The sequence below is a fragment of the Vigna unguiculata genome, chromosome 2, assembly GCF_004118075.2.
Source record: "Vigna unguiculata cultivar IT97K-499-35 chromosome 2, ASM411807v1, whole genome shotgun sequence".
Classification (NCBI taxonomy): domain Eukaryota; kingdom Viridiplantae; phylum Streptophyta; class Magnoliopsida; order Fabales; family Fabaceae; genus Vigna; species Vigna unguiculata.
In genome coordinates, this window is record NC_040280.1 from 31,503,079 (window position 1) to 31,624,994 (window position 121,916).

The 121,916-nt window shown below is 30.7% G+C and overlaps 11 protein-coding genes and 1 non-coding gene across 18 annotated transcripts; 3 read left to right on the top strand and 9 right to left on the bottom strand.

The window, feature by feature from the left end:
* Nucleotides 1-342: 342 nt before the first annotated feature.
* LOC114173870 (hydroxymethylglutaryl-CoA synthase) lies at nt 343-5,836 on the bottom strand. Of its 2 annotated transcripts, none has more exons than XM_028058524.1 (12): nt 5,614-5,836; nt 4,858-4,964; nt 4,080-4,212; nt 3,641-3,784; nt 3,304-3,462; nt 3,003-3,076; nt 2,484-2,559; nt 2,246-2,301; nt 2,075-2,162; nt 1,759-1,899; nt 1,521-1,670; nt 343-842 (listed from the first exon to the last, which is right to left on the bottom strand). In XM_028058524.1, the coding sequence occupies exons 1-12, from the start codon at nt 5,674-5,676 to the stop codon at nt 615-617; spliced, it is 1,419 nt and encodes a 472-aa protein (XP_027914325.1). In that variant the 5' UTR covers nt 5,677-5,836; the 3' UTR covers nt 343-614. The 2 variants fall into 2 exon arrangements, with proteins under 2 accessions (XP_027914325.1, XP_027914326.1); XM_028058525.1 differs by lacking the exon at nt 5,614-5,836 and adding an exon at nt 5,313-5,335.
* Nucleotides 5,837-11,216: 5,380 nt separating this feature from the next.
* LOC114173701 (DNA-directed RNA polymerase IV subunit 1-like) lies at nt 11,217-24,161 on the bottom strand. Its single transcript, XM_028058243.1, is given in 17 exon segments — nt 11,217-12,028; nt 12,856-12,967; nt 13,629-13,870; nt 14,983-15,120; nt 15,228-15,401; nt 15,506-15,765; nt 16,151-16,323; nt 17,148-19,380; nt 19,383-19,425; nt 19,506-19,616; nt 19,740-19,895; nt 20,490-20,699; nt 20,796-20,849; nt 21,153-21,271; nt 21,373-21,493; nt 21,729-21,856; nt 23,948-24,161. Coding segments are annotated over 16 exon segments (4,470 nt in total). The 5' UTR covers nt 21,816-21,856; nt 23,948-24,161; the 3' UTR covers nt 11,217-11,791.
* Nucleotides 14,700-14,853, top strand: LOC114174743. The gene has a single exon (XR_003602706.1). It is a non-coding gene; the product is annotated as a U1 spliceosomal RNA (small nuclear RNA).
* A 7,985-nt stretch (nt 24,162-32,146) lies between the features above and the next one.
* On the bottom strand, nt 32,147-38,696 carry LOC114174275. Of its 4 annotated transcripts, XR_003602673.1 has the most exons (10): nt 38,489-38,696; nt 37,645-37,802; nt 37,308-37,395; nt 36,493-36,727; nt 35,743-35,796; nt 33,623-33,810; nt 33,369-33,466; nt 33,095-33,220; nt 32,869-32,961; nt 32,495-32,510 (listed from the first exon to the last, which is right to left on the bottom strand). XR_003602673.1 is itself a non-coding variant. In XM_028059088.1 (9 exons), exons 1-9 carry the CDS (start codon nt 38,552-38,554, stop codon nt 32,385-32,387), a joined length of 1,041 nt encoding a protein of 346 aa, XP_027914889.1. In that variant the 5' UTR covers nt 38,555-38,696; the 3' UTR covers nt 32,147-32,384. The 4 variants fall into 4 exon arrangements, 3 of the variants coding, with proteins under 3 accessions (XP_027914889.1, XP_027914888.1, XP_027914890.1); XM_028059088.1 differs by lacking the exon at nt 33,623-33,810 and having other exon boundaries at nt 32,147-32,511; nt 32,873-32,961; XM_028059087.1 differs by lacking the exon at nt 33,623-33,810 and having other exon boundaries at nt 32,147-32,510.
* A 4,241-nt stretch (nt 38,697-42,937) lies between these two features.
* On the bottom strand, nt 42,938-43,582 carry LOC114174637 (dehydration-responsive element-binding protein 1E-like). Its single transcript, XM_028059465.1, has one exon. It carries the CDS (start codon nt 43,580-43,582, stop codon nt 42,938-42,940), a length of 645 nt encoding a protein of 214 aa, XP_027915266.1.
* Nucleotides 43,583-60,123: 16,541 nt separating this feature from the next.
* Nucleotides 60,124-60,695, bottom strand: LOC114168039 (ethylene-responsive transcription factor ERF027-like). Its single transcript, XM_028052834.1, has one exon. It carries the CDS (start codon nt 60,693-60,695, stop codon nt 60,171-60,173), a length of 525 nt encoding a protein of 174 aa, XP_027908635.1. The 3' UTR covers nt 60,124-60,170.
* A 1,755-nt stretch (nt 60,696-62,450) lies between these two features.
* LOC114172494 lies at nt 62,451-64,853 on the bottom strand. Its single transcript, XM_028056951.1, has 2 exons — nt 64,613-64,853; nt 62,451-62,917 (listed from the first exon to the last, which is right to left on the bottom strand). Exons 1-2 carry the CDS (start codon nt 64,787-64,789, stop codon nt 62,732-62,734), a joined length of 363 nt encoding a protein of 120 aa, XP_027912752.1. The 5' UTR covers nt 64,790-64,853; the 3' UTR covers nt 62,451-62,731.
* A 5,740-nt stretch (nt 64,854-70,593) lies between these two features.
* On the bottom strand, nt 70,594-77,080 carry LOC114174335 (anaphase-promoting complex subunit 8). Of its 2 annotated transcripts, none has more exons than XM_028059172.1 (4): nt 76,869-77,080; nt 76,420-76,718; nt 70,955-72,205; nt 70,594-70,870 (listed from the first exon to the last, which is right to left on the bottom strand). In XM_028059172.1, the coding sequence occupies exons 2-4, from the start codon at nt 76,564-76,566 to the stop codon at nt 70,772-70,774; spliced, it is 1,497 nt and encodes a 498-aa protein (XP_027914973.1). In that variant the 5' UTR covers nt 76,567-76,718; nt 76,869-77,080; the 3' UTR covers nt 70,594-70,771. The 2 variants fall into 2 exon arrangements, with proteins under 2 accessions (XP_027914973.1, XP_027914972.1); XM_028059171.1 differs by having other exon boundaries at nt 76,420-76,726.
* Nucleotides 77,081-82,314: 5,234 nt separating this feature from the next.
* Nucleotides 82,315-84,406, top strand: LOC114174107 (protein DETOXIFICATION 49-like). Its single transcript, XM_028058865.1, has one exon. The coding sequence runs from the start codon at nt 82,408-82,410 to the stop codon at nt 84,025-84,027; it is 1,620 nt and encodes a 539-aa protein (XP_027914666.1). The 5' UTR covers nt 82,315-82,407; the 3' UTR covers nt 84,028-84,406.
* A 14,964-nt stretch (nt 84,407-99,370) lies between these two features.
* Nucleotides 99,371-102,414, top strand: LOC114174057 (cytochrome P450 87A3). Its single transcript, XM_028058798.1, has 9 exons — nt 99,371-99,712; nt 99,796-100,117; nt 100,216-100,365; nt 100,471-100,722; nt 100,834-100,923; nt 101,019-101,097; nt 101,352-101,458; nt 101,745-101,872; nt 101,945-102,414. The coding sequence occupies exons 1-9, from the start codon at nt 99,519-99,521 to the stop codon at nt 102,069-102,071; spliced, it is 1,449 nt and encodes a 482-aa protein (XP_027914599.1). The 5' UTR covers nt 99,371-99,518; the 3' UTR covers nt 102,072-102,414.
* Nucleotides 102,415-102,516: 102 nt separating this feature from the next.
* Nucleotides 102,517-110,860, bottom strand: LOC114169171 (protein HAPLESS 2). 2 transcript variants are annotated; one of them, XM_028054214.1, is made up of 18 exons: nt 110,584-110,860; nt 110,373-110,516; nt 110,094-110,182; nt 109,958-109,997; nt 109,523-109,580; nt 109,381-109,441; nt 108,673-108,751; nt 108,224-108,358; nt 107,029-107,223; nt 106,480-106,560; nt 106,296-106,396; nt 105,823-105,940; nt 104,939-104,971; nt 104,742-104,835; nt 104,552-104,640; nt 103,805-103,920; nt 103,401-103,501; nt 102,517-103,312 (listed from the first exon to the last, which is right to left on the bottom strand). In XM_028054214.1, exons 1-18 carry the CDS (start codon nt 110,788-110,790, stop codon nt 102,789-102,791), a joined length of 2,265 nt encoding a protein of 754 aa, XP_027910015.1. In that variant the 5' UTR covers nt 110,791-110,860; the 3' UTR covers nt 102,517-102,788. The 2 variants fall into 2 exon arrangements, with proteins under 2 accessions (XP_027910015.1, XP_027910021.1); XM_028054220.1 differs by having other exon boundaries at nt 103,062-103,312; nt 103,809-103,920.
* A 5,839-nt stretch (nt 110,861-116,699) lies between these two features.
* LOC114174151 (chlorophyll a-b binding protein of LHCII type 1-like) lies at nt 116,700-117,699 on the bottom strand. Its single transcript, XM_028058927.1, has one exon. The coding sequence runs from the start codon at nt 117,611-117,613 to the stop codon at nt 116,819-116,821; it is 795 nt and encodes a 264-aa protein (XP_027914728.1). The 5' UTR covers nt 117,614-117,699; the 3' UTR covers nt 116,700-116,818.
* Between the last annotated feature and the right edge of the window lie 4,217 nt (nt 117,700-121,916).

Genomic DNA, 121,916 nt, shown 5'->3' on the forward strand with positions numbered 1-121,916 from the left:
ATTATGCTCCAAAAATACCATTCATTTAGGTATGAAAATTGAGCCCATACATCTCCCATCATGCTTAACCTAAGTATGTGTGAGACAATAGATTCGCTTAATCTCTCAGATCCACCTGTTTACCCCACATAAACTGTTTTTTGTTTTAGTTGATTTAGTTCAGAATTATATTTTATATTCTATAATTTTTTAGTTATGCTTGTTAATTGCTTTTTTTTTTTTCATGTATAGATTATGAGTGAAATAGATATGATATATACAAGAGAAACATTTATGGCAAAAAAAAGACAAAAGGTGACTGAAGTCACATGGCTTTTAGCACATGGAAGGAGGGAACAAATATCTATAAAAATTTAATTTTTAAAAGATAATTCATCTTACCTAATAAAATAAACAAAGTTATTACAATCTATTCTTATTCAACGGATTCTCATTCATAAAATGCGAAAAAGAAAAAATACCCAAAAAAATAAAATTTAGACTTGAGTAAATACATCTAATAGCATAAAATAATTGAACCAAGAACACTCACCACCCATAAATGATTACCTAAGCAAATAACAATACCCTTCTTCATTCTAGGCGAAGTTGGCTATCATTGAACATTTTCAACATTAGTGGCCATTGGCGATCACACCATTAGCAACCACACCGTTCGCGGCGGGAGTAGAACGGCTTTCTTTAGTTTTCTCTGAATAAAATCTCCGATACATGGAGTCAACTTCAGTGAGATAGAATGTGCCCGGAGATAAAAGGCTACTGTCCTTGCTTGTCACAAATTCCTTAGCACCATACCTATGCTCCATTAGCTTCAGGGTTTCAACAAACTCCTCCGGTGGAAACTGCATCAGAAAAACACTCATCAAAAGACTATTAAACACAGGACTTAGTTTTCACCATCTTAACAAACATTACGACAATGATCTTAACAAAGGACTGATTGGATTCAATCGTTTACATAGGTTGACATCTATTGTATCCATCTTTAAGTTCTAAGATACTTTAGAGAACGACATATCTATTTTTGAAGTTTCTAAAATTTCAGTAAAGAAATAGGAAAAAGAAAAATTCTTAGCACCTATATATGCAAGCTTGATTCAGTTAAATTCAAGGGAATAGTTTTCCCCCTTTAAAAATATCATTATCCTTAAAAATAATGCCCCAAACAATTCCAAAACTGGCACTACTCTCCCCTTCTCCGCTATTTGTTCCCCTCCTGTTTACCGATTATTCTCTTAAAAATGTCCAGCCGTCATTTTATTTGGATAGTTATCAAAAGTAACAGATCATCGCTGGTCTAATAATCTGCTGCAATATTTCTATTCATTCTAGCAAGACCTCTCGATTGGAGGCCAAACAGTATCTCTGTCCGATGAAAAATTCGTCAGTTGTCAATCAAATGTTTGTTACAAAAAAACATATTCTTATGCTTTTGGCATGCCCACCTTCGATTCAATATTAAACCAGAAAAGCAAATGAGGAATACGTCCATATTTGATTAGACTTTTATAGATCATTACCTCGTGTCTTGACTTCAATTTTCCATCGACATCCATCACTCTAGCGATGTTTGACAAGCTAAATGGATGTTGAATATCTCGTAATTTCAAAGAAAATATTGTGGAAGTTAAGCCACTTCCGTATGAGAATAATATCACCCTCTTACCAGCCTGACAATTGAAATATGAAAATATTCATTAGAAAGCCCAAAACAATTACGCAACGAACTTTATTTGCGGTAGTGGTCAGGACATTCACCAATGTGCTATGTTTGTTGTGAATAAGGGATGCAAATGCTGCATAGAGAGACGCGGTGTACATGTTGCCGACTTGCTTTGGTATCAAAGTTGTTGGCTGTACCTTCTCGTCATACAGAGGCTTCGCAACTTGCTGGGATGTCTGCAAATCAATAATATTGCACATCAGCAAAAAAGTTAAAAATGCTGTTCGTTTCCAATAGAATTGTATATATGTGAACCTACAGCTGTTTGACAACTCAAGATCGAAAAGGAAAACTAATCAATATCTAAGAGAAAAAACAGATTATGGATTTCGAGGGGGTAGGTTCTTAGACCTTTTCAAGATCCCGACTTTGGTAGCTCTCATCACCAGATAAATTTGCAAAAGGTCCCAGCTTTTCTTTGGCATCCTCATCCACAGAGCTGCAATCATAACCAATTTTAGAACATCCATACCACACATTAACTGATAAAATAATTCTAGATGATGGAGAAATAAAGAGGACCTGGCATTCCTCAAAAAGTCATTGAAATACAGCCGTGCAAAACTCTTCTGTACAAGCTGCAGAAGCAAGTGGAATTAGACGAAACATACCAATAAATATACTGAAGAAAAAAAATGTACATATTAATTAAAAAGATCCATCAATGAGATACCGAACTGTATAGAACATGTTATAGGCATTATTATGCATCATGTGGAGTTGGGAGATTAAACAATAGATCCTTCAGAAGAAAAACTACCTTGTTGTAAGGTGAGTGAAAAACAAAGTATGCAGCATCAGAAAGAGAAAATTGTTTTCCCTCGAATTTCTCATACCTGCAAAGTAGATATAGGTAGGTACTTCACTGATCAGTTGTTACTATTGATGTTTTGAACACAATGAGTGTTAATACAGATATTCCTATTTAATGAGTCTAACTGGTGATTTTAGTTAAAATAAATGTTAATCAATAATAAGGATACGCTGTTAGCATAGAATGTTTATCAAACAGAAGAATCTTTTTTTCCTCAGTGTTATGCACAAATCTCGTTATTAGATCATTTAAGATTTTGAAAATGTGATTTAGTTCACAAAAAATTGTCAATAGGACAGGGTAGGTCAGACCCAATTTGCATCAAGCCAGCAGAATGTGGATTAAACTCAAATTTTTATTGGGTTCTTTTGAGCTGACACTTCCAATCAATTTGAAAGGATCCAATTTTATATTTATATTGATAAAACATATTCAAAAGAACTAAAATTAACAATAAAGACTTACTTGTGACAGAAACTCTTGTAGCAAGAATCAAGAGCCATGAGGTAACAAGTTTGTGAAAGCTTTCCATCAACAACCTACAACAAAAAAAATGAGTACATAGCAGTTGACATTCTGAAACATCAGTGGGTTATGGGTGAAAGTAAAATGGACACGGACAATCAAAATGCTATCCTTCATGGCATATCAAAACAAAAATAAAGTGCAACTTGCAAGGATAATTTTAACCGTCACGCTGGCAAATAATTGCAAGTTGTTATTCAAAGGATATGATCCCACAAGTCAAAGGGAGTAAAAAACTTACTGGATATTCACTAGCAAGATTTGGCTTGTAAAAATCATAAACATGAGACATGTGACTTCCTCTATATTTGCTTTCAAAAGAAATGGGAGCATCAGGACCAATTAGCATGGCAATAGCAGCAGCTCCTCCAGTAGGTCGAGCAGGTCCTTCAGCATAGACCTGAGAAGGGAAACATTTGAAACAAACTTGAAATTAATCTACCATATAATCTTAAGACTTTGAATGAGGAACTCAGGACTTTGAATAAGGAACGTGTATTGTTCTGGTGGCAAATAAGAGAGTCACACCAAGTTTAGTATGCTGCATATAGTCCAGAATGATTAGAAAATTATCTTACAGCACTGTCAGTGCAGACAACAAGTCCATAGCGTCCATCCCATGAGTTGCTCTCCACCCAATTGACACAGTTAAACAGAGCGGCAGTTCCCCCATAGCATGCATTAGTTGAATCAACACCCTCAATGTCAGTATTTCCGCATTTCTGTTCATTTCAAAAGGGCATTCATTTAGAGAGGAAAGTAAAGGAGAATTGGATGAAAGATCAATAAAATTATAAATGAGAGAAAAAACCCCATCAGATAATTAACATTGTAATTGTCCAATAAGACAGTAAAACATTATGATGATGGTAACTGGTTACTATTAGGATGAAAAACGCACAGTTGTCAGCAAGTAAATAGGCATTTAAATTACAATTAGAGGATGAACATGCCAATCTATTGTGACAGGGAGAATCACATAACAATGATCCAAGAGGTTAGACTCGAAAAGTATACCTCAAAAATCTGCATAAGGAATGTTTTGATGGATTTGCTTTTGTCTATCACAGTCTCACTTCCAACTTCGAGGCGACCAATTTGTTTAGCATCAATTTCATACTTCTCAAGAAGAGAAGTAACGACTGTCAAACTGAAGATGCGATATTAGTTTTGAAGAAGTGAGATTAGGAATATTATTAATTGTAAGGTATAAGATAAATCTTCAGCACTGGAGTCCTATTCAATATTAAACATTCCAAAACAAGGAGCCTTAGTGTGACATATATTAAGATGGCTTCAAAATTCAACAGTATATCTAGTGTCATCCAAGACAGATAAAAAAATAAAACAACTTTAAGACTAAAATATCACATAAGGTTAAAAGATTTATTTTAATCAAACAGATACAATGTTAAGTGTACGTAATGTAAAATTGTAGTGACCTTGGTGAGGTTTTAAATGGTTATGACAACATCAAATAGGTCAGGTTCTTTATTTCAGTGTCTGCTGAAAAATTTTGACGGAGCTAAATCTTCATCATGGGTGGTGTTAACCAGATCACCAACTTACATGTTCTCCAAAAAGGGTTCACCAAACCATCTGGTAAAGCTTGTAAGTAGTAAAACTTACTTTAGCATTTCCAAAATATGACGTATTATGATATCCTAGTCAATAAATGACAAGGATAAACCAGAAAGAGGGAAACTAACTACAAGCAACATCAACTCCAAATACAATGCAACTCATAAGACTATCATAAACAAAAAACAGAGACTATCAAAATCAGAGTAGAAACCTCATTGAGATGACATCTTCTACTTCAGTACAGAAAGACATGCAATCTTGGCCAAGTCCAATGGTGTACTTCCCTTTGCTGGCACCATCATGAGTCTCCAATGCTTCCTACACGAGGTTATGTGAAGAAAATGAAAATCTCGAAATAAAAAAAAAGTCAAGGCAACCTCAATTTTACATCAGTGAGATAATAAAAAGTAAAAAAATAAAAAAAGTTCGACATGCATTGCTCCGGAAGCATTGAGAATACGGTATTGTTTTTTAAGGAAAAAGAATCACGGGCTAATCAATTTGGTCCAGTTTTTTCCCCACTATTGATTTCCGGCTAGTTCCTTTCACTCGAGAACTATAATCTAACAAAAAGTGAAAAAAAAATGGAAAACAAATCTCAGACCCTACATCATGACTTTCAACTAAAAATGATTGGAAAATCGATTTTATGCGCTCCTAAGAAACCTGTATCGATGCGATCCAGCCCCGGGTGATTGAAATAAGGTACAAGCTGAAAAGATACCCCACTCCCAAACTCCAGACGCTTATTATTTAATTAGACAGTTGGCTTGAGCATCTTGAGACAAATTTATTGTTCCAAAACCTTAAATTAAGCGAGTGACAGCAACAGAAGACGGAAAACGAAATTGCCGTGACATATCGAAGAGCTTGGATGGTTGTTTTTGAAAACGTTAAAGAAAGAAGTAAAAGTGAAAGGAAGAAAGTTGAAAAGAAACAGAGAGAAAATGAAAGTTGGTGGAGTGACCTGCTGAACGCATGCTGGAGGGAAGTAGATGTCAATGGCGAGAATCCCTACGTTCTTTGCCATTTTGTGCTCACCGCTTCCAAATGCGAACAATCAAAATGAATGGTCTCTTGATCGAATGGAACCGAACACAGAACACAAGATCCCAAAGAAAGATAGAGAAAGGGAGTAGTGAGTTGTGCAGTGACTCACTCACATGGGACGTGTTGGGAACTTAGCGCATATATATATATATATATATAAAGGAATTTCGTTAGGGAAACAGCCACCAACCCCCAATGATCTGGTGCGGTAAGGTGTACGTGTACCCAAGGGCTCCCCTCTTTCATGCATCTCCAACTGACTAAATGCAGACAGCGTGACTGAACCCCCACTGCACACAAACACAACATATCACTCTTTTTCTCTCTTTTAACCCTCACTTCTTCTCTTTTTTTTCCTTTTTTTTTAATTTTATTATATATATATATATATATATATATATATGAATTTCATTTTTTTAATATGTTTATATAAGACTTACATATGTTTTTCTTCTTCTAATTTTTTAAAATATTAATCTAAGTTAATCTTTGATTTAATATTTTAACTAAATTTTGTTAAATCTATTTAATATTTTAAAAATATTTTTCAACTAACATTCAAATAAAAATATATTAAATGGTATAAATAATTTAAATATTATTATATAATCTAATGAAAAGAATTAAATTTACATATTTTAAAAATTAAAAAATTAAGTTGAATTAGAGTTTTGAAAAAAAATAAATTCCAGTTTTCACTTAAAAAAAATATTTAACCTTATATATGATGCTTATTTTAAAGTTTATTATTATCCTAAAAAAATAATAAAAACTAACCAGTAATCTTCCATGCACTTTTTTTTCCTTGTTGCTTATATTTATGTGAATAAAAGAATATATTTAACGCGATGACAAATCAGATTTAGATTTGGAAAATAATTATATTAGTAGTGGAACATAAATTATATACACTCATGATTGGGAATACAGATATATGAATTTAAGGAACAAATATAAACTGATGTTAATGAACTCTTTAACTTAGCTGCTCAATTATTATCGATGTTTTCAAAATTTAACTAGTGAATATATTGAGGATTGAATCATGGTTAAATTGATATTGATATTAATAAAATAATAATCAAATGATATTAAAATAAAAAATTTAATAATAAAAATTAAAAATAGACAACACTGTATTTTTCATATTTAAATGAAATATAGAATTATAAATCAAATAGTAATCCTTAAACTAAAGTTTCAACTACATATATACTTATAATAATAAAACTATATTTGAAACAAAAGAAAGTGATAAATATTTTAATTTTACTTTTATTTTTGTCAGAAAAAAGATAAAAGAATTTTTTTTCAAGATTAACGAAGTAAGGTTTTTTTTTCTTTCAAAACTTTCCATTTTAAAACTAATTTATTCGTTTATTTAATTACATAAATAGTTAATATTTCGGTTTGATTCGTCTAGTTTCAATCGAATTTTGATTCATTAATTTAGATGCATGCGTATTTCTCACTCAAAATTCTTTATTCTGTATTTAAAGTAATACAACCAAAAATTAATAGAAGTGAGTTTTGGCTTCAATATTTATATATATTTTTTTTTCTATAAATATGATTAATCAGTTAAGACTTTACCTAAAATCAGTCTAGCTCCACTGCCAGAAATTAATGATTTAAAAAAAATGCTTTAATAATATTTATTTGTGAAAAATAATTCTACAGTATCTTTATTTAAAAAGTCAAATAAGAGAGACAAATGAGGACTTGACAACTTTAAAGTTTAAAAATCACGTGCTGTTGCTAAGCCGGTCATGGATGGATCCTTCTGGCTCTCACGGTCCATGCTTGCCAATGTTTGTTTCTTAAACTTTGTTTTCAAAACAAAGAAATAAAATTAATTTATTTAAAAGAAAATGAAATTATATATAAGTTAATTTAAAAAAGATTTATTTTTAACTTGTATATAAATTACTTCTGCTTTTTTTTTTAGTTAACCACTTACTTAACAAACCTTTTTTTCCTTTCCTAAAGGGGAAGGCTTAAGAAATAGTTGGTAAAACCAAAGTAAAATCAAATCTGTTTTGGCATTTTGCATTCATATTCGTAGAATTTGGTTGATAAAATGTTGTGTTTGACACTCCAATGGAATCTTGGATGAGTGATTACGCAATATTCATGGCACAAAATTAAGCAAAATGAACTTGTATGAATTTTTATTTTTTGGTTAAATATGTTTTTTTTTTCCTTAACTTTAAGTGAAAACTGAAATTAGTTCCTATTCGAAATTTTGGTCCAATTTAGTCTTTCAACTTCAAAATTGTTTGAATTTAGTTTTTTTAACCAAATTTTGTTAAATTTATTTGATGTTTCAGATGTGTTTCATGATAGTTTCTTAACTAATATTGAAACAAAATTGTGTTAAACGGTGTAAATATCTCAAATGCTATCATGAGATGCGTTTGAAACGTTAACTAAATTTAACAAACTTTGCTTGAAATGACTAAATTCATTCAGTTCTGAAATTAGGAAACTAAATTTGGTCAAAGTTTCGATGAAAGACTAATTGCAATTTTTACTGAAAACTGAGGGACCAAAAACATATTTTACCATTTTTTTTTTCAAACTTAGGATTAAATTGTTAGGAATCCAGTGTAAATCTAAGTTTTATATTGAGTAAATATATAAAAATTGAGCATCGTATAAAAATAAAGACCCATAAACTCATTATCTTAAAATTTTGTATTAAAAGTAGTGTTAATCCCTTATATGTGGGTTGAACTCATATCTTATTGGTATCATACTTTTTTTAGTGGTCTTTTAGAAAGACTCAAATATAAATTTACTTTGATATATATAAATTAGATTTAAAGTTAATTATTTTAAATATTATTTCGAATTTCATTATCGGTATCTATTCACAAATTCACGTGCAGTTGCAAACTTAAACGTAAGTAACGGAGGATTTATTATAATTGTATCCATGTGAGACTTTACTTTGAATTACATCACAAATCAGTTGTTGCCTTCGCATGCAACTATGTCTTCCTACAGATAAATCTTACGTTAGTTATTATTATTCGCATATAACCATGTATGTTTTTTTCTTTTTTATGTATTTCAACTTATTTCAAACATCATTTTATTTTTGGTATGTAATGAAATGTTAGGACATGAAGTTAGTTCCTTACCCGTCTAACCATATTGCTTTCCTTAGCACACTACATCTTGTTATAACATTTATGGTTGGTAAAGGGACCATTTAACTATAATTTCTCTAACACGAGATAAATGAGCAAATATTTTATAAATTTAAGGGTTGATGGCGAGCTTAAACGGGTTTAGCCTTATATTAATAATCGCATCAAATTGAAGCATTTAAACTATAACTACGGGTTAAACAAAATAAGTTGAATATTCTAAATATCATTTAACTCAAATTATATTGCTTATTAAATATTTTAAAAATTACTAAATGCAAAAGTTGAATATTGTAAAATTTTAGGGTATAACTTTTTTTTTTTCAATTGAATACAATTTTGAGGGAAATTAAGAAAATTACTAAATGCAGTGTTATGATTGCCTCGCGCTGCACGTTGGCAATAACAAAAGGTGATAAATTTGGTTATTGAATACTAAGTTGCAATAAATGATTATTTATCTACCTCACTTTCCACGCCCAACACGAGGCCACACGGTAAGGTTTTATTTTTTCGTCACACGAATGTGCAACTATAAGACTATTTTTATTTTTTTCTATTTTCCTGTGTTAGGTTTTGGAGGGATTTTTTTGGCACTATTTGGATTCAACGTTAACGAGGAAGATTAAACTTATAGACAAAGACAACAAAATAGTATTTTATTAATTTATAATATATTTAACATGCTATCAGTTCTTAATTCAAGAATAATTGCATTAATAAAACTTAAGAGTACTTAATTTTTTATGCTATTTAGAAAAATAAATAAAGAAGAAGTAGAGTTTCACTCAACCACTCACACGATAAATCTAGCGTAAATTAATAAAGAAAACTTGAATTCTGTTTGGGTAATAATATTAAAATCATCTAAAATCTAAAACTTGTCTTCATTTTATATTTGTAATAATTTCAAATTAGAGTGCTTATTATTATTATTATTTTGTTAAATCTACTCTCAGGTTCCATAACAACATATACATTAACAATTATCCGAATTTATTGTGTAAAATATAAATGATTGGACATCTAAATATAAAATGAGAGAATATATAATATTATACCGATGAATTTTACATACCAAACTTAGTGCACACAAATAACAATGTAGAAATACCTATTCACCTCTAACTTTTAATATTTTCGTCTACTTGGTTTAAAATTAGTGAGAGTTGAATATTTCATTTCTATAATGGCTCTTAAACTCAACACATTTTTATACCTTGTAATAAGAATTGTTTATTTTAGAACCGTGTTCACAAACACAACCAACAAATTATCTCCTCATACCATAGTGGAACAAACGCAAGAACAATTTACTGCTTTTATCTTAAGGAATTTATGAAAATATGCGAAAAAAAGAAAGAAAATGAGTACAAGAATTTGATGTGGAGATGTAATTAATAATTGTAGAGGTGCAGGAAGCAATAGCTATAGTCTTTCCATGTCTACCATTTTTTTTTTCATTTCATACGTTTTTTTTTAATCCACTTATATATGCTCCAACATCAAAGATTCTTTGCTTTGTGGCTTTCAATAAATTACAATTTGACAGTTTAGAGAACTTTAATTATTTAAAAAAAAAGCTTTACAGTATTTAATATTTCTAACTCGTTAAATTTTGGCTTGATGGATGCCTTGTTTAAAGTTTTTTTTTTAATCAAGATATTTTATTTTGAGTTAAAACTTATTAGAGTTTTCAAATTTATTCGATGTAGGTTTTGCTTGTAATGTGGTGAATTTGGATAAATTCCAATTATTACAATAAACATATTAATTCGCCTTAACAAGGATCAAACAGTTACCTGGGTCAAGGATCAAAAGCTTATTCAACATTGGATTCAAGAAACAAAGGGCTTTAACAATTCAATTTGAACTTCAATCTCTGTCACTAGAAGAACCCGTCCCACATTCTTAAAATTTAAGTTAGTTTATATTTATAGAGATTCTGCACTGTTTAAAAAGTTGAAAACAAGCTTTCGTGGGACTTTTAAGATGTCCAGTTTTAAGCCAACAATACACATTTACTTTTCAATTTTCTAAAAACAAGTTACATTAAATTATTAACCACATTTTAATTTGAACAACATATCTTAATTTAAACAGTAAATAAGAACAAATAAAGAAAAAGAAATGAATGAATTTTTGCCCTATAATAGTCCTACCCAACTTATCACAATGAATTGCATCCATCCAGTGGAAGATACCTATAGTTTCTATCCAGAACAGAGACTGAATTATAGTTTCAGTAACCTGCATTATTTTTGGTACGATAGGAAAAAGAGAAAATAAAAAGAACCCCTTTAAACTTTTGAAAGTAAATCTAAAGGGTTGGAAGCAGATCTGCTACACCACTGGTCAGGAGGAATACTCAGAAAGTGAAAACTGGTTGAAGAAAGTAGTGTGATTGAACAAGTAGGTTACGATAGAGATAAGAAAGTAGAGAGAAGATGATGGAATTTGATAAGCTACATATTGATTAATACAAATGGTCTCGGGTGTAAATCTTTTACAAGCTTCTCGTTGCTGCTTCCACTAGATCTTTATTTGCCTTACGTAATCGTTGGCAAACAAAGTATTAGTGGAAAAAGCAAAAAGAAGCTAAGGGTAAGAACCCAGGCCATACAAAAGAAAACTTAAACTGTCTACATATTGCTTTCACCTTGTATAATCCCCTTCTATGCATTATCTCAGTTCTTCCAAAACGTGCTTCTGCACTGCCTCTATCCGACGAGAAAAGCCCATGGAGATACCATACCACCCAAATAGCACGAAAAAAAGAAGCTTTCAAACTCTTTCCACCTTTTAGCTGGAGTAATGCCAATAACATAACTCTAAACTCGCAAAAGAGAACAATGCTTCTCTACCACAGATTCTGGACATGTTTCAAATCAAAGGTAGAAAAACAACGTTGCTGTTTGTGACTGTAGAGTCGAGGCACTACTAACACTTCCCACTAGAAAACACGACTTCTCTGTTCTGGTAGTCTGCATCGAGACTGCCACCATTTTTTGTGTCATCACGTCCTGACCATTTTTTCTTCTGGATCCTCGACATTTTTGGATTAACGATTTCAAGAGCACGAAGAATGCATTTGCGGTATGAAAAATCTTCAACAGTTCCATCAGTTCGTACTATATGGAAGCAGCGGCTATCCTTAAATTTAGGATGCCATCCAACCTGTGACCGAGAGCAAGAACAAACTTCATTACTCGATACATTTTAACTAGCAAAAGAAGCACGATTGATGCAGTATCTCCTCATTATTTACATAGCTGCTATATCATTATCACTAATAGGGATTACTACTTGAAAGCTACTACGTAATCATAATTATCAATTCCTAATGGCGGCATAATGCTTTAGTGGGACGTGGATTACTTCTATTTTAAATATTATACAAAGCTACTTTTATACTACAGCTAGAAATACTCAAAAGCCAAAACAGTAAATGGCCAGCATTAAAGAAATTCATGATAAATAAGACAATCACATTAGATCCAGGGGCAACAAGAACACAGTAATGAAGTCGAGGTATGAAAGACGATGGTGAAAATTAATAAAAACTAGCATAACACGTTAGATAAAAAATTAGCAAAATATGAACTTGCAAATCTAAAGGAAGAAAAAGAACTGAACATGCAGGAAAAAAGAAAAATAGCTCAGTAAACTTTGAAGAGTAAAGGAAACAAGACAACTTTTTGTGTAAATGTTGAAGGAAGAGTTTCAAATCCTATATTATGATTCTCAAGCAAAAATCACATTAGAAAATTTAGGAGAAATCACATTTTTGAAAACCCAAAACAAAATTGTTTCAAGGGTAAATTTTCATAATGAACTAACACACAAATAAAATAAAAAAAGACTTTTCAAGGGAACTTTCAAGAGGAATGTGAAGTGCGCTTCAATTTGATGTGCATTGCCTTTAAGCGCATTAAGACAAAACCAAGAAGAAACAAAATTATTTTTGTACCGCAAATCCAAAACCTTCACAAGAGAACACATACCTTAATGTCCTGTGGTCCAGTACCTAACTTCTCACTTCTACGAGGATGAAAATTCAGAACTCTTAGCATTGTAGATCTGTCAAACTCACTTACCAGCTCATCAATTGCATACCTACATAGACAACAGCCCAAATGTACAATTATTCTGCATGTCATAGATCCACAATCACAGAAGCGATCTTAGACAACCATACAAAACTGTGTCAAGATATACCTTGAGTTTGGCAACAATATATATAAAGTAGATATCAGAACCAATTTGTTATATTAGTTATTTGCTTCTGAAAATAACTACTGAGATAAATAGATAGAAATAAGTCCAAGATATTTGTAGTTGGTCTTATAATACTTTATACCAAACAAAGTGAAATAGCTACATAGAAAATGTAGCTAAGAACCAATTTGCTCCACGTTTAAGCTAGGTTGAGTCTCAAGATAGTGTTCGTATCTCTCATAAGTCTAAGGAACTCATTACTCAATGAAAAACTATTCTAAAATAATAAATAAGGACAATAAAATTTAACCAATAGCAAGAAAAAACCAAAGCATAATAAACACAAGCTTCCACCTGTATAAAAATTACTACAAAGTAGAAAGTAGCTAAGTGGAACTGCCTAACTGCAAGAAACAACCATGGCATAACAATACGTACAACCAGCTGTACCATATAATATTAGTTCGTGCTATATATGATGTGAATGTCATACATAGAATATACAGAACTATGTTCCATTAAAAAACACACAGAGTTTAGAAAAGGCTACAGTTCTTACTTGTTCAATATGCACCTTGAAGATTTAGTCAGGTCCTGAATATCATTTACCGTCACAAAATTTCTTACAATGTTTTTCCACTGTTTTCCCTCTTTAAAGGCATAACCTTTTTTATGCCTGAACTCAGAACCACATTTGTCAGATGAATAGTTGTGAGAATATACACCAATCTTATTGTTCGGCTTGTCAAAACTGGCTTCTAGCAGCTTATACACATCTACAGACTTGGCAACCTCATGTCCCTGATAAAATAAAATGTCGGACCATTGTAAATGACGGTATTACATGTACAACTTGCATGCTACAAGATAACTTTTCTACATAACAACCTAGAAACTCTTCCAAGTCCATCTTTTTTTCGGTATAAACCTTAATTTTTTGTCAGAGAAATGGTTAAGATAGTAAATTCACTAATAAAAAAACGAAAATGTTTGAATTGAAAATGGCAATTGGAGAAACAAAGGTCAAACGTTTTAACAATCTCATGATATGGAAAGCAGCTAAAAGTGTTTATAGAATGCATAACTCGCACTTATACTTGAAAGGTTCGCAGTAAAAAAGTCAGAAAGTCAACAAATAGGATGCTGCATTCTTGGGAGAAGTTGGTCAAACATTTTGTTACTGAAGTGAAATTCTTCTAACTTGCACATACCAGCCATATAAGTTTTCTATTAAAAAATTAACACTTTTAGGGCAATAAAAGCACAGGTACATTCCTGGGTTCTTTAAAAATCAACTCTTATATTATAAATATTAAAAACACTTTTTGGAGTTTTTATCACTCACACTGACCTTATATTATATATTAAGCATTTAATTTTATTTTTCAACTTCTTATTACTTTCTAATATACTTCTTAATTTTTTTTTCAATTTTTATTTAATATAACAACTAGTTCAAAAGTTTTTTTCTTGGCTATCTCAAACGAGTCTTGTCTTTATTTGTAAATTTAAATTTGTTAACCACTTTTCTACGTTGTTATAAGTTGTATCAGTATAAATTCTTAATCATAAATCCAAAATTTAATTTATATATTCAAAATATTTGTTTATTGTAAACATTAATTATAATATAATTTATGCAGTGAAAAAATTTTATTATTAAAAAAATAACCATTTATGACCTCCATTGCACCTTGGGTGGGGTCTCGCTCTGAAGTCTGCTCAAGTCGTAGAGACTTCATCATAATTTGTGAAGAGGGGGCCTGCATTCGTGCGGCCCCTGTTAAATAAAACATTTATCTTATACATTAAAAGACTAAAATGCTTGTATTGTAGAATAATCTTAATGATACATAATACATTAAATCTGAATGGAAGCAAGAAAATTAATTAATAGATAAGAAAACCAATACCTTCTCTGAATATATGATATCAAACAGTCCACTTGTCCCCATAGGGGGACAGTTTCCCCAAGCCAATGCATCCAGGCTGCCCTGGAGATTATCCATAACTCCAGACTTGGCAGCTTTTATAAAGCTCCTACCTGGGTTCTGCAATAACATTTGATAATTTCGACATGAATTATGCATGGGTTACCAAAATCTTAAAACATAAGAAATCATAGAGCATTGACTGAATAACAAATGTGAAAACTGACGGAAAAGCATGCTTGCACGAACGGTGTTGAAACGGACGCATGTTGTCGTTGCAGTGCCATGCCTTTAGCATTTAATCCCACAAACTCTCCACTAGCTGACAGACTATTGGCAAGAAGACGCAGATGCTTAGGAAGGATGGACTTTCCAGTATCACATATTGCAGATGCCAAACTCTACATGTAAACCATATGCCAGCAAATTAAATATGCATATATATACTACCATTATTTCATTTGGAACCTAAAAAAAAGAAAGGAATGTTTTTAATCATTCACACCTTGTAATAATATTGCCAGGCTACATCAATTCCAAAGGCTGATGAGATATAATTAATGTTGTCTGGATGACTCCGTGGCCAGTCAATTAGCTGCATTATCTTGTGACAATGATTTACAAGTACACCCCAGAACCTTCCAGTGTTACCCTCGCTGGCCACAATAACCCTCAAGTACAGTTCACCAGAAGAACCATTGTAAGAGTTTGTTACTTTTGATTGATTATTCCAGAGAATATCAACCTTCTTGATGTCCATAAATCCTAAATAACATTTCACGAATTCATAATAATGACAAAATATGAGTATATTTTACAACGCCGAGTAATACATATCTGTGCATGAGTCAGATGCAGTAAAGTTGGTCATAGGAAACCAAATCTATATTTCGAAATAATTCACCTATTTTATTTACAATTGTGTGCTTCTAACGTGGGTCCTCCTAAAAGAGAAGTATTAAAAATAACACTTTTAATTTCATATTTATAATAACTAAATACAGTGTACTTTTATTGTAGCAATCATGGAATCATAAAAGTAAAAGAAATGATCCACCAATGTATTTGCTCGAGAAGGTAATATTTAAAAAGTTCGCATATATAATCACCACTTGAAACAACAGAATATTCATATTAGATCACTGCCAACCTTTTATTGTTGTTTCTAGAAAAAAAGGTATCATCAAGTCCCGAACAGAATCCAGTTGTATAGGATTCTCAGAATTTTCAACAATTGTGACCGTAATGCAATCATCACCGTCTTCTTTATCTACAAAAGTGTCTTCACCATCCTTAGCCGTGGAATCACCGGAACACTTACTGCTATTTCATTGTCCAAGTAAGAAGGGATCAGTAAAGCAGTAAGAATGATAAGTAATGAAGAGAAGAGATAACGTAAGTGGTGTATTATTATTATAATCACTATAATTTTACAGAAGAAACCCATAAAGACAAAGAAAAGATAATTCCTTTGGAATATGGAAAACCGAATTTTCAGTACTATAAGCCTCAAAAAATTTATAGTCACAACTGGTTTTCCCAAATAGAATAGTTGCTATGGATCGGTCAAGGTCCAATAATTTCAAAAAATACCCTTGCCCTATTCACATCAATAGATCTACTCAATGATCATTAGATTTTTTGTTCTTGATCAAAATTGACAGTAATGAAAAATACATAACATTGGTCTTGTTGTAATTGAAACTTTGGGTACATACTCGCATTATACTGAATCACGGCTTTAAATAATGTCATTTATCTACTCAATTATAGATTTCAATCTTCCGATGTCATTTTCTTTTGGAATCTTGTAATCTGAAAAGTTCTTTGTAGTTCAGTAACAAATTCTGATTTTATCAGAGCCAGAGAATTTCAGTTCTATCAAAGGGTTCAGGCAAAAATATTGAGGGTATCATGAGTTTCACGAAAATTAGCTGGGTCGGTCAGTAAATATACAAGTAAAAAGCATATTCAACGATCCACTTGGCAATAATTGAAGCAACAAAAACATTCTGAATATACAAGAACAAGATGACAAGATGTCATTTATTGGCTATCTACAATAGTAATTAAGTATCCTTACTCTTCAAGCACAAAGTCAAGTAAGAACAAATATTGTTGGAAGCACCATAACAGAAGAAACTTACTTGCTTGATATTTTCAAGTTGGTAAAAGAGACTTTTAGTTCTTTTCTCTGGGAGTAATATCTCTCGTAAAGACAGTCAATGATAGAATGCACTTTCAACTCTCTTCTCTTTAGAATTTCCTTGTCTAAATGAAAGTGGCAGACCCAGGGACTGCATTTCTCTAGGTTGCTGCTATCATGTCGGGTGATTATCATCACAGTAGAAACAATTTTTGAGAACAGCAATCTTTCCAAATAATTCTTAACTTCTAAAGCTGCATATTCAAACCCATGTCTCTGTTTACCAACTTTTTCAGAAAAAAATAAAGTCACAGACTGGTCACCACTTTTTTTCCTTGAACCACATTCAAGAACATTTTTCAAATTCAGCAAAGGTGACGTTTCAAGTAGACTAACTGGTTGATCCAAAGCACTGTATCCAGCTTCTGAAACTGCGGAAGCAGAAAGTGCCCCAACTGGTTCGCCACCAATAGCATACTCTTGGAAACTTCTATCACATGAAGAGTTCTCTTCAGTATCATAAGAAAACTGAATAAGTTGATTACCATATAAATTTCTCACTGTTCCATCATATGCAGCAAACAAATCACGCATGAAGAACATCAATCTTCGTGTTAATGTTCCAGGAACGTCTGCATTTTCACTGAAACCACTAGCACGGACTGACACAGAATGAACAAAACATTCAAGTGGATTCAACCCGGTTAGAAATGAGCTTTTGACCACAGCACATGGAATGTAAGACTGAACAGATTCAAAGGTACCAGAGTGTATCTGGATTGAATCAAGCCCCTTTTCACTATTCCAAGCAGGACATGAAAGATGACGGGGTAGTCTGTAAGATAAGCGGACCAGAGAATTTTGCATGCCAAGGCACATGGAATGTTGCGCTAATCTCACTAAACTACTCTTGCTTCCAGCCTTATTCATGGCAAGAAAAGTATTGTCTGTACATGCATATTTGTCAGCTAAACTTTGAATATTGCGAAAAACTTGCCTAAAAGCATCAACTGATGCTTGACTGAGAGCAGCAGATATTTGTCTTTCATAATTCAGACTATCTGCATCAACAGTCATAGATTTTTCACTCTCTTCTTCATGATTTCCAGATAAAAAATCACAATAGCAATCTAACAATAATTGCTTGAAATTACATGCCTTTTCTGCATCTTGTAAACCATAAAATATTTCCTCAATCATGTTTTTTCGTGCATAGGAATCAGAAGAGAGGTACAAATCTGAGAGTGAAACACTAAAACCAATCATAGATAACCATTCACACAAAACATTCTGCGCAGCAAACAAAAAGTCTAGAGATTTCCCTTGAAAATGTTCCACAAGACTCTGGAAAACATTGCAATCAGAATCACGTAACCATCCAGAAGCCTCAAAAGAAGATACAAGCTCCCCATCACTAACAACAACACCATCCGAAGGAAAGGAATAGTCAAAATCAGAAGGCAAGAGCATGCTAAACAATTGTTTGCCACTCCAAAATGAGCTTTTACTTGAAGGAGCTTTTACAATTGAAGGAGGAGCTAAACCTTTGTCACAAAGCATTTGAAGCTGCTGCATCTGGTAAACATCTAAAATGACCCCATCTTCCAGTAGCAAATATGCAGCAGTCAAACTATCCTCGGAAAGTGAAAGCAGATTTCTACCACTTTGCCCATTAAACAATTGTCTATCTAAAGCAACAAGCTCGTTAAGCTCAACTCTTGCACTAATTGATTGTGGAATATACCCGTGAAGGCAATCACCATCAAAATCCCCACGAAGCGGAGAACAACAAAGTGGGTTAATGCACACTACAGAAGATATTGGAAGGACCCTAACAGAGAGAGCAATCATAGAATGTTGATGTATGGAAGGAGGCCTATTTATAAGAACTTTATCCCCATCACAAAGAGGCCTATAAATTCGGTCTCCTATCTGTAGATCTTCCTTTTTAAACAGATGAATTGAACTACCCTTTCTGCAAACCATTATTTCTCCCTTCTCTAACAGGCGTAGCTCACAACAATAAAGCATCTTTTCCAAATTCTGCCTGTTAACATACTCAGAAACCTGCAAACTTTCAGCAATATGACAAGGTATACCAATTTCATTGAGCTCAAGGTATGGATCACCAACAACCACAGTACGGAACGTACTATCATTGCGTTTTCCAAGAACCACATCTTTTATCCATCTTAAACCAGAAGAATTGCAAGCATTTTCTGCAACTTTTTTTTTTGGATATCAGCAAAAATAGTATTAGGTGTTTTATCAGGATTTAGCTGCATTTCAAAAGAAAAAAAAAAACATAAGAAAAAGGAAAGAATCATGACAAAGTGACAAAAATAACAAACAGAAAAACGGTTCAGCATCTTGCCTTAGAAATTCTCAGGCAATCCAAAACACGAGAACTTAACTCATTAGCTGTACCCCTGAAATCAACCAATTTCTTACAAGATCGAGTCCTGTCATCCTAAAAAAATTAACCATATTTGTTATATTAAAAAAACAAGGATATTGACACCATGCGACTAGTTGTGACAGCTTATAAATATTATTAAAAACTAAAACAAATGCTGAAAACATATATACTTACAAAACTCAATCGGTTTCCATTAGAAATTGCATAAGGGACTTCTGTTACACGATGACAATTTGGAGTCACTGGGAAGCAATTAAGACTGATCAAATTTTTTCTTGGAATATATTTTTCAATGAAGTTCGGATCAACATCATTCAACAAAGAAATAACCTGAAAATAAAAATATATGAAATTTACCCTGTTAGCCCCGACCAAAAACCATGACCACATATTAGGAATAACTCAAAAGTACCATAAAAATTCAGAAAACGTAAGTTTGGCTTTTAATTGCAAGAAATGGGAAAACCGTAGTTTTCAGGCTTTGTTTTTCATTCACTTAAAAAAACAAAAAGGTATTTCAGGAAATGGAAGGTCACGCTAAAGTTATTGGTACACTGATAATTTCTAGTAATTGTGTCAATGAAACCTCACAATGATGTTTTTATAATCAATGTAATAATCATTACAACAGTGTCAATTTCACATTCTAATTTACAGCTAACAAATGTTACAGCTAATTTACATTCAGAACACTCACTCTCAAGCTGGCATATCTATGTCTATCTGTCTAGATGTCAATCTATCAATATATGTGTGTGTGCAAGTATGTGTGCATGTCCATATTCCTCCATCAAATTAAGTTTCTTTAAAGAAGGACATTATGCTTAAATGAATGTCTTTAATTTTTTATATACTGCAAAACTATCGTATCCCAAGGAAAAATATACAAAACTGCAAAAATCATGCAAGTGTGGGTAGCGCTACCTGTCCTGGTGATAAAACCCTTCTATTTACATAATTTTCTTCTTGTTGAGCATCATAAGGAATAAAATCCCAATAATCAGGTGGCAGGCTTCGTCCCAAAGTTTTCTTTGAAGACTTATAATTCACTTCAACAATAATTGCTGTTCTTCTGTAGAGATCATTGGACGAAAATTTAAACTTCATTGCTGGATAACGGCCCACCCCATTTCCCTGTTAGTTGAACAAGTTGTCATGCCAAGCAAACAACATAATAATAAAAAATCAATTTCCTTTGAAGCATATTAACAGGTGAAAACACTAACTTACAGAACAATATTTGCAATTGATAGACTGCTTGATTCCAAAGATTAATTGAGCACCCTGTAAGAAGAAAATGAAATATCAATAGGAAGTAGGATAACAAGTAGAAACAAATTCCATACAGGTATGTCACATTGTACTACAGGTCATTAAACCTCTCAAATGATGTCTGATTGTACCTTAGAAACGTATGCAATTTGAAAGGTGGTAAATATTTGGGAAAGATTTTAAAATCCTAAAAGTTTGCCTATGATCTAAATGAATATTTGGTTTAACTTATAACTTATCTTATACAGTAGCAGTGAACTACAGCCAACTACTTATTATAACAAAAATCAGACTTAGTATCAGTATGTATCTGACCTTAGATTTATGACGAATAGATTTACAAACAGGGCAAATCTTATTCAAGATTTGTGCAATCTCTGACATAAAATATGGATGGAGTATGGGAAAAGGAAATCTGATAACTCCAAAATGACCTGAAATTAAATATTCATATTTTCAGAGCCTTCACTAATAAATTACAATTATCATAACAAAATTTCTAAACACAATTTTCATATACTTCGTGCATTCACACCTTCACAAAACTTTTTGTCTTTAGAACCACAAGTGGCACACTCGTCAGATGTATTTGGAAGTCCCAAAGTAGACCCAGTGACCTGCCCGGCTGCATTTATCTCCAAAACAGAGACTTTCTCCTGTAGATGTAAAACTAATTAACATTTAATATGTGCTTAACAAATTACAAGGCAGTTCCACCCAATAGATTCATCTCTTAAAAGGTAAACAAAATTAATGGCCCACCCTCCACTTAGTGTTAATGTGTTACACAGTAAGTGAACCCCATTTGATCCCACAAAGAAAGTTGCAACGAACTAACAATAGAGAATAATTAAAAAACTAAAATGGATATAAGATGAAGAATATACTTACTATATCATTTTCAGTTAAGACATCAAAATTTATCGCTTTAATGACACCAGATGGCGCTTGGTTTCCGTAGAAAAACTCATCATCCATGGAACTTGGTAACCTTTTCTCAGCAAAATATTTCAAGTGACCTGTTCATTGCAAAGCATGAAAATATGGTTGAGTAACACTGATACAACAAAAAAATTCTAAAAACTAGAGAGAGGTACAGAAAAATGTCATCAAAATTTATGAAGAAAACAATTTATAGACAGAAATGTTCTCAAAATATTCACATTAAGAAAGTGTTATCAATTGCGGATGGCAAAAGGCCAAAATTTTGCATATAAACACGTCATTCTGGCCTATGGTGCTGCCATAGCAGGCCTCCATTAACAAATTGCGCATGCCAATTGGCAAGCCATTCTATAATGCCACCGCCACTTAACAAAGATGTTTAGAAATCAGCAACGTAAGGCGCAACAGTATTTCCTTAAAGAGAAGAATTTTCTGTAGTGTGTTTAAATGTTCCTAAGCAATTAAAGACAAGAAAGAATCCAAATTGTTGGTCAAAAATAGTAGAATCAATGGCAGATGGCAGAAGGCAAATTTTCCAATAAATTTCCTTAAGGGGAATTCCTAAACATGGAAAAAATTCCACCATATCAAGAACTTTGTGAGCACTTAAAGAAAAGGAAAAACCCAATATTGATGGCAGGAATAGCATTGTCAATCGCAGGGTGGAACACCAAAATTCCACCATATAAACGCGACTTTATGAATGGTGGCCCTCCCATCGCAAATTGCCTCTGGCAGTAGGCAAGCAATTGCACCATAGCGCAGCAATTTAAAAAAGATGTCTAGATTTCAGCACCTTCATATTTTCTGACAAAGTATACTCAATAAACTCCAAAACCAGGGGAAACCATCCAAACAGTGAACTGCCCGTTTCCAATGTACTTCTTAAAAACAAATTATCTAACAGTACCTCCTATGGAATCATAAAAGTTTACTGACAAGTTAGAACCCATATCCTTGAAAACCAACGGCAGGCCATCGGAGCAGAGAACCACATAATAATAATCAAGTATATAGGTCCCTCGGTTATATGGGACCTTAGAAGTTGAATAACCTCATAATAGTCTAATTTATAAATTTATATATCATATATATTTTCAACTCCATGAGCAGCTAGATTTTCTTACACCTGCTGTTTATGATTATTCTACTTCCCAAACCAAACCAATTGCATTCTCCAGGTGCTCCATCCTGTTCACATTATAATGTTTACAGATTTGGACACAGCCACCAAGTTCTTACCCCAGAATCCTATCTCAAAAACAAGCGTCTCCTAGCCAAAATAAAATCCCAAAAAATCCTGTAAGTTTACTCCTTTAGATCTCCACATTGTAGAAACCTACTGAGAACCTAGACAACATACACCAAGCTCCAATATCATTTCGTGGGCCAAACCCTCAAATGGTGAATGCATGCCAAGTCACCAAGCAATTCTCATTTTTACACGGGTAGCTAAAACCAATTCCGCCGAAACTCAAGCATGCAAAACCAAACACATCACACAACAGACCTGTTTTGACACATCAGAAAAAGGGTGGCTAAAAAACACAGCTCTGACTCGAAAAAATAAAATGCGAAATAAATATCTGTCACTGCAAAAATAATTATTTGTCCTCGTTAGACCGTGAAAATGAACTAGGCCTGGTTGGATAAGCCCAGAAAGAATAAGGAGATGAAAGGAAATTAATGGCATGCACGCGGATGTGAGATATTGATAAACACCTTATGCAAGACGCTTACTTTTATCTGCTTCTCTGAATCCAAAAGTTCAATTACGGCAAAATGTGAAATCGGGGATGCAACATGATGAGAAGGAAACAAAATATCGTGCATTTCAGAGGATAAAAATCTAAATTGCGATCAAACGAAAAACTCCCTACTCCAAAAATGCATACCAGACCCACAAAACGCATGAGCTGAAGAAACATAAAATCATCATTGGAATAACCTGAATGAATCGATCAAGAGGCCTAGAGTTCTCAAAGCACGATTATTTACCATGCAGCACAAAAGATCATGCACATTTTGCCACGAAGTACAGCCCACCACCGTACTCGCCAATGAACCGATTAACGGAGTTTCAGTACAACAAAAAAAAAAGAAAAAAAAAACTGAAAGCATTGAATAGCGTTACGCGAGAAAGAGAAAGAGAGGTTATTACTCACCCGAGTGAATGATCGAGTTGAACAGCTCCCAGAGTGAGTGTTTATGTAAGCTGGCAATGCTTTGCGAAGACCAAAATCGAAGGAAAAAACGATTTTTGCAGTAAGTGAGAGAGTGAGAGAGCGCAGTAAAGAAGAATGAAGAAACGCCGCCGGTCACTTTCGAAGTGACCACGAGACAAACGCCGAGTGTAGAGCCAGGCCGCGATAAAAGGTTTCTCACTCTGCTTTTTGGCTCTTGTCTCTAGGTTATATATAACCCTTCTCTCTGCTTCTCTTTTACGCCTTTGCCCTCTCCTTTCACTTTTTTTTTTTTTTTCTATTTTCTCACTCCAACATTATTAATATACTGCCACCCACCAACTAATATTCACTTTCTTTTTTTCTTTTTTTATGCAACTAATTTCTTTATATAATATAAACAATTTGTTAATTCAGAACTATTTAATGACTTCTTAAAACATCAAATCTTTATATAGCTAAAGTAAGATATCATAGAAAAAATATGTTACGGAAATAAGTTTTCTAACGTTTTCATTAAATATTAAATTTCATTACTCAGACCCCTAGATTGTATCGATGTTAAATAGTGTAAACATCCAATATCATATAGTTATGAAAAAAATTATACATATTTTCTGTACATACATAAATAAGTTTAAAAAGAATGTTCGTATAGCTTACATCATATAAAACTGTTATAAATAAATAAAAAAGTTTGTTCGTATAAATTACATCTTAAATAGTTTCCACTTTAGTACATCGTCATACCTGCACAATTGTGGGTTAAATGGACTTTCTCGCACCAATCAAAGTATAATTAAAAGTGATTTTATTTATAGTTAAATACAAAATGTGTTGAATATTAAATTACATAATAAAAAATATAAAATTATCACAAGATAATACAAATTAACGTCAAAGTCATTAATCAATTAAAGTGATTTTATCATTGATGTGATAGAGTTTTACTTTCTGAAGCTTTTTCCATAAATAATTTTTTTAATTCATTATAAAACTAAACACATAAATTGTAATAATTAAAAACTCTAATCCAAACTTTAGAAATACTTGTTTGTACCTTTCAAATCAAATACAAACAACCAATTCTTGGTTCAAAGCAAAGGCTCCACATTGCTCGAAAGAAGATAATTGCAGTATTTATTAAAAACACAATAACCCAAAGCTTTACTTAATTCCTCTTAGAGGAATTGATTAATCTTATTATTGTTATCAAATTGGGTAAACTTTTACTAATAAAAAATATAAAATAAATAAATATTAAGCAATTGAAATTATATAGATGTTAAATATAATTTTCCATTAACAAATGCACATTATGATGGCATTTACTTTATCTGGTGTAAGATAAAGCTTGAGAATTTTGTTACCTCTTGCAGTTTTTTATTTTTTCTTCAGACATAATGGAAGGAAAACGCAACTTGTGTTTCAACACTCTCATTTTCGCTTGGAAAGATTAATATTTGAATAACAAAACTTCAAAAATTACAACTTATACTAAAGATTTTCAAGGACAAACATGTTGTTCTAGGGATCTTTTTCATAAATACCCAAATCTAATAGTCACCTATTTCCGAATCTTTCATTTTCACCGTGTTATGATTTATGATCATTTATTTATATTTACGATATTTCAGTGTTCAATTGATATTCTAAACATGGAGAAAAAAAATAACTTATTTTTTTCTACAAATAAAATTATTAATCTTTGAAATTTATTTTATTTAGTTGAATATTTTATTGAAAAAAAATCAAGAAGGAATCCCGTAGAAATATCATTACTCCTTGACCATAATTGAAGTAATTATCGTGTGAAAAACTACACAACTTTCGAGTTCACAGGTGCAAACTCAATCTTGTTACATGATTCTCTGTTCTTATTCCCAGAATATATAATATCTATTTTATTTTATTCACATTTTAGTCATATTCAATTATTTTATTATTTTTGTTATATTACGATATCTACATTTATTTTCCTATTTTTCTCTGCTTCATGTCCTATGTTTCTAAACAAGAAGAATAAGAGTACAGAATTAGGGAACAAGAGACTTAATAACACTGGTAGCATAATACAGAAAAGGTATATTTTATTTTACCAAGTAGAAAAGAACACTTATTTACAAAACTTTTCATCATGTTTTGAGGTGGTGCACGTGGATCCAACGTTTTCCAAACAAAACAAAACATTGGAGTTTGCATGTCCATCTGCTTGATTTGTCTTTTCTAAGAAAATAAATAAGGAAAAAAAAAGAACACGTGAGTGTAGCAATTGAGTGGAATGAGAGAGGTGTAGAAAGAGAAGTTTAATAGTAATTTTATTATTATGAACTAGCGTAACACAGGCGCTATCGCGCCTGTGTGTATGTATTTTTTAAAATGCGTGATATTATATTAATAGGTGATAATATTATAATATTATTAAGTTAATATATATTTTAAAATTATATTTATTAAAAATAAAATAAAATATATCAAAACAGATAAAAAAATAACCATTGATAAATAAAGAAGAAGAGAAGAAACATAGACATCTGATTTTATAAAAAGTTTGTAAAAGTAACGGTCAATTTTTTAAAATTTAATAAATTGTTATATTTAAAGGGTAAAATCGGTATTTTGAAAAGTGGACACAAAAAGGGGAATCCCCTTTATATATTGTTATAGATACTTGAAAGTATGGTTCAAGTTTCCATCAAGTTGTCTGTGTCAGGTTAGAACATTAATATTCTTATCACATGCAATGATTTTATTACGGAATTTAGTTATGTTACGGATTTCACAAATTTAAATACATTATTATTTCCTACACAGGTATACAGCTTAATATTTATAATAATATGATTGTAACATATGTTAATAACAATTTATTTGAATTCGTTTTAATTAATTTAAAACCTTTTTCTATATAACAAAAAATTTCTGTAATTAATAAAAATATAATTAAATTATAGTTTAAATATTAATTTAATCAATGATTCTCATCAATTTATTTAATTCAGTTTTAATATGTTATTTATTTATTTAATTTTGTCTTAATTTTTGTATTTTTTTTAATTTAACTTTTTTAAGTTATTTAAATAATTAATAAAGGACAATGAATCGTGTACGTTATATGTTGATATGATTATTTATTTATTTCTTTTATTTTCTATTTTATTTTATTTATTACTTTTTTAATTTAAAAAAAATATTTAATTCTCAAATAAATATGGTGTTATGTGACAGTACTAATGTCACTAATGTCACGTGTAAATATAATATCTTATATTCAATTTAATTTTTATATTTATTATTTTTATTCAGTATAGTTTTTTTTAATAAAATAATTATATCATTTTCTAAATTTAAATTTAGTTTAACTTTTATATAAATATTATTTAGATACTTTTATTAAAATTAATATTTTTGTTAAATATTTTTTTTTAAGATTACTATTGATTTAAAATTACAACAAAAAATTAAAAATTAAAATTAACATTATTAATTTAAAATTACAAGAAGTTAAAATCAGATAAAATGGAAACTAATACCATGTTTATTTAATACTTTATTTAACACAATTTTGAAGAAAAATGAAGGTAAAAATAACTATGTTTGGATCAAAGGAAAAACAGTAAAAAAAATTGTGAAAATTAATAAATTAAATTATTATTAAAAGAAAAGTTTGTAAATTATTTTAATAAACTCATCACAAAATTAGAAAACAACTTTGTGGATTTGAAACACATAACAAAGCCAGGTGGATTGAGAATGTATTATAATAATAATAATAATAATAATAATAATAATTGATTTAAGTTGGTAATTACGTGGCATAATCCGTGTCTACAGAGATAATCATGTGATGAGGGTCTGAGTGAGTGGAAAGGACAGAAAGTGTAATGAATGATTAAAACTAATTTGTGGTGAAGAAAAAAGATCCTAATAGCAGAGACAACAGAGAATCCGATCTCAGCAAAATCTCTTCATCATTTCAACACTGTCCTTCTTCTTCTTCTTCTTCACGGAACCTTATCTTTCTTCTTCGTCTCTACCATCATCTTTATAATATTTAGTGTTTTTTAATCTGAAAAAAAAAAGATGACAACTCCAACACAGAGGATTCACCATTCATCATTGGAATCTAATTTCTGAGATAGCATTGCTTAATAATTATAGCTGTTGACCATTTTAAAGCTGCATGCACTGCACTGCAATGCACCTATTACACTACTAACTACAAATATGACTACTCATGCTTATCACTATATTACTTTTCATATCTCTAACAATATATTATGTATAAAAATTTATTCTACATCGATAACATTTTTCATTGTCCAACTAATAAAAAAAAACCAAAATATAGAATGCACTACTAATCATATGAGTATAAGATAATAAATTACTTATTTAAAAACCCTTTTTTTTATTGAGAACCTTAAAAAAGTGATAAATCTATGTTTCGATAATCTTATTAGTTTAACACTTTAATAAATCACCATATTTAAAAAGTAGACATATAAATAAATATACAGTTTTAATGATATTATTAACCAAAAACATGAAAGTTTATTTTCTCAAAAAATAGAATTTCAGGCATAATCCACATTATTTCAATAAAATTATTGTTGAACTTGTCAAGATTTGCCACTAAATTTGTTGTTCTTGTATCATTAATTTGGTATTTGTCAAGTAAACTATTTTCTCCTAAAGTGGACCTAAGCAACCTTATAACGTATTACCAATTTTATGGTTTTGATGAATGGGAAAACACTTTGCAGGTCACACACCCATCTTTGACTGCCAACATTATTTTCCTCGGAAGATGAAAATGTTGTGTTTTAGTTTTCGGTAAACTATCTCAATCCCCACCAAATACTTGTCTTTCCCATGATCCTTTCAACCCCCACAAATACCAATAAAATCATTTTTAATGAACTTGAAGCTATTTGAGTTTTTTTTTACGCCGTTTATGTTATGTTTTTTAAAAATATTAGTAGACATTGATATTTTTAAATATTTAAAAATAAATAAATTTACCCTATTGTATTTTTAAAGTTTAATGAAAGATAAGAAAAAAAAGTTTACGTTTATTTTCGATAGTTGGTTGGTAGACACAGAAAAATAAATACTTTTTGCATTGGTTTGGTAAGATTTATAAGAATTTGTGAGAGAAGATTTATAGGATGAGCAGCAGGAATAGATTCTCTCATTTGATAAGACAGAAAATAATTTACTATTCATCATCCCTATGTGAAAATACTTTTATATTTTTTTAGTGAAATCTGTATGAGAATGATTGATTGTTTTTCTTCGTCGACTTAATAATAACTTCTGTTTATAATTTTAATTTAATTTGATTTCATGAATTATCTTTTATTTTACTTTAATTTTGAAGATTTTTTAAAGTAATATATCATAGAATATTTTAAATATCAAGATTAAATCGAGTTTTTTAATATTACTTTTATTTCTTTCTTTTATATATATATATATATATATATATATATATATATATATATATATATATATATTTATTGGTCATAAATGTTAGAAAAATTGAATGTATCACTGTATTTTTTAATATTTAATATAACACAATAAGTAAAACAATAAACAAATCTGGTCATTCACTCTTGATGCAGACAACCAAATAAATACTTTTTGTGTTCACTTCATAATATTTATAAGAATTTGTAGGAGGAGATTTGCATTATAAGAAGGTAAAGGATTGTCTCATAAATGAGGAGATAGAAAGAACTTATTATATCATATATTACTTTACCAAATGCTCTTGCATTTTCTTTCAACTAAGACCGCATGACATTGGGTTATTGTTTATCTTTGACTGTTTAATAATAACATTTTTTTCTAATTTTAATTTAATTTTATTTCACAATTTCTCTTTTACTTTACTTTAATTTGAACATTTTTTAAAAGTTAATATATTATAAAAAAAATTAAACATCAAGATTAGACATATTTTAGAAATATCACTTTTATTTCTTTATTTTATACATTGGACATTGATTTTGATATTTTTAAGTATATTAAAAAACATTGAATCTACCCCTATGTATTTTTAAAGCTTAAGAGAAGACAATACAAAAATCAAATTAAAAAAATTTGAACTCAGAGTTGTAGGGATTTGTGGGAAGAGATTTACAGGATGAGCAAAGGATGAGCAAGAGAACCAATAAAACCTCAACCTTTCTTTCCTACCGAAAAAATCTTGTCATGCCTGAAATAACTTTTTTTATTGTTTGGAGGTGTAAAACTTGCTACTATTTAAAAATTATTTTTATTGCATTTTAAGAGTAATATATTTTGATTATTCTCTGAAATGAATAAATTAAGAGTAGTTTGAAAGGGTATATTTATTTAGGTGAATAAACGTATAAATTAATGTAATGTAGAGAAGATAAATAGAGTACAGAAAAGTACATAACAACGTATAATGCTCCCTGACTTGAGGTCCTTGGGGTGAGAGCGAAATGACAGGAATCACGTTATGCCAATGCATGGCACTGAAATTTTTGTCGTAAAGCTCTTTGTTTTAAAGTGCACATGGAATGATGTAAGTGTATCTCTCTGTCCTATTTTATAATTTTTTTTTCTCAATATTAGTTATTCTAATTTTTTTATAATAAAAGTGTCTCAATTAAAAAATATTAATTTGCATAACATTGGAAAAAATAAATAATATTTAAATATATGATTTTAAATGACAAATATTTTTAAAAAATAAATAATACTAATAATTTTCCTTTTCAGTTGTATGATTTGACATAACATGAATGAATGTAAATGTGTTATTAGTTGTCAAAGTTAATTTAAAACATTCTTTTAATTTAGCATTCAATGGTTCGTCAAAGTTCACGCGAAAAAAAAAAAAACCTTATCACAATGCAATGTAAATTTGCGCTGACCAGGGAGGTGGATAATTATTTTTATGTAATTTTATTTTAAAATGTAATTAATATTTAAGTTTTATATTTCAAAAATAATTTGAATATAGTTCACGCATGAAGCTACACATAACATGAATCAATGTAAATGTGATATTAGTTGTCAAAGTTATTTTTGAATATAAAATAAATTATTTTAATCAAAGATTACGTCAAAGTTCACGCAAAAACCATCAAATCTTATCACTATGTATGCAATGTACGCAGAGGTGGATAATTTATGTAATTTATTTTTACATTTAATATTTCAAAAATAATTTGAATATACTTATTGTCTAAGAAGTAAACTTGGTTAGAATATAAATATAAATAATATAAAGTTTATAATTTATAATGCATTTATCATAAATAATTTACCTGAAAAAAAATAGAGAAAATGATTTTTCTAAAATCAATTATACTCATTAGAATACTGATAAAAGAAAGTTATACTCATCAGAGGATTAAAAAAAATCACTTTATCTATAATATAATTAGTTATACCTAGATTATATTGAATATGGTTTTGTAAACAGAGACAAGGAAATTGATTTTAGTGTGTGCATTGTCACATGGGCTGAGTTTACTGAATTGGTATTATTAGGTATAACACTGTCCATATAAATAATCATAGTGATAAAAAAATACATAAGCTAAAAAACATTTCAACAACCATTTATTATAAGTGCACCAACGTTCAATTTATTTTCAACAGCAGGTGATTTTATATAATATTGTAAATATTATTAGTATGTGGCATCTCATTAACTAACTTATGTCAAACATGAAGATGAATACAAATTTTGATTGAAAAAAGAAAATTATGTCCAATGGTACTTGTGTTGGGTATTACTGTATTACAGTTTTGATAAACATCATAAAAAAAAGGGGCGTCTTCCTTCAAAAACAAGTTATTGAATAGCAGTGAGAATGTCATACTACATAGCTTAAAAAGTAACATGATTTTGTTAAAAAAAGGAACATGATTTTGTAATGTTAACGACCAAAATACAAATGTTGGGCTTTTTTGGGTATCCACTCCATACACCTTTTACTATTGCTTCAATTGCTAACAATGTAGAGAAAAAAAAGTGGGGTAAGTACTATATTCAACAAATCAAGATGTTTAGCTAAAATAATTTCAATTATAACTTTATATAAGAAAATGTCATTTATCTAATATGAAACAAACACACGATAATTCTTTGAAAAAAATAGAACGTCAAGGTATAATGTGCGCAGCATCATCTTTAACGAAGAAGATTGATTGCATTGATCTAAGGTAGTTTATCCGACAAAAGGCAACTACAGTGTTCTCATATGGTACATAAGCAACAGCCTCCAAACACAAGGCTTGGAATCAGAGAATCTAAGAAATAACACCTTACAAAAATAATTTTTGTGAAAGGAAAATTTGAACATGGATTCAGTATCCTTTACTTCAAATGGCTCAAAGTAGCGCAATAATCATCATGACTTCAATACTCTCAAGATACTGGAGCATATTCTTGGATTGTTGAAGCCAGCTTATTTCGATCATCCTCTGTTTTCATTCGGATTAAGAATGTACGTGCAACTACACTATCGCTATCCCCACTTCCGTCAGCATTACCCTACAAAAGACCCAAGTTTCACATAAAATTTCCATTTAAAAATGCTTAAATAAATAAATGAGAAGATGAAGTCTGAAGAAGCAAAATCAAGAGACCATATTAAAATAACAACCATCACAATGCAACTAGATAGAAAAATACACTAACTTAGGAGGAGGCATATTGAACTGACTTGTAGACCTATATCCACTGTAAGGTAGTCTAAAACATTTCAAGTTTCCTTTCCCTTTCCAAAACTTTCAAGTGTTTTTATCCAACACAGTGGTTTTTCTATTATAAATATTAAAATATTTTTCAGTATCTGCATGCATACCATCTCTACAGGTATTTAGTTCAATTGCAATATTTTAGTGCTTACCGTAGTAGTATGAAATATTGCAACAAGAGAGTTCTTCTGGGGGTTTGTCTTGATTCCTGGATACAATAAGGCATTGAGAAGAATTTTTCCTACCTGCAGGAGGTTAACAAACGGAAATAGTAAGTGAACTTCTCATTTAAATAACTATAACTACAGATTACTTACATCAACTCCCTGAATAATAGTAGTATATATAAGCATTAGAAAAAACGTAACATTAACAAACCTCATTTCGAACAACAATGGTAGGTTTAGATTCCTTGGTAGCCTTGCTGACACCTTCTTGGCATTTAATAGACAGTTGACCCATTCCTTTATCTTTCCATACATCTTTATCTGCTGGATCACTCGACTGAACATACCAAGGGTTACAGTAAACAACATTATTGGAATGAACAGAACAAGATCAAACTGAATCGGAGCAAGGGCAGAAAAATAAAAAAATGCTTTCCCAAAACAACAGTAGATATCACTATAAATTAAAACTAATAAAAGAGTACCTTCACATAAAGCTTGCACTTTACTTCATGTACAACAACTACACCTTTCTCTTCTGTCTTCTTAACCGATGGGCTGCTAGGCTGCTCCAATTCATTCTCTAAGCCACAGCAAGAATATTTTACTCATCATCCCATAACTTCATTCTAAGAGAAGTTATATTTTATAAATGTCATGAATATTACTAAATGTAACTAAGCTGGTGCAAATAAGGGCAAAAAAATTGGCTATTATGGGAAAGTTTGTTTAAGCTTACAATTTCTGATTTAGTGATACTACGTGACGACATGACTGTCACAGAATTCAATGAGAACAGAAGTTGATCTTGAATGAAAATATCGTTGCACAATTTGAGATGAAGGGAATCTTTATTTCCTAAAGGAAACATGTTTCTAAACCTTCTCAGAGAGATGTGTAGGATTGATTGCAAGGCCACCAAAGTACCTATACAACAGAACCATTGTATTTGGAGTGATGAAGATGGTCTGAAGTAAATAAGGGCCAATATCAAAGACATGGAGGAAAGCTCATTTAGTCCAGGCTCAACAAAAAATAGCTTATGCTTCAAGTTTGGTCAGCCAATTCATGCATGAGCCACGACAAATACATTTACAAGCTGTAAATAGAATTCTTTAGTATTTAAAGACAAGTTCACGAAGATCAAATATAGAGATGTATAATGATACAGACTATGTTGGGTCTATTACTGTTAGAAGGTCTACATTAGGATATGTTCTTAGATGTGAAGGCTGAATTTTAAGCTATATGACATAAGTGTGCGTGAATTGGTATGGCTGAAAAATATTTTTAATGGCTTAAAGATAAGCACATTCAGGCTGTGTTTTGTGACAACAAATTAGTTATCAGTATTACTCAAAATCTTATCCAATAGTGTTGTTCATAACCCGAACCGAACCGAAAAAATAATTGATAACTGGCTTTTGAAATTTTTTGGATAATTGGATCTTGTTTGTGATTTGACACTCATATGTGAGAGTTGTGTGTACAAGAGGAGAACTCAGTGTGCCTACTGAGTTCATGCCTATAAATCAGTGGTACAATAGCTCAATATGTTTAACATATGAAAGGGGAGGTGAAAGAGTTGTCTTGTTGGTGTGAACATTACATTATTGGCCTAGGGATAGAAAAGTGCTAAAACAAAACTAAATATTATTGGAAAGAAATAATACAAAGGACTTGTTTTGATGTTAGTGTTTTGAATTTAAAATAATATCGTACATACATATGCAAAACGAGTTTGTTAAGCTTATGAGAGATATAGCTCATGGAGGTTATACAGTATTTATGCCACAATGTATAAAGACAAAATAACCACCTCTTTTCTTTAGTTTTTATTTGTTGTAAAACGCACCCTTCGAACCTTTATATTTATTTTAGTTCGTTAGCTGATAAAAAATTGCTTATATGTGTAAACAAATTATTTAATATTAGGGAATAAAATTATCGATCATGATACATCCTTAGGCTGCCATGTCAAAAAGATAAAGACTGGAAGTACTAATAACAAATTATACAACAGAATCGCACAGTTGATTCACACATAGTTTTTATCAAATGGAACCAAATCAAACCCCGTAGTTTTTATCTTTGATTCAGATGTCCAACATGATAGGACCAAACACCTACACTTCATCAAAGAAAAACTATAATGATGTTATAAATGCTTCCTACATCCATATATTTGTTTATGGAAGAACTTCTCACAACATCATTTTGCAAAATTGCATTCAAGGTGGGAATGATTAATATTCAAGCACTCACGTGAGGGAGAGTATTCAGGTACAAGAAGATACTATTGATATTGTAACGATTGATATTAAGATATCGTAGGGATATGAAGAGTAATTATTTTATTCCTGTAATTATTTGTAGGGTGTTAGAGTTCTATATAAGATATCGTAGGGATATGAAGAGTAATTATTTTATTCCTGTAATTATTTGTAGGGTGTTAGAGTTTATGTAAGGTAACCGCTTGTAGTTGTTTCCCTATATCTCTTTCAAGATACATAAGAATGAAGAAGACAACTGTACGAAGCACCAGCTCAATTTATAGGAATAAATAACACGTCACTTCTTTTCTTCTTTATAAAGAGTTTCTTTCACAATTCAAAAGCATTGCATATTAAGGTAAACATACAATCATACAAAATATATCTATAGCCAGAAATATATTTATCACCACCACCTACCTGCTACCAAGAAAAGGAAACAACCTTCATTTATAAATATATAACCAAGAACACCTCCGACAATAAAAGAAGGGACCAGAAAGGTCAAAACAGAAAAATAAAAATACAAGTATAATTGCTAAAAGAAATAAAGATAAGAAATAAGAGAATAGAATTGAATGCTCACCTTCATCTACGTCATCTGAAGCCTTGGGGTTAGAAGGAGCTGAAATTTGGTTACCTAAAAATGGAAAGATTTTGTGCCTGAGTTTAAAGTGTAACAGTGAAGTGGATAAAATAAGTACAAAGGTTAATAAGCATGAAACCCTGACTTTGTTAACCTTTTTTTTATTTGTCCAAAGGTTTTTTATTTTACAAATCACTAGCAAATTCAATATGATTTTTTTCATTATTTATGTGAGCACCTGTAAAGCTGATAGACAATTGGCTTTGCTTAAAAAATGATAGAGCAAAAAAAGCATTAAATCTTAATAGCGACCACTATCAGATTTCATGATATTTTGAAGGACTAAAACATATTTTTTACACACACACACACACACACACACACACACACATATATATATATAGGACATGTTTAATGAAAGCAATTGTCACTTTTACAATGTGAGAACTATAAAGTTAAATAATAATAGAATGACACATGGATAGTCAAGATTGAAAGTTAGTTAATGATCACATGACCCACGTTGAAAATTATTCAGCTTTTATAGTGAGTAATATTAATGGAGTGGGTGGACGTTTAGTTCAGTTTACTTTTGAAAAATAATCACTTACTTTTTGCTAGCTTTCTAAGAGAGTTTTTGAACAAAAAATCAATTACTTTCAGACTGTTACATTCAAGCACCAAATGCAACCAATGCAAAATTATGAGAAGACAATTTGGGTAAATTCTTAAAAATGAGAATAGACCTACCAAATCCAAAAATGCTTTGACTGCTCGAAAATAATCCAGGACTCCATGAACTAGAAAAATTTGTAGCAGTAGTAGCAGCAGTAAACACAGTTTTTTCTCCAAAAGATTTATTTTCTTTGTTTACTACTTCAGGCAAGAGTTTTTTTCCAGAAAAAGCAGCACCGGCATCAGCAACTGAATTTTCCACCATGGATGCATTTGCTTTAAGCCAGTTGACAACATCACTGAACTTTTCCTGAAATAATACAAGATTACAAGGTCAATTTATTTACACCCAAATTCGGAGGGCTAAAGCAGCAGCATAATTCCAAATAAAAAATGGACATGTAGGTTAATATATCTCGAAGAATTAGAGGAGCAAGAAACAAAGAGAAAGAAGTGCCAAGTAAAGATGCTCCTGTACAGCCATAGCCGCTAATCCACCAGTAAATTCAGAGGCGGATAAGAGGTGAAAGTTTTATATTATAAATAGGAGGTCCAAAACAAGAAAGCATCTTACACTTGTCATTGCTCAAAAAACAAACGTCAACAACTAGTAGAACAAACAGAAATGATGTTTTTATTACCACTAAAGGTTACTTCTCATGTAGAACTCCAGTATTCTCATATAAATGTATGCATGTCTGTTAGAGTGCATGGATCTATTTCAGTGCAACAACATGCACACGGAAGTAATAATACTATTAGAAATGGGATCAGCTTCCTATAAAATGGTACCTTCAACAACACATTAATAGAGAACAGATAGTAAAACCAAGTGAATTTAAATACAAGTGACATGTGATTTGAGTGAACCAAATCGATTAAGGAATTACCATAATGCTTGAAGCATGATTTAAGTAATCTCTCACACCATCTTCCCAAAGCTCGTCAGGATGATTCTTTAGTTGCATTTGAACCCAACTATGAGGAAGATACCGCATAACAAGGAGAGAGGTTATGAAAGAGCCAACTTGACATTCACAATCATGGAAATGAAAATCCTTAAACCTGGACTACTATGTTAACACTATAAAGACAACATGCTTTATAACAACCACCACCAAGTAAGCCAAACCAAAAGTCCAGAACAAGGTATAAATCTCATTGAAAAAAAATTGAAATGTGGGAATCACGCAAAAAATAAACTTTGATATAAAATAAAAGATGAACCTTGCAAACTGGGTATTTAAAGCTCTCACATGCTGCTGTGATGACTCTGCCCGTTTCATATCCAATGATGGTGCAGTCACCGTTGGTCGTGGGTGTTGAGATGGTTCAGCCCTATGAACATCAAAGAGGGATCCTTCCATTATTCTTTTATTCCGGAACTGCATAATTGTGAATGAAGGTAAAATAAGGACAATTATTCTTTCTTATATGAAATCTTCAAAAGTTTTCCATAAATAAGGAGTGTCAAATCTCATTGTCTGACAATGAAATTTCCTGCTTGCATTTAAACCCAACGTTTAGAAATTGAATTGAGAACGTAAATGACAGTCATCACTCATCAAAAGTCACACACTTAAAAACCAATACTCAAAATTTAATTATCATGAGCATAAGGCTTAAACTAGACCAGTAAGGAAAGTGAAAAATATTAAACGGAAACGATCCAGCTCTAATTCCTACCCATCTCCCTCAACCCTGCGACTGATGACCTAATGACTTCAGAGAGGCTGACAGACAAAGATAGTCAGTAATCAGAAGTACGTTTGAAATAACCAGTTTTTCAAACAGCTATCAACCATTCTCCCACTTCCCATAGTTATTCCTTTTGAATCTGTGTTGCCCGCGATTATTGAATTCTAAAATACGAAGACACTCTTGGAATGCTAATCGCAAGTATCTTTATAACCCATTGTGCGGACATACAAAACTAGATAAATTTGCAAAAAAAATTAAATGAATAAATACACTTCTCATAGTAGAAGCTCACACAATTTTCTCTTTTATTCAAGAAAACAGTTAAACAATCACATGAATAAAATTAATTAAAGTGCGGTCACATACTTACCGGTGTTTCGTTAGTATCGACCTGGTTGGGTTCTGACACAGCCAAACGTTTTGAACCTTTCATCATCGATTTGGGGAAATAGGGTTTTTGAGATAATTAACGGATATGCAGAGGCTGGAACTGGAACAGAAAAAATCGACAGTATGAAGGACAGTACACATGGAAAGGCTCCTTTCTCTATAAGGGCACTTTCATAAACTAATAAATAAAATACAGAAAAATCAAACTATTTCTCAATATTAAATCCGTGGGTTGGGTCCGTTGGATTGAATAAGAAACTCACTTTCAACATAGACCATTGGATGGACCTTGATTAGGGTTTTCATTCACATGGAGCAGGTGTTGTCGTAGTGGCATGTCGACACGAGTGAGGGCACATGTGGGCCTTGTTTAAGCCCAATAGACAAACATGAAGTGCCCTTTCCGTCTTCCAATTTCAGTAGAAAAAAAAATTAAATAAAAATTCCACCTATACAAATTTTTAATTTAAACTAGTCTTACACTTACGGATTATTATTTTTAATTTGATTAAGAAAATAAATATTAAATTATTATATTTAAATAAATAATTTATTTACATAATTATATTTAAAGATTATAATAATGTAAAATTATATATAATATTTAAATAATAAATTTAATGATACAAAAATATTAAATAACTAATTATCATATTTTTAAAACAAACTAATTAAAAATAAATATTATTTTTTATAGTAAAATAATGGATTATAAATATACATTTATTAATACCAGTACCAATAATAATAATAATAATAATAATAATAATAATAATAATAATTATTATTATTATTATTATTATTATAATAATGAATTGTACTAATAAAATAATAATAATTACAATAATATCAATGGGAATAATAATAAGATTAATAAATAGTATTTTGATATAAATTTTGTTGTTTTAAATTACAATTTTGACGCTAATTAATTAATGATGTTATAAGATTAAAATTTACTATAAACTTTTAAGTTATATATTATATTAAAGTAAAATGTATGTGTATGAATAGTTGTTAAAATAAAATGTATATATAGTGTGTACAAAATAAATAGAACATGACATTAATATTAGATGTTTTAAAACAGTTATACATGTAGGTACAAATACATGAGTAAAAATAACATATTTTCACTCTCAAATATTTTTTGTTTTTAGAGAAACTAAGAAGTTAGACACAAACTTATTTTTTTGTATTTCTCATATTCTATTCTATTATTGAGATAGAAGGATAACTCTTTTATCTCGCAAATGAAATATTGGATTAACAACAAATATTTTTATCTATGATTTTTTTATATTTATTATTACAATGATTAAATTTAAGAATTAATTATATGTAATAAGTTTGATATATATATATATATATATATATATATATATATATATATATATATATATATATATATATATATTAATTATATTATATATTAGTTTATAATTTTGTTATATTAAAATATTAAAATAAGTAAATAATTATTTATAAACATTTTGCTATATGATACTAATAAAATCATTAGCATTATTCTTACAAATACTAATATTATTATTAATTGAAATAATAATAATAATAATAATACAAATAATATTAATACTACTACTACTAATAATAATAATAATAATAATAATAATCTATAACAATATACAAAGAAATTATCCTTTTTGTGTCCATATTTCAAAATACCAATTTTACCTTTTAAATATAATAATTTATTAAATTTTTAAAAATTGACAATTATTTTTATAAGTTTTTATAAAATCGACTATCTATACTCCTTCCCTTCTTCTTTATTTATTAATGGTTATTTTTTCTATGTTCTGATATATTTTAGTTTAGTTTATATATTAACTTAATAACATTACAATATTATCACCTACTAATATAATATTACGCATATTTAAAAAATACATCCACAATGCAAACTGACCTATGTTTAGGCTAATAATAATAATAATAATAATAAAAACGATACAAATCTTGATGGTAATAATAATAAAAAGTATATTAATAATAAATATAATAATATTATTATTAATTAAAATAATATTAATATTATAAAAATTAATAATAATGTTAAAAATAACTATTATAATAATAATAATAATAATAATAATAATAATAATAATTTTGATATATCGATAACGATCTTAAGAATTGGTTTGGGAATTTAGTATGATAATATTAACTTAAGTAATTTTTTTTGTTGTCTAATTAAATTACAACTGATGTTAATTACAACATACAAAATATCAAGACAAATAATGTGATGTTAATTTCACATAAGAAAAAATATATGAAAAGTAGAGTTTTCATATCGAAAGTAAGAACATAGCTTAAGAAATTAATTTAATTTTAAATAAAATCATTAAGAGAAAGAAAAAGTATAAGGAAAATATTTTTTATTCTTTTTATACGTTATTTAATATAGATATAAATAAAAATCAATGAAAATAAAGAATTTTGACATTGACAAACCCGATTTAAGTTATTGGTATTTTTTTTTTTGCATATTATAGTTTTTATTTTATGTTTTCACATTTTATATCACAAAGTTTTGTTCTCTTAAATTAGTTTATTAAAACAAAAACATCACTCTGCAAGAAATATTAGAAGTGTTGTTCTTCTAACGCTAGTTTAAAAAGAAGTATATGAGTACGAAAGATATGATACAACAAAATTAATGTACTAATCTCGGAGTCTAATTGTTCAAATGTTTATATATAGAAGTTTAGCTGAGAAAAACAATATACTATATGAGTTTAATTTCCAGTGAAAACAAATTTTATCTAGTTTCAAATTTAATGAGATTTGTTTTGAGTGAGAGAAAACATATGTTAAAACAATAAATACAGTAAAATGAAGAAAAAAAATTATATATATATATATATATATATATATATATATATTGGAAATGGCAGTTTTACCCTCAGTTGCAGGTCAACACATGTTTAGCACTCATCTAAACTAAAGACCGTTTGTCAGCTGGGGAGGGAGAAATTATTGTAACCTCGGACAACCACATGTTTTTATGTGTATGCAATATAATATAATAGTTCATAAGGTGTTTAACTGTTAGGTGTGCACGTTTCATTATTATTTTATTCTTAATACTTTGATAATTGTTACTAGTACCTATTAATTACCTTTTAATTATTATGATTGATATGTTAATTGGATTAATTTAATATATTAATGTCAATATATATTTATTATGATTATAAAAATGTGGATTTTAACTATATTTCCAATAATAATAATAACTACATAATATATATATATATATATATATAATTTGTTATATTTACTATAATATGATTAGTTATTGGCTATTGAGTTTTCATAACGTCTTTTATTACGAAAATAAATATTATTGTAGGCATGTTACAAATTTTCTAATATTCTTAAAATTGCTCACACTTTGAAGGATGCATTATTTACAATTTATTGGTTAAATTTTGTTATTATTTAATTTCTAAAATACAAATGCACGAGATGTTTATCTTTTCCAAACATGTATAAAAGTATGTTATTTACTAGAGATGGCTCAATAAAATTACTTGTAATATAAATAATAATATTATGACTTCATTTGCATGATTAAGAAAGGAGTAGGAGTGGTAATATAGACTACTCAAGTTATCTATATATCTAACACTCAGATCAACTATTAATTTTTTTATAATACATTTTTTTCTTCATATTACCGAACATGAAACTTTAATAGTATACTTCAGCAATTATTTGAAATTTTACTAATTACACATTATAACGACGTTGTTACAATTAAATTTATCAAGAGAGAAGTTATTGGCAGACAGATGCCAAAATGTACAAAATTAAGAGATGAAAAACAAATAAAAATAATAATAAAAACCGAAACTAAAACACATAGGTATAAGTGTAAAAAAAAAAAACTATTCAACAATTTTCATTTGAAAAATAAGTAATACTATTATACCGTACGTGCCTTTAGTCAAAAGGTGGCATCGATAACCATGAATGGGGTTCTTTGCCACGTCCATTCTTAATTACAACTAATGTACGGATCAGGAGATGTAGGAGTTAAATCTATCGATAAAACATTAATCATTACTAAAAAATATTAACCACGTGGGAATTAATATAATTTTGTTTTGTTTATAGCTTTATTACTGCAACCTGTATTAAAATCTCCAACACAGACAACTGTAACTACATATGTTCCCTAAACATAAACGAGTGCCAACTAGAACCTTAGTATGCACAAATTCCTTGTTCCTCAAAAATACAGAAAAAATCAGATGCACAGACAAAAAGGTGCTCTTGCTTCCAATCATACCCTAACCACACACTCCAGAGTGAAACAAGACTTGGATTTGACTCCACACCAAAAAGGTACTATCTTTCATTAATGGAGTTGATCGAAGTGTAGTGTAGTAGGTACGCGTCAAATTGAAAAGCTCCACAGTGAAACCTCTGCATCAAATATCTCCACGTCATTCCAATCCCTACCATCTCTCACACAAGGAGGAGGAGACATCAAAGGCTCGTTCGCCATTCGCAGAAGCAAATCATGCAACTCTTCCGACATCTCTTCTTGTTGCAGTCGCGGTGGCTCTTCAATTTCTTCACTCCTCTGCTGTTGGCTCACCTCTTCATCCACAAACGCCGCCGCAGCCTCCACCGCCGCTCGCCGTATCTCCTCCGCGTCTGTGCTGTCAGGCACCGCCAGGCGCCACACGGAGTCGGCGAAATTCAGGCAGGCGGACTTTCCCCTGAGCGCGAGGGCCGCAACGTCGTGCGCCCGCGCCGCCATTTCCGGCGTGGGGTAGGTGCCGAGCCAAATCCGTGAGTTGTTGTTGTTGGGAACCCGCATCTCGCAGACCCACTTGTTGTTGTTCCTCCGTCGCACTCCCCGGTACACGGGGTGTCTGGTCTCCTTGAACACTCTTCTCCCCGCTCGCTTCTTGGGCCGCGACGACGCCAGTATCACTTCCTCGTCTGAATACCCACTACTCTGAACAGTTGTCGGAGAATCTGTTTCGCATGATGCTTCTGGGTCGTGGTCGAGAGGAGATGTGAAAATGTCCATGGGGTTGTTCTGTTCCAGTGTCTGGTTTCTGAGTTTGTGTTTGTGTTGCTTAGTTAGTCCTTGAAGGGAAAATGGGGGGCATGTTGGAACTGTCTAACACTACAGGTCACGCACACACACAATATGCAGAGAAAAACAGGATAAAAATTTTCTTATTAACTGCAACAGCAATACACAAATTATATAAACTGTCAGGATGACAGTTATTACAATCACACACGAAATATTATAGTTATTGCAACTATAAAAGAAACAAACAACTCTTTGATTAATTTCAACACTCCCTCTTAATCAAAGAGTCCAAACACCTTACACCCAAGAACTCTCTCAATCTTTCAAACCTCGTCTGTTTGAAAGATTTTGTGAAAATATCAGCAACCTGTTCTTCAGTACCACAATGCACCAGTTCAATTCTACCTTTGCTGACTTGATCTCTCAAAAAATGAAATTTGGTCTCAATATGTTTACTTCTGCCATGGAAAACTGGATTCTTGGAAAGACATATTGCAGATTTGTTATCTACAAACAACTGCACAGGTCTTGCACACTTCACCTTAAGTTCATCCAGTAAATTTTCCAACCACAAGCACTGACTAGCAGCCTCTGCAGCTGCTATATATTCAGCCTCACAGGATGACAAAGCCACCACGTTTTGCTTCCTAGAGCACCAAGAGATTGGTGCATTTGCATATCTGAACAAATAACCATAGGTGCTCTTTCTCTCAACCTTATCTCCACACCAATCAGAGTCAGAAAAAGCTTCCAGATTAACTAAAGTGCTTTTATCCCCTTTAGGAAACAGTAGACCATATCCCATTGTACCCTTTAAATACCTTAGTATATGTTTAGCTACAGCCATATGTGGCACTCTCGGATTGTGCATGAATCTGCTAACAAGACCAACTCCATAATTGATATCCGGTCTACTGTTGCATAGGAATCGAAGAGATCCCACAATTTGCTTGAATAGAGTTACATCTACTGGTTTTGCACCTCGCTCCTCAGTCAGCTTCAAGCCTGCCATGACTGGTGTGCATGTAGGGTTACAATCCTCCATGCCAAACCTTTTTAGAATCTCACAAGTGTATCTCTTCTGGTGCAAAAATATCCCTTCACGACAGTGTACAAATTCAAGACCGAGAAAATAATTCAGAGTGCCTAGATCTGTCATTTCAAACTGTGATTTCATGTCTCTCTTGAAATTTTCAATGTCTGCCACCAAATTCCCAGTAACAACCAAATCATCTACATAGAGGCAAACCAGTAAAAGATTTTGTAGTTGCGTTACCTTCACATAGACTCCAAATTCCACTGTGCACTTGGTAAAACCTTCCTTGAATAGAAAAGAATCAATTAGTTTGTTCCAAGCTCTAGGGGCTTGCTTAAGACCGTATAATGCTTTCCTTAGCCTGTAAACTTGTGATTCATGACCCTTTATTTCAAATCCAGGTGGCTGCTTGATGTAGACTTCCTCCTCCAAAGGGCCATTAAGAAAGGCTGATTTCACGTCAAGTTGACATACTCTCCAGTTGTTAAGGCTAGCCATAGCAATCACCAAGCGTACAGTCTCCATTCTAGCTACTGGTGCGTACACATCAGTGTAGTCAATACCAGGCCTTTGAAGGAACCCCTTTGCAACAAGTCTAGCCTTGTGTTTGGCTATAGATCCATCTGGCATAAATTTAACTTTAAACACCCATTTAACATCAATAGGATGTTTGTTGAGAGGTAAGTTTGAAAGCTCCCAGGTTTTGTTTCTCTCGATAGCTTCAATTTCTTCAAGCATCGCACTCCTCCATTCTTTGATGTTAATAGCCTGCTTCCAATCCAATGGTTCAGCACCCGCCATAAAAGCAAAATGGGCCATTTCTCCATTATCTGCTATCTCAGAATCATTGTAGACTTCATAATCAGAAAGTCTGGATGAAGGAAATCGTGTTCGATGGGATCTTCTAGTGTCATCAGCTACAATATCACCACTAATAAAATCACCAGCAGTATTAGGTTCTAAAGTCACCACTTTGTCTTCCAGAACACAAGGAATGTGTAGGACTGCATCAGTTTCCCAACTCCAAGCTGCTGCCTCGTCCACAACTACGTCCCTGCTTATCACTACCTGTTGTTTCCTTGGGTCATATAACTTGTAGGCTCCTGTTGGGTGATAGCCAATCAAGATAAGAGACTCACTCTTGTCATCTAATTTCTTCCTCCTTTCATCCGGAATGTGCCTGTAACAGATTGACCCAAAGACCTTCAAGTGTTGGACAGATGGCTTGATTCCAGACCATGCTCCCTCTGGTGTCATAGTTTTCATTTTCTTCGTGGGACACCTGTTCAAGAGATAGGCAGCGGTGCTTACTGCCTCACCCCAGTAGCAGTGTGGGAGTTTTTTTGCTTTTAGCATGCATCTAGTCATGTCTAGTAGGGTCCTATTTCTTCTCTCTGCCAGACCATTATGTTGTGGTGTGTAGGGTGCAGTTATCTCATGTACTATTCCCTTTTCTGTACAAAAGTCACAAAAATCCTTGGAGTTGTATTCACCTCCACCGTCTGTCCTAAGGATCTTTAATTTCTTTTCTGCCTGTCTTTCAACCAGTGAACAAAATTTTACAAAAATTTGGAACACTTCACGTTTTTCTCTTATCACATATAACCAGATCTTCCTTGTGAATTCATCAACAAAGGTGACAAAATATCTGCTACCACTGAACGAAGGTGTATCCAAGGGCCCACATACATCAGAATAAACCACTTCAAGTGGTTGTCGTGATCGGTGTTGAGCAACAGTTTTAAAATTCTTCCTTGGTTGTTTACCTACTAAACATCCCTCACACGGTTTCGTGGGAGAACGTAATGATGGCATACCACACACCATCTGACTGTTGCTTAACTTGTTCAGACTTTTGAAATTAAGGTGGCCAAACCTATAATGCCACAACCAACTCTCCTCCTCAACATTAGTGGCAGCCAAACATTGAATTGCTGTAGCATTGAGGTGCACTTTAAACGTTCTATTTCGGGACAATGGTGCCTTGATCACCAGTCTCTGCTTAGAATCATAAATATCTATATGATTTTGCTGCATGTTCATCACATACCCCTTTTCCAGCAATTGTCCTAAACTAATAAGATTATTCTTCATGTTTGGGACATATAACACGTCACTCATATACGCTGTTTTCCCATCATTCCGAGTAATCACAACCTTGCCAATCCCTTCAGCAATTATAGTGCTGTTGTCTGCAAACCGAACACTATTTTTCACATGTGGATTAAGATCAATTAACCAGTCACGATTCCCAGTCATATGATTGGAGCATCCTGTATCAAGATACCAGGATGTGCAATCTTCATCATTGTCTGTGGTTGCCATTAGCAAGACTGGATCTGAATCAGACCCTTCTTCCTCTTGCACCAAATTTGCCTCTTCAGTCTTCTTCCCTTTCTTGTTATCATTATCTTGCCAACACTCAAAAGAGTAGTGACCCCATTTCTCACAATTGTAGCACTGGATTCTCCTCTTGTCTACAATCTTCTTGTTATCTCTTCCTCTTCCTCTATATTGAGTGCCTCCTCTCCTGTCACTGCTAATGTGAGAGGAACGGGAAGTAGAATCATGATTTCTGTCTCCACTTCTGCCTCCTCTCGATCTCCATCGACCTCTTCGAGTCCAACCACCACGACCTCTGGTATTTTGGCCAATTTTGGCCTGTAACGCCTGTTCGACTACTTTCTCATTATTCTTCCTGTCAACAACTCTGTGTTCGTGTGCTTCCAATGAGTTTTGTAATTCTTCAATCGACATTGCCTCTAGATCCTTGGATTCTTCGATGGCCACAATAATGTGATCAAACCTTGGGGTTAGAGTTCGGAGAACCTTCTCTATGAGTTGAATGTCCGTTACATTGTCATCGCAAACACGCATAGAATTCACAATGGTTTGGATCTTGTTGAAATATTCCGCAATTGAGTCTTGATCAGTCATAGAAAGGAGTTCAAACTGTCTTCGCAACGATTGCAAACGCACCTTCTTAGTTTTCCCTGCGTTGCCATATGCTTGTTTCAACACATCCCAAATCTGCTTTGCTGTGGTGGCCTTGGAGATTTTCTGGAAAATGTTCATGGAAACGCATTGATGTAAGAGAACTCTCGCTTTGCAGTCCAACTTCTTGTTCATTTTGTATGCGTATGTTTGATCGTCCGTTGCATTTTTAGGGAGTTCTTGAAAGCCCTCTTTTACAATCTCCTCAACTTCTTGAAAGCCAAAAATCGCTTCCATTTTCACACACCAATCTTCATATCCCTGCCCATCAAACACAGGCAAGTTCCCTGGTATGATACTTGCAGTGGTCATGGCTGCACACTCTAACAATTATGCGCCCTTCTCTTCTTTCACAACAAGGTTCGTAATAACCGTGCTCTGATACCACTATGTTGGAACTGTCTAACACTACAGGTCACGCACACACACAATATGCAGAGAAAAACAGGATAAAAATTTTCTTATTAACTGCAACAGCAATACACAAATTATATAAACTGTCAGGATGACAGTTATTACAATCACACACGAAATATTATAGTTATTGCAACTATAAAAGAAACAAACAACTCTTTGATTAATTTCAACAGGGCATACATACACATATATATAGCTTTTCGGTATGCATAAAAAAAAAAAAAAAGGAGAATGAGGCGCTTGAACCACGCACGAGGCTACGACGCGCACACGCTCATGCACACCACACGACAAGGGTGGGTCCACCCACGTCATTCATTTGTAAAAAACTGTAATACTGTCATTTAAATATATAAGCTGCTGTCAACTCATACAAATAATAGTTAATGTAATTTTTTAATAACGTGTGAAATAAATTAAATAGGTTTCTAAAATTATTTATTATTTTTAGTTTGTATTTTCTTCTGTTAAATTAAAAGACAAAGTGCAGGATAAATATATAATTTTTTTTAGATATATTGGTGTCTTACAGCAGTAGTTGCTAACTTTTTTATGAATGTGACAAGAAAGCAAAAGGTGATTTGGATAGTAAGTTGCAAAGGTTTTGCTGTTGTAGAAAGCAGGAGCTGGGTGTTTCCCACCGTGGGATCAGTTTCCAGCTATTAGTGGCTATGAGAAAAGGTTTAAAACGTGTTTTTGCATGTTTTTATCCATTTTTGGTTACTATTTATTCTGCTTCTCCATACTAAGTATTGAAAATTGAAGGGTCACTGTCACAATTTGAGGGACAGCTCTACTCTACAATAGTTTAGTATTATTACTCTTTATTAAACTTATTTCTCCACGTTTAGTTTACAGTTATTTAGTTAACTAACGTTTTTAACTATATCAATAACAGCCATGTGGATAATGGATACATACTGTTCAATAAACTTCACTGTTAACTATATTAATTTAAACACTACATGAGTGAGTTCACATACAAGTATTTTTAAAAATATATTTAGCACAAAATATTCAACGTATATCGCGTTTTATTTTTAATCATCTTAAAAAAAGTATTAACAAAAAAATTTATATTTTAAGTTGGAATTTGGGAGCTGTGTTTCTCTATTTTTATTCTTAAGAATCGTATTCGTGGAAATATGATATCAGAACACCTTGCTTAAACCCGATTAAATCACAGTCGTATTCTTTCTAAATTTTTATATGCTTATATTTTTAATATATTACACTTTAATAAAGTGATATTAATTTCCCTTTTTATTAAAAAATATCGCATTGACCAATATTTAAATAAGATCTAACATATAAAAAATAAACAATTTACTATACGTAAAATAAAAGAAAATCTAATTTTATGAATGAAATGAGAAAAATAAGTGTCACACTATTAAAGCTGTAAAAATTTATGATCATTTACTAAAAACATAAGGGAGGTTAATATCTATTCAAATTCAAGGGAATGTGAATATACGTTTATTAAAAAAAATGTGAATATCTATTTTAGTATTAAAGAGAATGTGTGCATCATTTAGTGTGAACTCATGCAAGGTAAAAAAAAAAAATCTCACGCATGCACTTCGCTCACGTGTGTTTATTGATATTTAATTAAAATTTTGAAGAAAATTAATACATATAAGAATGAAACAAAAATAGATCTAACTCTCTTTTTTATAACCTTTTCACAAAAGGAGTGACGATTTCTAATGGAGGTTGAAAGATGAAAAACAAAATTTTTAAACTACTTCACTTATCGTCAGGTTATGAATATTACAAAATAGTTTTATTTTTTGAAAAAAAAAATTACTTGATTATTAATTATGCTTTAATTAAATAATATTTTGGTTATATATGTAATTTTAATTTTTTTTCATTACTATCATACTTGAAATTTTTGTATATACTCGTCGTATTTAAATGAATATTTTCTTAAGTATTAAAAAGAGGAAAAAACGTGATAGAACTATTTCGACGGTAGGGAAATTGACTTCGCAAATCCTCCATGAAAAGTTGTGTTCATATTACATGAGTATTCATGAAGAATCTATATTTCTCATAGTCAGTGTTTTATTACGTCATACTTTTGACGTCATTAATCAAACTGCATTATTCAGTTTTATGCAATGTCGATCAATTTTTTGTCCACATCTTGTTTTGTTGGCGTCATAATACGAGAAACCACTAAAATGTTCATAAATTCTCAACAAGAACAAGTAAATAGGAATAAATGTAAATAATAACTAATTTTTATTCGGATAATTTGTTCATTATGAAAAAGTAAAATTAAAGCTGAATAACGAAAAAGGGAAATGGGAGTCAGTGAAACACCAGGCCCATAAAAAGGGGGTTTAATACCAATTAAAGCCCATAAATATTTGACGAGCATTTTTTTATCGACGTTAAACAAAAAAACAAAAAACCAATTTGAGATCAAAGTAAAATAATTGTTCACGAGGCCCAAATAAGAAAAACATCAACAGAAAGTCCCACCTAACTATACAATGCAATCAGAAAAAAAATAAAAACTGATTCTTAAATATAATAATAATTATTGTAAAAAATTCTTAAAAATCTTTAATATTTTTATGGATTTGAGATTTGTAGACATAGTTAAGGAAATTGATTGTGTTCACAGCCAGAAGAGGGGTTTTGTTTTGGGCAAATAATTCTTAATACACTTATTTCTCCATTTCCATGTACAGTGGCAGCTCCAACATGGAAATAACATCCCACATTTTTCACTGAATTCAATTTCTTCATATTAGTGAAATCATTTGTTATATTATTTTTCAAACCACATAAGAGATTAATTTATGATATTCGTTGAAGTTCTTTTTTAGTAAGAGTATCATGGGAACTATACACCTTGGCGACCAAACTCTAAATGACCTATATGTATTTGCGTATTGGGTCAACTTCACGACGACTTATGTGTATGTGCGTACTAGGCTGATCTTAAGGCGACCTATGCGTATGGACTATTAGGCCGTCTTCCAGACAACCTTGTGTATGAATTATTGGGTCCACCTCAAGACGACCTATGTGTATTTGCGTACTAGGCCGACCTCAAGCCAACCAAGTTTGTGCAGATGTATTGTGTTTGGACTGGAGTCGACCTTATTGCAAGCACGTACTGTGCCTGACTTAGAGCTAACCTATGTACTTTGATGTACTGAACCCAACCTATCTGAAATGTCCAATTCACTTAAACTGCCCTCTCTCCTCAGGATAACGACAAAACAGTTAGTAACCACATCCCCACAAAGGTTGGGGTAACCCCGCACACGTCAACTACCTCTTGCAATCCTAGGAAGATTGAAGCAAGGATGAGTTGGAGACCTCTATGAAGCTAAACAACTGCTCTCCACCAAGGAAGAAGAAGATATGACCAGAAAAGACAAGTCTAAAGAGAAACGAAAGTATTCCTTTATATAACTTCTGACAAAAAGGTTGAATTGCGATCAGTGTGCATCTCTCGAATTTTGCTTTAACAAGAACAAGAACGCGTGAATATTTTTATATTATAAAATAATAGATATACTGATTAAAAGAAATATCCTAAAATTGATAAATAGTGAGGGAAGATACGAAAATGCAAATCAAATTGAAATTGGTAACAAGCCATACTCGTTTGATCCAAGGACATTTTAGGAATATAAATTGAAATTGATTAGTTATGCCTCCACTTGCACTTCCAACTATAACTGGTTAATGTACTTTTGGTCCTTGAAATTTAAATACTCTTTAACTTTAGTTATTAAAAAAAATCAAATCTTTTTTAATTTTTAAATCTTGATGGCGAAATTAAAATTTATTTCTGTCACAGACTTTGATAAAATTTGATTTTCGATCTTTACAAATTAATAAGACGAATTTAAAAATCAATTTATATTTATAATAGAAACTATTTTAGTTATTAATTTAACATCAATTATAATTTTTTAAAGTTATTTTTCAGGTTTATTATTTGAGCTATTTACTTAAATGGTGAAATTAGGAACGACCATCGCATTTCCAGAGTATTGTTCATTTTGAAGCGTGAAGATTCGTCATGGTTTTATCTTTAAAAGATGTCTCGCAAGATGGAAAGAAAGAAAAAGGAATATTTAATCTGTGTTTGACCTCGACGTCTAAGTGATGTGAGACTTATTAATATACCGAAATATATATATATATATATATATATATATATATATATATATATATATATATATATATATATATATATATATATATGCTTATGCAATAATGATAAGTAGGTGAAGAAAGATTTTTGTCTAAACTTTGAGATAGCAAAGACGCAGACAAATGAAATCAGGGTGGTCGGCTACGAGATATTAATTGGTGTTGCTCGATCGTGTTTGGAGATAAAGTTTGGACATTTTGTAGTTTACAAAAGTGGTTATGTTGGCCCATAGTGAAGGAACTGAAATGGCCACGTTCCGCAGCTTTTGTAAAGTGAAAATAAATAGCTGATGTAAGTAGATGTCGGCGATTTGTTCTATGTGGCTCATTCTTTCCTTCTCATTTCGATTACTAAACAACACTCTTTTTGACTTCGTCCCACCGACTCAATCTTTCATTCTCTGGCCCTCCATTATTTCATCACTGTTAACTCATCACCCATAACCAAAATACACTTAACCCACTCACTTCATATCTAATTCTCACCTCATTTTCTTCATCACCTTTTTGCTATAACGTCGCATTAAATATTAACACTTTTTATTTTACACTCTTCGTAAGGTTGTGGATGAACTTGCTCGCTCTTTTAACAAGTACACCATTCTTTCAAAAACTACTTTTTCTTCTTTGGTTAAGATTTCTTCATGTTTTTGTTTGCCACATAGTTTTGCTATATATATTAAACCAATTTGCTGAAACAAATACTTAACTTTATTACCATGTTTTTTTAACTATTTTCATCTTAATTATGCTTACATATTACACTCGTCAAAAACAGAGAATGGGTAAAAAGAGATACAAAAAAGCTGAACTACATATTTTATTTTGGTTACTGTGAAAAGTAACACAAGAACGATACAATAAGATTTTACAAAAGTACGTTATCTTTCCCTTAATTACTTACCTTTAATCAATAATAATAGTGATGGGAATGGGTCCATCGAAGATTATGATCTTAAAAGTTGTGTTAATATATATGTTGTCCAATTCCAAAAGTTAAAAAGTGTGTGCGGAGACCTAACATGGAACACTTTGTGGTGCCATATCAATTGTGATGGAGTAGTGAAGTACCGGAAGTAACACTAAAATCCGTTAATAACTTACCACTTTATTATACACATATAGGATAACATAAATAATTGTTAAGGTCTCGTGCTTTATTTGTCTCTCACTTTAAGAGTCAAACATTTGTAAGTGTAGAACAAAAATTAGGTTTCATCTAAATATTTAGTTTTTTTTTTCATCGTATGCAAATATACATCTCTAATTATGGTAATGGACAAATTAAAAAAAAATTATGAAAGTAGGCAAATCGTGCTGCTTTCACATGTTTTCTTATGAAGAAATCGTCCACCTCCATGACATTTTCTTGATTGAAGTGAGTCAAACAATCAAATGAAGAAATTATGTGGGGGCACACGTTTTTAGACCTGAAATCGTGTGAGGAGAAAATGTTTTTGCTTTGTAATCGATTACAGTGTGTTGTAATCGATTACTGATGTGTATTTTGTAATTCTGGGTTCATGTAATCGATTACAATGTGTTGTAATCGATTACTCATGGATATTTTATGATTCTAGATTCCTGTAATCGATTACACCTATTTGGTGATTGATTACAAGGAACGACTTCTAATATAAAATGAAAAATGACGTGTAAAATGAGTGTAATTTTCCTCTTTAACTAATATAAGTTTTTATATTAGTTAAAATGTGTTGTAATCAATTACTGATGTATATTTTATGATTCTAGATTTCTGTAATTGATTACAAGGAACGACTTCTAATATAAGATGAAAAATGACCTAAAAAATGAGTGTAATTTTTCTCTTTAACTAATATAAACAATTTTTATTCTCTCTCTCTTGCTAAGATTTTTATATGCTATTTTTAATATTTATGTCATACTCTCATCATGGGATAACATGATCTTTTATCAGAGTGGAGTTAGTTAAATGTGTTTCACACCAATATAAGAGATTTTTATTGTTTTTAATAGATTTTTTGCTTTGAAATATTTGTTAATAATTTAATTAAAAAATTAAAAATATTTTTTTTAATTTTTTATAGTATTTTAAAAAAAAATTGTTATTGTTTTTAATTTTATGTGAAAATAGTTTTTATTTTGAAATTTTTAGATAATTTTATTTTAAATATTTACTATATTTATTTTTTTAACAAAAAAATATTGTATTTTTATTTTTAATATATTAATAAAATTAAATAAAAAAATTATTATTATATAATTTCAATAATTTTAATTTTAATTTCAGATTTATTAATAATGTGATTGTTAGTGAAAAACTAACACGACAAGTGCATCGGTGCACATAGCAAGTAATAAGTATTTTATCGTTCTCTCCCAATGGACTTGTGCAACGCATGACAACTCTCGCAATTCACAACTCAATTAGACACAAAGTTCACACAAAAACAATGGAAACTCTTTTTGTATTTTATGATACAGTTGGTGTGCAACAAGAAATTAACATAGTGTATTTACAATTTATCAATATTAGACTTTAACCATTTCATTCTCATGCATTCTAAATTATCCCAATTCCATAATCATGTTAAAATCAATTCACAAGAATACTCAAATCCTATTCCTAGAGCCTTTGAGCCTATGATCACTCATTAAGTTTCAATTCCTTGAATCCTCAACAAGTGAAATCATGCATTAGTTTCAAGAATCTATGATTACTAATAAACCAAGTTCTATTCCTAGATACAAGCATCCATTAGGTATTTAATTTCAAATCTAGATTCTAAAGATGTTTTCCAACACCTCAAGAATCACAAATCAAGCATAGAAAAAATCCACATCAAGCATTAAGCATGGAAATCAAATACTAACATGAATTGGAAAAACATATAAATTAACAACACAATTTTACACAAGAATTCAATGATTTACATCTAATCTCAACAAATAGAAATTGCTCTCCATGGTGGAGAACCTAGGGTTTTACAAAATTGAAGAATAGGGAAGAAATCAGAACCATAAAGTAGAAACAATCCATCTCCCAAGGTTCTTGAATACTGCTCCATGGTTCAATTGCGTCTCCCATTCGCATCTCCGCCTTCAATTTCGTAGCCCATCATCCTCTCCAACCCAAAAGGGGTGAAACCTCCATGGATGAAGAAGGAAATCCAGGAAAGAGAAGGGAGAGTTTCCCAACACTCCTAATAGCCTCCAAGAGCCTCTCCCAAGCACCCAAGGTGTTTCTCTTCGTGAAAAAATGAGGAATCCCTAATACTCTCGTAGAAACATGATTAAATAACCATATTCGCGTATTGGGGTCGATAATCTCGCCCAGCGGCTTCATTCTCGCCCAGCGAGGCCTAAAATCGACATTCCCAGACATGTGCCTCGCTGGACGAGCCACATTTTCGTCCAGCGACTCGAATACTGCAGTTCTGGTCTGTCATTTTCGCCCAGCGAGCCGCCAGCTAGCCCAGCGAGTGACCCTGGCGCCCAATGGTCATTTTTTTGGCCTTCCAAGGTTGGTCCAAGGCAGTATATACATGTAGGTGAGTCCTTTCTCGATGTTTGCAGTGCTGGACTTGATCTCGGTGCCCCTCGATATGGGTATTTGTGTAAAAGCCAATCTTTCATGTTTAATCATGCTTCCTTGAGTTTCAACTTGTTTTCCTCCACCAGAATTGTTTCCTATTGTTTTATTTCACACACTCATAATAGAGATTAGAAGTAAAAAAACATAAAACAACTAAAATACGAAACAATGCAAGAACAACATAAACTAGAGGATTAAACAAGATAAAAGTTAGGGAAGAGTTGATTTTATTCACAAAACTTAACATCAATAAAAGGTAAAAAACAATGTTATCAGTGATGAATAATTTTATATATTATTAAAATCATATAATACTATTTACTTAATAATTTGATAACTACATTAAAATTAAAAATATACATATTTATTTATTTAAATAAATAATTTTAAATAATAAACTAAACTAAAATTTTCAAAATATATTCATATAAGAAATCAAAAATATTATTTATAATTTATTAACAAATATTTCAAAGTAAAAAATATATAAAAGAAATATATAATCACTATAAAATTTTAAGAAAACATATTTTTTTCTGAAAAATATTTTAGAAAAATACTTTAAAATTACAACACAAGTTTATAAAAAAAAATTGAAGGAAAATATATGGTCCAATGAGCACGGAATCACCTATTTATGTAATTTTTTTAAAAAATGTCTATATCGATAATTTTGTTAAAAAATTATACTATTTCAATAAAAAAAGTCTCAATTTTTATTTGTTGTAATTGATTATCAAATAGGTGTAATCGATTACACGAACCCAGAATCACAAAATACACATCAGTAATTGATTACAACATACTGTAATCGATTACAAAGCAAAAACGTTTTCTTCCCACACGATTTCAGGTCTAAAAACGTGGGTTTAATTAATCGTAAGGTACCCAGTTTGGTACTAGAGTGTCAAATTGGTACCCGCTTTTAAAAAAGTGTCAATTGCATCCCAACTTTTGAAAATTGCTTCAATTAGGTCCCTTTTAGACAGAGTTGACTAACGCCGTTAGTCAACGTGCCACGTGTCAATCTGTGGTTTTTTTGATTTTTTTTAAAAACAATTTTAATTTTTTTAAAATTTTTTTTAAAAAAAATTAAAAATGCCATGTGTCAAGTCCCTGTGTGTGACACGTGGCATTGTCAGTGCCACGTGGCATTGTAATGCCACGTGTCAGTATCAGATGCCATTGTGATGATTTCGATTTAGTGCCCATTTATGTTTTTTTGTTTCAATTTAGTACCTACTTATGTGTATTTGATTCAATTTTGACCTAATAATTTTTAATAATTAAAATATTTTTTAATAAAATTAAAAGTAATTAAGTATAAAAGTTTAAAAAAAATTAAGTATTTGATATTTATATTAAAATTTAGTGGTAAAAGTCATTTTAGTACTTATAAATAGCATAACATTCATACAAATAATAAATTTGGTCTGAAATTGAGAGAAACATTATAAATATTAGTACTTAATTTTGTAAAAATATTTATACTTAATTATTTTTAATCTTATAAAAAATGGATTACAAAAATATTTTAATTATTAAAAAAAAATTGGGACAAAATTGAATCAGATACACATACTTAGGTACTAAATTGAAACAAGAAGACATATATGGGGACCAAATCGAAATCAACACAATGACATCTAATAGTGACACTGACACGTGGCATTACAATGCCACGTGGCACTGACAATGCCACGTGTCACACACAGAGACTTGACACGTGGCATTTTAAATTTTTTTAAAAAAAATTAAAAAAAAAAATTAAAAATTTAAAAAAAAAAAATTTAAAAAAAAAAATCAAAAAAACCACAAATTGACACGTGGCACGTTGACTAACGGCGTTAGTCAACTCTGTCTGAAAGGGACCTAAATGAAACAATTTTCAAAAGTTAGGATGCAATTGACACTTTTTTAAAAGCGGGTACCAATTTGACACTCTAGTACCAAACTGGGTACCTTACGATTAATTAAACCAAAAACGTGTGTCCTCAACACGATTTCTTCATTTGACCGTTTGACTCTCTTCAATCAAGAAAAACATCACGAGAGTAGACGATTTTGTTGGAAAAGAGTCTAATATTTTTTATTAAATTTTTTATTGTTTTTTTTAAATAGACTGATGTTGGTACTTTAAAATTTTTTAAAATATAGTTTAAAATTAACTAACTCTACTTACATTAATCTATTGACCATTGTTTTTGTAATTTTTTTAATACCTTAGTATAAAGAAATTTGACTTTCAACTAAAGAAATTTGACACCATATAAAATTATTACACATAACGTAATCCATGGTACCGAAACCCTTCCTTTTAAAAGTCACCAAAGTCTAAGCCATTTCCTAAACTGGTGATTATCAATGTTCCAAAGTCGGTGTCCACTGGTGCATTTGCGCTTGTGACAGATACGTTTGTCTTCTTTCAGTTCTCTTGTTTTATGCTTTTGGTAATCAATAATTTAAAAAAAGAGAATTCTGATACGAACATCCTAGCAACAAAACTCTATGAAGCAGTGTTACAAAGTTGTCAATTGCCACTCTAAATTTTGTTTGAAAGGCTTACACGTGCGTGACCTCACTTGAGAGATAAAAAATATATTTGATTTGAATCATTCACTATCAAAAAGAAAAAAAGGTCAAAACAGAAAAAAAAAGGAAGAAAATTCTAGGACCATAAAGAAGAATTTTTTATTCAATATCCTTAGATGTTATTTTAAATACTTATAGCATGGTCTATTTGCAAGTTAATAGATTATTTCTCAAATCATTTGTAGTACAAGTAGAAATCTAATAATAATCTTTTGAATCAATTTCTTTTTGGTTGAGTAACCAAGGTAGCATGGACTTGGATTCGTTCTATCTTCGTTTACCAATGGAAAAAAACTATTTTTAAAACCCTTAATTTTATTATAATCATTCAACAACTTTAAATACTAGAATAAAATATTAAATTAATTTATTTAATTAAACTTCTAAATAAAAAGGCAATGAAAGAGATCGTAGGATGTAGGGGTGGCAATGCGGGCCGGCCCGTCCCGTTTAGGCCCGCCCCGCAAAAGGCCCGCACACCGCGGGTTGGCCTGCCCCGTCCCGCACATTTTATGCGGGCCGCATACTCTGGTCCGTCCCGCATATACGTTGGCCCGTGGGTTCGCGGGCCGGTCCGCTTTTTTTTTTTAATTTTATTTATTTATTTATTTATTTTATGATAAAATTTTCAATGTTTAAAAATTAGGAAACTTTAAGAAGTTCACAAAATTAAGTAAAGACTTTGGAGAATTAGATGATAAATTGATAATTCAACATTTTCATCATATTCATACTATGACATACACAATGTATTCTTTAAATTTTAGCACATTAAAAATTACATAATACTTGTCTTTTCCAATTATACAAGAATTTGAGATGTTAATGCAAGAGTCCATAAAAGAAGTAATTAATATACACAAGTGCAAGTTTTTTTTTTTTTTAATTTTATGCGAGCTTGCGGGCCGGCCCGCGTGGGCCGCAGGCCTATGCGGGCCGAGCCCGCGCGGGCCTGTGGGCTCAATATCCTGGCCCGTCCCCCGCTTTTTCTACGGGCCTACGGGCCAGACCCTAATTGCCATCCCTAGTAGGATGCAGTATAAAATTAGAAAGATGTACTGATCATTAGCATACCAGCAAAAAACACTTTAGAAATAGTAAATCTTTTAATGTTGTTATCATAAACTATTTTTAGGTTTGTCTATTAAGGTAACAATTTTTACAAAAAGAATGTGTAAAAAACAAGTGAGAAAGTTTAAAAAAAATTCTCAAGTCATACTTCTTATACTTATTCTCTTAATTAAGTTTTCCAAATTGAATAACATAGATAAAGAAAATTCAATAAAAAATATCCACTAAAATTTAAAAAATATACCAACATTAATATTAAAAATGGTTAAATATATTTTTGTCCATTAACTTTCAGTGAATTTTGGAATTATTCCATTTCAAAACTTTAGATCAGTTTAGTACTTTATCTTTCAAAATACATGAATTTAGTCATTTTAATCAAATGTGTGAATTTAGTCATTTTGATCAAATTTTGTTAGGTTTATTTGATATTTTTATGCATTTCATAATTGTATTGTCTATAATATTTGATATATTTTTGTTTTATTTATTAAGTCAAATACTATTATAAAATATACGTCAAATAAATTTAATCAAATTTGATTAAAAAGACTAAATTTAATTATTTCCAAAGATAAATAATTAAATTAATCTAAAATTTCACTATAAACTAATTTTAAAATTTACTAAGAGATAGAAAAGAGCGTTAAAAAATCTTAAAAACAATAGTGAAATTACACAGGTTTTCTGAAGTTCGTATGTCAAAAATAACTCCACAAAGTTTCTGCACCTTGTTTCTCCGGCGAGTTATCGGACGGTGGCGAGGTCATTCTGGGCGGCGACAGAAGCATTCCCCCGGCCATGTCAACGAGAAGACTTGGCATGCCGAAAAGGGCTTCCTCGTCAAGGAAATCGTTTTGAAACCACCATGGTGACGCATCAATGTGGGTAGCTTCAGTTTGCGATGCAATGTTGTGGGAAGCTTCAGTTTCAGCCTTCACCATTGCGGCTGCAGCGGAGGCAGCAGTACGTATATCCACCGCAGAGTTGGTTGCAGGGATTTGATACTTGGAAACGGAGTGAGGGAGGTTGAGAACGGCGCCGTCGCCTTTCAAGGCCAATGCTGCGACGTCGTAGGCGGCGGCGGCCATCTCCGGCGTGGGGAAGGTGCCGAGCCATATGCGGGAGGCCTTGCGCGGTTCGCGGATTTCGGAGACCCATTTTCTTCCCCGCGAACGGATTCCGCGGTAGAGTGGGTGCCTCTTGGAAGAGGGTGAGGGAGCCATGGTGGTTCTGTTCTGTTCTAAGGTTAATGATTTTATTGGTAAGAGGTGATGTTTGGAGGGACACTATAACTTGAATATATAACATGCATTACACTTGAATTAAAAAGGGTTTAGTTCATGGAAAATGAAGAAAAAATGAGATAATTTGGATTTGAAAAAAGATGGAAGAAACCAAATTGTTAAGGATCATCATATTTTGAGAACTCCCCAACGAACACTATAATTTACTTTTAGATTAATTTAGTTATTGAAAGAAAGAGATTTGTATTTAGAAAAAAATAACTGAAAGATGAGAAAAATAAATGTAAGATGAATTAAAAAAGTTTAGGAGTCAATATATGATGATCTTCTCTAATTATTTGTACGTGATGTAAATTTTTACATTAAAAAGGATAAAGTATGTAAAGATAAAAGTAGGTCCACTTTTTTTCTTAATTTGGAAAGGTTGAAAATATTTATGGGATTTTTTTTCTTTCATTTACCTTTTCAATGATTAAGAAAGAAGAAATAAAACATTATATTCTCCATTTCTCTCGTTTTCATGTCATATATGATATATGAAAAGAGAAATAAAAAACTACGAATAGAATAATGTTTTGATGTGACATTTTAATAAGATTTATTTTTATTTTAAAAAAAGAAAAGTTAAATAGATTAGTAGCTTTGGCGTGTTGGTTGACTTAGTTAGAGTTTTAATGAAAAAAAATAGACGAATTGGATTTTCTTAAAACATAAAATATCAAATTAAGATTTTTAAAGCTTTTCTCAATGAACACAATAGCTAATTCTATTAATCTATTTAATTGTTTGATTAAAAATACTTTATTATCTCATTTTCTTCAAAAATCTTTATTTTTTTTTATATTTTCTTATCATATGCATAATTTTCTTTTTGGCATACAAGTTCCTCCACTGGAAAAAGTTATTAAGGAGTCAAGGACTCGATTATTTAAGATCACATACAATTTTTACATGGCATAGTAAAATTTGTTCAAGTTATACAAAATCATTAATGGCATTTTATTGTGGAATATATTTAGATTAATTAAAATTATGATAATCTCAACGGCTAATTTTTTTCTTCCACTCCATCGTGTTTAGTGGAATAGTAAGATAAACATGATTTTTTGTCCATGTTTCTCTTCTTTTTGTACAGCCCAATGTAACTTATTCATAATCATCATTATTCAATACGGAATTTCAGGGTTAATTCAACAACGGGTGTCTACAATATTTGACATCTGGGAAGGAAGTGATAGAAGAAAACATATATAAATATGATAAGCAATTTAATATGTAAGAAAAAAAAAAAAGTCTGAATATCATTGTTCCCCACGTTTATAATGCACATGGGTCCATAGACTAACGAATAGAGAATTTAAGACGAACAATTCATTTTCTCTTCTTGCTGATAATGCGAGAAAGACAAAGACATCTGCTTCAATATATATATAGTACTTATCTACTACACCAAATATTATATCATATATTTTAAAAAAAGAGTTTGTATAAATTCAGATTTTCTTGTATCAATACAGTTTCATAACTTTTAGCAAATGTAGAACTTCGTGAAATATTTGCCCTTACTGTTTGCAGGGCACAAACCACCTGAAGTGTTGTCGGATTCTGTTCCCACATGTTTCACTACCATCCTAACATTTTTGGTATTCTGGGTCCAATTGTCATTTGTTTCATTTACAAGTGAATGTGATACTTTAATGTGTTTTCCAACTTCGTTGTTGTCTAGTGCCATGGAAAATCATAGGAGATCACTAGATATCAGAAAAAAAAAAAGTTTACATAGTGAACCAATGTAATTATCAAATCATCTGAAAATATAAAGTATGGTTAGTCACTCTTGTCAGGACTGAATGGCGGACATAAATTTCCGCCTAACCAAACCCACTTAAAAAAGAGTTCAGTGCTTATGCAAACACATTCAGTAACAAAACACGATTAAACGCAGACAAAACAGTATCAAGTTTGTAGTGAATTATAAAAATCTATATTCACAATAGTGTAGACCTGCAACTTATTTATTTCTTCTGCTCCTTGTCAACCTTGTTGTCTGTTTGCTCTGGAATTGGTTGTATTCTGACATAAGGTTTCCTGGTTAAAGTCTCTCCTCTTAGAGCAGCAATGTAGCGGTCATTAGTATCCTCCTTCCGCTTTAGTTCTCCGAGGTACTCTGCCAGTCTCTCTTTATTCACTTGCCCCATCATCTGATACATAATTAAAACAACTACATCGTTAGGATTTTCACCAAAGAAAGGAAATCACCTCGATGAAACAAGTGCGAACTTGACTATTTAATTCAACTCAACAAGTAATTTAACTTCTAAGATAAACGGAGCTTCTATTCCAATCCAAGATAGATCTTGCTGGTTACATATGTAGGTTTTAAATGATAAAGAAAAAAATATCAAAATGAAAAAAATGTGTGAAAAAAATACACATAAGAATGTATCATTTTAAGAAAAACCTCCACAATTAAATGGATAGAAAGTTGAATTACAGATTATGGAAAATGTGGGATCCAAGATACATTGGCCATTCACCCTATGGTTCTGAAGAGTTTTTCACAGCCTCACACCTGCAGGCTCTATATATGTTTAATGTTGAAGGAAACAAACCCTTCTGTTAAGAAACATACATAAATATACGACTATAACACAGTTAATTTGTTATGGAGAGGAAAAGTAGTCAAAACGAAGTCAATAAAGTATATATCGGACTTTGGCAGACATGGTCCATGGGATCTGAAGACTTGTTTTCGAGCCAAACAGTTCACAAGGAAGTTTCTCAATTATTTATCATAATGGTCACATGAAGGGTACAGGCGCAGATTAAAAATCGCAGAATGATGGCAAGCACCACCTGACAGCACTAGCCCATAATGAAGCCCGGATGGCTAAAGTATTGGAGTTGTAGCTGTATCTGATACTGATAGAAATATGACAGAGTTTTAGAAATGTATCCAAGGAGAATAGTCCAATTTTATTGACTGATATGTTTGAGATGAGGCTCCAACATTTTGAGTAGGACTAAAATTACACATGGCTCTACGTTTCCCCTGTATCGTTAAACTATAGCGAATTGTAGGAAATAGCTAGCTGAGTAGGACCAATGATGCTTCTTTGGCATTCTGAAAGGTATCGGGGAAAGGAATATAATTTTGAAACAAATACGAAAACAACAAATTCAAATATATAACAATGGCCTTTGTTGTCATCACAAGTATTGTTTTTGTAACAGATCCCTGTCATCCACTGATATAAATTATAATTGTGTATCTTGTATCCCTATTGTGTGATGTATCATTCACACTAATGTATCTAGGCTTCTCTTCACAGTAACCCCATTAGCTAAGAAATAGAAGAAAAAAAGAAAAATGTAAAACAGCAGGGGACTCTCCCAAAATTCAAATGACTATTTGTGGCTTCTCCTCTCCTCTATTTCCCTATTGAATCCCTTCACTCCACTCCCTTGGGCAAAGGCAATATCATCCCTTCTTCATTCTCTCCACTCCTACTACTAATTAACAGCCAGTTCATCTGCCATAACCCACCCAGGTGATTTTAATTTCCCCTTCTTACTCCCCCACTACTTCTATTCCACACGTATAATATAGTTCTAAACTCTGATCCACAATTATGGCTCATATAGTAAGATCAAGGAGCTTTCCCTACGAAAAAAGTTACGAATGGCATGTATGATATCAGCACAACACAAGTGGCTTATCTCAAAACCGCTACAGCAGTATAGCGGATAAATTATCAGCAGCAGCCGCAAAAGTATATACTAAGTTGAACTAGTGAATAAACAAACATAACCCTAATCCTAATCCTAAAAGGGTTTAAACTTTATTCATAAAGAAATACATAGAAAAGGATTGGAAGAGCGAAGGAGAGAGTTACCAACGATTCGGGACGAGCACTTCTGCGAAGATGGGTCTCGAGCTGCTCGTTGCGCGTGTTAGTGAGTTGCATAACGCCATAGCCTATGACGCCCGGAACGACGCCGCATATGGTGGCGAATGCAAGAAAGAAGGGTTTGGATTCGCGGGTCCTCCTCACGATCCATTTCCACGCCATCTCGCTCTTTCCACTCGTCGCTCTTCCTCTTCTCCAGACCTTTCTATGTAAAACGACAAAATTGTTGTACTCTTTATTTGAATTTATTTTTGGTAAAAAAAACATTATATTTGTGTATAAATCATTTTATATCAAATATCTATAAAATATATATATATATATATATATATATATATATATATATATATATATATATATATATATATATATATATATCAACGATATATAAAAAGAATATTCACTATCGTATATATATTTCGTTATTTCAATTTTATCTTTACTTATTATTTTAAAAACTAATTATTTTATAAATAATTTACTTTTAATCGTTAGTTTAAATATATTTTTTGTCGTTGTTTTAAAAATCTCTCTTATGTTTATATTTTATTTTTCTAATTTAATATTTAACAACTATTTTAAAAATTCATCATATATTCTTTATTGAAATGAAAGGAACCGAATTGAACTAAACTAAACAGAACCAGACCGAATCAAACTGAACCGGACTGGACCGAATCGAACCACACTGAACCGAAATGAACCGCACTAAACTGAATCGAACTGAACCGCATTGAATCGAACCGGACCGAATCGAACCACACTAAATCAGACTGCACTAAACCGAACCGGACCGAACCAAACTGAACTGAAATACTATTTAGTTGTGCTGAATTTTAAAACACCTTCAAAAAAAGAGGAAAAAATTTAAAGGAAAATTTTACACTTTCACAATTAATTAATATAGAGCAAAAGAATAATCGTTTTGTAATCTGCGCAAAAAATGTCATACTCAAAAGTTTTTTTCAGCACCACAATAATGTCCCTCTTAAACAATTGAAACATAATGTTTTTTCTCAAATTAAATATAATATAGCAAGTGTATAAACAATAACATATAAAAACAGTATACTTTCAATAAAAAGTCCAAAGGACAAATTTGAATTTGTTTGTATTCACCTTTCACATAAATAACTATTTTGTCAAAGTGAAGAACATAGAGTTCCGAAATTGGTAAAAGCCTAAATATTTTTAAAGAAATATTATAAGACGATGAAAAAGAGGGAGGAGTGAAACATTAAGTATAAAAAAATGAGAAAAATGCAAAAGACATATAACAGAAGAATAAAATGTTAGTTAGGGTTAAGGTTCGAAATAAGACATATCAATTGAGTGGGGTGTGAAGTGTTAGAATTGCAATGAAGGTGATAAGGTGGGACGACGAGAGCAAGGCGAAATGGCCTTATGTAGTAGTGACGGGGATGAGAAACTCAGGATCATTGTCTCAATGATGGTGATTGGATTAAAAAATGGAGTGTGCACAATGTGTAGGATAAGAGGCTATTGAAGAAAGATGACAAAATAAAATACATAATTCAATTAATGAGTAAATAATAAATAGAAGTTCAGTTTTTTAAAAATAGCCCGCAAAACAATACAAGTTAATTTTTTTTACTATAATATTTATTTTTTATTAAAAATAGTTTTTTTTTTCTACCTTAATATAATACAACTAATTATAGTTAAGTTTAGTTAGATTAATTTTGTTCATCTATAACAATATATAGAGAGAATATCCTCTTTTGTGTTCATATTTCGTTATTCCAATTTTATTCTTAATTATTATTTTAAAAACTAATTATTTTATAAATAGTTTACTTTTAACGTCTAAAAATCTCTTTTGTCTGCAACAATTATTTTAAAAACCTTTCTTATGTTCATATTTTATTTTTCTAATTTTACATTTAACAACTATTTTAAGAATTCATTATATATCCTTTATTGAACTGAACCGAACTGAATCGAATTGAACTGAACGAAACCGAACTAGACCGAACTGAACCAAACTGAATCGGATCGGACCAAACCGAAACGCACTAAACCGAACCGGTCGAACCGAACCAAACCGGATCGAATCAAACCGCACTAAACCGAATCGGACAAGACCAAATTGGACCAAACCAACTGAAATAAACCAAACCAAATTGAACCGAACCGAACCAAACTGAACTGAAATACTCTTTAGTTATGCTGAATTTTAAAACACCTTCAAAAAATGATAAAATCTAAAGAAAAAATTTCCACTTTCATAGTTAATTAATATAGAGCAAAAAGAGAGTTGCTTTGTAACGTGGGCAAAAAATGACATACCCATAAGTTTTTTCAGCACTAACACTACAATCGTAAGGTCTCTTTTAAACATTTGAAACATAATATTTTTTCCCAAATTAAATATAGCAAATGTATAAACAATAACATAAACAAATGTATACTTTTAATAAAAAAATTCAAAGGACAAGTTTGAATTTGTTTGTATTCACCTTTCACACAAATAACTATTTTGTCAAAGTGCAGAACATAGAGTTCTGAAATTAGTAAAAGTTTAAATATTTAAGAAAAATATTATAAGATGATGAAAAAGAAAAGTAAAATGGGAGCAGTGAAACATTAAGTATGAAAAAAATGAAAAGAATGCAAAAGACATATAAAAGAAGGATAAAATGTTAGTTAGGATTAAGGTTCAAAATAAGACATATCAGTTGGGTGAAATGTGAGGTGTTAGAATTGTAGTGAAGGTGGTAAGGTGGGACGACAAGAGCAAGGCGACATAGCCTTTTATAGTAGTGACGGAGATGAGAAGCTCGCGATCATTGTCTCAATGGTGATGATTTAATTAAAATATTGAGCGTGTGCGGTGTTTAGGATAAGATGTCATTGAAGACAAATGAGAAGATAAAATGCATAATTCAATTAGTGAGCAGTTAGAAGTTCAGTTTTTTAAAAATAAACGGTAAAATAATACGATTTAAATTTTATTATTATTTTTACTATAATTTTTTTTATTAAAAATAGTTTTTTTCTACCTTAATATAATACAACTAATTATAGTTAAGTTTAGTTAGATTAATTTTGTTCAGCTATAACAATATATGAAGAAAATATCTTCTTTTGTGTCCATATTTCGTTATTCCAATATTACCCTTAATTATTATTTTAAAAATTAATTATTTTATAAATAATTTACTTTTAACTGTTAGTCTAAAAATCTCTTTTGTCTGCAACAGTTGCTCTAAAAACCTCTCTTATGTTCATTTTTTTTTCTAATTATACATTTAACAACTATTTTAAAAATTCATTATATATCCTTTATTGAACTGAACCAAACCGAATCAAATTGAATTGAATTTAACCGGACTAGACCGAACTGAACTGAACCAAACTGAACCGAACCGAACCAAACCGCACTGAACCAAATTGAATCACACTAAACCGCATTGAACTGAAACGAACCAGACCAGACTGAACCGAATCGAACCGAACCAGACCAGACCGAATCGAATCGCACTAAACCAGACCGCACTAAATCGAGCTGGACCAGACTATATTGGACCGAACCGGACCGAACCAAACCAAACCAAACCTAATTGAACCGGACCGAACCAAACCAAATCAAACCAAACTGAAATACTCTTTAGTTGTGCTCGATTTTAAAACACCTTAAAAAAAGGATAAAATTTAAAGAAAAATTTTACAGTTTCATAATTAATTAATATAAAACAAAAGGAGAGTCGTTTTGTAATGTGCGCACAAAATGTCATACCTAAAAGTTTTTTTTAGCACCAACACCACAATCTTAAGGTCCCTTTTAAACAATTTAAACATAATGTTTTTTCCCAAATTAAATATAACAAATGCATAAACAATAACATAAACAAAAAAGGTATACTTTCAATAAAAAAAAATCAAAGGACAAGCTTGAATTTGTTTGTATTCACGTTTTACACAAATAACTATTTTGTCAAAGTGCAAAACATAGAGTTCTAAAATTGGTAAAAGCCTAAATATTTAAGAAAAATATTATAAGACGATGAAATAGAAAAGTGAAATGGGAGCAGTGAAACATTAAGTATGAAAAAGTGAGAGAAGAATGCAAAAAACATATAAGAGAAGGATAAAATGTTAGTTAGGGTTAATGTTCAAAATATCAGTTGGGTGGAATGTGAGGTTTTAGAATTATAGTGAAGGTGATAAGGTGGGACAACGAGAGCAAGGCGACATGGCCTTATATAGTAGTGACGAGGATGAGAAGTTCACGATCATTGTCTCAATGTTGGTGATTTAATTAAAAACTGGAGAGTGCGCGGTGTTTAGGATAAGTTGCCATTGAAGAAAAATGAGAAAATAAAATACATAATTCAGTTAGTGAACAATTAATAAATAGAAGTTCAGTTTTTTAGAAATAAACGGTTTAAATTTAATTTTTTTTACTATAATATTTTTTTTATTAAAAATAGTTTTTTTTCTACCTTAATATAATACAACTAATTATAGTTAAGTTTAGTTAGATTAATTTTGTTCATCTATAACAATATATAAAGAAAATATTCTCTTTTGTGTCCATATTTCGTTATTCCAATTTTATACATAATTCAAATTGCTACATAATATTTGTTATTTGCATATATATATATATATATATATATATATATATATATATATATATATATATATATATATATATATATATATATATATATATATATATTAACAATACTATTTATTTATTGTTAAATGCAGGGAAGCTGAAACACATCCTAGACATCAATCTTTATTTGGCCTCCTAATTAAAGAAATGTTTAAGTATGTAAATCTATGATACTTTCATTTACAATTTTTTTCTACATCATGTATGTAATATTTCAGTTTTTTAATGAATGTATATTTATAGACATCTACTAAAATAGTTTGTATATTTATAGACAACTACCATTAACTCCATCACATTCAGATATAGCTCATTAACCCCAAATCTTGATCAAATGTATTAATAATTTATGTATACCCATCATAATTGTCATTGATTATTTGATATTATACATATAGATACATAAAAAAAGCGAACACACATGCACGACAACACCTATGTTTTTGCTAGTATATATAAGGATGATTCCTTTTTTGTGTCCACATTTCAAAATTTCAATTATACCCTTTAAAATATAATTATTTATTAAATTTTTAAAAATTGACCGTTATTTTTACAATTTTTTTTGTAAAATGCTTCTTTTTTATCAATCATTATTCTCTCATCTTTTCTTATATATTTTACTTTATTTTCAATAAATATAATTTTATTTTATATATTAATTTAATAACATCACAATATCATCATCTACTAATATAATATCATATATATTTAAAAATATATATATATATATATATATATATAGAGGTGCGATAACACCTGTATTTATATTAGTAAATCTAAAGAAAATGATGTGTTTGCCAAGTGTTTCGGTAGATATGTTCCGATTTTGGCACTTTGATTCAGCACTTGAGCAAGGCTCATAAGTCACGGTTAAAGATGAAATAAATAATGTCTTTGCGGAGGTTTCACGTGTCATCCTCGTGTATTATACAGATATAGGAACTATGCAATCAGGTTCTATAGAATTCCCACATGCATTTCTCATAAGTGATGACGAAAACGAGAATATCCTCCCAGAATTCAACCCCTCCTAAGACAAAATTCAATCATTGAAAATGCCACGCAGATATCAAAATTCGACTCTCCAGATAACTGAATTCCAACCTGCAACAATCAATTTTTCTTCCCTTCCTCCACAAGAGCGCAACAACAAAAAGAAAATTACAAAAGTTCCCAGAATTCAGCGAGAACCGAATTCCGGATGGATTTTCGTCATTGAAGATGCCAAACGCGATTGCGAACCAGAGACCAAATTCTCTGCTGCGACAGTGATCAGTGCTAGTGTGAAAAATAAAACGACAATGTGGATGCCAAAAAATGAAACAAGTGAAAACAAGGGGAAAGCATTGTGTAATGTGGATGCCAAAAAATGAAACAAGTGAAAACAAAATAGAAGATGGGAATTAAGATTGAATAATTTCCTTGTTTTCCGATGGGATGGGTTTCGATTTCGTCTATACAAAAACTCATAACTGCAGAAAAACATCAGTGGTTGGTCAAAAGGGATTAGGAGGAAAATGCTCAACATCCATGGAAGGGAAACCAGACTGTACGGTTCGCATTCCTCTAAGTATACTCTTTGCTGTTTCTCTCTCCTGTAAAAAATAATTAAACCATTTAATGATTTTAGAAGACCAACCTGCTTCAAATTGAAAGTTGAGTAGAATATTTAGACTCACCGGGCCAGTATAATCCAGAAGACGTGTACAGTACACCTCAGCTTCTTCAAACTTTTTCTGTGCTCTGTAATATTTTGCAAGATAGAGCAAAGCTTCAACCATTTTAGGCCCTTCCCTCTCTTCAGATTCCATCCTCTCCAAGTCCTTTTTGTAGTAAAATGCAGCCTCTTCAGGTCGCCCCAGCTCCGAAAGAAGTCTTGCCAAGTTGTGCAGTGCAATTGCTTCCCTGTCATTACAATTTGCTGCTCTTCTGTAACACTTAACTGCTTCATCAAGCATACGAAGTTGATCAGTTTCATAGCACTGTGCCATAGCAATCCACAACCGAGAATCATTTGGCTGCAAGAATACAGATTTTTTGAAGTAATGAAGCGCATAGAGAGGCATTCCCATCATCTCATAAGCCTGTCCTAGTCCATACCAAGCTCGATAATCACGTGGGTCAATGTCTACTGCCCGACGATAGGCATCTACAGCAGCAGGAGTGTTTTTCATCTCAACAAACTCATGTCCCATAAGTGTCCAAGCTGATAAGAAATTTTTGTTCAATTTAAGTGCTCTCCTAAAATATACAACTGCCTTTTCATGCTGCCCTTTTAAACTGTAATAATTTCCAATAATACAACAAGATTCAGGTCTGTATTTATCAGTCAAGAATACTCTATGGGCAAGATAACTCAAAGCAGAAAAACATTCCTTAGCATAAAGCACGTTGGAGTACATGTCCATGTCTTCTACTCTGTATGGATCATTACTAAGCAGTTCTTCAAATATTGCTTCAACTTGATCAAATTCTCTCAAACTGTACTGGGCTTTTGCAATTTGTGCCTGTATGTAATTACTATTACCAAAGGTTCCCAGCAGGTATTCATATTTTGACAGAGAGTCGTTGTGCATCCTTAATTCTTGGTAAACACTGGCAAGGAAAAAATCCTTCATCCAATGGCTATTGAGATTAAGACTATTCAATATATCAACTGTTTTGCATAAAGATTGCAGCTCAGTCCAGACATTCCAGTTCCAAGGGTAGCTATTCACAGATTCCACGAGAACTGTACGTGCAAGGTTCTCGCTGCCTTTCTGTTTGAGCACAAGACCATATAAGTACAAACCAAAAGGATCAATTTTACCATTATTGCGTAGTGTTGACAATTCCCTCTCCAACGATACTAATTCACGATTGACAGCATCACTCTTACCCAGAGGCCCCTCAAGTTCTATCATTTCTTCCTCTTTTCGCTTTTCTCCAGCCTGAATAAAGTAAAAGAAAAATGAAAAATATGAACATGGAACGATGTACACTTGCTTATTTTAATTGAGTTTCTCTAAATACAAAAGAACAAATGATGCAGATCATATATATATATATATATATATATATATATATATATATATATATATATATATATATATATATATATATATATATATATATATATATGTAAGGATTGATTAGGCAGAAAAACATACGATTTTGTTTTTGGAAGAAAAAATATAAGATCTTGTTCTCAGAAAAAAAACTAATATAAAGTGTTTCATTTTAAGAAAATCCTCCAAAAATAATCGAGTGGAATAACAGATGTACAATGTGGAATCAATGTTACATTAAGCATAACCAAATGTATGTAGTGTTCATGGCTTGCAGGTTTCAAAAACATATTTAAGGGTATTAAGCTTATCCTTATTGAAGAAAACACACCTTTTGCAAAGAACTCATTCATAAATGTGAAATTGCAACGCCAGTTCATCACAATGTTTTAAATCCCCAAAAGTGGCCAAAGATACTATAGTGAGATAGCATATAGTACCTTGCTATGAATAGGAGCATCATCAACTGGAGGATTTAAAAAGCTTGCTACGAGTATGCAGATTCAACAGAGCATGGGCAGATTAGCCAAGGTGTTTGAGCATGAGGAAGCCATCTTAAAGTGTTCTTTCCTATTTCTTGTTTGTAAATACACTAGCATAAATTTAGTATTTTGTTTAGTTAGTAAAATTAATAACTATAGTATAATAAAATTAGTATGATAGAAAGTGAGCTGTTCTATTAAAATAAAGAAAATCAATTTTGATTTGAGGTCAATCTAGGTTAGGCTGTGCTGTTTCAGTTTCACCCCTTGCACATTGAGGACAATGTGTGATTCAAGTGTAAGAGGGGGTTCAAGGAGTCAAAAATTTTGCACTTTTGCTGTTTCTTTTTGCAATTTTTAGTTGCTGATTGCGTGTTTGCTGTTTTTAGAAGCTTAGGATTTGATGTTTTAGTATTCTAGTTGAATTTCATTTGCTGTTTTCCTTCTAATCTAGTAGAAATCATCTAGAGTATTTTGATAAAACCCTTGTCTAGCTATCCTGTTCCAGTTTCTGTTTTTCCTTTTAGTTTCAGTAGTAGAGTTTTGTCTTAGCTTTACCTTGTAAGTTTGAAAGTGTCTATATAGTCTCTTTGATATTTTAGATGTTAGTCTCTTTTTGTTGTTTTCTGCTTTTAAAACTTTTTACAAGCTGTTTAGAGTCATTTTTTGTTGATTTGTTGTTTTCCAGCATGTTACTTGTTGATTTGTCATTTGATGTTGATAAGCTCTAACTTGTTTTGAGTAGTTCATTCAACAAAAAGTACATTAAGTTATCATGAAAAACTGGTTTAGATCAGTTTTGACAAAAATTTTAACCAAGTGAGATTTTGAGCCTTATTTCTCTTCGTGTGTGATTTCAGTTATGATTCTAATACTCCAGAACTTGCATTGACCCTTCCTGACGTTGCTTGTTGTCTGCACTTTTGATATGATCTAGGTCATTTTTGTTTTAAGGCCACTTAGCTAAATAGCCTACATTAAACAGATTTCCATCGCACCAAATTTTGAGTTTGATTAACTTTTTATTTCATGATTTTTTAGCACATTATAAGCCCTGGACCAGACAAACCAGTAATCACCCAACCTTAGAGTTGTGAGGGGCTTTGGAAGTGTTTTGGAAATCTAAATATTTTCATTTCCATCATAATGCATTTTGTTAATTCTGATTGACAAACCAAATTCATAACCATGAGCATTCAGTTTTCATCCTTGCATTATACTAATTGTGATTTTTGATTGAAAGCTGTTTTCTAGATGGTCTAATATGACTTTCATACTCCAAGAATTCATCATTGAGTACTTGGCAGTCAAGGTTGAAGGTTGAATGACCATGGTTGAATTTATTTCTCTGATTTCTGAAATCACCCATTTCATTCTATTCACTGTTTACAAATCTTTTTACTGATTCTAATTTCCAATTCTGTTTTGCATTCAAATATTAATTCTTAATCTGATTTCGTTTTGTATATTGTGCTTCATTCTCTAATTCAATTTTTAATTCAGAATTCAGTTTGATTATAATGTTACTTAATACAGTTTTGATAGGTAATATGGTCATTTTCTCATTTTCAGATTCTAGCATTAGTTCATATTAAACTTCAGTTGCTGCATTCTTTGTTTAGTTTTTTTATCATTGTATCAGAATCATGTCTCTGCATTCTGTTCTAGGATTAGTTCTTAGTTTCCAGTTCTTACAAGTTTAGAAGTTAGGTTTTCAGAATTTTAGGAATTAAATTCTGCACTTGTTCTTTTTGATGGTTATCGGTTTTAATGCTCAATTAGCATTGTTTTAGAATAGTTTGCATGTTCATATCATGAATCAATTTATAGAAGTGCATAAGAACACATTCTTCATAGCAGACCACATGAAATCCTTTACTGTCAGAACTGATAGTTTGTACCATTTGTTGTCCAATTCAGGGTTTTGATGCAGATTTCATAATTCTGAGTTGTTTAGTAGTTTTTAATTCATATCGTGCATAGTTTTATTGATTCAAATATGTTCCATTAATTTACATTGCATAATTCAAAGTTTTAGTTCATAGAGACATTTTGTCAAACAGCTTGTGCAGTTTTCTGTTTTCAGTTATGACTTTTATCAAACAGTTTTGTTTCTCATAATTTTACACAGTTTTAGTTATAATTTAATATCAGCGCATATTTCTTTACACTTTGCATTGTATTCTAAGTGTTAACATCTATTTTTCATTCATCATAACTCATTTTATAGATAATTTGCATTCTGTTCTCACTAAAAAGCCTGCATACTGTTTTAAATATAGGTTCTGTTCTGGTTTTAGTTTCATGCACCACATTCATACCATTCTTAGGATACTTCTCCTTTAAATAGCCTTTTTACATTCCACATTCCTCAAACAGTACATATCTTGGTCAGATTGCAGATTTCTATACTTAAAGATTGTTATTTCCTTTGATTGATATTCATGGTCCACCCTATACCACATTAGGAAGACTTTTTGGATTTTGCTTCAACTTGAATGCAACTATATGCTTCAACAATAGACATGAGGAAAAGACAGAGAAAAGTGGGTGACACATGTAGGTAGAGAAGAGAGATTATGACTAAGAGTATAGAAGTAAGGAAAAGGTGAAATAATGAGTGGTCATGGCCTGAGGGAAAAGAAAGATCATTTTTGCATGCACAGATTTGCACAAAGAATAAAGAAGATTTAGGGTGTTGACAAACGGGGGAGGACACGCCACAACAAATTTTTAGTATGATACATGCACACTTCCACCCAAGATTCAGTGCAATGAATCAAACAATAGATGTGATTTATACGATTTTGAAAGTGATTTGAACAATACAAGACCAACTCAGAGAAAAAAACGAGTGTTGCAAAGATTCAAACAGTGGGGGTAGTAGAATCCTATGATATCGGACAATACTTATGATTCTGAAATGGACAATCGAATGATATATAACAAGGGTTTTTGTTATGATCACAACTATCCTTTTGTTGAAAATGTTGATCACCATCCACTGATCACTGTCTCTAAATATTTTGCATTTCTCTAAATTAATTATTTTAAATTTTATATTAACATACCATATCATATCTTTAAATTTTAAGAGTTTCCTATACCTCTATTGTATACCTTTATCTTTGTGGTATGATAACAGTGTTGTAAAAGGATGAAAAAAAAATGTAAGAAAATATCTCCAAAAAAACAAACTAATCTATTGCATATGAGTGCATTGCCACCTACTAATTGCAATCTACTCAGAGGATACTGCACATATTCAAATTGAAATGGATTTTGTCATGAAATTGAACAGAAATGCATGTACTCTGTCATACTTGTATACTTCCCCTATTTTCTCATAAACCTTTTGTCTGTATTAGTGTGCACTTATGGAATTACATTCATCAGAAATTATTCCTTGGCAAAAAAAAAACATATGAAATGAATAACCTATCAAATTATCTTCGGTACTAAAAAAAAAAAAAAATATATATATATATATATATATAGGGAAGAGTGCATTGAAATCCGGAATGCATCAGAAGTTTCACTACATGCTAGCACATAAAATCCTACAAATTACTATGCACATTCAGTACAAAATAAAAGAAAGAACACAGAACTGACCAGATAGAGAGCATAACAGCGCAAGAATACCGACTTTCTTCCATTTTGATCACGAAGAACATGAGCGGCTCGCTTATACTCTCGGCAATCAAAATAAGCCTTTGCCTGAAGGTAAAAATCATCATCTACAAGCCCGTCTTCCTCCATCACAGGTGTGGCAACATACGAAACACCAGCGATTGGGGTCACAGTGACATCATGAGTCTTGTACTTCCGGCGAATGCTTGAACTCCCACGCTGAAATCTGGTGTTCGAAGGAGTGAACTTCACAGGGTCGTGCTCAATACCCACCAACTGTTCTGCTGCCCTGAAACCACATCTTCATCAGAAACAAACCACCCATTCGCGGAAATGACGTAGAAAAGCAAAGGGAAACTTCAAAAATTGAAACTCAAATGTCTGGTTGAAAACCCCAAATTTTCTTTGGATTAGGGTTTCTGTTGAGATACCATTTGGAAGCAGAGTAGAGACATCTATCGCTTAGTTGGCGAATCGCAATGCGAAGTTCGCTTCTGCAACTCTCTTTGGAACTCATCGCCTTCGACTACACTCAAAGTAATGAAATCGCGCCCACTGTGTTTTTTCAAATTGTTGTCTTCTTTGTCTTTCCTCTCATTACTTCATTCCTTCCTACTATGCTTCTAATATTTCTCTTTTTCTCTCTCCCTCTCTCTTTTCTTCAATTTGTATATAAAATAAAAAATCTAAATTATGTGACTTCTTTCTAAAATAAAGTAAATAAATTATTTTTTTTGTTAATTATATTTTATATATTTTATTTCTGGAAATTAAAATGAGTTGGAGGGAATTAGAAATGATGCATTAATTAGAGGGAAAAATATATATGAATTAGCATGTGATATTTGAAATGCGTGACTCCCTTTGTAATTAATATTTAGACACTATATTTATAATAATTTACATCGATAATTTACCAAAATTAAACTATGTTAATTCAATTAAAGCATGTAATAATAAATTTACTTATTTGTGTGTTACCTCTATTCTTAAATATGAAAAATACTTATTTTAACATCAATTGTCTCAAATATTAAACAGAACATTTAATGTTTTTAAAAACTAAAAAAAAATACTTCAATAAAAGAAAACTTTCTTCACTAAACTAATGTGTAGTAAAAAAATTAAAAAAAAAACAACAAAACTCAAATATTTATCTGTGTATGTCATATATCAAAGACATCATATTCATATTACATTCCATTCAACCAATTACATAGACACTTGTGTTAAAAAAAAATGACTCATACACATTTACGAAGAAATGAATTGATTGTTTTAAAGAATACTTAAAAAGATACCTACTAAACCAAAAATACACCAATAATCAGGTTAACAATATGTGCTTCATCTAGTGGACCAGTCTATCGATACGTCAAAAAACGCTAGACGGACAAAGACATTGAGTCTACTAACCCACAAGAGTATGGTTTGTAGAAGCTTGCAATCCATTGGTCCGTATAAAAAAAAAAAAACTTACACTTGTGTATATCAGTTACTTCCTTTATGGACTTCTAATGAACATTCTAAATTTTTGTATAATTAAAAACGACAAATATTATATATTTTTAAATGTGGTAAATTTGAATAATACATCGTCTATAAAAGTACAAATATGAATATGATGAAAATATTAAATTATTAATTTATCATTTAACTTTCCAAAGTATTTACTTAATTTTATAAACTTGTTAAAATTTTCAATTTGTTGAACATTGAAAGCTTTATCATAAAATTAAAAAAAAAAATTGATCAAAGACCCACAGACTTGCACTTATGCGAGACAGACCAAATCTTCAATCAATACTAAAAGTATGGGACTAACTAAATATGAGACAAATCTAAACGGACCGAACTAACTCATATTATCATCTTACCAATAACTTGTAAAATATTATTCGAGATAGAAAAAAGAAAAATAAAAAACAATGATTCCTACCTACACTTGTCAATTTCCCTTTAATTGAATTATTTATAAAAGATCAAAGCACATTTTCTATACTAAGAAGTTTTCTTTGCACTCACATAAGTTCCTTTCTTAAAATTCATATTTGATTAAGAACAATATTTTTTTTTTAAACAAATTAGTTGTAACTGCCTATTTTAATTGATTATATTTGACCTTAATCGATTATACTGTTTTATTTCGAACTCGAAAATTAAAATAATTTTAGACCTAATCGATTAATATTAATCCTAATAGGTTAATTGTAAATTGATGTGTTTTAAGAATAATCCTTTAACGTAATTGATTCATTACAAAACATCTTCAAATTCATTACAGAACATCTTCAAATTCAGTTTTACTCAAACTAATTGATTATTTTAAAATTTAATCAATTATATTTCCAAAGTGTCTAACATATGATTTTTCTCAATTGATTTTCTGTTCATCCATTCAATTAATTTGTTTATATATAAAAAAACTTTCATCTTTTAAAATAAACGGAAGAGTAGAGAAATTCACGATAAAAAAAATCAATCATTCTCACTTTCATCATAACACATTTAATATGTTTTTTCAATTTCAATCTCTCCCTCTCTTACATAAGATGATGTAGTATAACATGCAAAAACCCAAAAAACTGTCAAATTACACTTAACCTATAAATTTGAAATTATTACTTATATATTCGATATTGGTCATAATTCACAAGAACATTTTGTAGTCTTAGTAATAAGGAGAGATTTACAAATTATTCGGGTGTGAGATATTACATTGTTCTAAGAATCTTAGATGTTGTCGGAGTAAACAAGAGCATTATAGTGCGTCATAAATTATTATCCAAGACTTATACAATTTGAATTCCATAAAAACATTCAATGACCCAAATCACATAACACTTATCAAATTTATAGAACTGTATCTATCACAAAATAATTACTATAGTATACCATTACAAATTTTGTGTAGTACGATATTAAAATCTGTATAATTTTTAAATAATTAACAAAAATGGAGTGTCTTGAACATTAATAAACTATATTAGAACACATACAACATGCTAATTAAATTTAAAATAAGTCTTAAATATTAATATTTTAAATGGAATTATTTTTAAGAATTTTCATTTACATTATGGTTTGATTTTTATCATTAATGAAATGATGTGAAAATTATCAAAAAATCGTTATTTTTGTCTTTTTATTTTCAATTGAGTGATCAATATGTTTATTTCATTTTCAATATTTTCCAACTCATTGATTAACTCATTTTTTAAAAGAAAAAATGAAATTGATAGATTAATCGAAATAGATTAAAAAAGAAAGACTCAAGTTGATAAATGAGTTAATTGGAAACGAAAATTAATGAAAAATACTTAAATAAATATTAAAAACACACTCAAAATTTTACAAAATGAAAAACTTTAACAAATACTTAACTAGAAATACAAAAAAATATATACATTTCTTAAAACTTAATTAACTATAGTAAAAATGAAACTATAATACTTATCATGATGATCTGTAAGTATAAAATATCTTTTTTATGTCCATTCAATTTTTAATTGACATAAAAATTACTTATTGTATTGATTAATATTCTAACTAGCATAGAATAGAAAGTGAGTATGAGAATTAGAAAGTGAGAAATAAACCCTGTAATTCCTAAACGAAGTTCCATTTTTCAGAAATCTCAAACCTTGAGAATTCTCATTTCATAGCCCAAATGTCTAAAATACTCGTTCTTGAACTCAAACCCTGACGCTCATAATAAGGATCTTCAGGCAGTAAACTAAGGTATTTGATCTTCAATGATTTACATATTCAGATGCCTGTTCCATTTAAGTTTTGAACTTTAACATGATAAAAAATGTACAAACGATTGAAAATCCTGGTATGATTAAGTTTCATATTAAATAAAAATTAAAATGTTAACTATCATATAAGAATGAAGATATAATACTAATTTACAAAGTCAAGTGAAAAATTAACGTTTCCAATTCTAAAATATCAGAATTTGGAGTCACTTCATATATGAAGAAAGTGAGTTATTGGTGATTACGCGGTTCCATTTTGCCGACAAAGGCTTGTTGGTATTTAGCCAACATGTATAACACTAAATTTGAGGGACAGTGGTTTACGTAAATGATAAAGCAGTATAGTGGTTCACACCTGTAGCGAATGAGATAGACGATGATGTTTATTTGTCGAAAAATGTTTTTTTCTTTTACTAAAATTTATTTTTAGAGATATTTTTATCATTAAAATATTAATTTTGTATTTATAAAAAAATTCAAAAATAAAACAACAGATGTAAAAAGTGTGTAAAAATTAGCTGAGTGTGAAAATAAAAATAAGAATACTCTTATCTGTTTCCTTTAGTTATCTCTCCCATCAATATTAGGCAACACATGGCGTAAAAAATCCAAACACCTTATTCTTTCACCAAACTAAACTATTTCATACCTTTTTATTTTTCTACGCGCTACCTTATACGTGTATTACGTATTACATTATATATGTTTATCGGATCCGCTTCACAATTAATTTTCATACGTTTTTACTATTTTACTATTTTACTCTTCACACTCTTATAAATATAAGAATTTTTTTTATAATGAAAAAACTATCTCTAAAAATAAATTGTAAAGTAGTATATTTAGTGTAAGAAAACATTTTTCTTGTATTATTGTCTGATTGGAAAATTAATAAGTTTTGAAAAGGAAAGAATGAATTGATTGATCATATGGTATACAGTGGTTGAGAGAAAAGCCGCCGGAAAATTCATTTGAACCGAAATGCTTTGAAGACAGTGATCCTTGCCGGCTTGGCCAACTTGAGTAAACTATATTTCCATTTAATAATTTATAATTTATAATATATACACTGAGATTTGACCAAAAAAAAAAGAAGAAAAGCTTAATTAAAGTAGCAGTGGCAGTAGAAGACAAGGATAAGATAATTACAACGTGATTTTTGTGGGCAGGTGAGAATCATCCAATAAATTAGTCACAGATAACACCAAACTTCAAACCAATGAACACTCTGAGATAGAGAGAACAGAACAATCTCCACCGCACACACAATCTCCACATGCGTTGACTTTAAGTTTAGTTGAAATAATCACGACAGTACTAAGACATTCAAGGTATGTTTGTTTTAACATTTTTAATAAGATAATAATTTATTTACAAAATTTATGTGTTTAGTTAAAAAAGGGAAGCAGAAAAAAAAAGGAAGCTGTGGTTTTTTTCAGAAACAACTTACAGAGCTTTTTTTAAATCAGTTGTATTTTGTATTTTGCATGCAGTTTTTGAGAAGACTAGTGGTTACTAATTAGTGAAAATGAAAACATGAATATTCTGTGGCCGCCCAACTTTAGGACCAGTGGAAATTAGACTCGGTCTAATATAAAACCCCAACAAGGTCCTCTTCAACGCTTAATTCAAGTCAACCCCCTCATTCACTCGGTGCTTTTGATGTCGATCGCTGTTACTTCTATTATAATCAATTAATTAATTAATCAATTAATCAATTAATTGGGATTCTTTTTATAACTTTCTTACCTAATAATGCTCCGTGCAATGTCCAAATGTACACCACCCATACGCATTACATGATTATCGGATAATGTTTTATAAAAATTAATGTGCTTGCCAATCCAAAGTCAAGAGCACCGTAACTATTGTTAATGATTGGTCGTTATTCACTCCACAGAGAAACAACTCTAGTAAGAAAATTTAAGGGGAGAAAAATATTAGCTAAAACTAGAAACACGGTCCACGAAAGTTGAAATCCGTGGAAGGAATGAATTGTTGGTAAAGTGAAGAATCACAATCAAAATTGTACTGAGAGAGAAATGTGCACTCAATTGATTTAAATGAATATTATTATATTATATTCCATTTTCCATATACATCCAAAAATCTTCAAGTGACCCACTCCCTTTAAATACCTCTCCACACACACTAAATCCCCAACCAAGATTTTCTGATTTACACACAAACGCCAACTGAACCATACCATATGTCTGAGTTATCATCATCATCTACCTCCACTTTGGGTGAGAGCAATGAGGGCCATCCACACATGCACACGACCAAAATTCAGGACCCAGACATGTTATCCCTTTTGATCCCCAAAACCCCAACAACATTCGAAAAAAACCAAAAGCCCCAAGAAAGCACCCATTTTTCACTGGCCTTAAACGAGGCCAAAAGCATAGCAAACACAGCATTACCCATGGTGCTCACAGGTCTATTACTCTACTCTCGCTCCGTCATCTCTATGTTGTTCCTCGGTCGTGCCGGTGAGCTCGCCTTAGCCGGTGGTTCTCTCGCCATTGGATTCGCCAACATCACAGGTTACTCTATTCTCTCTGGCCTCGCCATGGGGATGGAACCCATCTGCGGCCAGGCTTTTGGGGCCAAACGTTTCAAACTTCTGGGCTTCGCCATGCAGAGGACCATTGTTCTTCTTCTTTTAACTTCAATTTTCATATCATTCTTGTGGCTCAACATGAAGAAGATATTGCTCCTCTGTGGCCAACAAGAAGACATCGCCACCCAAGCTCAATCCTTCATACTCTACTCTCTCCCTGATCTCGTCGCACAATCATTGCTACACCCTCTTCGAATCTACTTGCGAAGTCAATCCATAACCCTCCCTCTCACATACACCGCCTCTCTCTCTATTCTCCTTCACGTCCCCATCAACTACCTCCTCGTCTCTGTGTTCAAACTTGGAATCAAAGGCATCGCTTTAGGCGCTGTTTGGACCAATTTCAACCTTGTCTTTTCGCTGATTCTCTACATCTGGGTATCCCAGATATACAAAAAAACATGGACCCCTATTTCCTTGAAGGGTATCTTCTGCGGTTGGAAGGCGCTTCTGAATCTGGCAATCCCCAGTTGCATTTCCGTTTGCCTGGAATGGTGGTGGTACGAAATCATGATTTTACTGTGCGGGTTGTTGATCAATCCCCAAGCAACCGTTGCATCGATGGGGGTTCTGATTCAAACCACCGCTTTGATATACATTTTCCCTTCTTCCCTGAGCTTTGCCGTCTCAACACGTGTCGGGAACGAAGTGGGTGCGGAGAATCCTAAAAGGGCCAAACTCGCAGCACTCGTGGGGCTTTGTTTCAGTTATGTTTTGGGATTGTCGGCCTTGTTTTTTGCTGTTTCGGTGAGGCACGTGTGGGCTTCCATGTTCACACGTGACCGGGAGATCATTGCTCTGACGTCGACGGTGTTGCCCATCATCGGTCTCTGCGAGCTTGGGAACTGTCCGCAGACAACGGTTTGCGGCGTGCTGAGAGGAACCGCGAGACCGAAATTGGGAGCGAATATAAATTTGGGTTGCTTTTATATTGTGGGAATGCCCGTTGCGGTGTGGTTGGGTTTCTTCGCGGGCTTTGACTTCGAAGGCTTGTGGCTGGGTTTGTTGGCCGCCCAAGCCTCGTGTATGGTCACCATGTTGTTCGTGTTGGCTCGCACCAACTGGGAGGGTCAGGTCCAAAGAGCCAAACAACTCACATCGTATGATGCTACTGAGGAGGAACATGAACATGAACATAAACATGAACATGAACATGAACAGCAAGACAAATCCTCAACAGAGGAATGCTCTGATTCAAATGTTTGAACAATCATCATCACAGTGACATGGCGATGACGAGGATTCTTTCATATTTTGCATTCAATATATTTATTACCCGGACGGATTCTTTTTAGATTCTACTAATTTTCATGTACATTTTAGAGAAGAGGCAGAGCATAAACGCATGCACTCGTAGAACGACAAAGAACAAATGAATGTGTTTTGTTTCTGTTTATATTCAGTAATGGATAAATATTAATCACTGGATTGTCGACGTTGGCAGAGTTGTTACAAAAGAAATGGTACACTAACACTATCACTTCTAAACATGGAAATCGTGGAGCATAGTCTTAAAACATTGATTCTGTGCCAGTTGAGAACATGGCAACAAAAAAAAAAAAGGAAAAGTGAAACCCGTGAGACAGTGTTTGAAATGGTTACGAAGCAATTGTGTCAGTTTCTAGAAATGTGGTCTGCAAATAGGATTGTTTGTGGATTGCGCGTTTTAATTAGACATGGACTTGTGTCGGTTGGTTGACGACGAAAACGAGTGATCCACACTTTGATCACTCTGCTGACTCCTTCAAGTGACTCAGAAAAAGGATTCCATTCCACCCCTCAATTCTGACATGTTTTAATTCAAGAAAGGAAATTTACAAATTAGAATGTTCCACGTTTTATACCAAATGAAGCACTCTCTTCTAGGATGTTTCCTATAGAGGGGAAGCAAAAACTTTATGTGGTATAATTCTAAAATATTCCAAACACCTTTAGGTTTGGCAGGTATTTCAATTCACACGTTCTCTGTTCAAATTCGTTGTTCTTGTGCAATATTTCCTTTTTACAAAGTGGTTAGAATATAATATGCAAGTGACACTAGACTAAGATTTGACGAAAAGTAAAGAAAAGCTTAATTAAAGTGGTAGAAGACAAGATAATTACAACGTGTTTTTTGCGAGAAAGGTGAGAATCTTCCAATAGAGAAGTGACAAATATGCAGCCAAGTCCAAAGCAATGAATAGAGTTGGAACGTTGTAGTGAGAGCCAAGGAAGAATAATCAATCTCCACCGCCAAACAAACTCTCTGGGACGGCTATTGCTACATACTTTATCTAGTTTTTTCCGTGTCCCACTACCACGTATTTACTTTATCTTAATCATATTACTAATAAATTGATTGTCATTTTTAACGTACTTTTATTAAAAATTTAGGATGGCGGTGTCATCTATATATAATTTATTTTAGGTTAAATATGTTTTTAATTTTCTGTATAAAATTAAAATTAATTTTTATTTTAAATTTGATATAATTTGATTTATAAATTTAAAAAAAAACTAATATTATTATTTTTGATAATATTAAGTTTTTTATGTGTTAAATAATTGTTTCGGATACATGGACCTATCACGTATCTAAAACACTCAATTTGTTCTTATGCTCTTTCTGTACCAACTTTTACCGTTCGATTTTCTCTCCCTTTCTCCCTCTCGGTTGTCCAGATGATCGGGTACCTATCTATAAGGCTTGAATGCTGAAGATAGTTCAAGTCCATTGGGATAAATGTAATTAATTTGTAATAAATGCAAAGTAAAAGTTCTCACTAACTTACTTTGGGCTCCTATTTATGGTTTTTCACATGGGCCCGTGATTAAGATTTTCTTAGTGGTGGTCCAATTGCTTTTTAAACTTGACTAAAGACTTGTATTACTTTAATTTACTTTTAGCTTACTGATTTAGTTTTGGTGCAGTCGCTCAACCGAAGAGTCGTGCGTTCTGACTGAGGTTCCATAATTATGTTATGACGACAAAATTTCACTAGGATGAATTACGAAAGATGTTCGGTCGCGAGCTCCCTTAAATCACTCCGAAGAAATTGTCACATCAACAACTCAAGAGATTGTTCGCTTGTAGCGGACGGCCTTCGGCCGTTTAATCTTAGACCACCTGATCGATGGTCTGGTTGGAGATGTCGATAGGTCATACGGTACAATAATATCTCGTATTGGTTGAAATTTAAATAATTGAAATATTAATCTCAAATATTCATTAACACATAAGAAATTAATGTCATTTATTTAAATAGATTATATTTATTTATTTTTAAATTTAATAATAATTTTAATTTAACATCCAAGTTAAAGAATTAAAAATCTAAAAATATATTTAATTCTTTACTTAAATGAAATTTTATGAAAACGTAAAAGAAAAAGAATATTTTTGTTATCGGCATCGCATGCCGCCATTTTGAGAAGATAAGTAAAAAGGCGAAGATGTATTTTTTAGCCGCCCGACTATACCGTGGAAGTAGAAAGTAGAATTGGTCTAACATAAAAGGCGAAGAAGACCATCTTCAATGTTTAATTCAATTCAACTATCTCAACGACATGGCATTAAATATTCACACTTGGTTGTTTTTGATGTTGATACCCTCGTGTTTCTAATGTTGTACATTAATTAATTCAGATTCTTATATTATAACTCTGTTATCTAATACTCCATGCAATGTCCAAATGTACACCACCGATAGATTGGATATTGTTTTTGTTTTATAAAAATTAATATGCTTGGAAGTCAAAGTCAACACCCATGCGCATGTCTCATGTTTCTGTTGTATACGTAGCATTAAGTATTAGTAAGTAGTATTAACTTCATTGATAAAGACCTTTCATAGGTTGGGATTTCTATAGATTTTGACACCTCTCAAATGCACCCAACCAATGCTTCCCTTTATTGCTTCCGTCAAAAGAAAGTAAAAACACCATTGTCCTCAGATTTTATTTTTGAAAAATTATTGAGATAGACAAACTTTTAAAAATTTACAAAAGTGAATAAGCTGTACTAAGATTATGACGCAATTTTATTATGAGGAAATTATATAAAGGTGAACATGATTTTAGTTCAAATTACTTTTAAAGTTGGAATATAATATGAATTTAATTCAAAACATTTTAAACTCAATTCACCTTATTATAATACGACTTTTACCAAAATCAATTAAAGTCGTGTTATTTTGACACATTAATTGAACTTTTAAGTGACAAAAAAAGCCATCCCTCCTCCCAGTTTTCTTTATATTTATATAATTTAATATAAAATTTTAAATACATTTTTTTAAATTTTAATATTTTTAATATATTTATATATTTGATATTCTAATTTTTGTTTATACATCAATATCTATATATAAAGGAAAACTTGTTTTTATAATTTTACTTTTAAAAAAAATATTTTATTAATATTATCTTTTAAATGATTATTTGTTTAATTTGACCATGTTTTTTATTTGACTGTTTTTTAAACTTAACCATTATAAATGAAAATTAATTATAGTAAAATTATAAAATTTTTTGTATTTAATTTTATAATTATAATTTTATTATTTTTTATTATCATAAAAAAGTAAATACAATATTTTTATTAGTTTATATAAAAATGTTGGGATTACTCTTTTGTTTCTTATTTTCATTCAAAAATATCAAATTAGTCCTCAAATATGTTTCTAGTCTCACTTTGATCCTTATTTATTTAAAAATGATGCAATTTAGTATTTTTTTTATTAAATTTCTTGAATTAGATCAAGAGTTTTTTTTATTAAAATTGAAATTGTCAGTAAGGATGATTTTTTTGTTAGTATAATTGACATAAAACTAGTATTAATTTTGATGAAAAAATTTTATTCCATTTCAAAAAATTTATCAAAAATGATCAAACGTCTCAAGTTTTAAAAAATTAAGACCAACTTAAACAAAAAAACTAAAAAACCAACTTAACATTTAAAAAAGAAATTAATAAAAATATAATTCAATTAATATTTTAATACTCCAAAATATTAGTTAAAAATATGTCACAACTTTAATTTAAAATATAATCGATTAAAGTCGTGACAAACGATTTTAACTTTAAAATGATCCGTATTAAAATAATGTCAAGATGACATAACTTATTTATATTTGTATTTTCTTAAAATTTTATCCATTTCAATAAACTATTTTGAAAAACTGCATAAAGAAGTGTTGCTTTTGCCCAAATGAAGAGAAATTTTTTATCGATATATATATATATATATATATATATATATATATATATATATATATATATATATATATATATATATATATATATATATATATATATATATATATATATATATGGTTATATCTCATCTCATAATTTTTTAAACTGGAAGGGAAGAAAAATATGTTAGTTGAAGTTGGGAGGGTAGTGAATGAAAGTTGAAATTAGTTGAAATTGAAAGTTGTATTTTTAGAGGGAAATGTAGATTCAATGTTTGATGGTGTGTTGCACACGGTTTACTCTAACTAGTGAAAAAAGTTGGAGCAATGCACATTAATAAGTTTGGAATTAATAAGGTGGACCCTTAATACTTCTACAAAACAACTTCCTCTCAATTTTTGGATTCAACTTTCAATCAATCAACTTTAATTCTATCAACATTGTTTTTTCTATGACTACCAATTCATTCTGTTCGGTGATCATATTCAAATTGGTCTAATTCAATGAACCATTCCATCGACATATTACATTATTAAATTGTCGATTTTAAAAAAAAACTAAGCTGATTTAGTGTAATAAAGATAAATATGTAGAATAAACTTTGTTTTATTTGCTAAAATTAATATAGAAAATAAAAACAAGCAATTTAACTAAAAAATTAAGTCAGCAAGTTAAATTTAACTAGCAAAAAAAGTAATAATATAAAAAAATTAAATAGACCATTTTCACTTTTTTTTTTCTATAACTGGAAGACAGACATAGTTTCTTTTTTGTTGATCTGATTCATGTGAAACATGACAAACTCATTATTTCTTATTTTTGCACCATCTTTCTAAATCATTTCAATATTTTTATATTGATGTTCCGTTTATTTAAATATCATATAATTATATTTTTAAAATAATCTTTTAAGGAATAATCCAAATAGTTAAAAAAATACCATTACAAAACTTTGCAATCATCATAATCTTAAAGAACTCGGAAACCGATAGCTAATAAAAATATTACTTATTCAACAACGAACCACAAAACTAACATAAAATAATGCTATTCTATTGAAGTACTTGTCCAACTTATTGGTTGGAATATATTATAATACACAATTTATTTTTCTACATTTAGTTGTGGAAAAAAAAAATCAAATCATCGGATAATAAAAAAGTTATGATTGTATAATTTGAAAATTTGTTGATTGAATTTACATTTTAAAAATATATTTTAAACAGTGTAATCTGAAATATTATTCTCCCTTACATAATTCCAAATATGTTTTTAGTTTATGAAATTTAAACTTTTAATCAGACAATTAAAAAATTTAAAGCAAGAATAATTTAATCTTTCCAAATGCATGAAGAAACCATCAGAATGAAAGGAAATAATAGTCTTATAAAAGTGACACTTCATTGGTATTATTATTGAGGCCCAATAAAGCCCAAATTGAGGTCCAAAAATATTGAGCCTCGTTTGTAGAACTTTTAAAACATTAGAGTTAAATTGCACTTGATGAGAAAAAAACGATGGGAAGGAAATAATTTGTTTGGGGAGAGAAGCGAAGCATAGCAAAGCTATATTTTGGTTTTCTGTATTAAAAGTTTTATATATTAAAATATAAAAAAAAGAACTTGTTTGATAAGAGTTAGTTTTTACGAATATTTCAAAGTTAATATATTGTCGTTGATTTACTTAATATATGCTAAGTAATAATTAACTGGGAATCTCGGATAGACTCTAAGTGGTTAATTATTATCTTAAATTTAGGAAATTATATTTTAACTTGATTAAAAAGTACTTCGAATCTTAAATAGAATTATCATAACAAAAAAAAAATGTAAAAGGAGACTGTAGTGACAAAAATCACCAATTCATTTGACATAAGAAAGACAAAAATTAGACATAAAAGAAGTGGACCAAGTTTAAGCTAAAAGAAAGAATGAAATAATGAGTCCAAAAATATACTGTAAATCTAATATTTAGACAGCGACCCAAAATAATGTAACAAAAAATGTTGTGCTTGAGAGGATTCATGGGCTTGTTGTCGACTGAGAGGCCCAGGCCCACGGGCCTGATGGGTTGGGAAAATAAAGTGTCTTTGCTCTGGCTCATTTTCCCTGCATCTCCATTGGGTATAGGAATTTTCAAAAGCAACTCTCCATGTAATTTCACTTGAAAAATTCTGGATCAAGAGATTCACAAAGTTTCCCGATTATATAATTTGGAAATTTAAGATTTTTGTGGTATATTTACCAATTTAACATTTTTTTGATAAAATCAGATACCAAATGACTAATTAAATCAATAGCAAAACATTTTAAATAACATGATTAATTAATAAATAAATAATATAAATTTACAGACAAAATAGTGTCCGTGTAAAGATCCCATCCATTTACGAAAGTTTTAGAATATAAATTAAAGTATACGTAAATTTATTAGCTTACACTAGCGTAATACAGACGCTATCGTGCATGCGTGTATACATTTTTAAATATGCATAATATTATATTAGTAGGTGATAAATTATAATATTATTAAGTTAATATATATATTAAAATTATATTTATTAAAAATAAAGTGAAATATATCAGAACAGATAAAAGAATAACTATTAATAAATAAAGAAGAAGAAAAGAAGCAAAGATATATAATTTTATAAAAAATTTATAAAAATAACAGTCAATTTTTAAAAATTTAATAAATTATTATAATTTAAAAGGTAAAATCGATATTTTGAAAAGTAGACACAAACAGGAATATCCTTTTATATATTGTCACATATACAATTTCAAATAAGACAAATTTGAGTCACACGGTTCCAACTGAAATCGTTCTAAATAATACGACTTCACACTTTGAAAATAACATTATTACCTCATACGATTTTTGAAGTAATAAGTTATTAATATATGAGTTGGGTAGAAGATGTTGATAACTGACAATGTTAGGAGGAGCATGAGGGGGACGACATGTCGGAATATGTGGAACATGGCTTATATAATACATGCAGGTTTTTGGAATTAAAATATGGATGACACCAAAACAAAACGCATTATTGGAAATCCTAAGCTATTAATTTCATTATTACAAAACAGATTATTCAATCTTATTAGCCATGCAATATAGGTTTGGACTTTTGAGTGTTTGGACCTACCACCCTACCTAGATCCAACATCTCTCATTTATTTTGGTCGCTTCAGCAACTGGACTTCTGTAATTAACCCAAATGTTAAATCATTAATTAATTACTCAGAAATTTTAAAATTAATACACCTTCTTTTTTTAATACATGTGTTAGCGAATTTTTAGTAATTATATTTTATTGCTGAAACGTAAATTGTGCAATTGGTAGTGTTCATAGGGTTGTGGGAATAGGTTCAAACCTGTTGGGCGACCGATTTGGCTTCGTACGGATTTGACAAGGATTGAGTTAGCAAATATAGTTTCTTTAATGTGCCTTAAATAGAAATGAATTCATTAATAATACATCAAACATAATTTAACTATTTGATTACGTAGAGTCAGATTGAATGCTTATCACTATAAACTCATTCGACTTATCTTCTTTAACAATTATTTATCAAAAATTGAATTCGTGATCTTAACCCTGATATCAATTGTTATGATCAAATACTTACCATTAGGTTAAAAGTTATAGTCACAAGTTATGATATAACTTTTTTGACTTAAGAATGAAATTATAGTTATTAGTTAAGACACAATTTTTTTGATTTAAAAATGTAACAGATTCAATTATGATCCAACTTACTTGACCTCTGCCACAATATAATTGATATCACCCGCACCAATTTAGTATGTTTATAACACTTGTTTCTAATTATGGTTAAAATTTTGTTAAATAAGTGAATACCTTATTTTGATTAATTCGCAAGGAATGGAGCGTTTCATTCTGTCTCGGAACTTTACATATTCGTAAAGTAGCGAATTGGGTCTTGTGTTCATTCTCCATAATTTACGACTCTTAACTCATGCATGACCTCATTTATTGTTTTTTTTTTCTCTTATTCTCAAAACACAGCATTATCATGGAGTGCGGAAGGGTTAATTCACACCGCAAATTAATTATCATGTTCCTTCTCCCTCTTCCACAAACTAAACCTACACATTTATTTTATTATCAGTCTTAGTGTTTAATTTAAGAACGTACTTTTTGCTTAATTAAAAAACCATTCAAGTGTTTATTTAGCAAAATAACTAATTCAAACGATTTGCAATAATGCACTTTTATTCAGGAATATAATAATGCACTGTCTTCATCATTGATTGAAACGGTTAACTATGAATAGCATTTCATTATTAGTATATTACTCTTAATCCAATTATATATTCCTATATATCACACCTAAATCTTAGTTAGAACTCTTTCAGTGGCTAAACTGGCATATTAAATTTGCCAATTGTGAGGTTAACCATTATTAAGCACTTTAAGCCAACGTGTCCAACATGTTCTCCACGAAACCAAATTCTACCAATTATTTCATTCATGAATCACGAATGATAAATATACGAATTTAGATTCTCTGTTCAATTTGTTCTCATCTATTATATTTTTATAATATATTGATTATTATTATTTTTTATGCTTTAAAATATATTAAAAGAATATTTAAAATATCAATACGATATATACTTTTAATGCTCTAACAAAAAATAATGTCAAAAAAACCAATAAAAAAATCTGAACTTATAAATATACAATATTTGGTCAAATGAAATCAATATACCGGATTACCTATAAACTAAAAGGATCTAATTTGCTGTAGTTATTTCATTATTTAATAATGTAATAACAACTACTTAAAGCCTTTAGTAATCCTTACAGAAATATAATTTTTGACACCCTATTTACACTTTGCATTGCATATTTAAAATTAACTCAATGACCAAATTATTAACTTCGTTTTAAGCTCTAAAATTCATGTTTTTTTTCTTCTTCTGAATTTTAATTCTTCCCTTTATGATGTATGCACGCGCATATGCACGTGCGATTATTTCTGTAACTGTATCGGAGGGAAGCCATGTGTCGAGTGTATATTCAAATAAAACTCGAACTTTTTATGTCTGCTTCATATATAGAGGTGACAAATAAATCCGTCCCCGTGGATATTGTCCGAACCCGTTTCTGTTTTGACGGGAAATCTCCGTATTGACTGGGTATGGGTATGGGTATGGGGAATCTCCGATTTTTTCAATTGGGTATGGGGTTGGGGATGGGGATGAATATATCCCCGCCATATCTCTATCATCGTTTAAATTATTAAAATATTCACAATTAATTAAGTAACCATATATATATATATATATATATATATATATATATATTCTTTCTATTTTTTATTTATTCTAAATATTTGATTTGTCATGAAACTCATTCGCATCTCCAATATATTTTTTATCTTATCATAATCTTTATGTAATTATGTTAAAATGATGTATGTCAATTAAAAAAAATTTATGTCTAACATTTGAATATTTCTATTATTTTTTAATATTTTTATTTATTGTATATTTTCCTTTCACATGAGAATGTTTAATACTCTCAATTTAAGTGTTTAATAGCATAAACATTTCATTTACTAGGTAATATAAAAAAAAATCTTTACTTATTATTATTAATTTTTGTTTCATTTGAAGAACTATTTTATTTCGCTAAAACAATTTTTGTTATTTCTCAACTGTTTAGTATATATGTTCATATTTGAAAAATTTTCTTAGATCTCTAAGATATTTTTCGTCTTATCATACCCTTAATTATACATTTGTTTTTCTTTGTGCAATTCCTTCCAATAGTCTCCAAATTGTTTATAAGAGACACAAATGTTAATTTTTTAATATTTTTTATTTTTGTTTATTTTCATCATGTAGAATTCTATTTCGATAAATTTTATCTAATTATTTTTTATTTTCTAACTCATTACAATCATACTTTAATTTTTTCACTATAATTGTATAAATAATTTTTATTTACTGCAATATAAAAATTTAATGTAATTGCCATGAATTTTTTTTATCACCATCCAACATACATTGGAGTTTAAAAGATACAAGATCTATGATAAAATTTTATTATGTTTATTGTCTGTTCTTTGCGTCATTTTTTTATCAACCATTGAGTATATTGATATTTGAAAAGTTTTCTTAGATCTCTAAGATATTTTTCATCTTATCATACCATTAATTATATATTTGTTTTCCTTTGTGTGATTCCTTCCAATAGTCTCCAAATTGTTTATAAGACACACATTTGTTAATTTGTTAATATTTTTATTTTTTGTTTATTTTCATCGTGTAGAATACTATTTCGATAAATTTAATCTAATTATTTTTTATTTCTAACTCATTACAATCATACTTTAATTTTTTCACTATAATTGTATAAATAATTTTTATTTACTACAATATAAAAATTTAATGTAATGGCCATGAATATTTTTTTACCACCATCCAACATATATTGTGGTTCAAAAGATACAATATCTATGTTAAAATTTTATTATTATGTTTATTATTTGTTCTTTGCGTCATTTTGATCAAGTGATGTATTATAACTTTTATTAGTGTATAAAAAATAGATTCATTATAATTTAAAAAATTGAAGTAAAAAAACATTTAAAATATATTTTAATTTAAATATTTTTTTCCTTTTATATTATTTTAAAAATATTTTTAAAATTTTTCAACTAGGTTTCATTAATGTTTGCAAATTTAATAATGTTTTGGTTCTCATTAAATTTTATTTGGTATTATAATCTAAAATGTAAACAATTATAATTTATTTCAAAGTATTTGATATTAAAGAAACAACTATACTTCTAATATTGAATATTTGATAATATTATGTTTTCTTTACCGTAATTTTTTATTGTTTTATAAAAATTAATTAAAATTAATATTAAAGTAGTAAGAAAATGGGTACGGGTATGGGTACGAGATTATACCCGTTATCCGGTGGGGATGGGGATGAGACAAAAGTTTGATACCCGTTGAATTTGGGTATGAGGATGAATTTTTTTTTACGGGAATAGATATGGGATAGTGAAACCCGTTCCTGCCCCGCCCGTTGCCATCCCTATTCGTATACACCACAACATAAAATATTGTATTTATTAAAACAAAAAAAACAATATACTGCGTATTAAGTTGTGTGATGTAAGAATTATATAAAAGTTATAACATCATTGAATACTTTTTACATTAAAATATATTTTTAATCCCTTGAATTTTTATTTTAGTCCTCTGAATTAAAATTAGTTTTATAGTCTCTAAATTTTAAAAAAAAAATGTTAAGTTGTAAGCAGTCACGATGTTACGGTACATTTATTGCCGATATAATTGACAACATTATGTAAACAATGATACATGTAACTAAAATATTTATGTAAGAACTCATTTCCTGAATATTTTGTTATTTTTTTTTTCTGATAACAGAAATTTAGGTTAAATTTATTTTAGTCTGTAAAAATAAAAATGTAAATTAGCATCCCTAATCGAAGACTGAATATGAGATTTATTTCACTATGATCGTAGTATTAATCTTCATATCACTACTAGAAGGAAATAGAAAGAATGAAAAAGAAGAAGAATAAGAGAAAAAAAAAAAGAAAATTTCAAATACAATTTAAATTGTCTTTCGCAAATTAGGCATGTGTTACTTAAATAAAAAATAATTTGACAATATAAACTCTAAAACTCAAAATAATTTATTTCAAAATTTAAAAAGTAACTTTTGGATTTGAAAAATACAAAACAGTTTTAAATACGAGACTAAGAAAATCACTTTGACATTTGAGGGACTTAAATGTTAATTCAATATTTGAGAGAAAAAACATTTTTCAAATTTCGGAAACTAAAATAATTTTGATCCAAAATTTAAAGACTAAAAGAATATTTTGGTTAAAAAAATTTAAATATACATTTTTATGTTATGATTTTATGACATGTATATTTTCTACTTGAATATTGTTAGTCACGTATGCAACAAGTGTATCATCTTTAGTAATAAAACGACCAAAAAGTTATTTCCTAAAATTTTGGTGAAATAATTTTTAATTTGAAGAATTAAAAGAAAAGAAAACTCAAATTTGAGAAACAAACCAAAAACAAATCTAAGCTTAATTTTTATAATCGAAATTGTTTATTCGAAACTAATAATTGTTGAGAAAAAATGTCCATATGACGACAAATATTAACTGGTAAAAAACGAGACGGACTAAAAGTAGAATAATTTTTTTTTATACTTTAATACATATTTTGTTTTTTTTTTTTATTTAGTTCTATCTTCTTCTTCTGATGATTTTTTTTTCTTATCAATACTCTATTCATTTGATATTAATGTATATTTTCATAAGTGAATTTTAATTAGAGTTGTCAAACAGATAATCCAGCCTGGTCCGGCTCGATTCATCACAGATTGATCATTTAGTGAGTCAACAAAATTTGAACTCAACCCGACCTACCACGGATTGGTGGGTTAAACGGATCAACTTACGAACTCACTTAATTAAAAAATTATAATTTTTTAAATTTTTTTTCAGTCAAAACTAAATTATAATTATAATTAAAATCGAAATTAACTTCGATACAATTCGAATACAGACCAAAATAAAACAGAAATACAAAATTATCTATGTGTTGACTAAAAAAATAACCTAATATGATCTAAATGCAAAGTTCAACTTAACAAAAAACACTTGGGTGATTCTTTATTTGCAGATCAATAAACCAACCTATGATAGACCGGATTGGCTCACAAATTCTAACCCATTTTAACAGTTCTAGTTGTAATATTATTATTATGATGTTTAAATTATTTTTAATAATATTAAATTCGTAATGAGGAATCTCCCTACTTTCCGACCAGAATACAAAAGGGCGCATAATAGCTTTGAACCCCTTTTTAACTGATACAATCTAATTGGCCTCCCATTAACTTCTAATGCCTTCATCAATCAATTCACCAAAAAATGGCTTTAGCAATGAGGAAATCGAGAAGACCTAGGGCAGCATCATTATTACCCCCATTCTCTGCATATAACTTTAATCAAATCAAAACAATTTTTATGGCCCAACTCTAACACCTATCTCTATCAACATAATTATAACTTGATTTATGAAAATTTAGAATTAGAAGTGGTGTTCAGATATCTTTTTATATAAATTTGTATATAACTTACTGATGTCAAATATTAGTAAAAAAGCTGAGGATAGAGATTTTCCAATAATTGTGTGCAGTTACAGTAGGTATATGAAATGGTGGTGAGTCAACTATATATGATATATGTGTGTAGACTCAACAAAGTGAACCAATGGCATGAATCGGTTGAACATGGTTGCAGAAGATCTTTCTGAAGTGGACCAGCTGCATTTGAGGACCCACCTCAAGATTTTATGCCATTTGCATTCGGACATGTAGGACCCTTTACACCATCCAGTTCCCAAAAAAACATTACAAATCTCTAACTTAGTAGAAAAAATAGTACAATTTGTAGTTTATTCTTTAAAACAAAAGGGAGAGTGGAGAGAATCATAAGAAACCTTTTACATGATGACTTCATAAAACAAACAAGTTGGGAACTACATACAATTGAATAGGGTCCATTGATCTGGCATGATTTTGTTCCTCTTGATTAATTAACCTCAACCGCAGCGTTTCAAGTTCATGTCAAACAGTTAAGCAATCTATGTCACCCTGTACCAACAACACCATTTAAATTTTTAAGTGTTGAATAGGTCAATTTTTAGAAATGGATAAATTTGCACCTCCTTTCAGTTCCCTCAATAAATAAAAAAGGGGGAACAGGACAATGTAGCAATCACAACTACATTGGAATTTTTGAGAGTTTGTGTGTAGTTGAGTTATCCATGATATCATATTAAATTATGTCTTGTCTTTTAGCAGATACATATACTTTATAAACAATAAATCTTACGTACAGTATCATCCAATCATAAGATATGTATATATCGTTAGAAATTCAAGTGTGAGTCTAAGTTTTATATTGGTTAGAAATGAGAAAGTAGAGCACTATATAAGAATAAAGACCCATAAACCTATTGTCTTAAAGTTTGTTTTGGATTGAGAGTGGTGTCAATGTCTTATACGGTTGGATTCAGGTCTTATTGGTGCTGTATCTCTTATGTTGAAGCATGCACTACATTAAGGAATTTTACTCAGTGTTCTAAGAAAATATCTAACCATTGTAGCTGCTAGATAAACTTTACAGATGGTGATAGTTCCTGAGTCATTGTAGACATGTAAAGTATTACAAAAAGCTTTTGCCAGATATCTGGGATGGACTATATAATTTTGTACACTTTGTCCACTTACACTTGATTCCATTTACCTAATTCAAATTAAGACAATTAAAAAGCCAAAATGCTCGGCCATTATTCACAGTGACCTACCTAAGTAGTGGTGATTGCTGCTATTTGGTCAAGTCCGTGGCTCAATGGGAAGATGGGGAGGGCTCAATGAGTAAAACTCTTCAACCAGATGAAACAAACACTGTATCAGAAACTTTTGTTGAGAGTCTTTTGACCTAGCTATGTGAATTTTGTCGCCAGAAATAAAACCAAGACTTTTTATCAGACCCTGTAGAACAGTGGTTGGATGCATTTATTTTCTAGAATCACGAATGACGTATATCTTGAGATTTAAGGCATGGAATTTTAGTTAGGATGAGATTATCCATTTGGGTGCAGAGGAAAAAAAGATCTACGGAAAGATCTTGCTCAGAAGAGGAACAAAGAGAGGGGGAAATTAAAGTATATGTGTGTGCTGCTTCCTCTTGTTGTGAGCATCAACATCAGTGAGATCGAGAATTTAGCATAGATATTGAAAAGATTTCTCAAGTTGGACAAAAGGGTGAGAGAAGTTTAGTACTTGAAGCATTTAATGATGTATGGAAGATTTACTTGAGATGCTTAGTTTGGTGAGAGAGATTCTTTGAAACCTAAAACTCATGATGAAATCTAGGCAAAATCTCCTAAAAAAGTGCCATAATTCTGCCTCGTGCTTCTTCAGTTTACCGCAATGAGGATAATGAAAAAGAAAAAAAATGAAAAAAGTTTGGTTGAAGAGGGAAGACGTGGGGAGAGGAAGCATCCAGTGAGATTCATATCATGCAAGGCCCTTGGACACATCACATATGCCGTTGACAAAACAATAAGTGGTCTATAGACAGATATAACTTCAATTATTCTAATCTATCTCCAACTACTAGTACAGCTTTTTTGAACAACCAACTTCACCAAAAACTAAAGCAAGCCAAACATATTATATTATTTTCTTCAACCAGTTCTGAGAATTGACCTCTCTATTTAAGAACATCTTCTGAGATCCTGATATGCATGCCACCACTGTCTACTCCTTTCTGCTCATTCTTCCCTCCTTACCCATTTTTAAGCCTTTCATTACCTCTTTTTAATTCTCTCTCTCACCACCCTTTTCACCACTTCACTCTTTTAATCTTATATTTTATCATCTCCTCCCTCTGAAAAAATAAAAATGTGGCCTTTTTGTCTTGGAGCATTGCTTATCATAGGCATAACACATTGGGTTTATAGATGGAGAAATCCCAGTTGCCATGGGAAACTCCCCCCAGGTTCAATGGGTTTTCCCCTTCTGGGTGAGACCCTTCAGTTTTTCTCCCCCAACACCTCTTCTGATATTCCTCCTTTCATCAAGCAGAGAATGAAAAGGTATAATATATAACTATTTTAGTCTCAACTCATTGGGAACCATTCTCCTAAACAAACTAAACTCATCCTTTTGAGTCTTTCAGGTATGGACCAATCTTCAAGACCAACTTGGTTGGACGACCAGTTATAGTTTCAACAGACCCTGACCTTAATTACTTCATCTTCCAACAAGAGGGCCAGGTGTTTCAAAGCTGGTATCCAGACACGTTCACAGAGATCTTTGGGCGACAAAATGTTGGTTCCTTACATGGGTTCATGTACAAGTACCTCAAGAACTTGGTGCTCAATCTGTTTGGTCCTGAAAGCCTCAAAAAGATGCTCCCAGAAGTGGAACAAACAGCCTGCAGAACATTAGAGAAGTGGTCGTGTGAGGACAGTGTTGAGCTGAAGGAAGCAACAGCAAGGGTGAAATCATTACCACTTAACTATTTTTTCTTGTTTTCTTCATCTCTTTTCTTTCATCTGTGTCTGAACTGTGGTTTCATGTGTATGCTCCCATGCAGATGATATTCGATTTGACCGCGAAAAAACTCATCAGTTATGATTCAACCAAATCCTCGGAGAACTTAAGGGACAACTTTGTTGCATTCATACAAGGACTCATCTCCTTCCCTCTGGACGTTCCAGGAACAGCTTATCACAAATGTCTGCAGGTAAGTCTATATCATCCACCGAAACTTCTGGTAGCTTCTACAAAGTAGTTTCTTTTGATGAGTCAAAGATTGAAAAACAGCATTTTTTTTTGCGATCTTTCTCAGGGTAGGAAAAGGGCAATGAAGATGCTGAAGAACATGCTGGAGGAAAGACGCGGAATGCAAAAGAAAGAGCAAGAAGATTTCTTTGACTATGTGATTGAAGAACTTAAGAAAGAGGGAACAGTCCTCACTGAAGCGATCGCTCTGGACCTCATGTTTGTGCTTCTCTTTGCAAGCTTCGAAACCACTTCTCTCGCTCTCACTTACGCCACCAAAGTACTCTCGGACCATCCCTTAGTACTCAAGCAATTACAAGTGCGTAAAAAAAAATATTAAAATCTTTGAACTACTTTCACGGCTTTTTCTTTTCTACGTCCCTCGTTTTGACTCCATATGCATATACTAAACGAAAAGCTCTCCTTTCAGGAGGAACATGAAGCCATCCTCAAGCGACGTGAAGATCCTAACTCCGGAATCACGTGGAAAGAATACAAATCAATGACATTCACATTTCAGGTTTTTTTTTTTTTTTTTTTTTTTTTCTTTTCAATGAGTGAAAGTTTTGATGTAAATTTCTACGAGCGTGAACATATCTCATTTAAAATTTGCAGTTCATAAATGAAACCGTGAGACTCGCAAATATAGTTCCTGGAATCTTCCGGAAGGCACTGAGGGAAATTAACTTTAAGGGTACGTATGTGATGTGTTTATTTGCACAGATATCGTTCATTCTCATTCATTCATCGATTCATTTCACATTACGAAAAGACAGTTTTTGATGGCTTAGTCTGGTATGCAACATAACCAATTATTGGAGTAGTTAGAAATAAAATTATACAATCCAGTGCATACATAGCTATATCTTGTATTTAAAAAAGCGTTCACAACATTACCTTACTTGGTCAATCAATGAATGCATTGGTACATATGGTACATAAATGCAGGATATACCATACCAAAAGGTTGGGCAGTTATGGTGTGTCCCCCTGCTGTGCACTTGAATCCAGCCAAATATCAGGATCCTCTTTCTTTCAACCCACGGAGATGGGAGGTGCGTCTAAGGCATGTTTTTTTTTTTTTTTTTTTTTTACAAATAATAATTATAAAGTTTAACTTTTTTTCTGATCCCATTATACTTTTAAAATACAGTAAAATGCTGTTTTAAATAATATATTTCAATTAAAAAAAATGAAAACAAAAATTGTGTTCTTATAATTAGGGACTCTTATTTTATTAAAGCTGCTTTAGCTGGCTATAACTAGATGCAAGTAACTTATAGTTTAGTCATTTATATCTTTTTTGTACGCACTAGTGACCCCGAAAAATTGGGCTTTCAGGGAATGGAACTAAACGGTGCCACCAAACATTTCATGGCGTTCGGTGGAGGCATGAGATTTTGCGTTGGAACAGACTTCACTAAAGTTCAGATGGCTATATTTCTTCATTGTTTGGTAACGAAATACCGGTAAGATAATGAAATGATAGCGTCTAAATTGAGATGCAAAGTCTCTCTTTTAACAAATGAATAAAATTTCAGGTGGCGACCCGTGAAAGGAGGAAATATCGTTCGAACTCCTGGTTTACAATTTCCAAATGGCTTTCACGTCCAGATCATGGAGAAAGATCAAACGAAACAGGAACCAAAGTTTAACGAAACAAAATAGAAAGCAAAACTCCGCGAGAGAGACTAGTGTATGGTACAAATTTAGGCTTGAAATGTCTTGCATTTTTAAGGAAAAGCAAGGCAACGCAATTATTATGGAAGCCACAAAAGTAATCATAATGACGGTCTCTCACTCAGTTTTGATTAGGTCTCTTCAAAATTGTGTTTTTATTAGATTTTCTTCTCAATATATTAAAATATATGACCTTCCCTACCTTGCAAAAAGGCAGTGAGGGAAGGGAAGGAAAGTTGTACTGGTAACAAGTGGTGTAAATGTTTCAGATTATTCCCGAGTTAATATACCATCTGCTTTTGAAATTCATAATTTTTACTGCTTGCAAGTAGCGTTCGTAATGGTTTTCACTGATATAAGTAGTCAATTGAGGAAGTTGACACTGAGGTATAGTACTTGTTAGAAAGTCCATACTTTTAAGGACCAAATTGTGGATTAGCTATTTCTTTTCTATTAAAATGTCTTCCACACACTAAATCCTAATGCTATCTTTCAATAACTTCCTTCCCCAATTGTAGTCCAACCCACCTTATGAGATAATAATAGAAAGACAGAAAGACTAGTAGCAGAAATGGGCGAAGGTAAAAGGATAAAGCGTAACCATGATTCTATGAAGTAGGTATAACAACTAACAAGTTGCTGTTAGACTTTGGTGTCTGAAATTAAAAAAGATTTCTATATTAAGTTGTCAGTTCGGGCATCAATCTACTCATCTTCTTGCTCATCTAGCTGAACTTGTCTGTGTCTGTCATAATTTTCTTGCCTCACTTTATCATGCTTTAGTTTCTTCTCTTTAAGTTTTCCCTCTTTCTTTCTGTGTTTGTGGTGTGCAGGATGGTCAGCAGTATGCTGTCGATTATCCATGTTCTTTTTCTTATGACCATGCTTGTGCATTTCTTTATGAACATGGTGTGAATGACCATAATAATCAGAATGCTTGTGCATTTCTTTATGAACATGTCGTAAATCATCAAAATAATCAGAGTTCCTTCCCGAATGCTTGAGTTTACGCTCATAACCGGTCCTTCGCCTATATTGAGCACTATAGTTAGGGCGCCCAAGCTCTTGCTTGTGATGGTTGTTGTCATGAATATGGTGATGTCCCTTGTCAGTTATGATTTTGCGTTTATCCATGATGATTTGTTCATCAGCGTCTAAGAGATCGTCCCACCAGTCATAAAGAGGATCAAATAGACCCTTTTCGTGCAAAAGCCATAATAGTACAAGCACTGCAATTCAAAGAATAGTATTTATTTTAAGTTGTTCTGCTGAATGTACACATTATAGTTACTAATAGACATTGAATAGAAGTCATACCTGTCGGAAAAATTGCCAAAAACAGACCAAACATCATTACCCAACTCAAGCATACGTACTGTATGTGGCACTTGAAGTCAAAAAACCCAGAGCATTTTTGTCTTTTCTCCCACCCAAACCGAGACGCGTGGAAGAGATTTTATCAAGTAGTCAAGACATATGAATCAAATATTAAACAAAAGGTTTATGGTTATGAAAGCAAAATGTAGTTATTGATCTTCCAATACCCTGCTTCAATGTTCAGGTAATAGTTTATAACGAAATATATATAACTATCAAAGCAACTCTAGATATTGCCCAAGAATAAAAATGACACAAAATTTAGGAAATTCATATTTTGTATTTTATGTTGGAATTTAAATTGTATAGTTTACAAATGCAAAGTATGATAGAAATAATAATACCTACAAGTTCTTCCAGTGATAAATTCTGTTAAGGTGGTCCAAAGTTTATTCCATAAGTTTTCAATAGAATCAAAGAAACCATTTAAACTTGTCTCCGGTGGTTGAAAAGGCATCCCCTGCAGAAATAGAGGATTTAGAGATTCAAAATTTGTTGTGATAACACCCCCAATGACTAGCATATACTGTGAAGCAACCAGAAGACTAACTTTCTGATTAAGTTAATATATCTACAGGAAACAGTATTGCAATGTCAATTAATCGCCTGCTATAGGATTTCACGCGAAGTTCAAATAAGAACAACAGACAATTAATTGTCATTTACGCAACACATTTTCACAAAATGGTAGTTACGAAAGGTTTTCATGCTCAAATTCGCGATCCATTAGAGCATGTGCACTTAATTGCACCGTCCTCATCCCCAACATAATTTCCTTAAAATATTTAGAATTAAAAAATGCTGTCTAAACAACCACTTAGCACTGATAGCATTTTTAGAATTTTCACGTCACTCGGCAACACTTCTATTACATTCACCAAGAAAATAAATTGAAGTTGCAGATAACATCAAATAAATAAAGTCAGAAAGGTAACAGGTCAATCAGGAATAAATTGAAAAGAAAAAAAAAACAGGTAAGGAATAAAATTAAATATTTAGTTATTTGGTAAAGTATGAATAAGTGAGAAATAAAAAAGTTGTATAATTTAATTAACTTGATAGATAAATTCCGGTACGAGGGAAGAACAAACCTGTGTGCCATTGTCAAGAACTGTTGCCGTCGTAGCAAATTGACATTCGGCTCTATCAACTTCATTATAATCAGAGTCCTTTAATATGGCTTTATCCAAAACGCCCCAGAAAAAGAAACAAAGTGAATATCATTGAGTTTTTTATCCTCAGAACAAAAAGCAACGTATCCATCCTAAGCTACAACTTTACCCGCACAAAAATACTTTGAAGCTTGATCATTGCTGGGGTAGAGTTTGAACGATCTGGTTGTAATCTCATTTGGTTTCATTATTAAAAATTGCTCCTGAACCACGTTTAAAAAAACGTATAACAGAGGACCTACGGAAGTACGTACATAACAGGAAGGGGCAAAAAACAGATTGCTGACATATGTTTTAGCATAATACCTCCATCAGGGTGATATCCTTGGAGCAATTAAACTGCAAGACAAAACAATCAATATAGAAAAGCTAAAACTACAGCCTGTTGGACCCTCCAGAAAGTTACTGCAATGCAAGACTCAAATATTTTAACAACATTTTGTAACCCTAATAATCCTTCTGAATATTGATCTTGGAGATTGTTTACTCCAAAGGTTACAAGATATACAATCCTTTGATAGGAAAAATTCTTATTTCTAGAAATGTGAAATTTGATGAGTTCTCTGGATGGAATTGGGAGAACTGCAAAGTCCCTCAAGTAAAAAACAACTTAAAGTAGACTTATATCTCTCTTATGAATAAGAGAGAAATCCTTTGTAGAATAACAAGCCATTGCACTCATACATTGCAGTAGACTCTTTGTCTCTCCCTTCTTCCATAGTGTACCTTCACAAGAAAAACTCTCTTCTTTGTTTTTTCTCTAGTTCTACAACCTTTATGTTTTTTCTGATTTTACAACACATTTAGACAAACAATAATTCTGCCCCACGACTCTTATGGGTAAGCAAGGAATAATTAATGCGAAGTGTGTGATATCTAGGTACTTAATTAAAATATTGTGTCCTCATATAATGATATGTTATAAACAATGAGCTCAGGTCAGAAGAGTTTGTAAAAAAATTATCACAACCCAGTTTCCGATCACATGTAATTATAAACAAAGAAATAGAACAGAACTCCACTAACGCTTTCAAGACTTTAAGTACTGTGCCACGATAGAAATTAAATTAATGCATGTCTGTCATTAAACTAATAAAAAATACCAAATCAACATTCGCTTGTCTAAGCATAAGTAGCACTGGATAACAAAAATAGATATGGCTGAAGCACAATATAGAGAAGCAGACTACCGTCAAACTATATGATGCTTCCACCTCACCCGTGTTCTTAGTTGTGATTATAGCAACACCAAATTGGGTTAGAGCTTCAAATGTAGGGACGCTAACACTTATAATCTTTCCTGGGCTCCTGGGGAAAAAAACCATGTCAAGCAACTTTTGAAACGCCTTTTACCATAAAACAATAATTCTGCTTGACATTTGAAGTATTTAACGACCGAAAGGAAAAATAGAGTTCCACATTACACCATAAAACAATTTTGTCACTGAATGACTATAATGTCCAACTTTCAGAAGGAATAACAAATCAATCTTACACAAACTTTCAGAAGGAATAGTTAAAAAGGGAACATAAGTTCAGTCACGTGTGAATCTGTGATTCAGTGACAAATGTAAAAAAAAGACAGATCCATATCCATGACTTATAATTATAAAGAACGTTACTGTTTCGAAATCATATATATAGACCAAGTAAATTATAATACCTTTGATAAACATACTCTACATCATTCGCACTTAATTCTAGCACAAGGTTTGTATTAAGAACCTCTGTAATTCCTATGGAGAAAGAATAACTCCCAGCACTCTGCAGATAAATAAAATATAAAAAAAAATAATTTCTAACAGATGATACCATACTAAATAAAAACAAAATTATTGCAACGTAACTGGATGTTGGTTTATCCTTTCAAACCTTCCTTCCAAACCATAGAGTGGCACCTGATTCCTACTTATTCGATTCAGGTCAGCCTGTTACGAAGAAGAAAGCTTCTTTAAATTTTCAACAATTATAAGAAAAATACATACAAAGTTTTAATAAAAATATTTGATGATAAACAATGTGATTTGAATTTATTAGAAATGAACTGAAACTACCTCAAGTCAAGAAGCTAACTCAAGCGACCGAAAATCGTAACCAAAAACAACTCTTATCTTTATTGATTTAAACAATCACGTCTTAAAATTATAGACACGTGTCTGTGAATACATGTTCAGGTTTTGTGTTAGAGTTATTAAAAGTCATCCATCAGTCTTTAACAAATTAAGCTTTTTGGTAATTGGTCCCCATAGGGGAAGGAAAGACAAGACAAGCATACACCAATAAATGGAATTAATACAGCTGCAAAATAGAAGTGAAAAGAAAATGACTAAAATGACACCAAAAAGCAAGATAAGAATAAAAATTAAAGAAAAAAAAATCATAGTTACAGTACCAACCTCCCGAAAATTCCACAGTTGATTATGCAAGCAGGTCCAAAAGGGGGAAGAACAAAAGTTTGGTTGTCGATTGAAAGCTTCATAGCTCACACCAATTTTGTTGCATTCAACAGAATCTAAGGTAAATCTCACTCTCTCGAGCAGCATCCACATAGAAATATTTCTCCCCAAATCCTGTGGTTGACCAGGGCTGCCCTGTCACAAGTAAAGAAGTGCAAATTTTTTGTAAGCTTGTAGAAGCTGTGAGCCATGCCAAAAGTATATAAAGTAGTTCAACGCGGTTATATTCCTTAAACTACACCAGTAATGCCAAGATAAATGAATGATTTGTATTCAAAATCGGAAAAAGGTCTGTCACTACTAAAAGAAGTGCCCAAACTAGGGCAACGAGGAGATAACAAGACTTCAGAGAATATGGCCCTACGGACTTGCAGTGCAAATATCTTAGCCTCCATATAATTACATTATTTTGACAATTTCCAATTATATTTGTCAGGTATATTTTTGGTGTTGCAAGCATTCTTCATTGAGAAACCTCTAGAAAGGAAAAAAGAAAGTGTTCTTAATCCTACAATGATAACATTCTTAGCTAGAACACATCATGATACCTCTAAGCTTGCCAACATAAAAACTGGAGATTGAAGGGGAAAAATCTTTTTGACATAATCTACAATGATAAGGAATCTACAATAGTGTCCTAGATTAAATATCAGTCAATTAATACTACATCATGCTTGCACAATTAATGGGAATATGCGCCAAATGATATTTTTGTGCCACAAATACAGTGTGCACGTGAAGGCCTGTATGCCTTAAAACTTAAAAAACAAACAGCAATGACAGGTTTCAAGTCTATCCTTATTTTGGTGACCTGTCAAAATAGATTAAGAACTGTATGATTAACAAATATCATAATAACTTATTCTAATTTTACAGTTTTTTATTTTATTTCTGTGATAGATAGCTAGTGCAATATATTTTTCATGGTAAAATGTTATTATTACCAATTAATAAAACCATGTTAGACAATCTCTTTGCGAAAGAGAAATATCTGGAAAATGTCTAAACGAGAGTTAGAAACAACACAGTAGTCAAGAAACCAACCTAACAGACAATTCTTTATTTGATCTTAATTTAACCTCAATTTTGTTAAAGCTAAAGCCAATAAAGGTTAATTGTAGTGAAACAAGCATACCTGCCTTGGTACAACTAGATAGAAATCCTCAAAAGATGGTATATTTGTGTACCCAACAAAATCTCCAATAAGATTTACCCTCAAAAATTTATCATCAGAGATCACTGTTCTGTTTTCAGGCGCCACAACCACTTCCTACCAGCCAAATTATGGTGCGCAAAATTATGAGTTAGATACACATAAAGGATAATTAAAAACATGACTTTCTGTCCCAAAAAAGGCACACGATTGTTTTACTCAATTTGCTCACAGGTAAAATGTTACCAAACAAACTTAAAAAGGTAAAAGAAAATGAAAATAAAATGTAAAATTATTCCTTTTCACAAAATTTGGGGCGAAAAAAGGTACTTGAGTGTACGAGGTGAACGAAGTAACAAGAATAAGGACACCAGAGATTCAAAATTCAAACAAACAATAAAGGATGTATACGGAAATAAAAAATTACATACCGAAATTTTAGTTCCACTCTTCACCTCTATTCGAACACTAAAGCCCAAAGTTCTCCTCCCAATGCCAAAAACATGAAACCTGAAATGATTGAGAAGGAAATCTGAGTTGTAACTCATGACTAAAACAACAAGGCGGCTCTCAGTTCGTCGAATTTCAGAGAGGGTTACAATTAAAACAAGATAAAACTACACTATAACTAATCTTAAATAACAAAAGGTGAACTGTTAGAATATCATATAACTTTGAGTTAAATTACCATCATATTTGTACATTTTGAGTGTTTGGAGTTGAATATTTTTTGTACATTAAGTGTTGAACTTGAACTAATTTATTTCATAAACTAGATGATTAGTATAATATATCTGGGGGTACAGTTTGTCTGTATGTATTATACTCCATTGTCCTACATCACTCTCTTTTCCCCTTTGTATGTGTAGTCTCTAAAATTTCAACGAGCTTAATGAAGTTATCTGATTAACTCACTATTTTGAAGAAAATATCTGAAATTTTTCGTTCAAGGTGAAAACCGAAAGATTATATAAAATAGGATGTTGATCTGCATATACAAACGGTTCAAGGTAAACAAGGTTTTCATATGCTCCCCCAAGTCCAGCAAAAAACTCAAACTCAACAGGACAATAACCAGAATAGCTAGCCTAAATAAATCACAACTGGAAACAAAAATGACGGCGAGGGTGGAGGCTTACCAATCACCAGGGAAACGCACACAATGTGCAGTGTTGGCCTTTCCTTTTGTTAATTTGTCAACTAGTTAAACAATTTAATCCAGAATTGTTAGTTTTGTGTTTCCTAAATATCTACAAATTTCTGCAACACCAAATCACTTACAGAAGTTTCCACATGATGAAGGCATGCGCCGCTGAGGCCCACATGGACAACAAATTGGCTACATTAAAGACGGAAGGAAAGAAATGTTAACCCTGAATCAGAAGTGAAAGATGAAATGCCAAAGAGTATTTGGGGGAGGATGGATCAAACACAGGATTCTTATTCTGATCCTTCGTTTTGAATAACTTCCTTTAAAATTATCATCATGACCTTAAGCCCAAATATTGTAATCGTAAATCAACTAAGATTGACATCAAAGTATAATATTGATGTATGTGTATAATAAGCACAGCAATATCATCACTTGGAGGGCAGGGATGATAACTGTCCAAATGCTTAAACAAAATTAAAATAAATAACTTAATAAGAAAATAGTGGAATAAGTGTGTCAGCTATGAATATCAATGACTATGATATTAGGTGTTAGAAGGCCACCTGAGTGTTCTCAATAATATGACCCTCTTCATCTCGCAGTCTGCAACATAAGTACCAGAAATCATGCAGTGAAATCAACATAGTCTAAACTCTTGTCAGTCTCTGGTCATAATAAAATAAACAAAACACGGCTTGCCTCTCGCATATCTTCACGACATTTGCACCAGCATCTGGCTCACATTTGCGTGTCTGGACATAATACTCCTCAGGTTTATAAGGAACATCCTGTTAACAAGCAAGTCTCACTAAATCATACAATAGTTGTGTTATTTATTTTTTAACTCGCATCAGCATTTTCTTTGTCTCTTTCTCTCTCCCCGTTACATCATTTAATATTTATCATATCAAACAAATAACATCTCTGTAACACTAATTATCACATGTATAGTCCAATAACTACAGAAGAGTACCATACTCGTATATATGTTAACTCATACAACGCATATGCCGAAGTTTTATTGATCGTAATCACAGGTGGAATCCGCAATGTCTGCATTTTCCTGGTTGAATTTTCTTCCACTTCCACCAATTCCGCAACAATCGACGCCTCTCCTCCACTCTGCGCAATCACAAAACAACATTAACAAACGAAAATGCTTACACACTAAGCGTACTTTATAACTTACCGAGCCACTGGGAACAGCCATGTTCACTACGATTTTGGTGGTACAATTGAGATTGTTGGAGTCTGAGTTCTTCTCGCACTTCTCGAGCTTCGATTTGGAGATTATTTGAATTCCACTAACACGGAGCGCGAGGAAGCAAGAAAGTACGAAGATAATTAGGGCGCTACTGATAGGGGAACGCAATGCCATTTTTGGGCGGTTACGCATTTCAACTATGGACTACTCTTCTAATTGGCGATGGATGCATAGTAAAAACAGAATGAAGGAAGTTTGGCGGTTTTTCATTTTCTTTTGATTCTTCTTTATTTAAAGAAAATGTAATCATTGATTACATTCCCAACTTTTCTTGCATTCTAAGTATGCCCTGGGGAGAAGATATTTTTTTATTTCTTTTTTTTCACTTTCATTTATGACTATATATAAAAAAAAAAATTATCCATCTATATCTTATAATTTCAACTTTAACTTTCGTCATATAATTATTTATTAAATTTTTTAAAATTAATAGTTATTTTTATCTTATAATTTCAACTTTAACTTTCATCATATAATTATTTATTAAATTTTTTAAAATTAATAGTTATTTTTATGTATTTTTATAAAATTATTTTTTTCCTATTTATCAATAATTATTTTTCTATATATTTTATTTTATATTTTATAAATATGATTTTATTTTATTTATTAATTTAATAATATTACAATATCATTTATTACTGATATAAGTTTATACATATTAAAAAAATATATACACAAACACGCAATAACGCCTTTATTTACAAAAAGTTATTTCTCAACGAGATTGCCTGCGTTCTTCTTTGCAATTTAATTTTCATTTTTCTTGATCAAAATTTATTCCGAACCTATTTCGTTGTTTCGTTGGTGATATTTGATCACAAAACCTTCAATCTTACAAAACTGCAATTGTCAACCTATTTTCACTTCCCAATTTCCATTTTTCATTCACAACCTGTTTATAATTACCATATTTAATAATTGATTTTAGTAAAATAATCTATTAACCGAATACATAACTATCTACAATAATAACTGTAACTCGTTACATAAAATTGCAGCGACAGTCCTATTTTATCTAATTTTTGCTAGAATTTTGTCATAGATTCATCATTTATAATTATATATCTATATGAAATAAAAAATTAAATCATTTATATAAATGAACATTGATCTATGTAGTCAATATTTTAAAATATCAAATAGTTGTTAAGTTTATAGTTAGTATATTTAACCACCAAATTATTTTTTAAATAAAATCATCCATTAACTTATATTGAAAAACCTAAATAATGTAACAGTATCCAGAGATCGAAGGTAGGGATGATTATTAGAGATGACAAATAAACCCATCCCTGTGGGTATTGCCCGAACCCGTCCCCGTTTTGACGGGGAATCCCCGCATTGACTGGGTACGGGTATGGGTATGGGGAATCCCCGACTTTTTCAGTTGGGTATGGGGATGGATATGGGGATGTACATATACCCGCCATAATACCCGTCCCCGCCATATCTCCATTCTCGTTTAAATTATTAAAATATTCACAATTAATCAAGTAACCCCTATATATATATTTTTTTTTCTATTTTTTATTTCTTTTAATTATTTCATTTGTCATGAAACTCATTCTCATCTCCAATATATTTTTTATCTTATCATAACCTTTATGTAATTATGTTAAAATGATGTATGTTAATTAAAAAAAAAATTATGCCTCACATTTGAATATTTATATTATTTTTTAATATTTTTATTTATTATAAATTTTTCTTTCACATGAGAATGTTTATACTCTCAATTTAAGATAATATAAAAAAAAAAAATTTACTTATTATTATTATTAATTTTTGTTTAATTTGAAGAACTCTTTTGTTTCATTAAAATAATTTTCGTTATTTTTCAACCATTAATTATATGTTAATATTTGAAAAGTTTTCTTAATTCTCTAAGATATTTTTCGTCTTATCATACCTTAATTATACATTTGATTTCCTTTGTGTGATTTTTTTCGATAGTCTCTCAAATTATTTCTAAAACACACATTTGTTAGTTTTTTAATATTTTTATTTATTTTTTTTATTTTCATCATGTAGAATAATATTTTGATATATTCTATCTAATTATTTTTTATTTTATAACTCATTATTAATCATAATGTAATTTTTTCACTTTAAATTCTGTTTGAAGTGGTTAAAATTTTATATATATATATATATATATATATATATATATATATATAATGATATTTAGGAATAGTATAAGATAATTCACTACAAGAAAAACATGAAATGGTGACTGATTTAGTCAGTAACCCATATCAGTCACTATTTTTCGTCATTGGTGGTAGTAGTTGATTTATTGTCTGAATCAATGACTAAATTAGTGACCGATTCAATGATCGAATCTGTACTTGATTTAGTGACCAATTTAATTACTAATTTATATGTAATTTAATGACAAATTTTTTGGTCACTAATGATATTTCTATTTAATTTTAACCACTTCAAACATAATTTAATAATTAGTTCTGTAAGGTATTTTTCATTTTATCATACCTTAATTATACATTTGATTTCCTTTGTGCGATTTGTTTCGATAGTCTCTCAAATTATTTCTAAAACACACATTTGTTAGTCTTTTAATATTTTTATTTATTGTTTATTTTCATCATGTAGAATAATATTTCGATATATTCTATCTAATTATTTGTTATTTTATAACTCACTATTAATCATACTGTAATTTTTTCCACTTTAATTGTATAAATAACTTTTATTTACTACAATATAAAAATTTAATGTAATTGCTATGAATATTTTTTTGTCACTATCCAACATATATTGAAGTTCAAAAGATACAAAATCTATGTCAAAATTTTATTATTATGTTTATTATTTGTTCTTTGTGTCATTTTGATCAAGTGATGTATTATAACTTTTATTAGTGTATAAAAAAGAGATTCATTATAATTTAAAAAATTGAAGTAAACAAACATTTAAAATATATTTTAATTTGAATATTTGTTTTCCTTTTATTATTATGTTTATTATTTATTCTTTGTGTCATTTTGATCAAGTGATATATTATAACTTTTATTAGTGTATAAAAAAGATATTCATTAGAATTTAAAAAATTGAAGTAAACAAACATTTAAAATATATTTTAATTTAAATATTTGTTTTCCTTTTATATTTTTTGAAATATTTTTTAATTTTATCAACTAAGTTCATCAATGTTGTAGTTTGCAAATTTAACAAATGTTTTGGTTCACATGAAATTTTATTTGGTATTCTAATATAAAATGTAAACAATTATAATTTATTTTAAGGTATTTGGCATCGAAGAAAATCCTCCTAATATTGAATATTTCATAATATTATGTTTTCTTTACTGTAAGTTTTTTTCTTTTATAAAAATTAATATTGAAGTAGTTAGAACACGGGTACGGGTATGGGTACGAGATTATACCCGTTACCCGGTAGGGATGGGGATGGGAAAAAAGTTTGATATCCGTTGGGTTTGGGTATGGGGATGAATTTTTTATGCGAAGATGGATATGGGATAGCGAAACCCGTCCCCGCCCTGCCCCGCCCGTTGCCATCCCTAACTGTGAGCTCTAATAAAAGTTAAAAAAAAATAATTAAGGTTGGAAGTTGAAGTCCCCACCTTTAAAGGATCATAATTAAGGTGGGCCAACCGTACTTCCATTAGTACAACAAAAACTCGTATTTTCCAACAACCTGCAAGTTGAGATATAGCAGCTTTTAGATTTTAATATTTACTAATTTGAATTTCATCACTTGTTTTTTATTACATATCGTTTTTTCCCCTGTATTTTAGATTACTAATTTAATAATTATTTTTTAAAATTTAAATAATTAGTTATGATAAAATTATAACATATTAGACTGTAAAATTATAACAATGCAGCTGGTTTTATATCATTAAATTTTATTTTTATTGAATTGTAGTGGTTCTCTAACAAGTTACGTATACTGTTACTTTTCTCTTACTTAGTCCGACTAGGTTGTTGTTACGTTGCTTTCTCCTTTATTTATGGTTCATGTCATTAGTTTGTGTCCATGGATTAAAGTAAATTCAATTCGTCAGAGAAAAAAAAAATTGTGGTGGTGCAACGAATAAATGGTAGAGCACATGGATGTGTGAGGTTTTTGTCATTTTCGATGGAAATTTTTATATGTTTCTCCAACCACAAAATTTAAACTAAATTCTTATGGTTTTTCATTTAAATTATATTAAAATATTAAAAAATAAATAAATTTTGTTGACTAATTGGAGATATTTCAGACCAAAATTTATGATACTCTTTATGGATTGATGGTAGAATTTCATTAGCCATTTCGAAATTATCACACATTACAAGTGTCTCGCACTCAATCAAGCTTAAAATAGTGTGTATCACATAACACTTAAAAAACAATTGACAAATAGAAAATTAGTCAGATTATTTCAATTTAAAACTTTGAAGAATCAAAATAGAAGTATCGCTTACTTAACTAAAGTCTTTGTTAAACAAATAAACACTACTTTAAAACTTACAATTTCTTAAAATTTCTTTCATTCGACGACACTTAAGAAGATCTCTCATATCAAACGTCACACACGGCAAAAATGTCAACCACGAAACCTATATAATGTATGAAAAAAGAGTTCAATCAATATAAAAATCATATCCTTTAACTAAGAACATAAAAATTTATATTAAAAGATGAATTAAACACCTTTATATCGAAGTTCGACCACCCATTTCTTAGATACAAGTTCTCTCCTTCTCATATATTCAACTAAGCCATATTTTAAATTGAACAAAACATTGATAACAACAATAAACGAAACTATAACTCGAATTACAATTTATCTTAGACAACGAAAAATAAAAAATAAATAAGATTAGTGGTGCATGATAAATTTTACAAAATATTTGAATAATTAAAAAATAATTTACCTTAGGAGCTTATAACATTCGACCTTCTACTTTAGTGAAGCCAAAATGGAAAAAAAAATATCACAGTTACGAAGTGAAGCTAATGAATTAGAAGCCAACGAAATATCAATTCTATAATTTTTTTCAATAATTATTTTACTAATTTATATTTAATAATTATTTTAAAATTAATTATATATATTTTATTAAACTTATTTTAAATTTTTATAAAAAGTACAAAATACGAACACATATGACGATATTGCACGTAAAAGATTAAGAAATTATCTTACTTAATCAACGCTCATTTCAGTCCTAGAAATAAGAGGCTGGGATTCAACCACTTCTTCAACCACTTGTTAGATGAAGATGTGAGAAGTAAAAAAAAAAAAAAAAAAAAAAAACTAAAATATTCTTGTTTGAAAAAAAGTCAAAATAAGGTAATTAGAGTGTTAATGAACGTAGACTATTTTCTAAGAGTTTCTCTGACTAAAACTTTACTGTGAAACATTTTACTAATAAAAAACATTCTAAATTTCATAATAATTCTAGATATTTCTTTATTTTAAATTATTAATAGTTTTGATTTGTTGGTGTTCTATGCTTTTCTCTTCTAACAGTTGTTAATTAGCCGTATAATTTTTTTTGTTAATTTTAATTGTTCTTGTATGCAGATGTAGCGTTTTTCAATTTTGATTCTTTAATTATAGAAAATTTATAAACATATGATATGTTTGTTTTTAAAATGTTATGATTACACTTAAATGAATGTTGCAATGGATCAAATTCAAATGAGGAATTTTTTATTTTATTTTATAATACAAAAATAAAATTAAGGAACAATTAAAGATAGCTTGTCTTTGCAAGCCCTAAAGCTGAGAGCACAAAAGGAGAAGTTTGGAGTCTTTCGCAAGGTTTTTTCTCAATTAAAATTGAACTTCGGACTATTTCCTTTTTCCTACCAAACTATACAAATAACAAGATACTAGGCCTGTGAAGTACTTGAATGCTTTCTTATATATTCGTGTCCCATGTTGTTATTAATTTGGTAAATGTTGTGGAGACGCTTCAACGATTATTATGCATTTGGTGATTATTAATTAGCTTGGCGAATGATGTGCACAAACACAATGGATACAAAATTCAGAAATGATCGAAACATATAAAAAAGACATATTTTTTGCATCCAATATATATTTCATTGCATAAAAACTTGAAAGTCACACTCCAGTGGTAGTTTCTCACTGTTTTAATTTAATTTAATTTATTTTTTCTCACTTTCCAGGGACAAAGTTTGTAGCATATGCCCAAGCATTGTTGTTGACTGGGTCAGCAAGGTGGTCGGCGAGGTTTTCCAGGGGTCCCTTTCCGGTAACAATCGCTTGAACAAAGAAACCGAACATGGAGAACATGGCTAATCTACCGTTTTTCAGTTCTTTCACCTTCAACTCAGCGAAAGCCTCTGGGTCATCAGCAAGGCCCAATGGGTCGAAGCTTCCACCTGGGTAAATTGGGTCAGTCACCTCACCGAGAGGCCCACCGGCAATACGGTAACCCTCAACGGCACCCATTAAGATAACTTGAGAGGCCCAGATAGCAAGGATGCTCTGTGCGTGGACCAGGTTTGGATTGCCCAAGTAGTCAAGCCCACCCTCACTGAATATCTGAGAGCCAGCCTTAAACCACACAGCCTCGCCGAACTTGACACCATTACGGGACAAGAGTTCGGGGAAAACACAGCCCAAGGCTCCCAACATGGCCCATCTGGAGTGGATGACTTCAAGTTCACGGTTTTTGGCAAAAGTCTCTGGGTCAGCGGAGAGCCCAGCAGTATCCCAGCCATAGTCACCTGGGAATTCACCGGTGAGGTACGATGGTGCCTCACCAGAGAATGGGCCCAAGTACTTAACACGGTCCGGGCCGTACCATGGGCTTCCAGAGGAAACAGACTTAGAGGTTGTTTTCCTCATGGAAATCCTTCCACCGAAAAGGTCAGGGGTGGAGGGGGAAAGCTTGATTGCTTGGCCCGCCAATGACGGTGAAGAGAGAGCCATTGTTGAAGCAGCCATTGTTAAGCAATGAAAAGCTTTGCAAGTGAAAGTTGAGAGAATGGTTAAGAATGGTGGTGCTTGCTGTGGTGGTGGCTAGAGGAGCATTATATATATAGGTTAATGGCGAAAAGGATTCTTATCTAAAATATCATATGAGATCTATATTTCAATTTCTATTGGCTTGGATTTGGAATATGATTTGTATCCACTACTTCCTTCTTCTCTTACCACTATTTTGTTTCTAAGCTTTTGTCTTGCTATCCTCACCAACACAGATCAGATATCTACAAATGTATCATGGAATACCTCGTCTACCAAATCAGAATTTGCCACGTAAGATTTTTTTTGGATATGTTGATCATAAGTAAATAGATGAACAGTGTGGGACACTTTGGTGGTAAAATTTTCGAGTTTTACAGAAGAGGGACAATGGTGCATTGATTCCATTGCTAGTTGATTTCAACCCGTAAAGCGTAAAATTTGTGTACAAGTAACTTACACGTATAATATTGAAGAAAAAAAAATAGTAAAAGTGTAAATTACTTGTCCACTAAAAATAAATGTGTACCATTCTACTAATTTCACAAAAGAGGTAAAAAAAATTTCCTCACTCAAATATATAATTTATTATGCTTTTTTTTAATCTTATTTCCATATAAACTATAAATTAAATATTAAAAATAATATATTGTTTAAATAAATATGCAAGTGAATATCAAACTTAATTTGTTAACTTAAGATGACATGATAAAAAAATGTTCAAATATAGATGCAGTTGAATAATCAAAATAACTTAAATAATCTTTTGTTTTCTTTTTGGAATTTTTTCATTTTTTGTTTATTTTTTATTTTGTTAAATTTAATTGGAAAAATTACAAGGACAAAATAGAAAAAAAATCAAAAATTGTGGTCATACAAATTAAGAGATCAAAACTAAAAAAAAAAAAAAAACGCTTGTAATATACAACTAGACAAGTAATATTTTAGGTACATTTTGCTTTAATGATTAAATATATTTTTAATCTCAAAATTTGTACGTGAAACTGAAATTGATTCAAATTTTGATACATTTTTGGATTATATATATATATATATATATATATATATATATATATATATATATTTTAAATTATAATTATATATTATTTATATTAAGTTTATATTATGGAAATAATAATAAAAAATAAAATAACAAATGTAATGGAAACATTGATTTATAAAAGAGATTAGGGTTTTGTTTTTGCTATAAAAATTTTCTACCATGTAAGTTATTATGAAAGTGTGTGAGGGCGAAAAAAATACAAAGAAATAGATTGAAAACAGAGATTGGAGAACACATAGACTGAGATTGAAATATACATTTATGCATGATCTCTCACATATCAAGCTTAATATCTTATAATGATTTATGTATGTTAGATTTATGATTCTTCTTATGATGTTTATTCCAAATTAATATAAACCATAATTATGATTTTAGAGATTCTTTTATGAAATTGGTATGAACCCTACTTATAATTTTTTCAAATTAGTATAATCTTTAATTATGAAATTTAGGGATTTTGTGTTTTCCTGCCTATGGTAAATTTTGTAAAGTTTTGAATTTATACAAGAGAGATGATAAATTTATATTAAAAAAATTATAATAAAGAGTAAAAGAATTAAAAATTTTTTGAAGGAGGAAAGTTTGTGATAAAGGTGTAAAAAAAATTGCATCTATGTTAGTTAACTTGAGAAATTTATGAGACCAAAAATTCAAGACAATGAAAAACAAATCTCTAAAGTTCATAGAGTTACATATAATGAATTTAAAAATTCATCAGAACGTAATCCGGGAAAAGTATCTTCAAATTTCACAATACTCACCAAATCAAATTGATGAGGTACGAAAGACTTATCTAAAATGTATTCATTGTTTGGTATTATGATATAATAACGAATGATAGTCATATTTTTTTGAATTCTATTATTATGTGTGCTTGTTTTAAGTAGAAGAAATGAGAAAAGAAAATAAAGAGCTTTTTTAACTAATATATATATATATATATATATATATATATATATATAATATAATATAATATAATTTGGCACTCTCAAATTTTTTGTCTAAGTTCCGCCACTGGTTGTAGTTAATTTAAATTAACAAAGTTAAATTTTTATATTGTATTTTGGATTTACGTTTGAGTTAAAATTTGTCAAAACGATATAAATAACTCAAATATCATTTTCAAGAATATCTGACATGTCAATAAAATGTAACAAAGATGAATTATGAACATTATATTTATTCACTTTTTAAATTTCAAAACTAAACAAATATGAGAGAGACGAAAGTTCTAATTTCGCATAAAAAATAAAAGTATATTTAACTTTTTATTACATAATGATAGCAACTAAACATAAAAATAGAACGTGATTTATTTTTGAATTCTAAATTCAAAGTAAATGGTTAAGTTAAGAAAAAAGAAATTTGAAGAGTTAAATGTGAATTTTGTTTTTTTTCTTAAATATAATTTTACTTTTTGAACTTTAAAACAAAATTGAAATTCTAGATCGTTCGAAATTTTTATATGATCTTCAAAATTTAAAATAGAATAAAATATTTATCTTAAATTTTGTTAGACTACAATATTTGTCGAACAATTCAAACAATTAAAATATTAGCAAAATCCCATTTAATATGTAAATAAAATTTAATATATTTGATTTAAAAGTATTATATCAATTATTTTTTAAAATTTAAATACTAAAATATATCAATATTTCAGACACGATAAATTCAAATTTAAAGCTAAGCTTAAAAAGTTAAAAACATATTTATTATTTTATTAATTATTCCTAAACTAAACAATCATTTGATCCAAATTTATACAAATTAAACCTTCAAACATTATAAATCGAAGCAACAACAATATATACGCAAGCAATATTTGTATTTTTAAAGGTAAAATTGTCACTTTATTTTCCATTTTCAAACATGTGTACGATAGAATAAATTCTCCTTTTATTCACACGTTTTCTTATTCGACATATATAAAAATAAGAAAAAATTGAAAGTAACGCGACACCTTTTAATTAAAAGTAAAAAAACAAAAGGAAATAAACTCTTAGCTTATCTGAGTTATATATATATATATATATATATATATATATATATATATATATATATATATATATATATATATATATATATATTATGTATCAAAATTCTTGAAAATTTTATGTGTTTCACTTTTTTATTATTGTTTACAAAATATAAATATAAAAAGATTAATATTCAAAAATTAAATGTCATGTATAACATGTGTAAAATTATAGAAAATCGCCTTAAAATAAGAATGACAATGCAGGATAAGTCAGATGAACGCGTCCGTAAGAAAAATGTGTTAGGTGGACTGACTATTTTAACTTGCTGACCCACTTAGGCCCGTCCTGCTTAATCCGCATAGGTTGCATCGATTTAAATTGCTAAAATTCAGTGACATCAACCTAATACTAGAGATGGCAAATAAACCCGTCCCCGTGGGTATTGCCCGAATCCGTCCCCGTTTTGACGGAGAATCCCCGCATTGACTGAGTATGGGTATGTGTATGGAGAATCCCCGACTTTTTCAATTGGGTATGGGGATGAGTTGAGGATGTACATATCCCCGCCATATTACCCGTCCCCATTTAAATTATTAAAATATTCCTAATTAATTAAATAACCATATATATATTATTTTTTATTTATTTTAATTATTTGGTTTGTCATGAAACTCATTTGCATTTCAATTATATTTTTCATCTTATCATAATCTTTATGTAATTATGTTCAAAATATGTATGTTAATTAAAAAATTTTATGTCTCACATTTGAATATTTATATTATTTTTTAATATTTTTATTTAATGTATATTTTTCTTTCACATGACAATGTTTAATACTCTCAATTTAAGTATTTAATAGCACAAACATTTCGTTTACTAGGTAATATAAAAAAAATCATTTATTTATTATTCTTATTATTAGTTTTTGTTTCATTTGAATAACTTTTTTATTTCACTAAAACATTTTTTTGTTATTTCTCAACTACTGAGTATATATGTTGATGTTTGAAAAGTTTTCTTAGATTTCTAAGACATTTTTCAACTTATCATACCCTTAATTATACATTTGTTTTCCTCTATGTGATTTCTTTCAATAGTCTCTCAAATTGTTTGTAAACATTTGTTAATTTTATAATATTTTTATTTCTTGTTTATTTTCATTATGTAGAATATTATTTCAATATATTTTATTTAATTATTTTTTATTTTTTAACTCATTATCAGTCATACT

Bases quoted from the DNA above. Each gene is read 5' to 3' on its own strand.
- LOC114173870 (XM_028058524.1), bottom strand. From the start codon at position 5,676: ATGGCAAAGAACGTAGGGATTCTCGCCATTGACATCTACTTCCCTCCA. The intron at 3,077-3,303 runs GTAAGTTTTTTA...TTTTTGTTGTAG, and splicing joins ATCTTGCTAGTGAATATCCA to GTTGTTGATGGAAAGCTTTC. The intron at 843-1,520 runs GTAATGATCTAT...TTTCTGATGCAG, and splicing joins AATTGAAGTCAAGACACGAG to TTTCCACCGGAGGAGTTTGT.
- LOC114174275 (XM_028059087.1), bottom strand. From the start codon at position 38,554: ATGATGAAAGGTTCAAAACGTTTGGCTGTGTCAGAACCCAACCAGGTC. The intron at 33,221-33,368 runs GTACTCTTTTAT...TGGTATGTTCAG, and splicing joins AGTGCAAGCTTTATGTGAAG to TCGAGTGATCCAGCAGATAA. The intron at 32,511-32,868 runs GTAAGCACTAAA...GGTCTTTTGTAG, and splicing joins CAATATTTCATACTACTACG to GGTAATGCTGACGGAAGTGG.
- LOC114174637 (XM_028059465.1), bottom strand. From the start codon at position 43,582: ATGGACATTTTCACATCTCCTCTCGACCACGACCCAGAAGCATCATGC.
- LOC114168039 (XM_028052834.1), bottom strand. From the start codon at position 60,695: ATGGCTCCCTCACCCTCTTCCAAGAGGCACCCACTCTACCGCGGAATC.
- LOC114172494 (XM_028056951.1), bottom strand. From the start codon at position 64,789: ATGGCGTGGAAATGGATCGTGAGGAGGACCCGCGAATCCAAACCCTTC. The intron at 62,918-64,612 runs GTAACTCTCTCC...ATTATGTATCAG, and splicing joins GTGCTCGTCCCGAATCGTTG to ATGATGGGGCAAGTGAATAA.
- LOC114174335 (XM_028059171.1), bottom strand. From the start codon at position 76,954: ATGAGTTCCAAAGAGAGTTGCAGAAGCGAACTTCGCATTGCGATTCGC. The intron at 76,727-76,868 runs GTATCTCAACAG...ATGTGGTTTCAG, and splicing joins CTCTACTCTGCTTCCAAATG to GGCAGCAGAACAGTTGGTGG. The intron at 70,871-70,954 runs GTGAGTCTAAAT...TATTTTTTACAG, and splicing joins TTCTGGATTATACTGGCCCG to GAGAGAGAAACAGCAAAGAG.
- LOC114174107 (XM_028058865.1), top strand. From the start codon at position 82,408: ATGTCTGAGTTATCATCATCATCTACCTCCACTTTGGGTGAGAGCAAT.
- LOC114174057 (XM_028058798.1), top strand. From the start codon at position 99,519: ATGTGGCCTTTTTGTCTTGGAGCATTGCTTATCATAGGCATAACACAT. The intron at 99,713-99,795 runs GTATAATATATA...TGAGTCTTTCAG, and splicing joins ATCAAGCAGAGAATGAAAAG to GTATGGACCAATCTTCAAGA. The intron at 101,873-101,944 runs GTAAGATAATGA...ATAAAATTTCAG, and splicing joins TGTTTGGTAACGAAATACCG to GTGGCGACCCGTGAAAGGAG.
- LOC114169171 (XM_028054214.1), bottom strand. From the start codon at position 110,790: ATGCGTAACCGCCCAAAAATGGCATTGCGTTCCCCTATCAGTAGCGCC. The intron at 109,442-109,522 runs GTAAGTGATTTG...TTGTTTAACTAG, and splicing joins TTCATCATGTGGAAACTTCT to TTGACAAATTAACAAAAGGA. The intron at 104,641-104,741 runs GTAAAGTTGTAG...TTTTGGATAAAG, and splicing joins TTCAAAGTATTTTTGTGCGG to CCATATTAAAGGACTCTGAT.
- LOC114174151 (XM_028058927.1), bottom strand. From the start codon at position 117,613: ATGGCTGCTTCAACAATGGCTCTCTCTTCACCGTCATTGGCGGGCCAA.